The sequence below is a fragment of the Dreissena polymorpha genome, chromosome 10 (genome assembly GCF_020536995.1).
Source record: "Dreissena polymorpha isolate Duluth1 chromosome 10, UMN_Dpol_1.0, whole genome shotgun sequence".
Lineage (NCBI taxonomy): Eukaryota > Metazoa > Mollusca > Bivalvia > Myida > Dreissenidae > Dreissena > Dreissena polymorpha.
Window position 1 is genome coordinate 29,351,570 of NC_068364.1, and position 144,179 is coordinate 29,495,748.

Genomic DNA, 144,179 nt, shown 5'->3' on the forward strand with positions numbered 1-144,179 from the left:
AACATTTACAAGTGTGCGTAATTAATTCAACGAAAATTTGTTAAAGCGCATTACGTGTCGAATAAATGTCAGAAAAACGAGGTGAATCAGTTCTATAAATGGACATGATGAAATATACATGTACTGGAATAAAATTGTTATCGCATAATTGTACCTGGGAGTTATTTGCACAACTTACTCGCTATAAGTAATTAATTGTTTACCACTTGCAATTAATTTCTCGTATTAATTATGAGTCACAGGTAACACTTGTTTGCAGTAAAAAGCTGTGATGATGATGCCCGAAACCGTCTTTTATGTACTGTAATGTACTAGTAATGGTTTAACTTCTTGCTAATCAAGCTGCGACAAACTCTTACTTCGTGCCAGACGTCAATCAAAAATAATGGTCGCAAGTTAACCCCGCCCTAATAAGCAATCGCATAACCGATTGGACGATAAACATCACAGTTTGACGACTGGAAAGTTACCTGATACATCCTTGGCAGCATTTAAATGACTGTGTAATGTGGCTAGATTCGATACGCTCGTCTTATCAGTGGATTATCGATTACCCCATGTGGTGATTATGGCGATTACTTGTGAAAGTAGGTACCGAGTGCTCTTTTAAAACATGGAATATTGATACACTGATAGAGAAACCTTGATTTTGTTTGACAATCTCCACTTTCTTTAACTGAAAAATACACTGATCGGAAAATTGCAAGCGCCCCAGGGACTCTGATTTCGAAATTCAAGCGCCCCGGCGAGGGATCGTTAAATGACCTATGGAAAGCCCTGAGTCTGCTTCTTAAAGGATACATTTAATCTAAATCCACATCACAGGACACATTGAAACTACAGCCCACCTCAAAGGATACATTTAACTACAGTCCATCTCAAAGGATACATTCAAACTACAGTCCATCTCAAAGGATATATTCAGACTACAGCCCACCTCAAAAGATACATTCAAACTACAGCCCTTCTTAAAAATACATTTAAACAAATGCCAGCTAAAAGGCTACATTCAAACTACAGCCCATCTTAAAGGATACATTCAAACTACAGCCCAGTAAAAAGGATACATTCAAACTACAGCCCTTCTTAAAAAATACATTTAAACAAAATCCACCTTAAAGGCTGCATTCAAACTACAGCCCATCTGAAAAGCTGCATTCAAAACTACAGCCCACCTGAAAGGTTGCATTCAAACTACAGCCAACCTCAAAGGATACTTTCAAACTAAAGCCCATCTCAAAGGATACATTCAAACTACAGCCCACATAAAAGGCTGCATTCAAACTACAGCCCAACTGTAAGGCTGCATTCCAACTACAGTCCATCTCAAAAATGCATTGAAACCACAGCCAACCTCAAAAATTACAAAAGCACCCAAAAAGGGTTTAGAATATAAGTAAAAACAAGCAAATTCGTTGAATTGATATTCCCCGCCAATATGCTTGTGGACACTCATACCAAGTTTCAATGAAATCTGCTAAAGCACTTCCAAGATATGGCTCCCATCACACAAAAAAAGCATGTTTTCAAGATACAAAGGGTCATAACTCCCTTATTAACAGATGGTGTACAATGCCATTTTGCGTGCATCATCCTCTTATCCATATATATACTCATACCAAGTTTCAATGAAATGTGCCAAAGCACTTCCAAGATATGGCTCTGGACGGACGGAAAGACGGACGGAAAGACGGACGGACAACGCCAAAACAATATTCCTCCGCATATGGCGGAGGATAACAAGACTACACTCACCTTCAATAGCAGTGCAGTTTGCAACTGCAGTAGAGCCAGTCCCTGCTGTTGACTGCTGGTCACTGCATGGTGTACATTTCTTCTGCCCTGTTTTGTCCTGGTAAAAGCTTCGAGGACATAGTATGCATGTCATGTCTATGTAACCAGAAGAGGAGTAGGTACCCACAGGGCATGGTGCTGGAAGTAAACAAGATAAACCTTCATGCATGTTTGGATAAATAATAAATATTTATCTGCAATTCAAAATAAAATCGGGTTTAAAACATTGTGTACATAGTTTTAAGTTAATGTTTTACATACGAAATTGTAATGGTTTTATCAGTGACATAAAAGATTTTATTTGTGTTTTTTTATGATATGAAACATAAATAAAATTATCGCCTATTTTGTAATAAAAAATCTCTTAGCTTGACACTAAATTAAACGCACCATTCTGTAACCATGGTACATGTAGTCACATGAACATCAACAATAGTTTTCACTTCATATTGCAACACGGACACTCATTTTTTTGTTATATTCATGTATTTAAATGAAAATAATTTAAACTTATACTTACAAAAGCAGTTAATTGCGTATAAATAACCTTAAAACTTGTATTTACACTTTGCAACATCAACATTCATTAACCCTTGTATTGTTTGATCAATCAAATAAAACTTTCATAGATTGAATTCGAATAAACCACTTACTATCAGGAGTATAGATGCGAAGGAATAGTCACGAAATGGAAGCACACATGATTTGATGACTTGCATCTTTAATTCTGAGTGTGGGTTATTTTACAGTCAGCAACTTATGATTGAATGAAAATACTTAAATTCAAATTTAAAATGATCTTATTTTCCTCTATCTGTATTTCCTACAGACAAAAATAGAACTTTATCTATCTATACCCATCTTTCTTTATATTGTACATTGACAGGAAAATATTAATGTAAATTATAACTTTATCTATCTATACACATCTTTCTATATATTGTACATTGACATGAAAATATCAATGTTTGTTGTTTCGTTGATGTTTTTTTGTTATCGATTTCAACAGTATTTTATTGATATCACTGCAGACCTTTCACAAACAGTCACTTTTCCGGGGCTATCTGGTTAACCAGTATTAATTGCACGTATTTGTGCCAGTAACTAAGAACTACCCTACTTGAATCGGTGGTAGGGGGATAAGCACATATTTGTGCAAGTAACTAAGAACTGCCCTACTTGAATCAGCTGTAGGGTTATAAGCACATATTTGTGCCAGTAACTAAGAACTGCCCTCATTGAATTAGTGGTAGGGTGATAAGCACATATTTGTGCCAGTAACTAAGAACTTCCCTACTTGAATCAGTGGTAGAGGGATAAGCACATATTTGTGCCAGTAACTAAAAACTGCCCTACTTGAATCAGTGGTATGGTGATAAGCACATATTTGTTCCAGTAACTACGAACTGCCCTACTTGAATCAGCTGTAGGGTGATAAGCATATATTTGTGTCAGTAACTAAGAACTGCCCTACTTGAATCAGCTATAGGGTGATAAGCACATATTTGTGTCAGTAACTAAGAACTGCCCTACTTGAATCAGTGGTAGGGTGATAAGCACATATTTGTGCCAGTAACTAAGAACTGCCCTACTTGAATCAGCTGTAGGGAGATAAGCACATATTTGTGCCAGTAACTAAGAACTGCCCTACTTGAATCAGTTGTAGGGGGATAAGCACATATTTGTGTCAGTAACTAAGAACTGCCCTACTTGAATCAGTGGTAGGGTGATAAGAACATATTTGTGCCAATAACTAAGAACTGCCCTACTTGAATTAGTGGTAGGGGGATAAGCACATATTTGTGCCAGTAACTAAGACCGCCCTACTTGAATCAGTGGTAGGGGGGTAAGCACATATTTGTGTCAGTAACTAAGAACTGCTCTACTTGAATAAGTGGTAGGGGGATAAGCACATATTTGTGCCAGTAACTAAGAACTGCCCTAATTGAATCAGCTGTAGGGGGAGAAGCACATATTTGTGCCAGTAACTAAAAACTGCCCTACTTGAATCAGTGGTAGAGGGATAAGCACATATTTGTGCCAGTAACTAAGACTGCCCTACTTGAATCAGTGGTAGGGGGATAAGCACATATTTGTGTCAGTAACTAAGAACTGTCCTACTTGAATCAGTGGTAGGGTGATAAGCACATATTTGTGTCAGTAACTAACAACTGCCTTACTTGAATCAGTGGTAGGGGGATAAGCACATATTTGTGCCAGTTACTAAGAACTGCCCTAATTGAATCAGTGGTAGGGGGAATAAGCATATATTTGTGCCAGTAACTTAGAACTGCCCTACTTGAATCAGTTGTAGGGGGATAAGCACATAGTTGTGCCAGTAACTAAGTACTGCCCTAATTGAATCAGTGGTAGGGGGATAAGCACATATTTGTGCCAGTAACTTAGAACTGCACTACTTGAATCAGTGGTAGGGGGATAAGCACATATTTGTGCCAGTAACTAAGAACTGCCCTAATTGAATCAGTGGTAGAGGGGTTAGCACATATTTGTGTCAGTTTCTAAGAACTGCCCTACTTGAATCAGTGGTAGGGGGGATAAGCACATATTTGTGCCAGTAACTAAGAACTGCCCTACTTGAATCAGCTGTAGGGGGATAAGCACATATTTGTGTCAGTAACTAAGCACTGCCCTACTTGAATCAGCTGTAGGGGGATAAGCACACATTTGTGCCAGTAACTAAGAACTGCCCTACTTGAATCAGTGGTAGAGGGATAAGCACATATTTGTGTCAATAACTAAGAACTGCCCTACTTGAATCAGTGGTAGGGGGATAAGCACATATTTGTGCCAGTAACTAAGAACTGCCCTACTTGAATCAGCTGTAGTGGGATAAGCACATATTTGTGTCAGTAACTAAGAACTGCCCTACTTGAATCAGTGGTAGGGGGGGTAAGCACATATCTGTGCCAGTAACTAAGAACTGCCCTACTTGAATCAGAGGTAGAGGGATAAGCACATATTTGTGCCAGTATCTAAGAACTGCCCTACTTGAATCAGTGGTAGGGGGATAAGCACATATTTGTGCCAGTAACTAAGAACTGCCCAACTTGAATCAGCTGTAGGGTGATAAGCACATATTTGTGCAAGTAACTAAGAACTGCCCTACTTGAATCAGTGGTAGGGGGATAAGCACATATTTGTGTCAGTAACTAAGAACTGCTCTAATTGAATCAGTGGTAGGGGGGATAAGCACATATTTGTGCCAGTAACTTAGAACTGCCCAACTTGAATCAGTGGTAGGGGGATAAGCACATATTTGTGCCAGTAACTAAGAACTGCCCTAATTGAATCAGTGGTCGGGGGGATAAGCACATATTTGTGCCAGTAACTTAGAACTGCCCTACTTGAATCAGTGGTAGGTGGATAATCACATATTTGTGCCAGTAACTAAGAACTGCCCTAATTGAATCAGCGGTAGGGGGGTTAGCACATATTTGTGTCAGTTAATAAGAACTGCCCTACTTGAATCAGTGGTAGGGGGGATAAGCACATATTTGTGCCAGTAACTAAGAACTGCCCTACTTGAATCAGCTGTAGGGGGATAAGCACATATTTGTGTTAGTAACTAAGCAATGCCCTACTTGAATCAGCTGTAGGGGGATAAGCACATGTTTGTGTGCCAGTAACTAAGAACTGCCGTACTTGAATCAGTGGAAGGGGGGGTAAGCATATATTTGTGCCAGTAACTAAGAACTGCCCTACTTGAATCAGTGGTAGGGGATAAGCACATATTTGTGCCAGTAACTAAGAACTGCCCTACTTGAATCAGTGGTAGGGGGATAAGCACATATTTGTGTCAGTAACTAAGAACTGCCCTACTTGAATCAGTGGTAGGGGATAAGCACATATTTGTGCCAGTAACTAAGAACTGCCCTACTTGAATAAGTGGTAGGGGGAGAAGCACATGTTTGTGTCAGTAACTAAGAACTGCCCTACTTGAATCAGTGGTAGGGGGATAAGCACATATTTGTGTCAGTTACTAAGAATTGCCCTTCTTGTATCAGTGGTAGGGGGATAAGCACATATGTGTGCCAGTAACTAAGAACTGCCCTACTTGAATCAATGGTAGGGGGATAAGCACATATTTGTGTCAGTTACTAAGAACTGCTCTTCTTGTATCAGTGGTAGGGGGATAGGCACATATTTGTTCCAGTTACTAAGAACTGCCCTACTTGAATCAGTGGTACGGGGATAAGCACATATGTGTGCCAGTAACTAAGAACTGCCATACTTGAATCAGTGGTAGAGTGATAAGCACATATTTGTGCCAGTAACTAAGAACTGCCCTACTTGAATCAGTGGTAGGGAGATAAGCACATATTTGTGCCAGTTACTAAGAACTGCCCTACTTGAATCAGTGGTAGGGTGATAAGCACATATTTGTGTCAGTTACTAAGAACTGCCCTACTTGAATCAGTGGTAGAGAGATAAGCACATATTTGTGCCAGTAACTAAGAACTGCCCTACTTGAATCAGCTGTAGGGGGAGAAGCACATATTTGTGCCAGTAACTAAGAACTGCCCTACTTGAATCAGTGGTAGGGGGATAAGCACATATTTGTGCCAGTTACTAAGAACTGCCCTACTTGAATCAGTGGTAGGGGGATAAGCACATATTTGTGCCAGTAACTAAGAACTGCCCTACTTGAATCAGCTGTAGGGGGAAAAGCACATATTTGTGCCAGTAACTAAGAACTGCCCTACTTGAATCAGTGGTAGGGGGATTAGCACATATTTGTGCCAGTAACTAAGAACTGCCCTACTTGAATCAGTGGTAGGGGATAAGCACATATTTGTGCCAGCAACTAAGAACTGCCCTACTTGAATCAGTGGTAGAGGGATAAGCACATATTTGTGTCAGTAACTAAGAACTGACCTACTTGAATCAGTGGTAGGGTGATAAGCACATATATTTGCCAGTAACTAAGAACTGCCCTACTTGAATCAGCCGTAGGGGGATAAGCACATATGTGTGCCAGTAACTAAGAACTGCCGTACTTGAATCAGTGGTGGGGGGGTAAGCACATATTTGTGCCAGTAACTAAGCACTGCCCTACTTGAATCAGTGGTAGGGGGATAAGCACATATTTGTTCCAGTAACTAAGAACTGCCCTACTTGAATCAGCTGTAAGGGGGATAGGCACATACTTGTGCCAGTAACTAAGAACTGCCCTACTTGAATCAGCTGTAGGGGGATAAGCACATATTTGTGACAGTAACGAAGAACTGCCCTACTTGATTTAGTGGAAGGTAGATAATAGCGCTAATTCGGTCAATGCCGACCTGAATGGCTTAAAGTCACTCGGTGATGATTTTAAGCCGATTCTTGTCACCCTAGGGTGATTTCAAGCCGATTCATGTCACCCTGGGGTGACATAAATCCGATTCTAGTTACCTGGGGGGGGACTAGCGTCGGCTTGAAGTCACCTCAGGGAAACATGAATCGGCTTCGTCACCTCCAGGTGACTTCAAGCCATTTCAGGTCGACAATGACCCAATGAGCAATAATTGCTGTGGAGAGGGGTTCAGGACCAATCCAGAAACAAGTCAAGTGGCTCACCCTCCCCCCACCCATCTTAGGATGTGTAGTCCACAGCTCTACCAACTGAGCTAGCTGGTATGACACATGGACGTCATCTTATATCTACCACATCAATCAATATCATGTTAATTTCATCAATAACACTTAAGAGAGAATGAAGTAAGATTCATAGATTTAAATCAATGTATCAATCATTATTTCAAAAATTGAAAAATAATCAATACTTTTTTCCTTCATTGTATATAGGATGATATACCAAAGATGAATATATTTGTGTATCAATGAATTTCTTTTCTTATGTCAACACAACAGATACACGTTTAAAGATTTAATGTACATCATCCAGGAGGAAATTTGTACCTAGTTGTATAATAACGCATTACTTAGACAAAGTATTATAAATCAGAATTCCTTAAATAAAATGTTGTGTTACCATAACACTGAGAGGTGCGTGTTGCTCCAACCACCCCAACTGTTGATCCTTCATCTGGACAAGCTTGACAGTGGGTCGTATTCAGCCAGTAAGTATCCACAGAACACACACTGCACGGATAGAACCCCGTAGTTGATTTATAACCAGCCCAGCAGGTGCCTGTAAATGAGTTCAGGAATGTGTGTAAAAGTAATCTTGCTATTTATATGTTAGGACTGACTTTGTTGTCTTGCCATATGCTGATATAACTTGTCAACATTGATCGGATACTTTGAATTCTATTCACAATAAAAACGTGTCTTGAATTAAGCTGACAGTGTATCCTACACTCATTGCTGTAATAACAGTGAATGAGATCTCATCATGGCTAATATCAAACAGGCATTTTAGAGATATTCCGAAAAAAACAACACAACAATTACTTTCTAAGGCAATATTAAATTAAACAAGACGGCCAAAGGCCATAGGTTTCACTATAGCCATTAAATTTAAAAAAAACGCCCAATACACTTAAAGCCATATAACTAGATAGACAAGAACTAATTATTAACTCTGCCAAGATATTATTAAAACAATGCTACTTAACAGGTTTTATGCAGATTTGACAAAAATGTGACTTCAAGAGTTTTTACAATGTTTCACTATTTAGACATATAAGGAAAGTGTCCACAAAACCATGGTGGCCATATTTTAAAATGTACCTAAACCATTTTCAAACTCAGCCATGTGACATTATAACAAAGATTCTGAGTAAGTTTCAATCATACAAAACATTCTACTTTTGCAGTGTTCACAAGGATTCACAATAATATACAGATCATTGACCCGCACCCTGGTGGCCATGTATTTATTGGACCAATCCATTCTCCTACTCAGCCGCAATCTCTTAAGAAAAACAAATTCTCAGTACGTTTCATGGAGATAAAATACACAAATAAGACTTCTAGAGTATTTTAAAGGTGGTCATGTTTTTGACAAGAGCCATTTTCAAACTCAGCCAATATATCATAAAAAATAATGTTCAAATCATGTTTAGTGGAAATCATTTTAGTGAAGATTGGAAAAAATGTGTTCTACATTGTTAACAAGGTTTTTTTCAGCCATGTTAGAACAACTGCCACACCCCCTAGCTTCCATGTTTGTAAACAGATCAGTACATTTTCAAAATCCATAAGTGCCATGAATATTGGACCAAAAACTTGACTTCTAAAGTATTAACAAGAGCTGTGTTTGTCAGAAACACAATGCCAACTAATGCGCTGCTTTGAAGCCATTTATTTGACCTTTGACAGACAAACAGACAGACAGACAGACAGACAGACAAACAGATATTGTAGGGAAACTAGCATGTCCCTATGTGGTTATGTTTTTCAACAGACAAAAAACATTTTCAAAATTGAATAACAACAAATGTTGTGACCAAGTTTTCTGAAGATACAACTAAACATGTGACTTCTAGTGTGTTAAATAAGATTCACAAAAGCCATATCAGGAAACTGCCCATGGTTGCAATGATTTTTAACGAATTGTAGCCATTTTCGAACTCAATCAAGATATAATTAAAATAAATAGTCTCATCAAGTTTCATTACAATTGGACTATACATGTAATTTATATAGTTTTAACTAGAGCTTTGTCACAGACGTGACGAATACTCCCACATGCCGCATTGACAAAGAATATTTTGCATGTTGTCTTCACATAAAAAAGCGGACACCATGCTCTCAATGTTTAAAACGCACAAAGTGACCCCGTGACTTAATTTTTGACCCGGCATGGCCTATGTTCGAACTTGACCTTCACATCATCTAGATACAACTTCGGACCAATTGTGGTGAAGATCGGATGAAAATTACTTGAATTCGAGAGCGGACGACATGCTGAATGTGTAAAATCTACTAAGTGACCCCGTGACCCAGTTTTTTATCAGGCATGGCTCATGTTCGCACTTAGCCTTAAGATCATCTAGATAAAACTTCTGACCACTAAGTGACCCCGTGACCTAGTTTTTGGCCCGACATGGCCCATATTTAAACTTGGCTTAGATATCATAAAGATACAACTTCTGACCAAGTTTGGTGAAGGTATTGGATGAAAACTACTTTAATTAGAGAGCGGACAACATGCTGAATGTTTAAAACGCACTAAGTGACCCCGTGACCTAGTTTCTGACGCGGCATGACCCATTTTCAAACTTGACCTAGACGTCATCTTGATCCAACTTCTGCCCAAGTTTGGTGAAGATGGGATGAAAACTACTTGAATTAGAGAGCGAACACCATGCTTAATGTTTAAAAGGCACTAAGTGACCCCGTGACCTAGTTTTTGACCTGGTATCACCCATATTTAAACTTGACCTAGACATCAACTAGATACAACATCTGACAAAGTTTGGTGAAGATCAGCTGAAAACAACTTGAATTAGAGAGCGGACACTTAATACGGACTGACCGACCGACAGACAAACAGACAACCTCACTCCTATATACCCTACTAAACTTCGTTTGTGGGGGTATAACAAGCTTTTCTTTAACTTTTCATAGTGACCTAGTTTTTGACCTCACATGAGCCACTTTTGATCTCAGCCAATATATCATTGGGATAAATATTCTTACAATGTTTCACAAAGATTGGAAATAAATGTGGCCTCTAGAGTGTTAACAAGGTCATTGTTTACTACACACTTCGCATAACAAGCAACAGAAAAAAGCAACTACAAGAGCACACTATGAACACGTTATTCTCAGGTGAGCTTACACAAAGTTGCAATGCTCTTTCGTTCATGTTTGTTTGAAGAAATAATCCACTTAAGGTCCAACTTTGTTTTGAAATTGCAGGTGTGACATCAACAAACAATGTTCTTATCATGCTTTTTAACACATTCTGCATTGAGTGTGATCTATGAGATTAAGCTACTCACACTGGGTCTGGTCAGAATTAGGAGAGGTTCCTGCTTGACACTGTTTACACTGGCTCTGTCCAGTGGTGTCCTGGTACTGACCAACTGGGCATTTGGCACAATTTCCCATTGCTGAACTAAAGTAGTATCCCTGACCACAAGTCACTGTGAAATAAAAAAAAGAATTATTACTTTCAGGTGAGACACATACTATCGTCAAAATCAAGTGAAATCATCAAATTAACTTAACTCACAGGACTATGATGCAATTTTGTGTTATATCATTATGTCTCTTGATGTTTGTCATGTTTAACTTGAAGAATTCTGCCCTTTTCTTTTATTTTTTTTTCAAAAAAAAATATTTTTTTAGCAAATTATACAATGAAAACAATAATAGAATAATAAATATTGTATACATACAAATTGATTATCTTTGCATAAAAATAAAAAAACCACAAGCCCAGGCTCATGCTTTTGGTTTTCACTAAAAAAGTCTTTGACACAAGTCCAGTACTTTTTAATGTATTAGATTTTTGTTCAATAAAAGTAGGAATAAAACTTGAACTAGATATTGTATAGATACAACTTCTGACCACGTTTGGTGAAGATCGGATGAAAACCACTTCAGTTGGAGAGAAGACATCATGCTAAATCTTTGAAATGCACTAAGTGACCCCGTGACCATGTTTTTTTACCCAGCATGACCCATATTTTAACTTGACCTAGATATTGTCTAAATACAACTTCTGACCAAGTTTGAAAATGATTGGATGAAAACTACTTCAATTAGAGAGCGGATACCATGCAAAATCCTTGAAATGATCTAAGTGACCCTGTGACCTAGGTTTTGACCCGGCATGACCCATATTTGAAGTTGACCTGGATATTGTCTAGATACAACTTCTGACCAAGTTTGGTGAAGATCGGATAAAAACTATTTGAATTAGAGAGCGGACACTGCTGTGGACGCCGCCCCCCCCCCGCCAAGGATGATCTTATAATACGTCCCGTTTGAACGGGCATGTCAAAACAGAAGTAAGTTTCATACAATATATCCTTGATTAAAAAAAAAGAAAAATATTTTATTTTCACAGCACAAATTTTTAGTTCCAGCTTCATTTGCATAGCAAACCGCTTTTGCCACGCATGAAAATGCCATCACAAGTCAGCAGGATGTTAGTTCTTGCATAAACTTATCTATTATCTTGTATACATACAACAATCATAAACTGCTTACATGTACCACTAACATGTAGTGCATTTAGTATTGAAAAAAATGGGCCCGAACATTTATCATTTATAATAGTGCTGATATTGCTAACCTTAGCAATGATATTCAGAATAACTGGTAACCCGATTCCATAGAATTGTGAAGGCATATTGTAAAAGTATATTTAAATGACCGATAGTTCATTATCCACTGATGTTGAGATGAACAATATGCTTACACGGTAGCTACACAGATCAGGAAGAAATAACTCACCAAAACTTTGGCATTAAATTCAAAATGAATTATCCATGATGCCTACAACAAGAACAATTCTGACTGTGGAAATAAATATTCTTTTCGACAATTTTGTGTTGTGTTTTTTTTACATCATATCTTTATCATAACATTATAAGTTTATAATAGCAGAAAATAAACGTCGAATTATTTTTAAGAAATGCCACAGGAATTGAACACCGATCTTGAAAAAGTTACAACATGAGGTGAAATTACATGAAATTCATTCCAAGTCAGTTCACAACAATTCATTCCTTAAAGAGAAACCAAACATAGTGCCCATGTTGCTTCATTGACCATACTGTAAGCATTACATTGACCATACTGTAAGCATTACATTGACCATACTGTAAGCATTACATTGACCATTCTGTGAGCATTACATTGGCCATACTGTAAGCATTACATTTGACATACTGTGAAAATTACATTGGCAATACTGTATGCATTACATTGACCATTATGTGAGCATTACATTGGCCATACTGTAAGCATTACATTGGTCATACTGTAAGCATTACATTGACCATACTATAAGCATTATATTGACCATTCTGTGAGCATTACATTGGCCATACTGTAAGCATTACATTAACCATACTGTAAGCATTACATTGGACAAACTGTAAGCATTACATTGACCATACTGTAAGCATTACATTAACCATACTGTAAGCATTACATTGACCATTTTGTGAGCATTACATTGGCCATACTGTAAGCATTACATTGGACATACTTTGAGCATTACATTGGCCATACTGTCAGCATTACATTGACCATTCTGTGAGCATTATATTGACCATACTGTAAGCATTACATTGACCATACTGTAAGTATTACAATGACCATTCTGTGAGCATTACATTGGCCATACTGTCAGCATTACATTGGACATACTGTGAGCATTACATTGGCCATACTGTCAGCATTCATTGACCATACTGTAAGCATTACATTGACCATACTGTGAGCATTACACTGGCCATACTGTCAGCATTACATTGACCATTCTGTGAGCATTACATTGGCAATACTGTCAGCATTACATTGACCATTCTGTGAGCATTACATTGGTCATACTGTAAGCATTACATTGACATACTGTGAGCATTACATTGACCGACCATACTGTAAGCATTACATTGACCATTCTGTGAGCATTACATTGGCCATACTGTAAGCATTACATTTACCATACTGTAAGCATTACATTGACCATACTGTGAGCATTACATTGGCCATACTGTAAGCATCACTTTGACCATACTGTGAGCATTACATTGGCCATACTGTAAGCATTACATTTACCATACTGTAAGCATTACATTGACAATACTGTGAGCATTACATTTGCCATACTGTAAGCATTACTTTGATCATACTGTGAGCATTAAATTGGCCATTCTGTGAGCAAATATTCAAGGCACGGATTTTCAGTCCAGAACTTATATATATGGCACTTTCCAACTGCCTCACATTAGATCAGTAGATCATGCATCGTGCCAGATACGTGTTTCTTTTTATAGTAACACTTGAAATACTGGGCCATTAATCGTTTGAAATACTTTCTGAAATTCCCCTATTCATTAAATGAAAAATGTATGTTTATTAAAAGGAATATTAGACATATGACCATGAAGTACATGTTTGGTGGCCATTGGGCAGTGAAAAAACAATAAACAACACAAACACTTATCATTACATGCTTTCTAAATAATAAGAGGAAATTAATAACGTTTGAACTTGAATTGTGATATTGACCTTATATAATAATGATAAATAATGTTGATTTGATCCTAGTTATTAAAATGTACACAACCAAAGTTAAACTTGAATATATTTGACTTTGTATGGTGACTATGACCATTCAATGAAGAGGAATACAAGTGTACAATTCATCTGATAATGTGGCTTTCTTACACAAAGATATATTGACATTATTTTAGGAATATTCAAGTGGAAATGAAATCTGGACTGGCGGACCTACACAAACCAATCAACCAATTAGGGCAAAGCAACACTATTATGATCAAAATCATACTTCAATCAACAGATTTTGTACCCACATAATAATTTTTATAACATCTCATTACAATATTACAGGTACATATGTTTATATCAGAACCAAAATAGTACACATAAAAACTGTATGACATTGGTAGCATTTTTGTTTATTTTAACATAACATAGAATAGAAAGTGTTAAAGGGACGGTCAACCACAAATGTCGAAACAAGGGCTGTTTGTAAAACATGCATGCCCCCCATATGGGCTGTCAGAGGAAGTGGCAGCCGTTGAGTAAAAACGTTTTTTGTCAATGTGACCTTGACCTTTGACCAAGTTACCTGAAAATTAAAAGGGGTCATCTGCCAGTCATGATCATTTTAACTATAAAGTTTCATGATCCTAGGCGTAGGCTTTCTTGAGTTATCATCCGGAAACCATTTTACTGTGTCAAGTCACCGTGACCTTGACCTTTGGCCTAGTGACCTAACAATTAATAGGGATCATCTGCGAGTCATGATCAATGTACCAATTAAGTTTGATGATCCTAGGCATAAGTGTTTTTGAGTTATCATCCGGAAACCATTTTTCTGTGTCGAGTCACTGTGACCTTGACCTTTGACCTAGTGACCTAAAAATCAATTGGGGTCATCTGTAAGTCATGGTCAATGTCCCTATGAAGTTTCATGATCCTAGGTGTAAGCGTTCTTGAGTTATCATCCGTAAAACCAGACGGTGGACGGACCGACGGACGGACGGACCGACGGACGGACGGACCGACGGACCGACATGAGCAAAACAATATACACCCTCTTCTCGAAGGGGGGGGGGGCATAAAGGGAAAAGTACTTATATACCGTACTTTTTTACAATTATTAGTTTATATTGATTTAAATATCACGACTGGTATATAACATTACTTAAAAAAAGTTGTTAAGTTTTCAAATTTTCAGAGTATTTGGTAATTAATTTTACTGGGTACAGGTACCAGGTAACTACCAGTAATCTATAAATAACGCAAATAGATTGATCATCATCGTCACATAGTAAACCCAGGAATGCAAATTGTGCATGCGTAGTGAATTGTATATATTTTATATATAAAATGATCGATTTACTTGCATTATTTATAGTGTGTAGATCTTTATGTCACCTACTTTTGCGATGTACTTTCGATTTCACATTGCAAAATTTTATTACCGAATTTACTGAAAATATGAACTTTTTTCAAGTAATTAAATATACCAGTCGTGATATTTAATCAATATAAGCTAAAAATTGAAGAAAAAAATAGGTATTTTAGAACTTTTCTTTTTTCATCATTTGTGGTTGACGGTCCCTTTAAAGTATAACCACTTACCACACACATATGCACTTAGACTTTGGCTAAAGACCTTGTTATGACTGCTGTTTCTACAGTTCACAACAATTTCTCCAGCTGTGACCGTTTTAGCAGAGACAGTTCCAATTCTTGATGAGTCACAGATCACTTCAGAATTAGACAAATTAAACAGCCCTGGCGTATTGCTGATAGACTGGAGGCATTTATTCTTCTTGGAGGTATCCGAGCTAGGCACTTGCAGTTTTAGAAGGTAGGTGGCACCAAACTATAAATAACCACCTGATAATACTCCTTTAATTGACGTTTCGGCACAATGCCTTTATCAAAATAATGGAAATTATATGTTAACTACATGTTTACGTCTTTTGACTGCACAATTTAAATAACAAAGAAAATGTTTTTAAACGTCAAATGACGTTGTACATGATGACGTCATAACTGACGTTATATAAAATGGCGCCAAAAATGTAAAAATTTGTAAAAAATGAAATGACTTTAAACACTTACATATTTTGTAGATATAGACTTCTTAGACAAAAAAATTCAACTAGAAGATAATAAAATAACAACGGATGTATTCTCAAAACCAACCGATAAACATCAATATGTCCCATATGACTCAGACCATCCAACAAATGTGAAGAAGGCAATGCCCTATGGACTAGGAATACGTTTAAAAAAGAATATGTTCTGACGAAAACAAATACCGACATCGAAAAAACACTAAAACAAAATCTACAGAAAAGAGGATATCGAAATAAATTTGTAAACCATGAATTATCCAGAGTTGATAATTTAAAAAGGAAAGACTAACTTAAGAAGAAAGAAACAAATAAAACAGCCAACGAGAGAGTACCACTAGCTATAACTTATTCCAACATCCTTCCAAGTATCCACTCAATAATTCGAAAACATACCGACAAACTATATAAATCAAACAGAATGAAAAATGTATTCCCAGAGATACCAATAGTTGCATACAGACGAGATAGGAATATCGGTGACATTTTGGTTCATGGAAAAACAAATAAATAAATTCACAAACGTTTTCAACAAATACCAAAATCATGCAAGACTAATTGTATAGTCTGCAAAATGTTGAAAAGAGGTTATCATTACAACCCAAAAAGTGAAATTCCAAATGAAGCAATTAAACAGTACTGTTACATGTATAACTTGGTGTACGGTATATTTTGTATCAAATGCCAAAAGATGGTATACGAATGAGAGACAAGCAGATCGTTAAAGGAACGTGCCAAAGAACACGAGGATGACGTATGGCTAAGAAGAGATAAACCAATCTCACAACATTTCAATGGTGCTGGCCACAGAGTGCAGGACATGGGTGTTTCAGTGCTATCACAAATAAGAGACAGTTCCCGTTATTACAGACTTATTAAGGAATTGGAATTCATAAAGAAGTTTGAAACACAATCACCAAATGGACTTAATACAAAAAATCAACTTGATGTCCTGCTACGGGAAACTATCTAGTAAAAAATATTTGTAAAAAACATTTTATATTAATCATTAACATAAATGAATGTAAAAATAATAGTACTTTACGCAATTTATCTTATCCATAATGTGTATATGATAGAATAGCAAGAGTATATGATTATTTAATCAAATATCATTATAATATTATATGTAGATATGGATAGAAATAATTAAATTCATTAAATAAGTTTACCCTATTTAATTTTTGATAACAAGTTTATGTTAATTATAATTAAATATGATGTAGTTATTTTATTGTAAAATATCAATTTATTAAATATATAAAGCACACATTTGACATAAGATTGAGACAAAACATGTAAGTGTTTAAAGCCATTTCATTGTTGGCAAATTTTTACATTTTTTGGCGCCATTTTATATAACGTCAGTTATGACGTCATCATGTACAACGTCATTTGACGTTTAAAAACATTTTCTTTGTTATTAAAATTGTGCAGTCAAAAGACGTTAACATGTAGTTAACATATAATTTCCATTATTTTGATAAAGGCATTGTGCCGAAACGTCAATTAAAGGAGTATAATCAGAGAGTTATAATAATTTAATATACCTTAGGATAATTCAAATAAGCTTATATGTTTTTCAACTCCGAAAAACAAAATGGAAGATGTGTTTGACTACAATAGCCAAGAGATGGAAAAATACTTACGATATGTGTCACATAAAGATTTTATATCAAAGTGTGCAAGACATGGGGTTGTACCAGGAGGATTCAAGATCAACTGGAATATTCAGATAGACTGTAGCGAAGAACTACTAAACAAGTGTGAAAAAATCAAACAAAATGCGTCGGCAAAACTCATGGAACTTACATTGGTAGCTTGTGAAGTGAAAATTAACAAACTAAGAAGCGATGTATGTGTGGAAGGTTTAAACAATGAGGACCATAAACTGTTTCCAAACGGAAGTTAGCTGAACTTACACAGAAAAGGATGAAAAATTCTACAAGCAGTTAAACTGTAAGTTAGACTTTTTATCTTCAATACTAAAAATAGACAATTTTCAAGAAAGTTCCATACAAATGGATGGTAACTGTTTCTACAGATGTATTGCAAAAGAAATATATAACAATGACAACAAGCACGAAATAGTAAGACAAAAAATTAATAACCATATGAACAACTTAAAAGATGTTTACAAAGAATACGTAGATGGACGTATCTTAAAGCATATAAAACCTCATTCATTTAGTGACGGAAGAGTTGAATCGTGGGCAACTGAAGCCGAAATATATGCAGCAGCAACCCTATTTTTAAGTGAAATATGCATATTTGCTGACGACCAAAATATTATAAGTAAACTTCTTTTCCAACCACTTAACGAAGTTAAAACAAAACGAAAAATATTTGTAAGATTAAAAATGCAGCAATTCACGTCACTACATTTACAAATGGACCAACACAAACATCAATACCTTTCTGAATATGAGAGAATGAAAAGGGAAGTTCAAACAGATTGGTTTACAATGGAGCCCTGTGACAATTTTGAAGAAAGAGGACATAAAATGAACTATCAAGATAAGAAAAATAGAAAAATGCAAGAGTCTGATACATAAAAACTTAAATCAAACGATAAAAGAACTAAAACCAAGGGTGAAAATAAACCAACAAAAAGGCACAATTGAAACAAATAATAATAATCTTGACACTGTTACAAATCTGTCTTCAAGAAAGTTAACAGAAGCAGAAACAAGTATATAAACCAAAGGAATATCTTTTGTACCGTCTAAAAAAACATGTAGATTTATCAAAGATACACAGTGACCTAGCAGAATGGAAGAGACGGATGCGACTTGCAGAGTATTTTCATAATGATGAATATCAAGAAAGGAAAGATGAAAAGGAGGAATATGAGAAAAAGAAAGAAAGCCGTTTTATTCCTGAACCGGGTAGAGAAAAGTGGCTAGATGCATATAGAAGCAGTTAAAAATGATATTCTAAATGGCATAATAGAAAAAGGACAGCCAAATATCACAAAACAAGAAAAACAAGCATTGCACACGTTACTAAATGATTCCAGTATAATAATAAGGCCTGCAGACAAAGGTTCTGGAATAGCGATAACAGACGCAAATGAATATGTAGAAAAACTCAGGAATGAACTTAACGACAACACATCATATGAAAAAAATAATGGAAATGGACTCGAAAATGCAAACAAAAAGGTGAAGCAACTAGCAAATAAACTATTTAAAAACGGCATTATCTCAAAGAACTTACAACAATACTTGATACCCAAATATATAGCAAGAGGGAAACTCAAAGGAAATCCAAAAATACATAAAAAGGCAACCCGTATAGAACAATCGGAAAAGGCATTGGAACAAGTACTGAAAGAATGGCGGAGGTAGCAGAAAAGGAGCTAGAAACCTATGTAATAGAAACACAAAGCTACATAAGAGACACCACAGCATTTTTTAATGCCATAGAGAGGGAAGTAACTACACCATTACCAGAAGGAATTATCTTATACTGTTTTGATGTGGTCAAGTTATACCCATCGATTCCAAAGAAAGAGGGCCTGGAGGCATGCAAACAAGCTTTAAATGAACGATTTATTCAGACCATCAACACTAAAGCGGTAAATGAAATGATTGAAACTGTTTTAGAAAATAATGTGATCTAATTTTGTGGACAAGAATACAGACAAAAATAGGGTGTAGCCATTGGATCGAAGCTTGGGAGAAATTATGCGTGTTGTTACATGAAAAAATGGGATAAACAATTATCTGAATACAATAAACAACCAATATTTTATAAACGTTTCATAGATGATGGTTTTCGACTATGGACACATGGAATGGACGAAATCATGAAATGTTTCGAATATGCAAACAAAATAAATCAAAACATCAAAGTAGAATAAAGATGGAATACAGAACAGATAGACTTCTTAGACACAAAAATTCAACTAGAAGATAATAAAATAACAACGGATTAATTCTCAAAACCAACCGATAAACATCAATATGTCCAATATGACTCAGACCATCCAACAAATGTGAAGATGGCAATACCCTATGGACTAGGAATACGTTTAAAAAGAATATGTTCTGACGAAAACATATACCGAAATCGAAAAAAACACTAAAACAAAATCTACAGAAAATAGGATATCCAAATAAATTTGTAAACCATGAATTATCCAGAGTTGATAATTTAAAAAGGAAAGACTTACTTAAGAAGAAAGAAACAAATAAAACAGCCAACACTAGAGTACCACTAGCTATAACTTATTCCAACAACCTTCCAAATATCCACTCAATAATTCGAAAACAGACCGGCAAACTATATAAATCAGACAGAATGAAAAATGTATTCCCAGAGGTACCAATAGTTGCATACAGACGAAATAGGAATATCGGTGACATTTTGATTCATGGAAAAACAAATAAAGAAATAAACAAGCGTTTTCAACAAATACCAAATCATGCAAGACTAATTGTATAGTCTATAAAATGTTGAAAAGAGGTTTTCATAACAACCCAAAAAGTGAAATTCCAAATGAAGCAATAAAACAGAACTGTTACAATTATAACTTGGTGTACGGTATATTTTGTATCAAATGCCAAAAGATGGTTTACGTCGGAGAGACAAGCAGATCGTTAAAGGAACGTGCAAAAGAACACGAGGCTGACGTGCGGCTTAGAAGAGATAAACCAATCTCACATGTCAATGGTGCTGGCCACAGAGTGCAGGACATGGGTGTATCAACGCTATAACAAATAAGAGACAGTTCCCGTTACTTATTAAGGAATTGAAATTCATAAAGAAGTTTGAAACACAATCACCAAATGGACTTAATACAAAAAAACTTGATGTCCTGCTACGGGAAACTATCTAGTTAAAAATATATGTAAAAACATTTTATATTAATCATCAACATATATGAATGTAAAAATATTAGTACTTTATGCAATTTATCTTATCCATAATGTGTATATAATAGAATATCAAGAATATGTGATTATTTAATCAAATATCATTATAATATTTTATGTAGATATGGATAAAAATATTTAAATTCATTAAATAAGTTTACCCTATTTAATTTTTGATAACAAGTTTACTTAAATTATAATTAAATATGATGATGATTATTTCATTGTAAAATATCAATTTATTAAATATATAAAGCACACATTTGACATAAGATTGACACAAAATATGTTAGTGTTTAAAGTCATTTCATTTTTGGCAAATTTTTACATTTTTTGGCGCCATTTTATATAAAGTCAGTTAAGACGTCATTATGTACAACGTCATTTGACGTTTAAAAACATTTTCTTTGTTATTTAAATTGTGCAGTCAAAAGACGTGAACATGTAGTTAACATATAATTTCCATTATTTTGATAAAGGCATTGTGCATAAACGTCAAATAAAGGAATATAATCAGAGAGTTATAAGAATTTAATATCCCTAAGGATAATTCAACTGAGCTGATAAATAACCAGCCAATTTGTTGAATTAATATCCCTGGCAAAACACATGTTGTTTTTTATGGTTGCAGATTTTAAAAGGCATGTGTTTGTCAGAAACACTATGTCCCCTTCTTCGCCGCTTTGAAGCTATGTATTTGACCTTTGACCTTGATGGATGACATTGACCTTGACCTTTCACCACACAAAATGTGCAGTTCCATGAGATAAACATGCATGTTAAATAGGAAGTTGTTATCTTCAATATTGCAAAAGTTATGGCAAAATGTTTAAGTTGGAGCAAACAAACACACACCAACCAACCAAATTATTTTATTAGCTTTCGAAAACAACGGGTGTGTAGTTGATTCGTTTAAATTTGTTCGAGTGACATGGTTTACAGTAAAGATGGTGTAGTTTTTCGGCAAATGAAGTTGCACTCCTTGTTTCTATTATAGCATATATAAAAAATACTATGGGCTTCCCTCCTGTGGCACTGACGCATTGTCGTCATCGTACTGTCGCGTTTTCGTCTATCGCCTTCCAGTACACATGCGCACATCGTATTTTTTCCTAGATGGAGCCACTTAAAAAATACTTTACAGTTTGGCATACCTTAAATCAATACCCATTCTATAGCTTAAATAAGAATTTGATTTCATTATCACTGTAACCTCTTTCAAAGTACAGTCTTATAAAGTCATCCATTTTTTTCTGCAATAAGAATAGTTTGTGTACCGGAAGGCGATAGTGAACAATGTGAACTCAGTTTGTAAAACACCACAAAAAGTGTTACATGCCAATCATTAAAACTTTGGGCCTTGTGGTTTTTGAGTTAATGATTGTTTTCAATATGATTCTTTATACTGGTGAAATATCTGACACCCTGGCGACAATACGATAGTACGATGGTGACAATGCGATAGTGCGATAATACGATGACGACAGTGCGACAATACGATGGTGACAGTGCAATAGTACGATGGCGACAATGGGACAGTATGATGACGACAATTCGACAGTGCAACAATACAATGGCGACAGTGCGATAGTACGATGGCGACAATGCGATAATACGATGACGACAATACGATGACTATCGCATTGTCGCCATCGTACTATCGCGTTGTCGAATTGTCGCCATCGTACTATCGCATTGTCGCCATCGTACTATCGCACTATCGCATTGTCGTCCTCTAGATTTTAATGTGTAACCACGATGGCACTAACGGTATTCTGTATGTAGTAATAATTAGCAAGTTGTTACAAAGAAAAATTGGACCCTCAGGCGTTGTCAATTCTGACCAGGTAGCATCATTTGAACTCAGTTTGTAAAGCACCACAAAAAGTGTTACATGCCAAATATTAAAACTTTGGGCCTTGTGGATTTTGAGTAAATGATTGTTTTCAATATGATTCTTTATACTGGTAAAATATCTGACACCCTCGTGGCCATAATGCTGGTGGGACTACGTTGACCTCAAGGACATGATACGATGAAACTAATAAGAGGGACAATGTAAAATGTTGCAAAGCAACTAAACCTCATCTGAATTTTGTAGTTTCAGATATGTACATTTTTGCTCATTAAGTCTGAAGTATCAATAATAATGTTACAGAAATTCAAAGTTAAAAAGGGGGCATACCTTTTGTAGGTTCAAACATTGAATAATAAACATTGCACATGCACATCTTCATATATGGAACTGTCTATGCAAATTTGAATGTTATTAGTATAAAATTTTCAGAGAACTACCCCGGCCAATTTGAGTCTAGCCAAAGACCGGCAAAAGACGGACAAACTGACAGACGCCCATAGCAATTCCTGTTAATAACCCTTTATTTTATATTGTTGCTATTATAACGCAATATCAACAATATATAAAGGTTGCTTAATTAACTTATGTAAATACATTTTTGTCCTTTTAAAGTAATATTACAACAATTAATAATTCATTTGCATTACCTGACTAATAGTTACAAGTGTAGTGTTTGTATGTTCCACGGTCCAAGACAGACCCTCACATGATGCTGACAAACGTGTAGCAAATGTTGACAACGTAAGAGCCACTTTACTTGCAAACTGTGGTATGCAGTTAAAGTTGTTAGTGGAAATGTCATACACAACGGATGTGGTGATGGTGTCATCCGAGCTTTGAATGGCTGGTAAAAAGTAAATAATACATGGTCTGTACATGGTCTATACGTGGTCTTTACATGGTCTATACATGGACTATATATGGTCTACACATGGTCTATAACTATATAATTACTCTACAATGCATTTTAATGATATGAGCCCAGCAAGCATTTCTAGATGCATCTATTAGCATTATGTAACATATTCTGATGTATGTGTATTCATTTGCTTTTAAGAGAAACATTCATTTATCAATTAGAAACAACAGAACAAAACATCTCGTAACAATGTGTTTGAGCATAACCAATCAAAAATACACTAGTAAAGAGTTGCTATGTATGTATATAATAATCTCATTTTTGTCAATACCATATGGGAAAATAAATCAACAACATGATACTCTAACACAAAGAATCATTCTGAATCAGTTTGCAGGAGGGCAATAAATAAAATTGTGATTACTAAGGTATTTTCTTGAATATTGAATCAAGTTCTTTGAACAAAATAAAAAAAATCTAGGAGATCTCATAGATTTCATCTATATTGATTTATGCTCATTGAGATCTGGCTGAAAAACCTATTCATACAGCCCAAATAAGTGGAATCATATATAAAAATGTCAGTACTGCAAATGGAAAATAAAATCAAACCTTTTAAACACTAAAAGCCACTGAATTATCAAGACAATATTAAACAGTCCTACAATACAATTATTATATTGTTTTAAAATGTATGTATCTTAAACACATTCTTCTTTGTAATAACTAAAATCCTACTTTAAAAAAAAGGAAAAAAAGGTGACCTGAATTCACTTACGCAAGCAAAACCTATTTGCAGGATCCATGACATTATAGTCCCATTCGTTTCCCCCTGAGCATGTGAATGTTTTCACCGTAGCACCATCTCCGTAAACATAGCTACTATTACAGGTGGAGGTACATACAAGTGAACCTGTTCCATTTATGTTGCAGCTTCGCGCTGAGTTGTGGTCCGAAAACAGCTGTTCTTTAAAGCACGCACTAGCTGGAAAGCATGAGGAATGATATTTAAACATGTGTATAACAATGTCTGCAACATTGAAAACAATATATAACTTTTACAGTATTAGCTTTCACTGGATCACAATCGACTGTATTGAATGTTAAGATACTTAAGCAGTCCTTTTAAAATACCGACGCTCCTCTGAATTTTTCAGTAAAGCGAATAACACACTACATCATCTCTATATGTGCGATTTGGTTCCTGTTATATCTGATTACTATGTAAGCAAGCAGGAATTAAACAAAGGTCATTTTAGTTACATTTATCAAATAAACAAACACATAAACAAATATATAATTACATTATTAAATTGCTATTAATGGAATCAATTTAGTGACGCTCATTAAGGTTCAATATATGTAAGGAAAATTTATTAATACAAATATTATCTAGTATATTATCAAAATATTAAAATATTGTAAAAAAAATGATTTTTGTCTTTCTTCATCATTTTTCTTTTTTGGTCCGGAAAATCCAAAATGATCAGGCTGGGCTAGCAGAGACTGCATGATTATATGACCTCCTGGCCGGCAATTAAATAACTTAAGGAAGCACTGCATAAATACGAATGTTTGAAAAAAGGAGAAGATCTGAATCTTTTCAAACTAAAGCCCACTTCAAAGGAAAAAGAAAACTACTTTCCAGCTAAAAGAATACATTCAAACAACAGCCCATATCAAAGGATATATTCAAACTACACACCATCTAAATGGATACATTCAAACTACAGCTGACTTTAAAGGATACATTCAAACTACAGCATATTTCAAAGGATACATTTAAACACCAGTCCACCTAACAAAAAACATTTAAACTTAAGCCAATCTAAAAGGAAATATTCAAACTACAGCCCACTTCAAAGTATACATTCAAACTACATCCCATCTTAAAGGATACATTCAAACTACAGCTCACTTCAAAGGAACCATTCAAACTACAGCCCATCTAAAATGATACATTCAAACATTAGCCCACTTCAAAGGATACATTCAAACTACAGCCCAGTGCAAAGGATACATTTAAATAACAGTCCAGTCCAAAAGATATATTCAAACTACAGCCCATTTCAAAGGATACATTCAAACTGCAGCACACGTCAAAGGATACAGTAAAACTACAGCCCATCTGAAATGATACTTTCAAACTACAGTCCACTTCAATGGATACATTTAAACTACAGCACATCTCAAAGGATACATTCAAACTACAGCCCAATTCAATAGATACATTTAAACTACAGTCCATCTCAAAGGATACATTAAAACTACAGTCCACCTAAAATGATACATTCAAAATACAGCCCTTTTCAAAGAAAACATGCAAACTACAGCCCACTTCAAAGAATACATTCAAACTACAGCCCATCTAAAAGGATACATTCAAACTACAGCCCATCTAAAAGGATACATTCAAACTACAGCCCATCTAAAAAGATACATTCAAACTACAGCCCATCTAAAAGGATACATTCAAACTTTAGCCCACTTCAAAGGATACATTCAAACTACAGCCCAGTGCAAAGGATACATTTAAATTACAGTCCAGTTCAAAAGATATATTCAAACTACAGCCCATTTCAAACGAAACAATCAAAGTACAGCCCACTTTAATGGATACATTTAAACTACAACCCATCTCAAAGGATACATTCAAACTACAGCCCACTTCAATAGATACATTTAAACTACCGTCCATCTCAAATGATACATTATATTACAGCTCATCTCAAATGGTAAATTCAAACTACAGTCCATTTCAAATGATACATTCAAACTTCAACCCACTTCAAAGGATACATTACAACAATAGTCCATCTCAAAGAATACATTCATACTACCACCCACTTCAAAGGATACACTAAAACTACAGCCCATCTCAAAGAAAACATTTAACCTACAACCCATCTTAAATGATACATTTAAACTGCAGTCCACCTGAAAGGATATTTGCAAACTATAACCCATGATAAAGGATACATTACAACTACAGCCCATGTCAAAGGATACATTCAAACTTCAGCCGACATCAATTCAAAATATAGCCCACTTCAAAGGATACATTCAAACTAAAGCCCACTTCAAATGATACATTCGAAATACAGCCCATCTCAAATCATACCTTCAAAATACTGCCCATCTCAAAGGATACATTCAAATTAAAGCCAATTTTAAAGGAAACAGTTACATTTCAACTCACCTCAAAGAATGCATTCAAGCTATAGCCCACTTGAAAGGATACATAAAAACTACAGTCAAACTCAAAGGATACATTTAAGTCCAAATAAATTGATAAATTCAAACTACAGCCCATCTAAAACTAGAGCACTGCATAACGAGTGCCAACGCTAGGCTGCGGGATTAATTTATTAATAAAAGAAAGCTTGTCAGAATTTTTTGTAAGAGGTCACAATGACCTTGACCTTTAATCTAGTGACCCCAAAATGTGTGTGGCGTGTAGGAATCATCAAGGTGCATCCACATATGAAGTTTCAAAGTTGAAAGTGGAAGCACTTTGATTTTAGAGCAAATGTAAAGGTTTTAACACGACGCCGTCGGACGATGAGCAGGCTATGACAATACCTCGTGTTTACTCCGAAAACAGCCGAGCTAATGATACATTTAAACTAAAGCCCATCTCAAAGGTAACATTCAAAGTACAGTCCATCTCAAAAGGATATATTCAGACTACAGCCCACCTGAAAGGCTGCATTCAAACTACAGCCCTCCTCAAAGGACACATTCAAACTAAAGCCCACCTCAAAGGATGCATTCAAACTACAATACTGTTAAGCTTTCCACAGGATTTTTGTCAGATGCCCCGGGGTTGATAGGGGTGGTTTGGGAGGGGTGTTTCCTCCCGACGTTGATTTTTTTTTAATTTAACGTTTCAATTGACGTTCTGTGGTGCGTTATAACTCAAAGAAAAACAGCGTCAAAAGATGTCATTTTGTGCGCTATGACTCTCTAAGAAAATCCCCCAGTCATTTAAAAAAAAAAAAAAAAAAATTATATTGTTTAATTGTTTTAAAACTTTCCCGCACAGATAGTAAAATCCCGACTCGAACGATTCCCCAATACATCCGTTACAACCCGACTCTATTACTGTATACTTACCGGTACTTCTTTTCAAGTTTCTGTTTATTATTTATTTATTTATTTATTTATTTGTTTTTATTTATTATACAATTTTTCTAAGGAAAGTGCTGTTTTTTTAGATGTTAATATTTCTAAGGATGAAAATGGTTGCATTCAAACATCAGTTCATGAAAAGAATACTAATTGTCATCAATATATTGAATATTCTTCATGCCATCCTATGTCTTGTAAAGCTAATATTCCATTTTCACAGGCTAAAAGTTATAGAAGAACTGACTCATCTCAATGATATTTTTCTTGCACGTAATTACCCAAAAGAGGTAATAGACAAAGCGCTAAAAAAAGCGTCAATGCTATCTATGGAAGATGCATTAGAAGTTAGTGTTAAAAAGTCAGCTAATATGAAAATTATCCCATTTGTATGTACTTACAACCCTTCACTGCCCAACATTGGGAAAATTCTTAACAATTACTGGAATCTGCTTAAGTTATCTCTTAATGAGAGTGTGAAACAAGTATATAGTCATAAGCCATTAGTGGCGTTTAAAAGACCCAGAAACTTACAGGATATCTTAGTACATACAAATCTCAATAATAATAATAAAAATAAAAAAATCCATTCAGTTATCAAGTGCAACAGAAAACGATGCACACATTGTAATTATTTTACAGAAACAAATGGTTTTACCAGCTCTACATTAGGTAAACAATTTACTATTAAGAATAATTTAAATTGTGCATCATCAAGTGTTATTTACTTGATAACGTGTAAAAAATGTCTAAAACAATATGTTGGTCAAATTAATCAAAAATGTAGTCAACGAATGAATAGCCATAAATTTGACATTAAACATTTTCCCGACTGTTTAACTAATGTCTCAGAACATTTTAATTCGGCTGGACATAGCATTGATGATTTTTCTTTTGTTCCTATTGAACAAATACAAAATAACTGGAAACGCCTATTAAAAGAATGTTCTTGAATGCATTACCTAGGTACTATAGCTCCCCTAGGTATGAATTCTAAAGTTCTCTTCTAATTTTCTAGTTTTAAGGTAGTTTTTACTGGTTCATTTAACATTTTCGCGTTCAAACTGCATTTTCCAGTAATTTTGTATCATAACTGATCCTACTTTAATAACCTAGTTAATTAGATAACATATACATATATGAACTGTATGCTTTTTATAATGATGTATATTATTTTGGTTATATGTTAATTTTAACGCCAAATAGTATGTAACATTTTGACGTTGATGCAATTGACGTCATGTGATTGTGACGTCATTTCCTTTATTTAATAACAACATATTTACTCCTGATGAAGGTCTAAATTGACCGAAACGTTGAGTGAATAGATTCTTTTAAAAACAAAGAAGTTGTTTCTCTGTTTTATATAATTATTTATTTATTACCCGATAATCCCGTTTATTCCGTTTTTATAAATCACTTTCTGGTAAATATTTACGATAAAAGCTCTCAATTATTTCTGTAACACAAACCTTTCCATTTTTCTATTGTATCAAATAAATTTTAAGTGACTATTTATAGATTTGATGATATATTGCCTCTGAACATGCGTCAATCCCCTGACGTGTTGTGTGCATGTTAAAACGCTCAATACACGCACAATACACATGACGCGACGTTGTACATGCTGCATAATGTTCGCGCTCTTTTTAATTGAGAAAAAGATTCGACACAAAATAAATTTGCACTGCTAATTTGAAGAAAGAATATTTTAACGTTGCGGTAACATTTGCATTCGGAAGTGTGTTTCGGATTAAAAACGCGTTAACATCGACCTACGGAATGGGTTTCGGATTACAAAATTTAATTATTCCCATTTGAGTCAGAGATTTCAACAAATATAAACAGTTGCGTTATGAATTCAACGATAATTTGTTTTAACACTTTACGAGTCGAATCAATTTTTTGACGGAATTATGCATGAAATTTATTCACGCTGTCCACGAGGATTACGGCCGGTTGCCATCATCAGTCTTTTAAGAATCGATTATCGGACGAAACATTTACAAGTGTGCGTAATTAATTCAACAAAAATTTGTTAAAGCGCATTCCTTGTCGAATAAATGTCAGAAAAACGAGGTGAATCAGCTCAGTAAATGGACATGATGAAATATACATGTACTGGAATAAAATTGTTATCGCATAATTGTACCCGGGAGTTATTTGCACAACTTACTCGCTATAAGTAATTAATTGTTTACCACTTGCAATTAATTTCTCGTATTAATTATGAGTCATAGGTAACACTTGTTTGCAGTAAAAAACTATGATGACACGCACTAAGTGACTAGTAAATTAGTAAAACGCACTAAGTGTACCCGTGACTTAGTCTTTGACGCGGCATGACCAATTTTCAAACTTGACCTAGACATCATCTTGATCCAGTTACAGTTTAACGTTAACTTCTACATTTTCTACTTCGTACTTCCTACAGTCAATTGCTGACTATTACAGGAAGGCCTATCATAGGCAGATGTGGACATTGTCGAGTCCGTTTCCTGGGAAGAACCAGTACTTGGTGTCTGTGGAGGAGATAATGAGATTGCTCCCCGAGTAGGGAGTGAACCCACGAACTCCCGAACGCTAGGCGGACACCTCATCTACTACACAATCGCGACCTTAATGTTACCAATGTGTCAGACCAGGGCCTGGATTTTAAAATCTAGGACATGCATGGTCAGAATATGTCATTTAAGATTATACATTTTTCAAACACATACAAATGCATACAAAATTAATAATAAAATGCACTAAGTCAGAAGGCATTTTACTTCGGCAGGTGCCTTGGCGCACCAGGTGTTTCGGTTGCAATAGTTTGATGGACTCACTACTTGGATGTGTAGTTACATTATTTACCGTATATCAAACAGTATTTAGCATGAACCAATGAATTTTTCAAACATAAATAATTGATGTACAATGCTTGAAGGAATAATATTTAAGGTTTAAGAAGGCATTTTATCTTTGTTTTAAAGGATATCTTTGAAAATTATATTTTTTATGAATTTTTTGGCAACAAGGGGTTACGCATTTATAAAAAATGTAATTAATTTTCTGACAAAAAACTGGTGCCATGAGTAGCATGAAACAATAATTTTTTTAAACATTTGTAATTGATGAAAAATGATTGCAAAAATAATATATGGGGTCTAATTAAGCCTTATTTTATTTTATTTTAATAGGTTACTCTGAAAATTCTATTTTTCATGATTTTTGTTTTGCAACAAGGGGTTATGAAATTTAAAAAATGTTACTGGTGTTTTAGACCAAAACTGGTACTATGATAATACTATGATGCACTTCGCCAAAACATTTATAATTATATTGTTTATTCTTGAAAATGTACTTCCCCTATTCACTAAAAATAGCACTTTTGATCAGAAAATTCATATATAATGATGTTTACTTTTATTTTCAATAAGCATAATGCCTCTTGTTAGTTGTATTCAGCCACAAGTTCTTGTCAGCCACTTAAGGGTTATATTTTGCCTTTCTTTTACTAAATGCAAAATAATTTTACACTTTGAGACATTCATAAAATATTTTATGCCTTTACAACACCGACAGGCTAATATATGTATATATTAAGTACTTCCATACTAACAGGACCATTCTAGGCGGGTAGCCTAGCAACCTTCGAAGAACATTTAATGTTTGTTATAACTTTTAAATAGTTCAATGTTCAAAGTGATATAGTTATTGACCGATAAACCAACATACTGATTAAAAGGGAATATTTTATTAATTATTTGCATTTTATCTTACATGAGAAATATTTGCCTAAATGTTTTTCAAACTATAGAGAAATCTATATACAATTAATAATTGACGACGTTTATAAAAAAAAATGGTTGTGCCCTAGGATTTTGGTGTTTATGAAAATTACTGGTTTTTATTTTAATAATTTCGATTCTCATTTGATTAATAGGTAATTTCAATACTGATAAACTTGAAATATGCAAGCTATTCTTTCGTTGTGCATATGTCTATCGATACATCTGTACAATCGGTAATTTCCGTAACCACTCGTGACATTGTAGCAGACACAAGTTTAAATTTAAAAAAAATATTTTTTACACTAATATTCTACCTCTTTCTTGCTAAAAACTAATGCATGAATGATTTAAATGTAAAATTGCATCGTTTTCAGCCAGGAACACTGTCTATGACCGCGAAAAAAAACAACATAACAAACTTTTTGATTTACCATATTTACTTTATAAATAGCTTGCATGCGGCATGGCATTGCATGTTCCGCAAGATAAATATCCCGACTTTATTTATTGGATAATTTCGGACTGTTTCATCCAATCAGAAAATAGCTTTTAAACGTAATTTAGACCCATGTATAGCGAGATAATTAAGTACCACTTTTTATACACTGCCAAATAGTGACATAACAAGTTGCCTCCCTTGTTGGTTCATGCTACTGTATTATTATGCCCCCTTTCGAAGAAGAGAGGGCATTTTGTTTTGCACATGTCTGTCCGTATGTCCGTCCACCAGATGGTTTCCGGATGATAACTCAATAATGCTTATGATTAGGATCATGAAACTTCATAGGTACATTGATCATGACTCGCAGATGACCCATATTGATTTTGAAGTCACTAGGTCAAAGATCAAGGTCACGGTGACCTATAATAGTAAAATGGTTTTCGGATGATAACTCAAGAACGTTTATGCCTAAGATCATAAAACTTCATGTGTACATTGATCATGACTCGCAGATGACCACTATTGATTTTGAGGTCACTAGGTCAAAGGTCAAGGTCAAGGTGACCCGAAATAGTAAAACGGTTTCCGAATGATAACTCAAGAACGCTTATGCCTAGGATCATGATACTTCATAGGTTCATTGATCATGACTCGCAGATGAACCCTATTGATTTTCATGTCACAAGGTCAGAGGTAAAGGTCACGGTGACCCGAAATAGTTAAATGGTTTCCGGATGATAACTCAAGAACGCTTATGCCTAGGATTATGAAACTTCAAAGATACATTGATCATGACTCGCAGATGATTCCTGAATTTCAGGTCACGAGGTCAAAGGTTAAGGTCACGGTGACCCGAAATAGTAAAATGGTTTCAGGATGATAACTCAACAACGTTTATGCCTAGGATCATAAAACTTCATAGGTAAATCGATCATGACTAGCAGATGACCCCTAATGATTTTCAGGTCACTAGGTCAAAGGTTAAGGTTACAGGGACTCAAATTTGAAAAATGGTTTCCGGATAATAACTCAAGAATGCTTACGCCTATGATCATGAAACTTCTTCGGTACATTGATCATGTCTCGCAGATGACCCCTATTGACTTTCAGGTCACTAGGTCAAAGGTCAAGGTCACGGTGACTTGACGCAGTAAAATGGTTTCTGGATGATAACACAAGAAAGCTTACGCCTAGGATCATGAAACTTCATAGGTACATTGATCATGACTCGCAGATGACCCTCATTGATTTTCAGGTCACTAGGTCAAAGGTCAAGGTCTCAGTGCCAAAAAACGTATTCACACAATGGCTGCCACTACAACTGACAGCCAATATGGGGGGCATGCATGTTTTACAAACAGCCCTTGTATCAAAAATGTTTTCATGTAGTATACTTATATTGATATTTACAAAATTGATGCATATGAATGATAGACTTTACTGAAATCAGTTTAATGAGACTGAAATCATGACAGTGAATTAATTCTGATAATTATTTAATATATTTTGCTTGATACAATCATGTACATCTGTATTAAATGAGATCATACTGTAACTTCAGTGATGAATTTCAGTGAATTAAATTAAATCCAAAATATAAGTAGCTCCTATATCTCTCCCGCAGCGCGCACACCTAAACATCCTGCTGTGTACCTATCCAGATCCAGATAAAAAGATATGATACATAATTATGTATTATATTGTTCAGAGGGGACGATTTTACCTCTGTTGTATCAATGTATTGTTTTACTTCTTTAATCAGTGTGTTTAAAGATATATAAAACATAGCTCCAGGGTCTTTGCTTCAGGCAATGAATATTTCATATCCTGATCTTTTATTCTAATGGATATTTTAACTAGTGCCTACATTCAATACAGTCAAATATATGTTAAGAAGTAAAATGTACACATTAGTAGATTAAATTTGTACATCAAATATTATTTTTTAATTGTTTTAAAAAGATATAGTTCAAATGTTCATACTAGATTAATTTAGAACCTTAGTCATGTCTAGGTGATCTAGAGTCCGTGGTCATGTGGTAATTAAACATTTTTAAATATAACCACTTTTATTTGGAGTCCTGACCAGATCTCAAATGCATATCCCTTTTCTCTGTCAACCTGGTCATCTCCTATCAAAATGGCAAATTATATGCAGAACCGTTCTTTATACACAATGGTTGAATGAAAAAATTGACATCCTTTTCACATGGAAATTTCACTTTGACAGTCATGGAAAAAGAGCCTGCACAACACAGATCAAAAATACCTTTTATTTGTGGATAATCATATACATTGAAACTCTATGTGCATAAATATCTCAAGTCTTCATGAAATCAGGACAACAAAAATGTTTTTTAAGTCCTTAATTGACCTGGCTATAGTATCAGATTATTATAAGCTCAATTATTCTATTTATGTCATATGCTTTGTGTATTGTAAACATACACACAGTATTGCAGGTACATGATAGCAATAGCAATAAATAATAACAAAGCCATCCATACTATAAAGGTCAATGGCAAAGCCTGTGAGAAAAATTTGAACGCAATGAGTGTAATCACACAACGTCCTCATGGTGAGCTTTTGTGATCGCTTTATGGCCGTCACCATTTGCCTTGTTAACTCTGTGGAAGCCACGTTTTTAATCCAATAATCATAAAATTTCGCCAGAATATAAGTCTCAATGATATCTTGGATCAGTTCGAAAATAGTTACAATTGGTTGAAAAACATGGCTGCCAGGGGTGGGGCATTTTTCCTTATATTGCTTTAGTAAAACATTGTTAACACTCGGGACAGAGGTCACATTTATTTTCCAATCTTCATGAATTTTGGTCACAATATGTGTCCCAATAATATCTTGTTATCTCAGGTGAACGACTTTGGGCCTTTCAGGCCCTCTTGTTTGATCATCTTACCATTTGAAGAAAAGATATCATTGCACAGATGTCTTTTACTTTTAAAATGTATTATGCTGCATTTCTTATATGGCTTGTTCGGGGTATATTGTTTAGCACATGTCGGTCAGTCCGTCAGGTAGTCCGTCCACCAGATGGTTTCCGGATAATAACTCAAGAACGCTTAGGCCTAGGATCATGAAACTTAATAGGTACATTGAATATGACTGGCAGATGAACCCTATTGATTTTCAGGTCACTAGATAAAAGGGTAAGGTTACAGTGACATGAATGCTTAGGCCTAGGATCATGAAACTACATAGGAACATTGATCATGACTGGCATATGACCCCTATTGATGTTCAGGTCATTAGGTCAAAGGTCAAGGTCACAGTGAGTCAAAACAGTTTAATGATTTCCGGATGATAACTCAAGAATGCTCACGTCTAAGATCATGAAACTTTATAAGTACATTGATCATGACTTGCAGATTACCCCTATTGATGCTTAGGTCACTAGGTCAAAGGTCAAGGTCAAAGTGACTCAAAACAGTAAAATAGTATCCGGATGATAACTCAAAAATGCTTACGCCTAGGACCATTAAACTGAATAGGTACATTGGTCATGAGTGGTAAATAACCCTTATTGATGTTCAGGTCGTTTGGTCAAAGGTCAAGGTCACAGTGACTCATAACAGTAAAAAAGTTTCCTGATGATAACTCAAGAATAGTAAGGCCTATGATTATGAAACTTCATCGGTAAATTGATCATGACTGGCAGATGATCCCTATTGATTTTCAGGTCACTAGGTCAAAGGTCAAATTCACAGCGACAAAAAATGTATTCACACAATGGCTACCACTTCAACTGACAGCCCATATGGGGGGCATGCATGTTTTACAAGCAGCCCTTGTTTGTCTTATGTTGGTAAATGTTCATCTCGGTCAAATCTAGGTTAAGTTTGAGTGTAGGTCATATGTGGTCCAAACTAGGTCAACAAACCAAATCACAGAAAAAGTTAGTATACACTCCAGAGGTCACATTTTCTTCCAGATCTTCATGAAAATTAGACAGAATGTTATCTCGATGAAATAAAGTTTCAGTATGAAAGTTGGTAGTTTGTCAAAAACTAGGTCATTAGGTCAAAATATAGAAAACTTCCTTAACCTTTCTACAGGTCACATTATCTTCCTGATTTTTATGACAATTGCTTACAATGTCCATCTTAATCAATTCAAAAGCTGATTTTTTTTGATTTTTTTTTTGTTATTTTTATTTTTATATATATAGTCTTTATAAACGTCGTCCATGGGTATGTGCAGGTCGATGCCATCCTGCTCTATACCTTACAAAAGATTGTGTTAGTAGCTCCAGATTAATATATAGATATACATATACATAGACATTGCAAAAAATCATACAGGAATTCATTACATTATAATACAAATATTATAATAAAAGTACATGCACAAATAACACATAGAATTTTTATCTATCTGTGAGGTTAATAAAGATTAATGTATATGTAAATACACAAATCTAAAAAGTTTGAAGAAAAAATTGCATGTCACCAGTGTACTAAAAAAATGTTTACTTGTACATATTTTGTAACAATGAAATATTTTGGCTTGGGTTTATTCTATGAGTATTCTTACAACTGACCAATTAGGAAATTCATTACTTTGAATAGTTGTCTGCTTTTGGATATCCCATGATAAAAGTAGACTTCTCTTAAGTCCTGGAACATTGGGGATTTTGTTTGTTTGTTTACACATGAAGACATATTTTTTTAATTTCAAGAAGCAATATATTAATAGGATTCATTTTTTCCATACAAATTCCTAGAATCATGTCTTGGCAAGAGAGTGAAGGCATATTGACATTATTTATATTCAATACTTTCGAGACATGTTGAACAATTGTTTGGATGTGCTCACAACCCCAGAAAAGGTGAGTTAAAGTTTCCTCATTTTGATTACAAAAAGTACATTTATTATCATCAACAATTTTCATTTTAAAAAGAAGATATTTAGTACCTAAAATTCTATGTATTATTCTAGTATGTAACCATTGTAAATATGTGTCTCTGGTTATTTCAAAAACAAAGCTGTACACATACTTCCAGTCAATATTATTAAAAATTGCATTCCATTTTGTTTCACTTGAAGGTGTTTCAGTGTTTGAAATAAAAGTTTCATATACTAGTTTGTTTTGTTTCTGGGCAAAAACAAATTTAAGGTACCAAGAAATATAAGCTCCATCATTTGATGTTGCTTTTACAGATGCAAAACCTGAGTTTTTTATGAAATTTGCTACAGATCTTCTTAGCCCTTCGTAGAATAAAAAATTGATATGTTTACCTGTACAAGCTTCAATTTCTTGCTTAGACTTGAATTGTCCAGAGGTACATAATATGTCTCTTATAAATCGTATGCCACGTTCATACATACTTTTTTCATAACTATTATCACCGATCTTTAAGCTGTTGTTATAAAAAAGTGGCATGTCAAGTACATCATCAGGTGTTCTTATTTTAATTTTGTTTATGTACATTCTATAATATTTCAGCACATCCTTCCAGAAAGAGTTTGTGAGATTTTCAACAATTTTGTCTATATAAGCATTTCCCATATTTATCATTTTTTAACATCAAACAGTGAATACACAAGTTGGAAACATTTTCCTGTACATGTTACTAATTTCTTTATCCATGTTAGCTTCATACTTTTTTCAAATGAGTAAACATCAATCATATTTAGCCCTCCATCTTCATAAGATTTTATAAGTATATTATGTTTAATTTTATTAGGGTCCATTCCATATGAAGTTGTTAAAACAATTTTGTATTTGTTTCAAAATATTGGATCCTGGGCTAGGAAGGGAAATAAATAAGTGTGTAAAAAGGGGAAGCAACAATGTTTTAACTATGATGATCTTTCCTAATGGTGTAAGATATCTTCTTTTCCAAAATTGTATTACACTTTGTAAACTTGCTATTTTGTTTTGAAAATTTAACTCAACCATTTTCTTTAAATCTATATCAAATATAATGCCTAACACTTTAAAATTTGTTGTGCCCCACTGAAGTTTGTACTTAGTTTTAATTGAGTGAGTGCTATATTTTTTTGAACCTATCCATATCAAATTTGTTTTGTCAAAGTTTATTTTCAATCCAGACTCTGAAGCAAAATTATGTAATAACTGCAAAACAGCATTAAGTGAGATATCAGAACCATCTAACAAAAGAGAGGTGTCATCTGCAAATTGAGATATCTTATATTCAACATTTTCTATTTTAATTCCTTTTATGTTTTTTGAGTTCGAATTAGAATACCCAAAATTTCTGCGCTTAAAATAAAGATATATGAGCTGATTAGGTCTCCTTGACGGCATCCTCTTTCAATTCTTATGAAATCTGATAGATACCCATTAATCTGAATAGTTGTCATGGTGTTATTTAAGAAGAGACCGACCCATTTTCTGAGTGTAGTACCAAAATTAAAATGTTTTTTTCAATAAAATTAAAGGAGAGTGTATCGAAGGCCTTTTCAAAGTCCAATGTCATTAAAAGTCCAGGTATTTTGTTATCTTCTGTGTATTTTAAAATATCGTATGGTAGTCTTGTGTTTTCTCCAATATATCTGCCTTTGATAAAGCCAGTTTGGTCTTTGGAAATAAGTTTATCCAGAACAGTCTTTAATCTATTTGCAATTGTACCTGAGGCTATCTTATAAACAACATTTAAAAGTGTAAAAGGTCTAAGATTTTGTAAGAATTGTCTTGGTTTGTTTTGTTTTGGTATGCATGTTATGATTCCCTGTTTTTGTGTTATTGATAAGGATCCTGAGTTGAAGGCATAATTTAGACTTCTGAGAATAAAAAATTTAAGATCCTTCCAGAAAATTTTGAAAAACTCTGTTGTGAAGCCATCTGAGCCTGGGCTCTTCTCATTTTTCATATTTTTAGTGTAGCAGAGATTTCTTCAATTGTCAGCAAGCCTTCTAATGTCTGAGATTCCTCTAGCTCATTAAAGATGTCAAAACTACTATTAGTTTCATTTGATATTGTTTCTGTATATAAAGTTTTGTAATATTTAGCAGCTTCGGTTAAAATTTCATTTTGATCATACACATTTTTGCCATCATTGTTTATAATATAAGGAATAGTTTTACTAGATGAATGTTGTTTTTCTAAATTACAAAAATATTTTGTAGGTTTTTCACCATCATCTATCCATTTTGCTCTTGATCGTATGAATGATCCCTTTAATTTAGTTTCATGTATATTTGATAGTTCCTGTTGCAGTAAATTTAGCGCATTAATGTTCTTTTCATTAATATTTTTTTCAAGTGCTTCAATTTGTTTTAAAAGAAAAGATTCCTTATCGTTCCTCTGTTTAGACTTGTAAGATGAAAAAGATATTGTTTTGCCTCTAATTTCCATTAGAAGAGTTTCTAAAAATAGTTGATCATTTATAGTAAATTGCAACAAGTTATCATCAATAGTATTAAGTAATTCTGTATTATAAACAGGAAGGCAATACTGTTTTTTTAATTTCTTCAATTTTTGATTTAATAATATTTAGATATTCTTCATCATATAATAATGAATTGTTGAACTTCCAGAGTCCTTTACCATGGGTTACTTCACAGAGATTTAAATCTAAAGTTTTAACTGAATGGTCGGATTTGTAGCTAGCTTTAATTTCAGATTGTCTTATATGCTGCACAAGATTGCTAGTGACAAGGAAGAAATCTAGTCTGGCTTGCTGAAGAGTATTTGGTTTTCTCCATGTATATTGGTTAACATCACCATTGATTAATCTAAACGTATCTATTAAGCTTCTATCATGTATAACATTAGATAAAAAATCTCTTGACTTTTTGTTGTTATCTAGGTTTTTTATAATTTGAATAATCTAGTTTAGTATCTTGTACAAGATTAAAATCCCCACATATGACATAAGTGTCATTTCCGATTATGTCAATTTTAGAAAAAAACTCAGCATAAAAATCTGGTTTATCAGTATTGGGTTCATATACAGTACATAGAGTAAATCTTTTTGTATCAAATGTTAAATCCAAGAGTAAGTAATTTCCAGTTTGATCTGTTATGGTGGCATGAATTTTTACTGCTGTATTCTTTTTAAACAAAATGCAAACCCCTCTAGAGTTAGAAGTACCATGACTGAAATAACAATCCCCATCCCACTGAATAGATACCTGTTTTTCTGTTGATGGAGTAAAGTGACAATCTTGTAAACAATATGCATTTGCTTTTTGGTTTTTCAAAAAGTTTTATACATCATTACGTTTTTTTATAGTCGTTAAGGCCACGGCAGTTGTAAGATAAAATCTTAAAGTCAACCATTTGTATAGATTGTGAAGTTTAAATTATAATTTTGGTACATCATACGAAAGAACCCAATTGCCAATAAACGTAAAAAAATACAGTTTGTTATGAACTTAATGTTTAAAATATGTACATCAAATACAAAAAGTTTGTTCATTACACAGGTGTCCGCATCTGTATTTAAGTGAAACATTTACAACAAGTGAAATAGCATAGCATGCTGTTTTTGTACCAAATACTCAGTTTTAGTATATTAATGTCAAACACAAACACACACACACACAAACAGGTTAGCTTTTAAGCATTGCAATATTATGATCCAAAGTAGTCCCTGTTTATTAAAATTTTTGAAGCAATAAATAGGCTTTGATTCGCATGTTGTTTTTATATAAAATCTCATGAGAACCACAACATATTCGAAAATAGATTTGAACTGCTATGAACTAGCCATACAATTAAGAGATGAATATTCGGTTAGATATTTTCACAATACATAAAGGACTTGATTGTATTTCAACAATAGTTACTTGCTGGCAGGAGGTGAATAACATTATGACTTTACACATTAATCAAATTAAACAATTCAAATGACACTTTACACAAATGCCAAATTGTATAAGTACAGCAAAAAAATAAAATTGATTGTTTTTCAATTAACATGATGACTTTACACATAAATCAAATTATACAGTTTAAATGACACATTACACAAATGCCAAATTATATAAGCATAGCAAAAAAAGATAGTTTTGTTCTATTAAGTGAAGAAATATGCTATAAACCTTGTTACTTATTACTTTTTCATTTTTTATGAAACAGCATATATTATCAACATTGTATAGTGATTATATTTGATTTATTTACAGGTTAAATGTTTAGCTATGCTATATTTAATAAAGCACATAATAGTGTTAACATTCATACATGTTAGATCAATTTACAAATGCACATTAACATTCATACATATTAGATCTATTTACAAATGTACATGTGTGCAGTAGCTGCATCAGATAAATTGAACAGTTTCAGAGGGGAAAAATATTATGAAAAATAAACTGTGTGCATTTATTGAGCTATTGGAGTGTGTCAGGATATTGAAAAAGCCTTTTACAAAAAAAGTTTTGAACTGCTATGAACTAGCAGTTAGATATGTTCACAGAACATAAAGGACTTGATTGTATTTCAACAATAGTTACCTGCTGGCAGGAGGTGAATAACATTATGACCTTCATTAATCAAATTAAACAATTTAAGTGACTCTTTACACAAATGCCAAATTGTATTAGTACAGCGAAAAATTTAATTGTTTTTCAATTAACATGATGACTTTACACGTTAATCAAATTAAACTGTTTAAATGACACATTACACAAATGCCAAATTATATTAGCATAGCAAAAAAAGATAGTTTTTCAATTAAGTGAAGAAATATGCTATAAACCTTGTTACTTGTTACTTTTTCATGTTTTATGAATCAGCATATAATATCTACAGTATTTGTATAGTGGTTATATTTGATCAATTTACAGGTTAAATGTTTAGCCATGCTATATTTAACAAAGCATATAATAATGTAAACATTCATACATGTTAGATCAATTTACAAATGTACATGTGTTCAGTTGGTGCATCAGATAAATGGAACAGTTTTAGAGTGGAAAAAAATATTACTAAAAATAACCTGTATGCATTTACTGAGCTATTGGAGTGTGTCAGGAAGTTGGAAATGCCTTTTACAAAAATAGATTTGAACTGCTATGAACTAGCCATACAATTTAGAGCTGAATATTCAGTAAGATAGTTTCACAATACATAAAAGACTTGATTGTATTTCCACAATAGTTACCTGCTGGCAGGAGTTGAATAACATTATGACATTACATATCAATAAAATTAAACAATTTAAATGACACTCTACAAAAATGCCAAATTATTAGCATAGCAAAAAAATTGATTGTTTTTTTAATTAACATGATGACTATACACTTAAATAAAATTAAACAGTTTAAATGACACATTACACAAATGCCAAATTGTATTAGCATAACAAAAACACAAAGATTGTTTTTCCATTAAGTGGAGAAATATGCTATAAACCGTGTTTCTTATTAAGCTTATCAAAAGCTGAATTTGCAAGTTGGTCATGTGCAGGCTAAAGCTAGGTTACAACTTAGTCAAATCATACACAAGTTTTTGACACTATAGAAGGAGTTTTGGGTGAGCGATACAGGGCTATCTTGTTTTAGAACAGCCTGTAGTAAGAAATTGAAGGTATTGTTTTTGTTTCAAAAGTAACATTTTGTTATTGGAAGTAACTGAGCAATTATACGATGTCATAGTTTTGGTTATTTTGCTCACTTGTTATGATGTGACAAGGTGAGCTTTTGTTATCACTCTTTGTCTGTTGTATTTTATCCAAAGTTTATTGTGAACACATAAGATATCATTTTACAATGTTTAAATTTGGGTGTCACCTATTTGCCAGATTCTTATGAAACTAGTCACCTCTATATCATTTTGGGTGTCATATTCTATCAAAAATTAGGGCACTAGGTCAAATATAAGAAAACGTCTGTTAATACTTTAGTGGTCACATTCTCTCTTTATTCCACTTGTAAATTGGTTAGAACATTATTTTAAATGATTTTAAAGTCAAGCTTGAAAGTAGCATATTCAACATTTAGGTCACAAGGTCTAGTCTCAGTGAATAACAGGTCACGTTCCATAGTGGGTGATGTGCTTCCAAGCATTTGATCAATAACTAAAATCATTACAATCTATGTTAACACTTACATTTTTTACCTGATCTTCATGGCAGTTGATCAGAATGTTCAAATAAATACAAGTAGGAACTCGGTAACAAGGCTCAACTAGATCGGATAGACGCAATTAGTTTGTGCATACTCACAATGCCTTTTTTTCTAGATCTTCATGAAAAATTAGTTAACACCACTAGGAAACAATCAGTTTCAGATGAGCCACGTTGTGCTGTTAAGGCTATCTATGTATAGTATAGATTGTTACAAGACCTTGTTTATCAATAAAAATAAATGAAAAAAATGGCTTTCTAAAAGTTGTAGTCTTGTATGATATATTCCTCAACTTATAATCTATGACAATCTTTTGAGAAGAAAAACAAAATTTGAAAATTATTATTCTCCAACATACTGTGATTAGGGGCTAGCACAGGAATTCTCAATTATGTTCCTCGAAAAATAATGGGTTAGCATATTGTTGCTGTTTTATCCAGTTGTCTGGACCATTACTCCCAAAACAATTTAAGTTCAAATATGAGATATTTAGGTAAATAAATCTCATTGAAGGGAGTGCAGTGTCTAAGAACGAAAACGATTGCACCACAACCATTAACTATTGACATGCGGATAAATGACAAGCAATAAAAATTACACAATTGCGGTGATGTAGATTAACAATGGACACTTAGGGTCAAAGGCAGCCCGTTAACTTCAAACCCAAATAAAATTAAACAAGGGCTGTTTGTAAAACATGCATGCCCCCCATATGGGTTCTCCGTTGTTGTGACAGCCATTGTGTGAATATGTTTTTTGTCACTGTGACCTTGACCTTTGACCTAGTGATCTGAAAATCAATAGGGGTCGTCTGCCAGTCATGATCAAAGTACCTATGAAGTTTCATGATCCTAGCCATAAGCGTGCTTAAGTTATCATCCGGAAACCATTTTATTATTTCAGGTCACCGTGACCTTGACCTTTGACCTAGTGACCTGAAAATCAATAGGGGTCATCTGCGAGTCATGAACAATCTACCTATCAAGTTTCATGATCAGAGGCCTAAGCTTTCTTGAGTTATCATCCGGAAACCATTTTACTATTTCGGGTCACCGTGACCTTGACCTTTAACCTAGTGACCTGAAAATCAATAGGGGTCATCTGCGAGTCATGATCAATGTACCTATGAAGTTTCATGATCCTAGGCCCAAGCGTTCTTGAGTAATCATCCGGAAACCACCTGGTGGACGGACCGACCGACAGACCGACCGACATGTGCAAAGCAATATACCCCCTCTTCTTCGAAGGGGGGCATAATAATTTTTTAAAGCAATAATATCATCAAAACATATGAATATTATTAGAGCATACCATATGTTTACCATGAACAAAAGTATTAAAGAGTTAACAATTACGTCATATAAAATAACTCAAGTAAAAATCTCCCAATCTGGTTTTTGTGGACAACATGTTATGCACATGCATTTAGACCCATTTTCCCAGTGTTTCTTTCATTCATTGAAACCAAAAAAATTCACCTCCCTACCTGGTTTTTGTGGTGCAGGGGTCCTGAAGGTCACGGCCGCCTCACTCGGGGGACTCATGCCCTTGGAATTAAGGGCCACTACTCTGACCTGGTATTCTCGGTCTGGCGTGAACTGCAGCAGGTTCAACTTGGCCTTAGGCTCAGAACCCACCTGGGACACTGTCTGCCACTCCCGGGATTCTAGCATGACAATGAAGTAAGAATTTGAAATATTAGAAATTTTATAATGACAAAGGAGTGCTATTTTAAATACTTTGAATAATAAAGGGATTTTATCAACTGTCTATATTGCTCGCTCAGCTAATATATAGCAGTAGAAAGAATCAATAAAAACACTATACTTAAAAAAAAAATTGATAATAATTTATTCCTATGCAGTGAAGTGGTGAACTATATTGGCTTAATAAGACAAGTAAGACCCGTGGGTATGAACAACAGTTTTTTAAGAAGCTTATTTATATGGCTTTCAAAAATCATTTAAATACAGACTTTATCAGAGACTTAACAGCAGTCCCATTCCTTCTAAACGTTTTTGAAATAACAACAGGCACTCCATTTAGTTAAATAAACTCAACTTGGACAGACAGACTGACAAACTCAAATAATATAAATATTCCACATATTTGGCTTTCTCCCTATGCTGAGTTTTGTCAACCTCGCTTATGAACTATTTAAGTTGTTACAGAATCCAGATTTTAGTTTTCTTTCTTTTTTTTGTTACAGTTTTAATTTTATCTGACAAACAAAATGAAACAGCATGCATATTCCCCATGTGGTCCTCTATCCACATACAGATTGCATCAACATAACGAAAGCACTTTTTGGGTTATTGCAGGAGCAACATTTTTCAAATGGATAGACTGACCGACACAGACACCAGTAGGGGACTTATAAAGTACATGTATGTCTTTATGACCTAGTTATGGCTAACAAGAGGACACATGAACTGTTGCAGCCAGGATTTGGTCATTTCTAACATATATATATCTTTTAAATCAGATTTTCAGATTGAAATATAATCCACAGTCATTTATGTCTAGTTAAAAAAAAACTATGTTCAGGCAATATCTAATAATTATGTAGTTCATTTACAAAGTCAAAACTCACATAAGTTTATTTAAAAAAAATAAAATTAAATTATACACTTCTACAAGTTACTCTATGTTGAATATAAAATATTAAATTGACATGCAGAGCTGTTTGGATGAATTTAACAATATGAAAAATAAAAGAAAATATGTGTTAGTTAATGAAATTTGCACAAGACATGTAACCATTGGCATGGATTCCACCACATGCCATATTTGTCCCAAAGCTAAGCTGTTTATGAGCATGGTTGACAAACGACCTCTACGTTTGACCTTGACCCTGGAGTTAATGAGACAGCTGATACACGCGACACTCATTCTACTTATGATCATAACTTTCAAATGGTATGACGAATGACAGGTACAAACTGGACAAGCAGTTTTATGGCTACATTTTGACCTTTATCCTCTAAGTGTAACCTTGAGCTCTGAGTTAGAGAGGCCGTTTTTTAACTCAAAACGCCTTCTCGCCATGGTGGGCAATAGTGGTAAGTAATTTTAAAATAATATAAATAATCATAGACAAGCTGTTTTGTTGCACAAGTTGAACATCAAACTCAAGTGTGACCTTGACTTTTTCGGTAGGGAGACAAGAGTGTCACATGTAACATGTTGACTTATGAAGCATTGCATTTCTAAACATTTATTTTATATCCCATCTAAATATGATAAAGTTATGGCTAGGACAATAGAGTTCAATGTGTTGTATGACCCACTTTGACCTCCAAGTGTGACCTTGACCTTGAGTAATGCAGACGGGTTTTACATACAACACGTCATCTTATGATGGTATACATTTGTGCCAAGTATTTCAAAATATATAAATAGAAATTTTCAAACTGTTTAAGGCAACATTTGACAGATGGTCTACTGGACAGACAGATAGACAAATGGACCCTGTGATTGCTTTATGAAACTTTCTTCAAAGGGGGGACCGAAAACATCTAGATCCGGCATATGATGTATAATTTTGTACAATTACTTAAAATGTTATAATTAAGCGTCATGCACATGTTGCATTGGTTTTTACTGACTAATGAGAAATTACTTTCACACGGATGTATTCAAGCAGTAACACAAAGACTCCATCACTTATCATGGTCACAGACAAGAACGCTGATAAAATTAAGACAATCTCAAAATTATTTTCTTTTGCAATTATATTTATTAGGCAGATTTACATTTTTCTGTTTTTAATTAGGAAGTCAATGTTGCCAACAAGTCTGACCTTTATTACAAATATGGCACTAATCAAACTATGTGTTGATCTATGTCTTTAGAACATTATATTATAAAGCACATATTAATATATAATACAGTTTGCATTGAAGGTCAAGGTAGCAGTCTGAATGTGTAATGCACCAGTAATTTAATTGAAAGTAATACAAATAGATGGAATCTGACCAAACAAATGGGATTAATAAGAATAACACAATCAAGCACTATAAATATACATGTGGTACATACATAATAAACTCAAGGAAAATTTAAGCAATGGACAAGGAAAGGGATGATTTTATGTACTCCTATGCAAAGATTAAGGTATGATTGCATAGTGCAAATCTTGTGAAATTTTAGAAATGTTAGTTATTATTTGATTCTGGCAACATTCCATGACATACGAGTCGCGTCGTGAGAAAACTGGGCACAATGCATGTGCGTAAAGTGTCGTCTCAGGGACGACACTTTCCACCTTAACTGGATTTTTGCTGAGAAGAGACTTCATTTTAACGAAAAATGTCATAAAAACAGAAAGTATCGTCCCTGATTAGCCTGTGTGGACTGCACAGACTAATCTGGGACGACACTTTACGCACAAGCATTATGTCCAGTTTTCTCAGAGCACGGCTCACATGATTATTCGAGCCTTGCTCTGGGAAAATGGGGCTTATTTAGTGCGCATAAAGTGTCATCCCAGATTAGCCTGCGCAATCTATGACAACTGTTTCCACTTTTATGGAAATGTTGTTTAAAGGAAGTCTCTTCTAAAGAAATATCCAGTATATGCAAAAAGAGTCATCCCTGATCAGGCTAATCTGGGAAGACACTTGACGCACTGGCATTAAGCCCATGCAGTTATCTCAGAAAAGCACCCATTTATTCTGTGATATTGAGCGCAACACTGATGGTGGAAAAAATCTGATGGAGAATGGCTTGAACTATCATGCCTGCTTACCTCTAAACAAACCATTATGGCAACATCCTGGTAATGCAAATAATACAGAACTTCAGTCAGTTGTTCATAAATCCATTATATACAACATACTTAAGACAAAAAAAAGACTTTTCATAATATATGGAAATAACCATGTACATTTTTACATGGTCATTACAGCTCAAATAAAATAATGGCTCCACCACTATTTAACTTAATCAACATTATTAATTATTCTAAAGATGCCTTCAAGTAAAGAAGCGAAAAAGTAAAATTGCACCCTGCATAGAACAGACTTCACTTTTATCCAACAGAAGGTAGTTCAAACAAGAGCACCGTATAGCGGGTGCCAACGCTCGGCTGTGGGTGACCTTGACACAGTGACCTTGACCTCGACCTAGTGACCTAAAAATGGGTGTGGTGTGTGGAACTCATCAAGGTGCAGCTACATAAACCGTAAATCTACGAATATAATACACACTTTTTTACCTGCCAATTTTTTCTTCAAGTAGGGGGTGCGTATAATATACGAGTTTAGAGCAGAACAAAATTTTTCCTGTGCAAATTTTCAATCGCTGTTATTCGCATTGCGGCAGCCATTTTGAATTTCAACATTACATCAAAGGGGTGCAACACGGCTCGCGCTGTCGTTCACCATTTGAGTCATTTGCAAAAATATTGAGAATTTGGCTCAATAAAAATCTTATTTGTGAAAATGCGAAAATCTAGTAAAATTTCATTCAAAACATCCGCCATTTATATCGGACTGGTTTTCTATATTTGTCTCTTTGTTTTAATGAAAGTGTTCGCAATTTGAACAGTAAACGAAACCCAGCCTGTACCCGATTATGAGACATCGCTTGACCTTATTGTTATTGAAATGCGCATGGTAGCTGGCCACTCAACATTGAGCTCGCTTACACATGAAATAATGTGTCGAATGAAACGTGTGAACAGGAGGAGCTATCAGATAATATTGGGTCATTCATGTGCAGACACTGTATACTTTGAATACACAGTTAATATCGTCGGCTGCCTACAAAATAGTGACTGGACGCTAAGTCGTATAAAGAGATTAGCAAATGAAAAAAAACAACTGACAATACCTGCAGGGGTTTTTTTTAGAAAAAGGGGAAGACGCTGGACGCTGGGTAATAGGGGAAAATCGAGCGCGAAAGAGACATATTTGGGGAAAAAATAAAGACTGTTCATTTCAATGTCTATAACTCGCCTACAGACTTCAGGGGATTTTTTTAGAAAAAGAGGCATGTCTCTGACCTTTTTGTTCTTAAACACATGAACAAGTATGATATTAAAGTCAAAGTCCTAAATAAAGTTGCAGGGGTAGATCTAATAATGGGAAATGTTTTCAACTGGGGCTGGGGAACGATGTCAATATTGTGATTTCAATTTCATGATGAATGGGTTGACGATCTAGATCTGCTACAGTATTGGAAGGGAAAGGTGCGGCAGCTGCCGATTGTCTACTTTCACTTTCACAATAATCCGACAGTATTATTCGATGTTGATTACATGTACCTCCAAATCCTGCTGGGTTTCAACGGTTTTTGATGATTCATTCTTAAAAAATGCGTCAACGCAATTAATATTTTCCGAGTCCGAACATTTTATTTTGCTCATGTATGAATGCCAATATTGAGACTTTTTTCTGTTTTAACGTTTATATCTTGGCTTTCACATAACTCGGATGAAAATTCGACTGGTTTCTGGTAATTAATTGACGAAACACCCTTCTCGCGCAAGACCGGAATCCAGTTAAATAGTCACATGATTAATACGATTAGTTGCCCGGTTTCCATGATGTAATTTAAGAGCTATATATAGAATCACTGGGATTCCCAGATTTCAGTGTTCGTCGGGAGAGAGAGAGAGGGAGATCGTTGTACATGGTACAAATTGGATAAGTGTCGACTTCCCAAAAGAAAAAAAACATTTCTTTGAGGGTAAAATATTATATTTTGGTAAAAAATTCTATTTTTTGAGGGGAAATGGTAGTTTTAGGGGAAAAATTCTGGTAGGGGAAGACGCCGAATATCGGCGTCACTTTCTTAGTAAAAAAAACCCCTGACCTGTAAATAAATATTTCTTAGCTGACCACTATTTATCTTTCTACCATATCTGGAGTAAAGAGTGGTAATTAAATAATTAGTTTTATGATGCTAATAGAGTCTATTACACCTGTCTGCCGATTGCCGAATTAAATTGAAAGGTGATAATTAATTCATTTGTTTTTTACTCCCAAACTAGCCTTAATGACAGCAGCGTATATTTTAATTAAAGAGATCATGAAAAACACGAGCGGTTTAATTGTATTTTAAGTTATATTAAAGTATCGAGTTTGTAACACTTCGGAAAAGTAATTCATCTAGACAACTATAAAAACATAAGTAACCATTTTGTCTTTGTATTACTTTATTATTATTATAACTATTATCGTCCCGAATATTGTCAAATTGAATTAAATGGGAAAACAAAAAACAGCGTCTCTGCTTCTTTCTTTTGTAATTATGACTGCTTGACCCAGATGTCAGCAAGGGGCTGTGTGTTATCGGTAACAATCAATGGTAATATAAACAATAGACAGAGATATTTATGATGTAACTGTCATAACAACAGCACTATAACACATCCCAATATAATATTACTGTGAAACAGATAGTTGACAACACCAAATTGATTCGCTATTTTCACAACACAAAAATATATTGACACATTTTTTCGGAAATGGCCGATCTCGGACACTGATTTTTTTAGTGCGTATTTAACTCGATTAACCAATCTTAAGGTTTTAGCACGGCGGACGGCAGATGCAGGATGGCGGACAACGAGCTGGCTATGAAAATACCTCGGGTTTTCTCTGAAAACAGTCGAGCTAAAAATCACACCCATGACTTCGATAACAAACAAATACTGATTCTGATAAATGTGTATTTTAACCCTATCCCACTCAGATGCAAAATGAAAATGGCTGAATGCAACCAGCATAAAACCATAGCCACCTGCAAGTATCTCACAGTCTGCTCAGGTTTTGTTGCTTTTTGCTGCTCATCAGTACCTTTAGATTGAAAATGTAGCCTTTAAAAGTTGAATCTCTAAAGAAAATTCTTAAATTTAATTTCATTTTCTTTAGGATTACAAAGTCAAAGTGCACATCTGAGTGGGTAAAGTGTTAATCAGACAAATGAGATCCACACACACAGACATTAAGGGCATATTCACCTGTGGAGTTGACCTGTATGAGGTGCCCGTAGATGGGAGAGTAACCGGCCAGCCCGTCTACCCATTCCAGGGTCAGCTCAGAGCCCAAAATATTGTGGGTCAAGGACATAGGCCTGTCTGGGCTCCCTGGAAAAAATATGTCATATGAGCCGCGTTTTACAAAAACTGGGCTTAATGCATGAGCTGTCCGCACACTTATCATTTTGGACACTAAACTTAATTAATTCTCAGAGACTTTAAACCTTTAAATGAAATATTATATAACAGTGGAAAGTGCTGTCCTTGATTAGCCTGTGTGGACTGCAGAGGCAAATCTGGGATGACACTTAAGGTATATGCATAAAGCCCAGTTTTCCAAGAACGCTGCTCATGTATACAAGGGGTCAATATTATCCTACAAAATCAGCGCCTTGATATTTTATTTTATTTTTCAAAGAAATGAAGTACTTAAATATATTGCATTAGAGTTATTGACTATTTAGTAAATATGAGCATGCCCTTTATAGGTTTTAATAAAGATTATTCTGTTTTTTTAATTTTAAATGATGTTATTCAGTATTTGAAATCGCACATAGTATCACTATATTTATCCCTAATGCATAGGGATTAAAGCGACAGTTGCCATACACATATCAAAAAAGCAATCAATAAAGTGTAGCATTAAATAAAGTTCAATATACTATGCATATATCTTAATGGAAATATATAAATTATAAACGCACAGAATCAAACACAGAAAAACAAGAGCATGTCACAGTAGTGTCAAATCCCCGCCGAAATGTGTTTGCTTGTATGACAACTTTTGCTTTAGAGAGTAGAATAATATTTGTAAAAACAAATAAAGGGAGATAATTCATTATGCTCCGGACAAAAAATTACTTTGAAATTAAATAAAGGGAGATTATTCAAACACTAAGGTAGATAAAGTTATGGTTCTTAGTCACAGCACTTCTCCTACTTGCCATCTGTTTATATTTCAAGTTTCAAGTAAATACCTTCAGTAGATTTAGAGTTATGTTCCAAACAAAAATTTACTTTAAAATTATATAAAAAGGGAGATAATTAAAAACTAAGGTAGATAGAGTTATGGTTCTTGGTCACTGCACTTCTCCTAGTTGCCATCTGTTTATATTTCAAGTTTCAAGTAAATCCCTATAATAGATTTAGAGTTATGCTCCAGACAAAAATTTACTTTAAAGTTATATAAAAGGGGAGATGATTCAAAAACTAAGGTAGATAGAGTTATAGTTCTTGGTCACTGCCTAGTTGCCATCTGTTTATATTCTAAGTTTAAAGTAAATCCATTGAATAGATTTGGAGTTATGCTCCGGACAAAGTTTCAGCCAGACAGACAGACGGACGAACAGACGGACAGACAGGACCAATTACTATTTATCCCATCATCAGACGTGCATTGTCAAAATAAACCACTGTGGAATAAATTTTCCTCTATTTCGGCAGTGCTTAAATATAGCTGTCACGCGCAGCGGAGAATGGTCATTTTACTCCGAATCAACTATAAAGTAATCATTTTTAGTAAAATCGAATCAGATTCAACAAAACAAACAATTTGATACCAAGATGTAATATATTTTTTAAAGATAATGCAACTCAAAAAGCAAAAAAACAACATAATTTACAAATATTAAGTGCGCATACTCGTGACGTCATTATTAACACATCATACGACACAATGCATGTTCTTTCACGCTAAAACTGCAGTTGTTTAGTGTGTTTTTTTCATTTTTTCTTAAAAATCGGGGACGTAGAGGTATGATAAACAGAAAAACAGGTTAGTTACTGATCTTTTAGTAATGTATAAGGCTAGGCACGATTAAAATAATGAAACAATGTTTGCTTAAAATAACTTTGGAATTTTTCGTGCAGTTAGATTTTCCTATTCTATTTTTAAAGAAATAATTTACGACTAAGAAAATTGATGGGATAAATCGAATACTAGGTCGGTGCCGAATAAAGTAAAGTTTATTTTGCTCGGCACAAAAATCTGAACCACTCGCCAAGGCTCGTGGTTCCGATTTTCTAAGCCTCGCAAAACAAACTTTGCTTTCTTCAGCACCGACCTAGTATTCTCTATATCCCCTCGGAAAATTTTTCCGGCAGGGATAAAAATCACTAAAAAATAAAACTTAAGAAACACACATTTGCAAGTTACTTATTCCTGAATTTTCATCAAGATATGTAGAAAGCCACGAAAATGACACCAGCATTACAAATTAAATTAATAAAATATTTCAACCCTCAGTTTTTCTAGAAAACATCAATTAAAGTACATTTATTGTTCTGGCAAAACTAAGCTGAATGCATGAGCGTAAAGTGTTGTCCCAGATAAGCCTGTGCAGTCAGCATGTACTAATCAGGGACAACACTTTCCGCCTAAAATGCTTTTTGCTAATAAGTTACTTTTAAAGTGGAACGTTTTATCCCTGATAAGCCTTTATGGGCTGCACAGGCTAATCTGGGACGATACTTTACTGGCATGCATTAGGCTGGTTCTTTCCAGCATTGGGCTCAATGTATTGAAATCTGACAAGTACCTTCTTGTGGTCCAATTTTTATGCTTTTCACGAAGCTTTGCCCTGGGCCGACAATTGTGCGAGCTACGATGCTGAACGTGTACTGGACTTTGTCGAGTAGATCAGTAATGGACAGAGACGTCACGTCCCCTGATACGTTGAACTTCACCTGCTTGCTACCACCTATAACAGTCATCATGATCATCATGATCATCATCATTATATGCGATAATTATCCCCACCATCATTATCCTCATCCATAACATAAAATTTCAACATCAACATCATGATAATGATCTAACTTCATTATATAACTTAACTTCATCTTATAGGCATTAAAGTTATAAACTCAAATTTTAACAAAATTAAAGATCTTCAATTCATACACGTTTCATTTATATGCATTTTAAACGTCCAATCCCATTCTTTATTAAGAATACTAACTACTGCCTTTACATAACAGTGGTATCTTAAAAACAACCATTATTATTTACATAACCTAGAAATGTTTCATTTGAATAATCGTTATTTTAAATACCTTTTCCTGGCCATGGCTACTTAAATATATGAGGTTACCAATATATATTTGCGACATCACTTTAAACTTACTGAATGGGTTTTCTTCTATGTATGCAATCTCATAGTTGAGAATCTTCCCATTGGGTGTGGCAGGGGGTGACCACTGTACATCCAGAGACGTAAAGGTCACATTCCAGAACTCCAGACGGGCCGGACGATCTGGTACTGAAATAGAGGTGCCTTATATGAAATGAGCCTTTTCTAGGAAAACTGAGCTTAATGCAAGTGGGTATAGTGTCATCTCAGATTAGCCTGTACAGTCCCCACAGGCTTATCAAGGAAGACACGTTTTGCATACACTAGATTTTTGTTAAAAACAGACTTCCTTTACACAAAGAATTCCTTAAAAGTGGAAAGTGTAAAACTGTTGTCCTTGATCTGGGCTGATACTTTCCGCACATGCATTTAGGCCAGTTTTCCCAGACCAAGTCTGCAATGGACTGTTACTTTTTCTTTAATTATTTATTCATACATAGTCATGAACTATTTATTTGAAATCAGGGTTACCTTATAACATTTTACCATGCAAAAGTCACCAATGCGCAATAAATAAGGCATTATAACAAACTATAAACAACATTAACCATTATGAATGTAAACAAGGAGCTGTCAGAGGATAGCGCGCTTGACTATGGAGTGCTTGACAGTACAACGTAAGCCATCATGGAGGGGGGGGGGGGGGTGTATAATGTGGGTGTAAGGTCATTTAACCCTTTACCACTTAGAAACATATTTTTACGCATTTGTAGTCCCATAGAAAGTTACATTTAATTAAAGACCTAATTCTTACTAGATTCAAGTTTTAAAGGCTTCATTTCCAACCCTTAGCTACTGATGAGCAGAAAACAGCATAAAACCTTAACAGACTGCGAGTTACTCACAGGCTGATCTTATTTTATGCTGTTTGCACATAGCCATATTCACTTTGCTTCTAAGTGGCAGAGGGTTAATAGATGATCTTTCAAAAATAAGGGAATTTTTTTTTTTTTGGGGGGGGGGGGGAGGGATTCTGGGGTGGGGCATGCGGGATGGTTTGGGTGGAGTGCATTGTGGTATGTCAGGTAAGTGTTGTTTTATCAAGTTTGAATCAAATGTGATCATAAATAATGAAGTTATGGCAATTTAAGCAAAATGTTAAATTATCTAAGTATAAAAGGGGCCATAATTCTGTCAAAATGCTTGATACAGTTGTCTGCTCTTGTTAATAGATTGGGGTCATGTTGGTAAAGAAGAATGCAAAATATAAAAGAAATATGTCAAAGGACATAGGAAATAATTGGGGTGGTACGCAAACTTTAACATAGATTTATCAATAATATGCATATTCTAAGTATAAAAGGGGCAATAATTCTGTCAAAATGCTTAATACAGTTGTCTGCTCTTGTTTATAGATTGGGGTCATGTTGGTAAAGAAGTATGAAAAATATAAAAGCAATATGTCAAAGGACATAGGAAATAATTTGGGTGGTATACGCAAACTTTAAAAAAAGATTTATCAATAATATGCATATTCTAAGTATAAAAGGGGCGATAATTCTGTCAAAATGCTTGATACAGTTGTCTGCTCTTGTTTATAGATTGGCGTCATGTTGGTAAAGAAGTATGCAAAATATAAAAGCAATATGTCAAAGGACATAGGAAATATTTGGGGTAGTACGCAAACTTTAACATTTGCACGCTAACCGGAACGGAAATGCCAACGCCGGGGTGAGTAGGATAGCTCTACTACATTGTATATATGTGTTTTTTTGTGTGTTTTTGGTTACCATAGCAACCACAATTTTTGAGGTAGGAACAAAATGAAATGACATGCATAATGTCCCTATTGCAATCTATCCATGTTGCAAGTTTCATGAAGAAATATTAAGAACTTTCAAAGTTATCGCAGGATCCAGAAAACCACCATTTTCAGCAGTATTTTAGTCTATTTGGTGCCATAGCAACCATAATTTTTGATGTAGGAACAAAATGAAATGACGTGCATAATGTCCATATTGCAATCTATCCATGTTTTAAGTTTCATGAAAAAATATGAAGATCTTTTAAAGTTATCGCAGGATCCAGAAAAGTGTGACAGACTCACAGACGCACAGAGCGCAAACCATAGGTCCCCTCCGGTGAAATCGGTAGAGGACAATTATGAATGTAAAAAATAATTCCTTACAGTATTAAAAACAAATGACTATAGAAAATATGAAGATTATGTATCAATATTCATTTGCCAAACTAGCAAAAAGACATCATGTCAAATTGTAGTAAAATCATCAATAGAAAAATGTATATTCCTCAAGACTGTGATAAATGAGCAGTTCTCTAGAAAAACAGGGTTTAATACATGTGTGTACAGTGTCATACCAAATAAGCCTGTGTAGTCTGCACAGGCTAATCATGAATAATATTGAGCTCTTATAGTATTTTTGTTACAAGGATGTATCTTTTAAATAAACATTCAGTGTGTGGGAAAGTGTCGTCCTTGACTTGCAGGGCTTTTTTCCTTCTAACAGAATGGTCATCTTTTACAAATTTGAGAATGTTGCGACTCAAATTGTCCAAATTTAAAGGAGTTTGCAACTCAAACTTCACAACTTTTAAAATGTGTGACTCATTATTTCACAATTTTGAACAGTTTGCAACTCTTTTTTTTTACATTTTGAAAAGTTCAAGACTTATTTTTAGCAAAACAATGTGGCCAAGGCCCACCCAGGCTTCACAAAGATAGGAAAAAAGCCGTTATTAGACTTTACAGACTATGAAGGCCAATCTGGGACGACACTTTACGCACATGAATTAAGCCCAGTTTACTCAGAGCAAGGCTCAAATAAAACAAACCAGTGTACAAAGAACTACTTACATCCTTCCTTGGTCTTGGCATACACAGGTGTGCTGGGAGGTCCCTCGCCGGCGAGGTTCAGTGCACGTACTGTGATGGCGTAGTCTGTGTAGATGGCGAGTCCCTCCAGAGAGTGGCTGAGCTTGGTAGCCTGCACAACCTTGACCTTGGCAGACTCTGGGGGCGAGTCCTTGAACCAATAGGCAATCTGTGAACATAGAATCAGAGATCTTGACCTGGGTGATTCAAACAGGAAAAGAGTTGAACCAACAGGCTATCTGCATTCATAGGAACAGAGTTGAACCAATAGGCTATTTACACACAGGAACAGAGTTGAACCAAAAGTCTATCTGCAAACAGGAACAGAGTTGAACCAAAGGTCTATCTGCAAACAGGAACAGAGTTGAACCAAAAGTCTATCTGCAAACAGGAACAGAGTTGAACCAAAAGTCTATCTGCAAACAGGAACAGAGTTGAACTAAAGATCTATCTGCAAACAGGAACAGAGTTGAACCAAAGGTCTATCTGCAAACAGGAACAGAGTTGAACCAAAAGTCTATCTGCAAACAGGAACAGAGTTGAACCAAAAGTCTATCTGCAAACAGGAACAGAGTTGAACTAAAGGTCTATCTGCAAACAGGAACAGAGTTGAACCAAAAGTCTATCTGCAAACAGGAACAGAGTTGAACCAAAAGTCTATCTGCAAACAGGAGCAGAGTTGAACCAAAGGTCTATCTGCAAACAGGAACAGAGTTGAACTAAAGATCTATCTGCAAACATAGGAACAGAGTTGAACCAAAAGTCTATCTGCAAACAGGAACAGAGTTGAACCAAAAGTCTATCTGCAAACAGGAACAGAGTTGAACCAAAAGTCTATCTGCAAACAGGAACAGAGTTGAACTAAAGATCTATCTGCAAACAGGAACAGAGTTGAACTAAAGATCTATCTGCAAACATAGGAACAGAGTTGAACTAAAGGTCTATCTGCAAACAGGAACAGAGTTGAACTAAAGGTCTATCTGCAAACAGGAACAGAGTTGAACTAAAGATCTATCTGCAAACATAGGAACAGAGTTGAACCAAAAGTCTATCTGCAAACAGGAACAGAGTTGAACCAAAGGTCTATCTGCAAACAGGAACAGAGTTGAACTAAAGATCTATCTGCAAACATAGGAACAGAGTTGAACCAAAAGTCTATCTGCAAACAGGAACAGAGTTGAACTAAAGATCTATCTGCAAACAGGAACAGAGTTGAACTAAAGATCTATCTGCAAACATAGGAACAGAGTTGAACCAAAAGTCTATCTGCAAACAGGAACAGAGTTGAACCAAAGGTCTATCTGCAAACAGGAACAGAGTTGAACCAAAAGTCTATCTGCAAACAGGAACAGAGTTGAACCAAAAGTCTATCTGCAAACAGGAACAGAGTTGAACCAAAAGTCTATGCAAACAGGAACAGAGTTGAACTAAAGATCTATCTGCAAACAGGAACAGAGTTGAACCAATAGGCTATCTGCAAACATAGGAACAGAGTTTGTAAATATTTTGTGATCTGGACGTGAACTTGTTATCACCAACCAATTCTTAGACTTCAGAATAAAGAATAGATATAGACTCAATAAAACTTAAATCAGAGTTTGCATAAGAACAGGCTCAAAATAGTGCCTACATTATTAACATATTGTTCTTAAAGAACAGTAATACAATTAAAGGTGTTACATGCCAGGCTACACTTGCCTTTAAAGTTGTTTAAGTCAATAACAGTTTTAAGAATATTAATTATCATTAGACTTAAGTTTAAGAATCTGTTCATGAATAAGAGCCCTGGCCTTGCTCATGGTTATTTGTTTTTGCAAAGCAAAATAATTCTGTTCACTTGTTTTGTTTAAATAAAGTAAGTATTTTGTGATACTGGACAAGGCCTTGCTTTGTTTTTTGCAAAGCACAATATTTCCAAGCAATTATTTTGTTAAACTGCATCAGAATTGTACATGTCTTTATTTACAAACATGTGCAAAATCAAAAACAAATACAAAGACAAATTCACACAACTGAATACCTGAAACATTTTAGCTAAAAAAAAACTTATCATGATATAAATTTCCATGCACACTTTTTCAATTATACAAATATATTTAATTATTTTTTTATATTAACAGCGTGTAACCTACAAATATTCACTCGCTTATTTATTCAAAGTTGTTCCACAAACAAAATGACCCAACCTTTTTGCAAATCAATTTACCAAACTATTAGCTACAGCCATGGGATAAGGGATATGTTGTTACTCAGAGGTCATGGGTGCATCCTACTTTGGGAGTATTCTTTTGACCTCCACAACGGTACCAAGTACTGATTCTACCAGGGAAACAGGCTAGAAAGTGTTTCAATAAACCTTTGACTTGCGATAAATTCAAGCTAAAATAAAAAGATAAACAAGAGCTGTGATTGTGAAACACAATGCCCCCTATTGCCCCGCTTTGAACCCATATATTTGACCTTTGACCTTGAAGGATGACCTTGACCTTCTACACTCAAAATGTGCAGCTCCATGAGATACTCATGCATGCCAAATATCAAGTTGCTATCTTCAATGTTGCAAAAGTTATGACCAAGGGTAAAGTTTTGGGACAGAATGACAGACAGATTGACAGACAAAACTAGAGCTTTGAAACAGACGTGACGTATACCCCCACATGCTGCATTGACACAGACTATTTTGCATGCTGTCTTCACAAAACAAGAGAAGCTAATTTATTATGCCATAATCATTTATGGCCATGTTGACCTTCGGACTCTTGAATTTTTTCGCATGACACAACATCAAATGACTGTGAACAAAATAAATGTACAGTCATTTTAAAATCTCACAATGATTGACATAGTTATGGCCCGGAAATATTTTTTATGGCCATTTTTGACCTTTGAACTCAAAGTGTGACCTTGACCTTGAAGATATCAACATAATTCTTTCGTGTGACACACTGTCCAATGATTTTTTTAAAATCTCACAATGAACGACATAGTTATGGCCCAGACAAGCTCATAAATTGCCATTTTTGACCTCTGAACTTAGTGTGACCTTGACCTTGGAGATATCGACAAACCGTCCAATGATGGTGAACAAATGTGCCAAATGATTTTAAAATATCACAATGAAAGACATAGTTATTGCCCGGACAAGCTCATTTATGGCCATTTTTGACCTTCGAACTCAAAGTGTGACCTTGACCTTTGAGATATTTATGTACTTCTTTCGCACGACACACCGTCCAATGATGGTGACCAAATGTGCCAAATGATTTTAAAATCTCACCATGAACAACATAGTTATGGCCCGGAAAAGCTAATTTATGGCCAATCTTGACCTTTGAACTCACAGTCGGACCTTGACCTTGGAAATATCAATGTAATTCTTTCGCGCGACACACCGTTCAATGATGGTGAACAAATGTGCCAAATGATTTTAAAATCTCACAATAAACGACAAAGTTATGGCCCGGACAAGCATTTTACCATTGAACTCAAAGTGTGACCTTGACCTTTGAGATATTGACATACTTCTTTCACCTGACACACTGTCCCATGATGATGAACAAATGTACCAAGTCATTTTAAAATCTAACAATAAATGACATAGTTATGGTCCGGACAAACTTTTTGTTTAAAACGCACTAAGTGACCCTGTGACCTTGTTTTTGACATAGCATGACCCATATTAAAACTTGACCTAGACATCATCTAGTTACAACTTCTGACCAAGTTTGGAAATTTTCGGGACAGACAGACAGACCGACAAAGTGACTCCTATATAGCCCCCATTACCAGTAATGGGCGCAGGCCAGGGCTTTCCACAGGCCATTTAAGGATCCCTCACCGGGGCGCTTGAATTACGAAATCAGAGTCCCCGGGGCTCTTGAAATTTTCCGATCAGTGTATTTTTCAGTAAATGAAAGTGGAGATTGTAAAAAAAAATTAAGGTTTCTCTATCAGTGTATCAATATTCCCTGTTTTAAAAGAGCACTCGGTACCTACTTTCACAAGTAATCACCATAAACAACACATGGAGTAATGGACAATCCACTAATAAGAGGAGCGCATGACGCGCATATCGATTATTCTAGCCACATTACACAGTCATTTAAATGCTGACAAGTATGTATCAGGTATCTTTCCAGTCGTCAAACTGTGATGTTCATCGTCCAATCGGTTACGCGAATGCTTATGAGGGCGGGGGTTAACTATCGACCATTATTTTTGATAAGCGTCGGGCACAAAGTAAGAGTTTATCGCAGCTTGATAAGCAAGGGGATTGACGTGTGTTCAGAGGCAATATTTAATCAAATCAATAAATAGTCACTTAAAATTTATTTGATACTATAGACAAATGGCAAGGTTTGTGTTAAAGAAATAATTGAGAGCTTTTATCGTAAATATTTACCAGAAAGTGCTTTATAAAAATGGAATAAACGGGATTATCGGGTAATAAATTGAAACTTGAAAAGTAGTTAGTAATAGAGTCGGGTTGGAACCGATGTATGTGGGAATCGTTCGAGTCGAGATTTTACCATATGTGCGGGAAATTTTAAAAACAATTAAACAATATAAAAAATTATATGTATTTTTTAATGACTGGGGGATTTTCTTGAAGAGTCATAGAGCACCAAATGACGTCCTTTGACGCTGTTTTTCTTTGAGTTATAGCGCAACATAGAACGTAAATTGACACATTAAATTTTTAAAAAATCAACGTCGGGAGGGGACACCCCTCCCAAACCTTCCCTATCAGCCCCGGGGCGTCAGAAAAAAATCCTGTGGAAAGCACTGTATGGGCGTATAATGACAGACAGACAGACAGGCCCAAAACAATATACCCCCGATGATTCGATCCGGGGGCATAACAAATAATAGGTTCTAAACTCACAGATTGTTGTACATCTCACCTGATACCCTGACAGATCCCCATTCTGTGTCTCCTTGGGCGGGGGTTGCCAGGTGATGCTCATATCCGTCGAGTTGGTTGCCATAGCAATGACATTCACTGGTGGTGCAGACGGAGCTGAAATGTGAAACATTTTGCATTTCTTCTGTACAAATGACTGATCAAGTTTTGCCATTTCAACCCCTTTAAGCAAATGAGTAAATGACTAAGTGCTTACAGCTAAGCTCCAGACCAAGCTACCTCGTCTGATTATGAGACCACACAGCCTTGGAGTAGTGGATATGGTGTCAGCCATGGTGTAGTGGTTATGGTGTCGGCCTAATGACCGGGAGGTCACGGGTTGGCTCGCCACTGCAAGCGTTCCTTCTATTTCCTCCAAAGACACCAAGTACTGGTTCTTGTCCATGTTGACTCAAGAGCATTTGGATAAGCCTAAGGCTTTCAATGCAATATAGCAAAAAATAGATTTAAACTAAAGCCTTGCGTGACTTAAAAGTGGACAGCGAAGGTAATGGACCGACTGCAGTAATACGCAAAAGTATTGGGCTATGCTGGAAGCTTATGGTAATAGACCCATTTTTGCATGACCCAGCTCATTTATAGTTATAAGTACTATGCAGATATATAAGTAACATGCATGTATAATCTTAAGCATCATCATGCATGCCATAACGGTTTAATAGCTTAACATCTGATATTCATAAGTAATGATTGAAAAATATTTCAAACTATCATAAATATGATTGACACATCTATTATATAATGTCAAAATCCAGCTTTCTGATAAGATAAAATAAACAAGAACACTGCATAACAGGTGCCACGCTCGGCAACGGTGCAGTTTTGAATAAATTAAAGCTTGTCAGAATTTTTTTTTTTTTTTTAAAGGTGACAGTGACCTTGACCTTTGACCTAGTGACCCCAAAATGGGTGTGGCGTGTAGAACACATCAAGGTGCATCTACATATGAAGTTTCAAAGTTGTAGGTGGAAGCAATTTGATTTTAGAGCAAATGTTCAAAAACTTTACAAAATGTTAAGGTTTTAGCACGATGCGGACGGCGGACGACACGACGAACTGGCTATGACAGTACCTCAGGTTTTTTCCGAAAACGCCGAGCTAAAAATAAAAAAAATAATTCAGTGTTCTACGGAAGAACTGGCGACCAGCGATTTCACCGGTTACATTCTATCTTGATGCCGGCTTCATTCCCAAAAATATCGATTGAAATGATGCAAATACACCAGTTTTATTTTTTAGTTGCCGGCTACTTTAAAAATATAACTGGCTTCTCAACTTTTTCTGGAGAACACTGTCAATTTCTTAACAAAGGCTTCACAAGACTTACCGGCCTCTCCCACATACACAACCACAGGGGTGCTAGACGGACCGCGGCTGATCCCATTGTAGACTTGGACCTGCAGTGATTTGTTTTGCTTTATAGTTAACAACCTGTGATTTGGATTGGGAAAAAGGGGCTTTAAACCATGAAATTGGGAAAAATAAAAACATTATTCATATGATTATAATTAATAATATAAATTATATTCCAATTGCTTATTAGTTAGTGTTTAACAGCATTGTGCAATTTATATTATATTGCTACTGAATAATATATTGCTGTATAATAAACGTGTTTATCTAAAAAAAATTGGCATCTTTTGGGGGGAAATTTGGTCACATTTTGGGGAAAAAATGTTACTTTTTGCCATTGGGAAACAGCCTTTAAGAGGCTGTTATTTTTATTTAAAAAATCACTGCAAACATATCAGTAAAATGGATATAATAACTTTGAAACTCTCCATACACTATACTTTGAAACTCTCCATACACTATACTTTGAAACTCTCCATACACTATACTTTGAAACTCTCCATACACTATACTTTGAAACTCTCCATACACTATACTTTGAAACTCTCCATACACTATACTTTCCATACAAATTGTCTCCTGGACTTTCTCGGACATATAATTTCTAAACATAAAAAAGACAAATTGGAATATTTAAATTAAATTGGGGTAAAAATATACTTTTAACTATTGGAAATATGAACCACTAATTTCTAGCATATCATTATGAACGCGTGAGAATAAAAATCTAAATTGTTTGTAAGGAATGCCATGACTCCAATCAAAGCTTCGAAGCAACTCATACAAACAAAAGATGGTGGAGAGACAAGACAGGACCATCTATTTCCTAATTAAAAGCCACAGGCCCAAAATACAATACAGACAACCCACATTAAACATGCATTAGTTGTGAACAGTTTTATGTTTATACTTTTTCATTTAAAAATACATAAAAAAAGCAATTTTCTTCAATGTCAGATCATTTCTCGTTTTCATCATAGGTAAATAAGATCCCTAGTTCAAAATGCATGTCAAACAAGAGGGCCTAAAAGGCCCAAAGTCGCTCACCTGAGATAAAAAGAAATGACCTGTTCTTTGCAGCCCAAGATATCAATGGAACAAATGTTCTAACCAAGTATCATGAAGAATGAACAACAAATGGCCCCTTGGCGATCCATGTTTTTTTAACAGACCTGAACAATTTTTTAACTCTTCCAAGATATGTCCAAATTTCATGAAGATTGGGAAAAAATGTGTCTGCTAGACTGTTCACATGTTGTCACTTTATACATATAAAGAAACCTGCCCCACTCCCTAGTGGCCATGTTTTTTCACTGATCACGACCATTTTCAAACTCGTCCGAAACATCCACATAACTAATGTTTTGACAAAAGTTCATGATGATTAAGCAAAACATGTGACTTCTAGAGTGTTCACAAGCTTTTTTAAAATATAAATATAAAGAAAAAGACCCCCCATTGGCGGCCATGTTTTTTTACCAATCCAAACCATTATCAAACTCAACTGTCATATCCTGGTGTCGAAGTGCGGTCTCGTTTACTTACTCAAATGAACCGGTCACAGGACGGTAACAAGTTATGTAACTTTGTAAGCACTAATGTAATGCGGAAATATTTGTTTGCAAAACTCTTATTTCCGGTCAGGATGAATATACTGACTGGTTGTAATTCAATTAACTAAAGGCGTTCAGTCAGGGATGCCTAAATACACTCAAAAAAATTATTTATAAGTGAAAACCAAGGCAGCCTTAACAAAAATATAAAAAAATTATTCCAAGAACTCGGAAAATGAAGAACAATGACAGAAAATTAAGAACAGGTACAAGCCAAGTCTAAAGAATCTAAGTATCGTTACAAAAATGAACAACATACAGCAAATACCTTAATGAATGTAAAAAGAAGTTCAAAATCTGTCAAAAAAACTGATTTAAATAAAAGTTACTGTTAGTCTAGAAAGTGCTTCAAAAATCTAGTTTACAAAATTTAATCTAAAGAACAATATTTATGGAGATAAGGAAACTTCAGTGAATCAAATGTAAAAATAAGAAAAATCTACTACAGTTATTGAAATAGAATAGTCTTTCTAATTTAGAAAATGCCAAATAAAAATAATCTAAATAATAAGAATAACTTAAAAAAATAATGCCAAAATGTCTTGATGCTGGTGTTAAAAATAATTTAGAGTTTAATTATTTCAACATTCCAACCTTTTTCAAGAGCTGTTAACTTTTCAAGAAAGCATCAAGAGGTGTTTAAATCAGCCAAAACAGCTTATTTTATACAGTTTAGATGAGATCAATTGTAGAGTAGTCAAATCTCCCTCACAACAGTGCATTTATCAATGATCAATATCTTCCCAAATTCCAGAGCAGAACTAAAAATAGATTACTGAACCAGGTTTAACAAGGGAGATAAATACTGCATAAATACTGCAAAATCATGTACATGTTGTCTTTCTTTCAGTTATCTCTTAATTGAAAGGCTTATCATAAGTGTAAATGACTAAAACAGTTATGTTAACTATGAAAATTCTGCGTTATGAAAAATTACATAACACAGTTAATGTCACATAATATTGACATAATAAAACCAAACTTTACTACACAGGAAACCAATGTTATGACCAAATTTCATGAAGATTGAGCAAACTAGAAAATTAACAAGATTTTACTAAAGCCATATATAGACATATAAGGAAAAATGCCCCGCCCCTTGGCAGCCATGTTTTTCAAGCCAAGGTTACCATTTTTTAACTCATCCAAGATATCATTGGGACAAATCATCTGAGCAAGTTTCATGAAGATCGGAAAATAAATGTTGCCTCTAGAGTGTTAACAAGGTTTTACTATAGCCATATAAGGAAAAATGTCCCGCCCCCCCTGGTGGCCATGTTTTTCAAACAACCGACATCATTTTCAAACTCGTCCAAGATATCATTGGGATGAGTCTTCTGACCAAGTTTTATGAGGATCGGACAATAAATGTGGCCTCCAGAGTGTCAACAAGATTTTGCTATAGCCATATAAGGAAAAATGCCCCGCCCCTTGGCAGCCTTGTTTTTCAAGCAAACGTAACCATTTTCGAATTCATCCAAGATATTATTCAAACCAATCTTCTGACCAAATTTCATGAAGATTGGACAATAAATGTGGCCTCTAGAGAGTGAACAAGGCAAATGTTGACGTCGCAAAACGGACAACGGACAAAAGGCGATCACAAAAGCTCATCATGAGCACGTTGTGCTCAGGTGAGCTAAAAATGTTTATAAAAATCTATGAAAAAAAATGTATGCAAAAAATGTATGAAAAAATTGTAGGTAAAACAATGGCTGACCTGGAACTCATAGTTGACAAACTTCTCGAGGCCCACGAGTTCCCTACTGGTCTGTGCCAGGGGGATGTGCACCTCCTGGTAGTTGGTGTTCTCCACCTGGCGATACAGCAGGTAGTAGCCCAGCAGCTGGCCGTTCCAGGTGCTTGGTAACGGTTGCTAGGGAACAAAGTAAAGATTAACATCGTAAATAAATGAAACAATACAATCTGAGCATGGCTCTGGAAAAAATCGTCATAACCCAATACGTTTTTGTGCCAATTTATAATGGAAACACCTTAATTTTTACCTTTCAATATTTTTTATTTTCTTATTTTTAAGAAGTACATGGATATTAAACAGAAATTTACCAGATGTTTTTTGTTTACAAGTCTTTCACCATGCACCAAAGCATTTTGCTTAAATATTTGAAAAACTTCCAAGTAATGAACATGATTTCCACTCATTAATTAGAAGGGATATTAATTATAAAAGTATTTCCACATATCAACCAATAGTACTGATACTACATATTAACACCCACACTCATGCACACATGCCATTAAAGCAGAAAGTGTTGTCCAGGAATAGCCTGTGCTGACTGCACAGGCTAATCTGGGACGACACTTTACGCACATGCTTATGGCCCCCACACACACACACAGCAGGCTTGCTTTCTTACCTCCCATGAGACTCTGACAGACGTGGTGTTCAAACGATCAACCTTCACATAACGGGGTGCACCTTCCGGAGCTGTAACAAAAAACATGAACTTAATACCAGATACCGGCAATCTGATCATTCGCATAAATATTTCTTGAGATTTTACCACATAAATTCAACTTCTGGATATATAGGAAAAACAGGGATATAATCATGGGTAGTGCATATGACAGGCAACAAATTGAAAAACAAGCGACTATGAAAGAATAACGAAGGGATGACTTTGGCAATCTCCACTACGCTAATCTGCAATCAAGCAATTTTAAGACAATTTAATGAATTATAGGCTATTAGGGTAACTGACAAGTTCAAAACAATCTGAAAGTTGCTCCCTTTTTTTAATAAAGTTAGATTAAATAAGTTTTAAATAAAGAAAATTAAATGGAATGGCAGGGGTATGTATTTCCAAAAATACCCCACTTCAACAGGGCTCAACATTAACCTAAAAAACAACTTAGAAAATCTACTTGCCCTAAACATAAAGCCACTTGCCCAAATATGAAATATCACATAAACTGTAAACCTCATATTTTTTTAACAAGAAACCGTCTGAGACGTGTGATGCTCCCAAAAGTTTTTTTGTCACAATATTGCACTATATTTTCAGATAAAAGGAAACGTCTTGAGGGCAAAGAACCCGCTGATAATATGCACATCTCCTCTTAGTAGTGAAGCTTCCCATAAAGTTTCATTGAATTCCGGTCATTAGTTGCTGAGAAATAGCCCGGACAAAAATTACACTATATGTACAGTTAATGGAAAATTTCAAAGTGCCATAACTCTGTGAAAAATCATCCGACCAGAACCCGCTGATAATATGCACATGTCCTCTTGGTAGTGAAGCTTCCCATAAAGTTTCATTGAATTCTGGTCATTAGTTGCTGAGAAATAGCCCGGACAAGAATTGCCCTTAATGTACAGTTAATGGAAAATTTCGAAGGGCCATAACTCTGTGAAAAGTCATCTGACCAGAACCCGCTGTTATATGCACATCTCCTCTTGGTAGTGAAGCTTCCCATAAAGTTTCATTGAATTCCGGTCATTAGTTGCCGAGAAATAGCCCGGACAAAAATTGTGCACGGACAGAAACACGGACGGAAGGACAGACGGAGAGATGAAGCGGCAACTATATGCATAATAAAGATCAAAATGATACACCACGAAACTTTTTTATTTTTGCACATTTAACAAAATGAATACAGCAATTAAAGTCTAAATTAAATGCTCTTTGTTCTTTTTTGCACTTGCCTAGGCGGACAACTAGATTATAAAACAAGGGCTGTTTGTAAAACATGCATGCCCCCCATATGGGCTGTCCGTTGTAGTGGCAGCCATTGTGTGAATACGATTTTTGTCACTGTGACCTTGACCTTTGACCTAGTGACCTGAAAATCAATAGGGGTCATCTGCGAGTCACGATCAATCTACCTATGAAGTGTCATGATCCTAGGCAAAAGCGTTCTTGAGTTATCATCCGAAAACCATTTTACTATTTCGGGTCACCGTGACCTTGACCTTTGACCTAGTGACCTCAAAATCGATAGGGGTCATCTGCGAGTAATGACCAATCTACCCATGAAGTTTCATGATCCTAGGCGTATGCGTTCTTGAGTTATCATCTGGAAACCATTTTTCTATTTCGCGTCACCGTGACCTTGACCTTTGACCTAGTGACCTCAAAATCGATAGGGGTCATCTGCGAGTCATGATCAACCTACCCATGAAGTTTCATGATCCTAGGCGTATGCGTTCTTGAATTATCATCCGGAAACCATTTTACTATTTCGGGTCACCGTGACCTTGACCTTTGACCTAGTGACCTCAAAATCAATAGGGGTCATCTGCGAGTCATGATAAATCTACCCATGAAGTTTCATGATCCTAGGCGTATGCGTTCTTGAGTTATCATCCGGAAACCATTTTACTATTTCGGGTCACCGTGACCTTGATCTTTGACCTAGTGACCTCAAAATAAATAGGGGTCATCTGCGAGTCATGATCAATGTACCTATGAAGTTTCATGATCCTAGCCCCAATCGTTCTTGAGTTATCATCCGGAAACCACCTGGTGGACGGACCGACATACAGACCGACCGACCGACCGACATGAGCAAAGCAATATACCCCCTCTTCTTCGAAGGGGGGCATAATAACTTACCCGGACCCAGCTTTTACTTGCCAGGGGCAATAGGACAACTGTTAATGTTGAGCCCTGTTCAAAAGTCTAATGCATGCACGGACGACGGAAATCACGCCATCACATAAGCTCTTCAGGCCTTTGGCCAGAAGAGCTAAAAACGGTAAGTACATAAATGTTAAAACCAAAGCACCAACCATCTTCTAATGTCTTGACTTCGTCTGACTGCTGACTGAATGGACTGCGTCCCACGTCATTTGTGGCTGCAACTTGGAACACGTAATTTGTATTTGGATTCAGCCTGAAAAATATTCAAAATCACAAAAGTAAAATTGAAAAGTCATAGTCTCACACTTCTTTAGATAATATTTGAGCCGCTCTCTGTGAAAAGGGGGTTTAAAGCATGTGAGTAAAATGTCGTCCCAGATAAGCCTGTGCAGTCCACACTAGCTTTTCAGGGACGACACTTTCTGCCTGAACTTGATTTTTGCTAAGAGATTTTTTAAACAAAAAATATCATAACGTGGAAAGTTTCGTCTCTGATTACCCTGCGCAGACTGCACAGGCTAATCTGGGACAACACTTTACGCACCTGCATCAAACCCCTTTTTCACAGAGCACAGCCCATTTTAATTTAGAGTACATATCAAAATCACAAATGTTTACTTATAACAATCAAAGGCTCACATCCTTTTAGCTTTGTATATGTTAATTTAGAGAACTAAAACTTATTTGGACAATAGTTTTCACTTGTTCAACAAATGTGTTTCACGTATTATTAAAGATGGTAAATTACCCAATACCTGTAGTGAAAAACTTTAACAAGAATTTAATGAGTTCTTTAACTAAAATTGACAACATGTTCATGCATTTCAATTCCTCAATTTTTCATAGTCCTAAAAATAGTTTACAAAATATGAAGAAAACTACTGACACTATATACATTTACAAAACTTCAGACAATATATAAAGGAAGACAAGAGCACCGCATAACAGGCGCCACGCTCGGCTACCGGTGCAGTTTTGAATAAATGAAAGCTTGTCAGAATTTTTTTTTTAAGGTCACAGTGACTTTGACATTTGACCTAGTGACCCAAAAATGGGTGTGGCCTGTAGAACTCATCAAGGTGCATCTACATATGAAGTTTCAAAGTTGTAGGGGGAAGCAATTTGATTTTACAGGTAATGTTCAAAACCTTAACAAAATGTTAAGGTTTTAGCACAACGCGAACGTCGGACAGCGGACGACACGACGAGCTGGCTATGACAATACCTCGGGTTTTCTCCGAAAACATCGAGCTAAAAACTACTGGCATAATACAAATAAGTGGTTTATATGTTAATCCTGAATTTGTACCCCTTCACATTGTAGGTGGTCTTCGTATGCAGGATTGTTCCAGGGACGCTGGTCCAGATTCCACTCGGCATGCTCCGATACAGTACCGTGAAATTGCGGATAGGTCCGTAGCCATTGGCGTGCCCGGGAGTCCAGCTGATCGTGACTGAGCGGGCAAGAACGGACGAGGCCTGGATATCCGGCTTGCTGGGGCTCTGAGGAGGGCCTGGCACACAGACATAGGAAAATTGGGCTTAATGCATGTGTGGAAAATGTCGTCCCAGATAAGCCTGTGCAGTCTGCACAGAATCAAGGACGAAACTTTCTGCTATCATTGTATTTTGTGTTTAAAGGCATACTCTTACAGAGAAAAATATATTCTAGGCAAAAAATGTAGTCCCTGAATAACCTTTGCACTCTGCACATCTAGTCAGGGACGATCCTTTCCACTTTTATGGTATTTTTTGTTTAGAGAAGGGCCACATAAGACCACATAGGCCAATGCCATTGCCACAGTCATACAATTTTAAACATTTATAAATATGAAACAGAATCCTGAGCCTTAAAGCAAATACGCACATTTACTTCACAACTTTAAATTCACTTTCTGTTTTTTTGGCTGCCAATGCTATCATGCAAAAAGGTTACATTAACAAATAAAATATTTTTTCTCTTCAAACATATTTCCTCAGAAACAGATAATACCCCAGAATTTTTCATTCCAAAGCCTTGAATATTCTTCACTCAAAAATGCAATAACACAAAAGGTCCCATACCAAGAAGGGAAACATGTCATGGGCCCGTATTCACCAATAAAATATTATTCTTAACAATAAAAACAAGACCTAAAACCAATAAAAATATTATATTTTTCATATGTACAGGCTCTACAAGAAGAATGATGAACATAGCAGTGATTAATGCCAAATGTGATGCAAAATTAAAGCATTTTTTTAATTGTTCAGTTTAAAGAATATTATATAGTTCACATAATTAAATCTAAGAATTGTTTGGTGAACACAGGCCCTGGCATGGAAAGTCAGAGTGCACTACGCACTGCATTAACTCATTGTGAAAACCTTAAATTTTCCAGTTTATAGAATATTATTTATTGTAGACTCAAGTCTACTTATTGTTTGGTGAATAAGGGCCCTGGAAGGTTGAGTCAGCCATTGCACTACTAACTGCGGTTGCTCATTGTAAACACCTCTTCCATAGCCTTTTCAAATGAAGCATATTGCTGCTGACACTAATCTTACCCCCAGTGTATTTCATTCCCTAACATTGAATATTCTTCACCAAAAAAGTGACATTTAAACAAAGAGCCCCATCAAAAGAAGGGGAAATAATCCATGCACTACTCACTGCGGTTGCTCATTGTAAACACCTCCACCATGGCCCTCTCTCCCCAACCCTTGACGGTCTGACCGGTCACATAGAACTCATAGTAAGCCTGTGTCTGAAGGTTCTCTGCCGTCAACTTGCGCTCTGAAGCACCCACTGTCACGTTCTTCAGCGGGTCTGAACTTCCGGACACTCGCCACGAGACCAGGTATGCTGAAATGCAGACATAATAATGTATAAGCCTTGTTCAAGGCAACAAATTCTTCAATTTCATTCTGCACAGGCTGGTCAAGGATGACACTTTCTACCTGAACTGGAAATTCGCTCAGAAGGACTACCTTTAACAGAAAAAACTGTTTGACTGCACAGTAAAATCTGGGTCAACATGTTGCCTATATTGAACTATTTGGCACACTATTTGGGTTTTTTGGTAAAATTTTAGGCCGATATTCAGCCCAATGTCCATCCTCAAAATTATATATTTTCCCATATTTTTTGCCTAAAATTTTGATGTTTAAGTTAAAAAAAACAACATGTTTTTGTAAATAAATCTCAAATTTCAGTTAATCTCCATAACCAGCTGTATTAATTGAAACTTGTTTGTCAATATAATATTTAAAACAATTGTATAATCCATTTTTAAGTATTTATAAGCAAAAAAAACAACAGTTTCCCAATTTTAGTAAAAAAAACACTCACAATTTTCCCCATCTAAAGAGCCCCAACCCAATTCCAAAAATGGTGAAAACAACACACTGGCAGAGTAACATACCAAGAATGATGCCATTAGGTTCTTCTGGTTCCTCCCATTCTATGGTCGCATTATTGAAGGACACAAACGGGAACCAGATAATCCTTGGTGGGCCAGGCACTGCGGAAAAGAACAGCAAACCTTTAGATTCAATAACATTCAAGAACAAGAAACCGTCGGAGACGGGTGATGCTCCCAAAAGTTTTTTTTTGTCACAATATTGCACAATATATTCAGATAAAAGGAAACGTCTTGAGGGCACAGTAGTTGGGGGGACAAGAATTTTTTTATATAAAGTTTCAAAGGGCCATAACTCTGTAAAAAATCATTCGACCAGAACCCGCTGATAATATGGATATCTCCTCTTGAAAGTAAAACTTCCCATAAAGTTTCATTGCATTCCAGTCATTAGTTGCTAAGAAATAGCCCGGACAAGAATTGCACTATATGTACAGTTAATGGAAAATTTCGAAGGGCCATAACCCTGTAAAAATCATCCGACCAGAACCCGCTGATAATATGCACATCTCCTCTTGACAGCGAAGCATCCAATAAAGTTTCATTGAATTCCGGTCATTAATTGCTGAGAAATAGCCCGGACAAGAATTGCACTATATGTACAGTTAATGGAAAATTTCAAAGGGCAATAACTCTGTGAAAAATCATCCGACCAGATCCCGCTGATAATATGCACATCTCCTCAGGGTAGTGAAGCTTCCCACAAAGTTTCATTGAATTCCGGTCATTAGTTGCTGAGAAATAGCCCAGACAAATATTGTGCACACGGACTCACGGACACATGGACAGACAGACGAAGCGGCAACTATATGCTCCCCCCAAAATTGTTTGGGGGAGCATGAAAACAAGTATAGAATTTAGCTAAGAAATATGTTCCAAAGAAGACCACACAACAATACATCCTGCATATGTAAAAACAGCCATGAAGCATGAATTTTGTATACTGTAAAATTGTTTACAAATTGTCTTGTAGTTTTCCTTAAAAAATACTTTTTTATAGACATGAAAATTCTTGATGATTTTGAAAAATTAAGAGGAATTTGTGTCAGTTATTTTTGGATGTGATTGTGTTAAATTTGTGGATCTGTTAACCCACAATATCAACGAAATAAATTTCCCACAAATAACAAGAGATCGCCAAGCAATATGGTCCTCTACCGGTGAAACTCCACCATTGTCAGTAAAAAAAAATTGTTGTTGTTGCCACAGCAACCAGAATTATTGACATAGGATCAAAATGAAAGGACATGCATAATCTCCATATTGCCATCTATATATGTTTCAAGTTTCATGATAAAATATGAAGAACTTTTAAAGTTATCGCAGGATTCAGAAAAGCTGACAGGCAGGCAGGCAGGCAGGCAGGCAGGCAGGCAGGCAGGCAGGCAGGCAGGCAGGCAGACAGGCAGACAGGCAGACAGACAGACAGACAGACAGACAGACAGACAGACAGACAGACAGACAGACAGACTGACTGACTGACTGACTGACTGACTGACTGACTGACTGACTGACTGACTGACTGACTGACTGACTGACTGACTGACTGACTGACTGACTGACTGACTGACGCACAGAGCGCAAACCTTAAGTCCCCCTCGGTTTCACCGGTAGGGGACAATAACGATTTTACCTTATTCAATCGACAGAAATCATGACTTATGACTACATGGGAGATTAACTTTCAAATTAATATAATTGTACACCAAACACAATTCTATTTTTACCATCTTCTAAGGTCTGCACAGCCACTTCTGGTTCACTCAGCACCCCAGGTCCCATACGTGTGAAGGCAAGCACACAGACCTGATACTTTACAAACTTGCGCAGGCTGGAAATGATGGTGCTGTTAGTTGTGTTACCGAGCACTTCCTTCTGCATGGGCGAAATATTGGCCTCTATAGACCTGTATTCGACCTATACAAAAAAAACAGGCAAAATAAAATAGTTAAATTGATAAAATCAATAGACATCAACATCTGTGTTACATATAAAATATAGTGTAAATTTGAGTAAAATATTAATATGTGCACTTATGAATAATGTTTCGAAACCAAGAAACATTCACATTTCAGCTACCATAGGTGTTCTTGAAATTGAAAGCATTTTTAACTGCTAAAATTGGCAAGTGGGGATAAAATCATACCAAAATTTGCTTTTTGGATAATACTGACATACTGTAAATTATCAATAATTCATACAAGATCTCAATTTGTTGATCATGTGCAAAAGTATTCTATCTTCTGTCGCTTCAACAACATATGCACTTGTTTCAAGTCCATTCCAAAGAAACAGGTAAACTAGTTTCACATTCAATACTACTAATAAAAGTTCTGGAGGCTTACCATATATCCCTGGATGAGTCCATTCTGCTCCAGTTCTGGTACTTGACCCCAGGTGACCTCTATGCTGGTCGCTGTCAGGGCGGTGGCGCTGACATTTACTGGCCCCACCGAGGGAACTGAAGACGAGACAATTAGAGTACTTGGATGGGATGTATGGCCAGATAGTGATGCAGAAGATATATTTAGGGAAAATTTTTTTACAGTATATAATATTATATTGGGAGGACTTTGGGGTGATACAGTGACAAGAAAGGAATTGTTTCAAAATAATATTTCTTTCTTAAACACAAATTGGAGCTCTAAAATATATATTCATATTGATTTTTTATCAATTCTTAGTGTTTTAATTTTATTAGAACATATATAACTTAGGTTGTTTTAAGAACATGAACACTGATGCTTTCATACCGTTGACTTAACTCATAGCTTGTTAATAAACAGACTTGAATGATAATACAAAAATTATTGATTATTTTAAAGTGCAATAGACATTACAAAGCTTACTATAAAGGAAGTTGATGTCCAATCAAATGAGCTTTGACATGTGGACTTATCCAGACTGCAGCTAAAATATTAAACATACCAGATTCACGAGTCCGCTCCAACACCACGGCACTGAAAGAGCTGTCTCCGACGTCATTGTAAGCCAGTATCTTCACCTCGTACTCCATCCATTCCTGGAGATAGGCCAATATGAAGCTGTTCATGTTAACACCGTTGGCAAGAGTGACGTTGGTCCACGTCGGGACCATCTTACGTCTGTAGGAGATCTTGTAGCCTTTTGGTTCCCCGTTCCAGTCACTTTGACTCAGTGGCTGAAATGAAGAAGGACATCGGAATGCAATTTTGTTTCCATTGTTGTAAATGAATCCATATTTTAATAACTTGTTGTTCAACACTTGCAGAAAACAACTCAAATATTGCCAAAAACACACCACCAGTTGGAAATTCCTAAAACTATATTATGTTCATGTTTTCATTGCACTGTTTTCCAATCATGAAAGCACCTTAAAATCCTCTAAGCAGCTTCAAGTCTTTACCCAGATCTGAACAAAATATTTATGAGTATTTCAGTCAAATAAGAAACCAAGGAATCAGGGGAAAAACCACTGCTGTTACCCAAAGCATAAAATAAAAGCACCTACCGTCCAGCTTATTCTAAGAGCGGTGGCGTTCAGGGTCCTCACTGTGAGATTTCCTGGGGGTATGTTAGGGGCCGCCTGCATGGTCTGAAACTGTCGGGACGCATTGCTTGGCTGACTGCGCCCAACAATGTTCACAGCAATGATGCGCAGTTGATAGTATGTGTAGGGTTTAAGGTTGGTCACCTGCAGGGATCTCGCGTCTGGATCGTGTATCTGAAAAGTCAAGCAACAAATAAAATAAATATTTTTTATCATAATATTCCATTGAAAGCCAGGTGAATTAAGAAGCAATTTTGTGAATGAATATTATGATGCCATTTACTTGCTTTCTGAAGATTTGTTTGTCCTCGTGTTCTAACTTGTGTGAATAAAATCTTTGCCAGAAAAGTCCTATATATGAAATAATCAAACAAATTTTTTGTATAAAGATTCTAAAATGCATGGAAACTGATAATTACATACATATAATTACAACACATAAAAACATCATAAGAAACAAAATTAAGCGAACAGAATTCAACGCTCACAAAATTTAGTTAAATATTAAAGGAATAGAATGAAATAAAATATAAGACATTCAAAAGCAATTTGAGCCACCAAAATAAATCCACAACAACTTAAGCACTTACTGAGAAAATTTCTTGGAAATCAGTGGCATCTTGCCCTTGCGCAGCCTCCACAATCCACAGGGAGATGGAAGTTTTCCCATCGAATCCAGGCCAGAATTGTAGCAACACGGACCTTTCTCTAATATTAGACACCCCGAGGTTGTATGGTGCTGTGGGTAACACTGAAATATTAAAGAGTCATAATATCAAGTCTCTAAACGCATGTTGTATGGTGCTGTGGGTAACACTGAAATATTAAAGAGTCATAATATCAAGTCTCTAAACGCATGTGAATAAAGAGTCATCTCAAATCCTGGATTACACTTTTCACTTTAACTGGATTTTTTTAAAGAGAATTCCTTGAAACGAAAAATAACATAAAAGCGTTAAATGTTGTCCCTGATTATCTGGTGTGTACTGCACAGGTTAATCTAGGACACCACTTTACTCACATTCTTTATCTAGGACACCACTTTACTCACATTCTTTATCTAGGACACCACTTTACTCACATTCTTTATCTAGGACACCACTTTACTCACATTCTTTATCTAGGACACCACTTTACTCACATTCTTTATCTAGGACACCACTTTACTCACATTCTTTATCTAGGACACCACTTTACTCACATTCTTTATCTAGGACACCACTTTACTCACATTCTTTATCTAGGACACCACTTTACTCACATTCTTTATCTAGGACACCACTTTACTCACATTCTTTATCTAGGACACCACTTTACTCACATTCTTTAAGCCCAGTTAATCTAGGACACCACTTTACTCACATTCTTTAAGCCTAGTTTTCCTATCTAGGACACCACTTTACTCACATTCTTTAAGCCTAGTTTTTCTAGAACGAGGCACATATCAAAACAGTTTCTGAACTCTGACCCCTTACCTGGTTCCACCCCTGACTCAACGTCTGCAGTCGTGGAGGGGCCAGCCCCTTTCTGCGTTGACGCATACAGATATATCGTGTACTTTGTTGTTGGGCGCAGGCTGGTAATCTTGTACTGATTCTCAATGGCGCTCCTGTTCACACTGATTCTTGTACTGCTGACTCCCTTTTCCTCGTACATCAAAGTGTAACCTGCATAAAAAAAAATTATTTAAGTCATTCTGTGTCATTTTATAAACAAATTTAATAATAATAAGGAAACAATTCAAATTGTATACTTTATTTGCTGATCCTTGAAGCTTATTTTACAAATAAAGTCACTTTGGTTATAACATTCTATTTATATCAAATCTTGTATTTGTTGACAGTCGATACCAAATAAACAAGGGCTGTTTGTAAAACATGCATGCCCCCCATATGGGCTGTCCATTGTACTGGCATCCATTGTGTGAATACGACTTTTGTCACTGTGACCTTGACCTTTGACCTAGTGACCTGAAAATCAATAGGGGTCATCTGCAAGTCACGATCAATGTACCTATGAAGTGTCATGATCCTAGGCAAAAGCGTTCTTGAGTTATCATCCGAAAATCATTTTACTATTTCGGGTCACCGTGACCTTGACCTTTGACCTTGTGACCTTAAAATCAATAGGGGTCATCTGCGAGTCATGATCAATCTACCTATGAAGTTTCATGATCCTAGGCATATGCGTTCTTGAGTTATCATCCGAAAATCATTTTACTATTTCGGGTCACCGTGACCTTGACCTTTGACCTAGTGACCTCAAAATCAATAGGGGTCATCTGCGAGTCATGATCAATCTACCTATAAAGTTTCATGATCCTAGGCATATGCGTTCTTGAATTATCATCCAAAAATCATTTTACTATTACGGGTCACCGTGACCTTGACCTTTGACCTAGTGACCTCAAAATCAATAGGGGTCATCTGCAAGTCATGATCAATCTACCCATGAAGTTTCATGATATAGGCGTATGCGTTCTTGAGTTATCATCCGGAAACCATTTTACTATTTCGGGTCACCGTGACCTTGACCTTTGACCTAGTGACCTCAAAATCAATAGGGGTCATCTGCAAGTCATGATCAATGTACCTATGAAGTTTCATGATCCTAGGCCCAAGCGCTCTTGAGTTATCGTCTGACAACCACCTGGTGGACGGACCGACCGACCGACTGACAGACCGACATGAGCAAAGCAATATACCCCCTCTTCTTGGAAGGGGGGCATAATAAATTGTGATATCTACTTTTACAATATAATAATAAAAATTTGGCATTTTAAGACCATTACTTAACATTATTACATATGAGAACTAACAGCATATATGTGCTACAAAAAATAGCTTCACAATTTATACCTTAAAGTTGGATGCATAAAGCAACATAGTACATATAATTCTACGAATGACAGACACATGTTATGTTTCTCATATAAAGTGATTTTTCAAGTCTTATACTGGAAAAACTGGGCTTAATGCATGTGCATTATGTGTCATACCAGCATGTGCAGTCCACACAGATTAATCATGGACGACACTTTCCGCTTTTATGAAATATTTTGTTTAAAGGTAGCCATTTCTTAACGAAAACCAGTGCAAAATGCACAGGCTAATCTTGAAGTAAGCTTTTGGCACATGTATTAGGCCCAGTTTTCCCAAATTGAGGCTCTATTAATTCACCCCAAATTGTTCTTACCGACTAGCACTCCATTGACTTCTTGAGGTGGTGTCCAATTAACTGTCATGGAAGTATCTGTGATGTTAGTCACCGTAAGGGAGCCAACCTTGGAGGGAACTGTAATGTATGGTGCATGATGCATTACTTTCATAAGAATAATGGAACATGTGCGCTCAATAAAAATTAAAAGCTAATTGCATATTTAAATAAAATACATTTTAAAGACTTAGAGATTAAAACATGACCGATGTGTAAGCAATCATAATGGCACACTTGATCAATAATGGCCTATGGACTTGAGCACACAGCTTGAAAAATCTTATTGGACTTACATTACAGGTTATCTATTATGACTTTTTTAATATACTCATCTCTCTACTTAACAGTGAAATGTGACATAATCTTCAAATACATAGCGTTATGCTGTACATGTATAAGCAAGCCAACTACTGTCTAAACTGACTTAATGCATGTAAAGTGTCATCCCAGATTAGCCTGTATTGCTTGCACAGGCTAATCAGGGATGACACTTTCCATCTTAACAGTATTTTTCCCAAAAAGAAACTTGCTTTAGAAGAAAGAAAAATGAAAGTTTAGTCCCTGATTAGCCTGCGCGTACTGCACAGGCTAATCTGGGACTACACATTTAGCACACGCATTCAGCCCAGTTTTCTCAGGACAGATCTCAAGCTACACCTATGCATACCATCCTCGTCTGTCCTAACTGTGACAGATCCACTAATCACACCGTCTCCGCCCCCTGTGAAACACAGCGCCCGTATCGTGTACTCGGTGTACTTGAACAACCTGCAATATACAGAACACTTGAACATCAACAACTGTCAACTTATTAGCAGCACTCAGGGTAAACAGGTCATAACCCTTTGCATGCTGGGAAATTTGTTGTCTGCTAAAATGTCGTCTGATTAATTTCTAAAATTAGCATTTTTTTCGATTTTTTTTCAAAGAATACTATCAGAATAGCAAACAGTTTGGATCCTGATCAGACGCCACGTTTTGTGGCGTCTCATCTGGATCCAAACTGTTTGCAAAGGCCTTCAAAATTCCGTTCCCGCACTGAAAGAGTTAATGCAATCCCTACAGGCAAATCAGGAACAACACATCCTGCCTTAAGTGGATTTTTGCTAAGAAAACACTTTCTTTAAAGGAAAAGTACTGAAAATTACCATATACACAGAAAGTCTTATCCCTGATAAGTCTTTTTCCAAGAGCCAGGTTCATATCCAGACTACTTTACAGCACATTCTTCAATTCCTACACAGGTTCATATCCAGACTACTTTACAGCATATTCTTTAATTCCTACACAGGTTCATATCCAGACTACTTTACAGCACATTCTTCAATTCCTACACAGGTTCATATCCAGACTTCTTGACAGCATATTCTTTAATTCCTACACAGGTTCATATCCAGACTACTTTACAGCATATTCTTTAATTCCTACACAGGTTCATATCCAGACTACTTTACAGCATATTCTTTAATTCCTACACAGGTTCATATCCAGACTACTTTACAGCACATTCTTCAATTCCTACACAGGTTCATATCCAGACTACTTTACAGCACATTCTTTAATTCCTACACAGGTTCATATCCAGACTACTTTACAGCACATTCTTCAATTCCTACACAGATTCATATCCAGACTACTTTACAGCACATTCTTCAATTCCTACACAGGTTCATATCCAGACTACTTTACAGCACATTCTTCAATTCCTACACAGGTTCATATCCAGATTACTTTACAGCACATTCTTCAATTCCAACACAGCACAGTAAAAATTTGAAGACGCCATGGCAAAATTATTTTGGTCAATAATGTATAAACTCAAGGATTTCATTAGGAGTCAAATGACCCGGACCTTGATCGTTTAAAGTGTTCAAAATACTGAGGTCCAGAATTATTTTGTCTCTCCATATAGGTTTCATTCGCTGCAAATGTTCAATTGTATATTTTAATTAAACAAACAAAATTGCAAGAAATACTATATGTGTGACATAACACACATTTTATAAACGTTAAATGATACAAGGAAGATAATTTGCAGGAGTCAAAAATAAGTATATTGCAAAATGCTCGCATCAAAACACAGGATTCTGCTCTAATTGAAATCCTTGATAAATTCAAAATACAAGAAACCATCAGAGACGGGTGATGCTCCCCGAAGTGTTTTTTTGTCACAATATATACAATATCACTATATATTCAGATAAAAGGAAACGTCTTGAGGGCACAGTAGTTGGGGGGATAATAATTTTGTTATAGAAAATTTTCAAAGGGCCATAACTCTGTGAAATATCATCCGACCAGAACCCGCTGATAATATGCACATCTCCTCTTGGTAGCAAAGCTTCCCATAAAGTTTCATTGAATTCCGGTCATTAGTTGCTGAGAAATAGCCCGGACAAGAATTGCACTATATGTACAGTTAATGGAAAATTTCAAAGGGCCTTAACTCTGTGAAATATCATCCGACCAGAACCCGCTGATAATATGCTTATCTCCTCTTGGTAGTGAAGCTTCCCATAAAGTTTCATTGAATTCCGGTCATAAGTTGCTGAGAAATAGCCCGGACAAGAATTGCACTTTATGTACAGTTAATGGAAAATTTCAAAGGGCCTTAACTCTGTCAAATATCATCCGACCAGAACCCGCTGATAATATGCACATCTCCTCTTGGTAGTGAAGCTTCCCATAAAGTTTCATTGAATTCCGGTCATTAGTTGCTGAGAAATAGCCCGGACAAAAATTGTGCACTAACAGAAAGACGAAGCGTTGACTATATGCATAAAAACAAGAGCAACTTACCCAGCCAGTGTAGTCGACTGATTTCCAATAGGATTCAAAGCATCATGTGGCACTGTCAATGATAGAATGCTACTCGCATCCCCCATCTTGTTGTAGAGGATCTTGTAACCTAGGTTACGGCCATTGATGTTCTGGCGATCAGGAGGCAGCCAAGTGAGTCTGACAGCAGTGGAGTTCTGGGTCGTGGCTTGCAGTTGCCGTGGCGCTGAGGTTGGGTGGCCTTCCCAAGTTTCATACTGTTGGTTAAAAGGGAATTGTATTTACTAAAAATGTCAAAAGTTTTAGTTTACTTAAAAAATATACAAATCAGCCGCACTTTGGGAAAACAGGGTTTAATTTATGTGTATGAAGTGCTTTCCAAGATAAGCTTATGCAGACCACACTTTCTGCCTCAACATGTTTTTTGCTAAGAAGAGACTTCCTTCTAATAAGCAATTCTGTAAAAGCGGAAAGTGTTGTACCTGATTAGCCTGTGCAGACAACACGTCATGCACATGCATTAAGCCCAGTTATCCCATGCCAAGGCTCATACTACCAACAGTTGTCCCAAGACAGCGTGTTACACTTTTATAGTATAATGTACATTTTCTGTCAGTCAGCTGATAAATTGACAAACTTTTAGTTGAATATCTGAGGAAGTTATTAAGTGCACGTAAACTTAACGCAGACAATTTATATATTGAAAACAAATATTGTGACCTTGCCAAGAAAGTAAATTTGCACCTTAAAACAATTAATTTACTTGAATTTAATTTAATTTGCAAGCATCGTCTGCATATTAGCAAAGAGATATGTCTTTGTTACATACAATTTCGACTATAACGCAAACTTCAACCTGGCTTTTCTACATAAAAAACATTAAATAGTCAAAATTATAGATTTTGGTGACTACTCAGACCCAGATACATTTAGGAGTTGCACTTAAATGTAAACTTGAATTTTACTAAAAGGTTCATATTTCAGCTGAATTTAATTGAACCTTTAAATTCATAAATATGAAACTTGATAAGTGACCTCACACAAAGACAACAAACATATTTGTGATGTTGTAACTGGATACATGAAGTAGAAGCAGTGATATAGGGATGTTACTTTAACATTAGCAATATGCAGACGCCAATGCTGACATTTAAGTGAGTTGTATTGCTCGGACTAGGAGGCAAATAGTATAACTAAAAAAGATAATAAAATGAGAGCAAGAAAGGCCCAAAGTGCTGAATTTTTGCACAGACAAAGCTAATACTATTTTAATACTAAAAAGTACTTGTTTAACTGAAAGAGCATACAACATACTTACATGACTTGTAATAATAATAATGCCCAACTTTTTGTGTATTATTTGCTCTACACAACTTTTAAGAAAACAACAACGTTCACTTTATAGGAAATTAAAATGCATGAGATACATTTCTTAAGAAACTTACCGTTATTGAGCCAGAATAAACACCCGTCCCTTTGACGTTATACGCAGCGATCTGAATGTCGTATTTCGAGAAGTACTCCAATCCAGTCAACTCAAAGCTTGGATTTCCAGGGTTAATCTGAGACAGCGACACGTTCCTCAGTTGAGAAGACAACTCCCAGGTATATCCAAACGGCTTGAAGCGTATGATGTATCCGAGCAGTATGCCATTGAGGGACTCCTCGTCAGGTGCCTGCCAGAACAGCGTGATAGACTGGTTCCCTGTAGTCCGTCCCAGGAATCCTTTGGGTGGAGCGCTTGGGGCTGGAAATAGACAAAATCAGCATAGTCTATCATTATCATCTGCTGCAATTATTATAAAGAAATCATCATCCTCATCATTGTAACTTTTACCCATCTTCGTCATCATCCTCATTTCCATAAATACAGACAATGTTAGTTAAGCACCAAATATTAAACCTATGAGCATTGAAGTTTAAGAGATTTTTTTTAAGTTTCCATTTTGTAAGTATATTTTAAGCCCTGGTCACCTACCTAAGATAAAGGACAGACCAATTGAACAACTTCCCAAAAATGCGTCACCCAAGGACAAAACCAGTGAAGTTTTGTAGAAATAAGCCAAGGGGTTTAGGAGATGTCGTTTGAAGCAAATTGTTAACGACAACTAACAACACATGAAGATCAATGCTGGAGGGCAATCTACCACACTAGCTCACCATGAGCATTTTGTGCTTAAGTGAGCTGAAACCAACAAGAAGTTACCGAAATTGAATATGATTATCAGGGGTGTCATTCTATGACCACCAAAGGGGAGAAAATGCCTTACCCCTTACAGGATTCAATTAAAAGCTTCATTTGTTTCCAAATCTATAAATGGTTCATGCATATTTTTTTTATTAAAGGAGGAAACTCAGCTTAAAGGAGGAGAAATAATATCCCTGATTATACTGGGTACACTGTATATAGAAATGCAAGCTTACGCTGTTGCGGCATCTCTATGGGTATGCGCGGTTCTGCGGAGCTTGGTACACCCTCGCCCACGTCGTTGATGGCAAACATTCTGAACTGGTATCTGCGCGCAGGACGCAGCCCCCTAACTGTGGTGACCCTGGCACTGGCCAATATCTGAGGACTGGACGTCTGCCAGTACTCCGTCGTCTCGTCTGTCAAACAACAGGCAGTGGTATAGTTTTATTTGATAAATGAATGATAGGGCTGTTTTGTTTCCAATCTTATTCATTATTTTGTTATTTTTATGTAAGACTACTGAAAGCTTTCACTTTGACTTGAAATGTGAAGAGATCCAGTCCACACAGGCTAATCAGGGTCAACACATTCCACTTGTATACATTTTTTGGTTTGAAGGAAGTCTCATCAACAAAAATTAACTTTAGGCTGGAAGTGCCGTCTCTATTTAGCATGTGCGAACTGCACAGGCTATTATGGCATTACACTTTAAAAACATGCATTTAGCCCAGTTTTCCAAAGCAGGCCAAAATAAAGGATTGGGCTATTTTGTTCAAATTGTATGTTATTGCTGTCAGATCACTTACAGCCTTCACTTTGTCTGGATCCAAACCAATTAAATAGAATTTGTATGACTCTCTGACATTCTTTTTATAGATTTCAAAACAATTTTTTTATACATAACTATTTGGTCCAGAATAGGACAAGATTTTGTCCTCAAAAATGTATTCCTACTTGATACACTTTTGAGCAAACCCAGAATAGAAACCAATCAGCATAAATTTCCATAGATTGCTCATCTATGATGGGGAGTGGCAAGATTTTGGACAGCCTTTGTATTGGTTCACCATCTGATGTCACACACCAAATTTCAATTCTATACAAAACATTTCATCCCTCCACTCCCCCAGGAAGGGCCTATTTTGATCTGATAGGCATGATCTGAAGAACCTTAGTAGAGCATCAATACAAGTCAAATATTAAACCTCTTTGCCTTTTTGTTTCACCGAAGATTTTTTCAAATATTGACAAATAAGACAATATAAACTATGCAATACTTGGGAGTGGCTAGTTTTGACCAATGTATCAATAGTTTATATATATGTATATATATCATCTGGAAACCATTTACTATTTTGAGTCACTGTGACCTTGACCTTTGACCTAGTGACCTGAATGTCAATGGGGGTCATCTGCCAATCATGATCAATGAACCTATGAAGTGTCATGATCCTAGACCTAAGCGTTCTTGAGTTATCATCCGGGAACCATTTAACTGTTTCAAGTCACTGTGACCTTGACCTTTGATCTTGTGACCGGAAAAACAATAGGGGTCATCTGCCAGTCGATGTTTCAAGTCACTGTGACCTTGACTTTTGACCTAGCGACCTGAAAATCAAAAGGGGTCATCTTCCAGTCTTGATCAATGTACCTATGAAGTTTCATGATCCTAGGCCTTAGCATTCTTGAGTTATCATCCAGAAACCATTTTACTGTTTTAAGTCACTGTGACCTTGCCTTGCCCTTTAACCTAGTGACCTAAAAATCAATAGGGGTCATCTGCCAGTAATGATCAATGTACCCCATGAAGTTTCATGATCCTAGGCCTAAGCATTCTTGAGTTATCATCCCGAAACCATTTGGTGGACAGATCGACCGACGGACCGACCGACGGACCGATGAACCAACCGAAAGGACCGACCGACATGTGCAAAACAATATACCCCCTCTTCTTCGAAGGGGGGCATAATAAATGCTTAAGAGTAACAAAAATAAACAACTGCAGTCTACCTATTTTAACTTCTTTGTACTGTATGGTAAAATTCCGTATTGGTGTGTTGCCATCATAATCCTGTTTAAACTGCACAATGACTGCCCTCACATCTTCCGAGTCAAGAACGACACTGTCGATGATTGGTGGGCTAGGTAATTCTGAAACAACCGATGTTGAAACATTTTTTATAAAACAAGAGATGTGTTTGTCAAAAACACAATGCCCCCTACTGCGCCGCTTTGAGGCCATATATTTGACCTTTGACCTTAGAGGATGACCTTGACCTTTCACCACTCAAAATGTGCAACTCCATGAGATACACATGCATGCCAAATATCAAGTTGCTATCTTCAATATTGCAAAAGTTATGACCAATGTTAAAGTTTTCGGACGGACGGACTGACTGACAGACTGACAAACAGTAAAAAAACTATATGCCACCCTATGACCTTTCACCACTCAAAATGTGCAGCTCCACAAGAAGTAATTAAGAGATTGAATGGAGAAATGATTTATTAATTTTTTTTAATTTTTGACCTTTGACCTTGAAGGATGACCTTGACCTTTCACCACTCAAAATGTGCACCTCCACGAGACACACATGCATGCCAAATATGAAGTTGCTGTGTTCAATATTAAAAAAGTTATGATAAAACTTAAACAAAGGTTCAAGTTTTTGGAAAAAAAATACAATGATATTTGACCTTTGACCTTGACGGATGACGTATACCTTGACTTTTCACCACTCAAAATGAGCAGCTCCATGAGATACACATGCATGGTAAATATCAAGTTGTTATGTTCAATATTGCAAAAGTTATCAAACTTTAACCAAGGTTAAAGTTTTGGACAGAATGACAGACAAACAGAGAGGACAAAAACAATATACCCCTGATCTATCAATCAGAGGGCATAAAAATGATATTGTCCAAATGTGTTTCTGTTAAAATGCTGATAAACAGAGATTTTTAAACAGTCTTTTCTTAAAATAATAGTGGGGTAGTCTGGTTATTGCTTAAAAGTTTCATATCTGACATTGCATCCAAAAATGCAACATCATTGAATATGATTTTCCATGTATATTTTACTACACAAAATTTCTGTTTTTGTTTTCTTGTTTTTACTGTACTTTGCAGTGTAAAGCGCACAACCATGGGTTTTTGACGCCAAAATGGAGGAAAAAAGATTTTAAGACATGACAAATAGCAAATCTGACATAAAATGGCTAGTTAGTAGTCAGCATAAAATGTATCAATGTATCACTCGCACCAGCTATTTAAATTGGAAATCTGAGGTAAAGAACAACGCATAATGAACTGTAACCTATGGTATACAGAAGATTGCATCTTACCTATAACTTCCAACACCACCGTTTTCGAATCATTGCCACCTGCTGACACGACATTGCAAGTGTAATTGCCGACGTTGTCCAGACGTATGCCGTTGATGGTCAGCTTTCCGTCCTGACCTATAATCATGTGACCTCCTGACCCAATGACCACACTGTTTGAGTTCACCTTGTCCTTGAACACCCACTGCCAGGTGACTGCTATACCAGGATCGTGGGACACTCCACACAATAATTCCACTGTGGAAGCTCGAATGAACTTGCCACCCTGGGGTGGTAGCATTATCTGGGTTTTTACTGGAAAAGAATGTCAAATGATAAGATGTTTCAGACAACAACATATATGCACTTTAACTCTTTACCACTTAGATATGCATTTCAACGTGTTTGTAGTCCCTTAAGCACCAACTTATACATCTCTCTTACAAGCTTCAAGTTATAAAGGCTTAATTTCCAACCCTAAGATAATGACAGGCAGCATATTGCATACAACCTTGACAGTATGAAACTCGTAAACTGTTCTGGTTTTAGCCATTTAACCCTTTAACACTTAGATACGTATTTTTACACATGTGTAGTCCCTTAGAAAGTTTAATTTAATTAAAACCTGTCTCACTAGATTCAAGTTTTAAAGGCTTCAATTCCAACCCTTAGATAATGATGAGCATCAAACAGCATAAAACCTAAACAGACTGAGAGTTACTTGAATGTGTAAAAATATGTATCTAAGTAGTAAAGGGTTAATTAACACAGTATTCTTTTCAACATTTTGGGAATAGGGCAAGGGCCCTTTGAATTGAGAAAAACAGTGTTAGTTTTACTAATATTTGTGTTGTCCATTTGTCTGTGCAAACAAATGCTTTAAATTGAGAATAAAAATGTGATTGATATTATATTTATATTTATATATATAACAAATATTCAGAAAGTTTCAATTTGGTATTTAAGGTATTTGGGGAAAATATATTTACTTTCTGAGATTGAGAATGGGGCAGAATAAGAGTCCCAAAACTTGACAAAAATAAAAATGTTTTAAATATTATATTTTCAAAGGTTCAACTTACAGAGCTTGAGAAGAAAATGAACTAAATGTTGCAAGTAATTTATTTAAATAAAATATTTATTAAGATTTTACCTTTTAGGCAGTCATTTAGGAAAATATACTTTTGAGAATGGGAATGAGGCAGATCTTCGGCGCAAAATTTGACACAAAAACACACTGGGACATTACCATATACGGTGAGCTGAGCAGAGGCTGTGATGAAGCCATGACTGTTGGAAGCATTGCAGGAGTAGAGGCCTGTGTGGCTGGGATGCGCAGACCCTATCAGAAGGTCACCATTGTCCAGTATGCGGCCATCCGCTGGACGCTCATCTTGGTTGGTTTCTGTAAATGTATACATAAATATAAATGTCCATATGCATGTGCGTTGAGTGTGGTTGAGATAAGCTTGTGGTGTCCACAGGCTAATCAGGGATGAAACTTTTCACTTTTATTGTATTTTCCTTTTAAAGGATGTCTCTTTTTAGTGAAAATCTAGTTTGGTTGTAGTCCATCAGCAGTCTGTGCAGGACTGCACATTCGAATATGGGGCAACACTTTCTGCACATGCATAAAGCCCATATTTCCCAAAATGCAACTCAAATACTGGCTTATCACATGAAAACTCACTCTTTGTCCAAGTTACGACAGGCTTTGGTGCACCCCTGGTGCGACATTTCAGTAACACCTCGTTCCCCTCGATAACCGTGACATTGGTAGGTGGTTCTAGCAGCTCCGGTGGTGAGCTGTTGACCTTGAGACGGACGACCCTGTAAGTCTGACCGGCTGCATTCCTAAGGAAACACTGGTAGACACCGTCGTTGTCCAGCAGGATCTTGTTAATGGTTAGTGAGCCATTGCTGTGGATTGTGTATGCACTGGAAATAATGTGTAATTTATGTTTAAGTGAAATTCAATTTTGTTAAAGGTGGAAACATATTGCAGTGAATTATGTGGGCACTGGAGAGAGAGATATTTATTTGTACGTTTTAGCACTTGATCCGATTTGTGTATATGCTTAGCAAGTCAAAGTTGTAAATTTAGTACACACTGAATAGAGAAATTACAGGTTTTCTATTTTACGCACAATAACTTGATTATGGTTAGAAGGAGACGAAAGGCTGTCAATTAAGTATGCATGGAGGAGAGAACATTCTGATGTGTAAATTAAGCCAAAGATTCTCAGTAATATACTTTGTAAATTAAGATCATTCAATCTAGATATGGAAATCACCTGATGTTAAACATATTTCAAACTAAACGTTTCCTGCATACTGACAGGCACAGACTAAATTAATGCTTCTGACCGAAACAAAAATAATTGACTACAAAAACGTGTCTTGCCCATACTCAGCATGTACCTGTCATTTGAGCTGGCAGAGTCTAACTTCTTGGCGTTGAAGTACCAGTGCCGAGTAGGGGTAGGGATACCCTGTCCTGAGCAGCTCAGAGTGATACTCTCTCCATAGTCTTTGAGGGTCTCCTGCAGGAGCGGAGAGTTGACGAACGATGGGCTCACTGAAAGAGATGTGAAACAGTTTAAAGCTAAAAGATGTGAAAAAGTTTAAAGCTAAGAGGTGTGAAATAGTTTAAAGCGATGAGATGTGAAATAATTTAAAGCTAAGAGATGTGAAATAGTTTAAAGCTAAGAGATGTGAAATAGTTTGAAGCTAAGAGATGTGAAATAGTTTAAAGCTTAGAGATGTGAAATACATGTAGTTTAAACCTATTAATTTTACTCTGTTGCATAGAAAGCTGAAGGTTTATTGAAAGATGCCCTGAAATCTGTTTCCTGGCTAGAACCAGTACTTGGTGTCTTTTTTTTGGGGGGGGGGGGGGGGGGTATTAAGATTACCCCTACAGTGGGGATCAACCTGTGACCTCCTAGTCACAAGGCAGTCACCTTATCCACTTATCCACAGTGAAATAGTCTGGGTTCAAATAATACCAGCCATAAAACATGTGTTTATTTTTATCTTCATTGAAAGATGTAATTAATTAGACCCTAAATAACCAATATTATGACGCAAATTTCCTATTTCAGTATCCCCACAGTTTGGAAAAATCATATGTTTAGGTACAGACAACACTGACTCATATTATTCATCAATGATGATTTACTTAAAACAGTGAACAGTTGATATCAAATGTGATTTTAAATGGATCTTTCATGAAGTCAGCTTTGTTTGTACCCACCTATTGGTGGGTTTTTCCAAAAGCTAGAACCAGGAGGAAGTCTATTAAATGAACAGATGTACTGAAATAATTTACTGAATGGTTTCTCCATATGTTTGATGGAGCAAAATACATTTCCAACAAATACCATCTTTTTGTATTAAATATGTTATGTAAGCATATCCTCCATTCAGTATATCTCACTTCAGAGAAGCCATTAATAACAACAACAATTTCTAAAAAAGGAAGAATTCCATAATATTCACAAAATAGTTACTTCCTACATTGTAAAGATTTGTGTCAAACGTATGTAATTTGAAATGAAAAATAAGCCATACTGAAGCATAAAATCTATGTCCTCCCAAGGAAGAATATATGAATGTTTAATGAAATTTGGTAACTCAAAGGGTTCACGCTAAATAAATTGACACCTGAATCCTTTGTATATATGGCTAGAATTACATATTTAAGACTTCTCATTTAATCCATTATAGAACATATTTTAAAGTCATACTCATGATCAAGTTTCACATTAAAATTCAAGCATGTGTTATAAAAGAATGTAATGCCCATAGCAAGTTTGCACTTACAACAAAATGCTTTTACAAATAACTGATGCTCAATCTGAGAGAAAATACTGAGAGCAATATATTATATCTCTTAACTTTAAATAGCTCAGTTATCAAAAGTTTGGTTTGTTTTATGAAATATTTATATTTCACCGGACACCAATTTGGTTACATTCATTTTCTTTCTACATAATTATGAGATCAGATCAAAAAGGTCATAAAGAAGGTCAAAGAGCGGGCAGGTGGTGATGCGCCCCTATTAAGGCCTAGATGGAGCACTCACTACTATACTACATGTTGTATCAGCATACCAAACTACTAGACTCCACAACAAAAATCAATTGTTATAAAAATTGATCAAATTCATCCATCAAAAGTTTAGAACATGCAGCTTATTTATGGGGACGACACTTTCTGCATTTATTGTATTTTTTCCTATTAAGGAATACTCTTCTTGAAAAAAATCTTGTTAAGATGGAAAATGTAGTCGCTGATGAGCTTATGCAAACTGCACGGGCTAATCGGTTACAACGCTTAAACACATTCAGTAAACCCCCTTTTCTTAGAGCGCACCTTTTTCAATTTTGCATCTTACAGTATCTATTACCTCTTTTTCACAGAGCTAGGCTCAAATGTGACTCATTCTGAGAAAACTGGGCATAATGAATGTGAATAAAGTGTCGTCCCAGATTAGGCTAATCAGAGACGACACTTTCTGCTTGTATGACATTTTTTATTTAAATGAAGTCTCTTCTTAGCAAAAATCCAATTTAGGCGTTAAGTGTCGTCCCTGATTAGCCTGTGCAGACTGCACAGGCTAATCTGGGACGACACTTTAGGCACATGCATTATGCCCAGTTTTCTCAGAACACCACACAAATACTTACCATGCACTTCAAGAGTAGCATTCGCAGTGACAGGTGTAGCATCCCCAAGCAGCATGGCCTCGCAAATATAAAGTCCACTGTGGCTGGGTTTGTAGTTTTTTATGGTCAACGTTCTATTTTTCTCCGAAACAGGCAACAAAAAGTCAATGCTGTCAATGACTTCTGTCTTCACTCCGTTGACCATTCTGAACCAGCGGACTATCAGACTTGATAATGGCCTAAAAGAAAGATACAAGGTCAAAATAGGACGTCAAGATTAGTGTGAAAAATAACAAGAGCCGGCAAAGCAGGTGCCAATGCTCGGCTTTTGGTGCAGTTTTGAATAAATTAAAGCTTGTCAAAAGTGACCTTGACCTTTGACCTAGTGACCCCAAAATGGGTGTGGCATGTAGAACTCATCAAGGTGCATCTACAGATGAAGTTTCAAAGTTGTATGTGGAAGAACTTTGATTTTAAAGCCTATGTTAAGGTTTAAGCACGACACGGACGGCAGACGCCGGACGGCGAGCTTGCTATGCCAATACCTCGGGTTTTATCCGAAAACAGCCGAGCTAAAACACAGAAACAACAGACCTGCCAATCCAATTTTCAATTGTGCAAAGTAGATAATCCAAACAGCTGGCGTGCCATTCCTACCCCAATGAACCCATTTCTTATGCATTTCATTTATATGTTACCATACCTATTTCACTTACTAGTTGCAAAAAGGCTTTAAGCCAAACTGTAATGATGCTAAATTTTACATATGATCGAAATAACATAAATGTCTAGTGCAAAAATTCATGATACGACATTCAATTTAAATGTACCCAATATCGGAACAGGCTTTCCAATCCAGAGGCTACACATCAGAAGCAGCCCTAAAAAAGTTAAATGTTCAGTTTATATCAAAAAGAAGATTAAATTCACTCAGCAAAGTGTGTGTGTTACCTTGCATTACATATGCACTCGAGCTTTATGCTGTCTCCCACATCCTGCACCACTGTTACATTCTTCGGTCCCACTACGATGCTTGCAGGGACAGCTGTTAACCCAGACTCTGTAAGTGCACACAGAAACATGGCAACTGATATAATGAGCCTCGTTCTGGGAAAACTGGGCTTAATGCACACACAGTCTACTCTGGAGTGACACTTTGCACTTTTATGGTATTTGTTTGATGACAACAAGTCTCTTCTTAGTTTTGGTTGAAAGTGTTGTTCCCTGACTACACTACACAGACTTATCTGGGACATCACATTACTCACATGCAAAAAGCCCTGGTTTCCCAAACAGCTTATCATGTAATAAAAAAAACGTGTATGTTCATTAATTCAAGGCTCTATTGTCATTCAAAATGTAGTAAATATATAAACAATGATTTGTTATACTGTTTTCAGTTTTAATAATGTATGATTTTTTTATTTGACAGCTGGGATATGCTTGTGAAAACTGGAAATCTTAACTTTCTGACCATTGATTCATCAAGTTTTGCTTGGAATAATTTTGGTAGTTTTCAACTTTTGACAATGCTAGACACATGTCCTAAGCATTTTAGCATTGAAACAACGATGTGATGATACAGTATCAACTGCTGAACGTAGACGTTTTCAGCCAAGCTCCACCTGTCATAGGTTGTTTCGCCCCCTTGTGCTTGGTACAACCTCGAGGTGGCGGGGCAGATTGTGATGGCCAATCACTACCTCGTATACAATGGCTGCCAATTTGGTTCGCTGCGTCTTTACCAGAGCCAACTGGATGCTCGTTCAGCTGTCTTGCCAAGGGCATGGATTGTAGTCTTCCTGACTCTTCCTTCGGCGCCCAGCGCTCCAAGCATCTTCCACACCGACTGTGATGGAAATCCTCTGCATCCGACTTCCACCGGAAAGATCCATGTCTTCCAGCCTCTACCTCAGCATACTTCTGCCAGATCCTGGTAATTAGCTTTCTTCAGCTCATAGGCCTCGTCAATCCTCTCCTCCCATGGCACAGTTAGCTCTACAAGGATCACCCGCTTCGCCGCCTTTGACCATAGCACTATGTCGGGTCTGAGAGTCGTATGGGCTACTTCCTCGGGAAACACTAGTTTCTTCCCTAGGTTGACGAGTTTTGTCAATGTCATAAATAATGCCCCTCAATTGCTTTTTCATATTTGTTCTAGGGCAAATAGGTCAGAAATGTGCAACCACCCAGGTTTCATGGTTTCAACATATTTTAAGCTTCAAATGAATGGCGTGAGAAATGTGACAGTAGTTCGCTCAACGCATATCATTTAATGGGGACAGAAACCCACAGACTGACAGACAGACAGACTTAACGACAGAGTGACTTAAAAATAGCTGCTCCCTGTGGGGATAACATTATTTGGAAGTTCAAGGGCTGGGTAATGCCATCAACTTTTCACCAATCAATTGCTTTTCAGAGAAACAGGTACATTTATAAAATCGCTATCAACACTTCATAGTATTAATGACATTAAAATTGACACATAAGCATCAAAATGGTCTGTCAGCTCATAGATTTTTAATCATGGTGAACAAGTATCCACATGGCCTTTAACTTGTACCTTAATATAGGTGTGAATGGGGATCAGACTTAATATGCAGAAAAAAAAATAATTTTTAATTAATTTTAGTTATAACAACATTACCTGTAACAGTAACCCGGTATTGGGGTCCTAACTTTTCAAAACCATCAGAGTGGGTATTCGTGGCCGTAACATGGTAAATTTTGTTGCTGTCTGTTGTGGTTTGATCCAGCAATACTAGTGCACCATCTATAGAGATCTGGTACCGTGGGCCGTATACACTGAGCGGGATTTGATTCCATGTCCATGAGATGGATTTTGGGAAAGGAACACTTTTAACTGGCGGCATTGGAAGAACAATAGCTTGTCCCGATGATATGCTCATATTGAAGATATGAGAGGAATTTTCAAAGTCATCCATATCTGAAACAAGAACATGCATTGGCTTTTTTAGGCACGTGCAGAGAATTCCAAAATTTCTTACAAGTAATTATGTTTTAGCATGACTGAGAACTGCCAAAAAAAGATTGAAAGTTAAATTCCAATGGAAGTAGTTTTGGTCAGCAATATTTATGAGTTGATTTGAATTTAAACAGGAAATAGAAAAGTAAATCAAAAGCAGGTCACCTGAGAATCAGAATGCAGTGTTAAGGTGAACATACAAAAAAGTTGTTATGAGAATTAAAAATAAAACAAGCAAATTCGTTAAATTGATATCCTCTGCCATCTTTATCTTTACAACCATGAAGATTCTTGTTTGTATCTTAATAAGTTTTTGAGATATAGTCATTATAAAATTTTGTGACAGACAGACACAAGGACAGACTAACAGATGGAAGGACAATGCAGAGGATAATAAAAAGCTAAGTATGGACAAATCTATGGAAAAAAACTGTGTTTATGTACATCAGGTAAATTAGGCTGTCTAAAAACTTAAGCATGAAAAAAGCTCTGTTTCACATCACATTTGATAATTTTACGCATGCAGGTCTTAAAATGAAAATGCTTCTAAATGAAATCATGGCCATTCCTGAAGTTACAAATCTTTTGAAAAATAATCAAGTATCTTACAAGCGACAGTGACAACCGCAGGAGCACTGAGCAAGGCACCCAAAGTGTTCCTGGCTTCGCAACGGTAGTAACCCGTGTCATTGCGCTTGGTATTGGTGAACCGAAACTGGTAGCCCGTTGTACTAAAGTTTGTGATGTACTGGTCGTTCTTCAGCCAACCATACTCGGGCGTAGGCAAACTGCTTGTTTTACATGTGAGCACTTTGTTCGATCCTTCTGCCTGGTACATGTCCCCATTCGGGACCTCACTGAAGCTTGTGGGTGGGAACACATTCTGGTCTGCAAATTAGAAATCATGTTTGAAGATAATAAAACCTTTAACAAATATGGCAAATTTATATCTGTAAAATGCAGTTATAAATCAAAGATCTTTGTTTTAAACACACATCTGACCAAATATTTCAGCTTTGATTATAGTGAAGATTGTTTGTTTGTTTTTTGTTGTTGTTGTGTGTAATTACAATAGATTTTTCATGAAAAAAGTTAGGTCAAAGACTCTGTAATATAGAATACCAAGCAAAATAAATGTGAAATTATAAGTTATTGGTAAATAATCAAATACAAACTTAATACATAATGCATTAAATATTTAAATATCTTATAACTGGTTTAAGTCCCTGAATACGGTATACAGAAAAGATTGTAATTATATTAAATATTATTTAAAACATTATTCCTTTTTTAAATATGATACTTGGTATTTGCAGGAGGAAATTATTATGTTACATGTTAATTGTAAAATTGTATTTTAGACTCATGAACAAACAATTTGCAGAGATCCGATCTTATTTTGACATGGCGTGGATAAGCATAACTAACTTAGAACAAATTGTCAATGACATGCAAATTGAATTCTCTGTATAGCTTTGTATTAAATTGTCAAAATAACATGCAGCACTTGTTTTCAAATAATAACCACTGCTATTATTCATTAAACACAACCAAAAGAGCAGACCTTGGTTTATAATTTAGGCAGCAATTTAAATGCCAAACATTGCCTGCTGATATCTACTTTATTGTTAGTGCATGTATTTGTAACACAAATAAACTGGATATAGCGCAAAAATGGCTTAAATTACAGCATTCTTACCTTTAAATTCGATTGTTTTGCACATAACATACAACTGCTATACATTTGAAAGCAATTGTTGCATGTTATGTACAAAGAGTGCCTTATCTGGTGTACCCAGACCCAACAACATGAATCAAGTCATAAATCAAGTCATTTAGACCCTCAGCCTATTGTGTTTGATCAAGTATAGTTATAATCATCTAGCTATATGATGTTGGCCTGTTTCATTGCTTTCATGTACAAATGAACAACAAATTGAGCCACCTTCTGGGAAAACTGGGCTTAAAATAATGCATGCCAGCGATTTTTTTCCTTCTTTATAAGGTACCGGTAAACGGCACTTTCCCAATTACAAAAAAAATACAAATTTCCCAAAGGCTGGCCAAAAAATTCCCAATTAAAGGTAAAAAAAAAAAAAAAAAAAAGGGAAAATGCAACATTTTGTTAGTTTCCCTGTGCAGCTCTATGGTTTGAACCTAGGTAAATATAATATTGACAGCTTGAAAACACTAAGTTATCAATTTTAAAGTTTTTGGGAGCATAAAATCAAATACACCAATTTCCCAATTTGAGGGTTTCACGACTCGATTTTTCCCAATTTGAGGGTTTTCACGACTCAATTTTTCCCTATTGGACCGGTACGGGTACTTTTCCCAATGGGACAAAAAAAATCGCTGCATGCACATAAAGTGTTGTCCCAGATTAGCCAGTGCAGACCACACAGGAATACATGTATCAAGGAAAAACTTTCTGCCTACACTGGACTTAAGTTTAGAAAAATTCTATTAAGCGGAAATTGTTGTCAACTGCATGCGCTAATCTAGGACAACAAAGTTTTCCCTGAGCATGAAACAATTGATATTCTTTGGATTTGCAGCACCTAAAATTTGTCAAAAGAAAAAAATGGTCAATTTGTCCCACATCCAATTGTTTAGCCTAAAATATGTAAGACAAAATGTTTACAGTTGTGTTGTTTACTTTTGGTTAAACAGTCAAAAATACTAGATTGCAGCATTTAATATTCTGAAAATGTTTGACAGAAATGTTCATCACAAATAAGTACACATAACTTTTATTACATCACGGTATACTGTGATTTGTGCTCATGTCGTGTAATATATCAAAAATGGAAAAGAAATATGTTTTAATTTAAAATTGCGCTTGCTCTAACAATTGAATCTAGACAGACACTATTTTCCACCAATAATTTACTGGTAATAAATGTTGCAATCCTTGCTTTTTAGGTAACATAGTTGAAAACATGAATTAAATCATCTATAGTCTTTTTTTTAGCTAAGGAGTAACTTAATTATAATTATGAATGTGGTGGACAAAGCTCAGTTTTACTTCTTCAAGTTATAAATTGATTAATTAATGATATGTCTTAAGGGATGCTTAGCAAAAAACTGCTTGTAACAATTTAATGTTCTCAAGTTTTAACTCACAAACTGACTGCTTATTTTGATAACAGCAAATAATTCAATTATCAACGAGAATATGTGTTATCTCTTCTTTTTATCAAAATTGAAATAAACATAAATAATTTATAAATTAAAGACACAGAAAAGTTAAAAATAGACAAACCTAGCATGAAATTGAAAAAAAAAGTAATGTATTGTGACATCTGTAGAGATTACCATCATATTTTTTGAGTATGTAAGGCCATTACAAAGAATGTACTCAACCTGTGGCTTACCTGTCATCGTACAAACAAATGTGAGTCATGTAACTAACATTGAATACAGGAAGATATTTTTTTAATAAAAAACAGTTAAATGGAAAAGTGTGTATTTAAAATGAGAAGCGTTTGTGGATAAGGTTGCATTTATGTTGGAAAAAAAAGAATATAACAATTTACACACACACCCTCGACAAAAAAAGTGATATCATATATGCCCAAAAAGACAACATTGTAAGATAATTTCATGCCATATTCATTAAGTAATAAGTGTAATTGTTCATATTCTAAGAAGACAACTTAAGAATACTACATACAATAAAATAAATGATCAGTTGACAATGCTTCACAGCAGATAATCAGAGAAGAAGGAATATGGTGGTAATACTGTATCAACAAACACTGTGAAGGTACAGTTTTTGAAACCTGACACTGGGAAAGTATAAAAAGTAGAGTTTGGAATGTGGGTAACTACTGATGAGGCACTCTGAACAATTGAACAGGGGTATTACTTGATACCCCATGAAACAAATGCACTGATTGTGGTAATCTGTAACAATGTCTGCTTTGTGTTCATAAAACAATTTGACTGCCTAGTTGCCTTTTTGTCTTCTTGCTACTAAGGAAAGAAAGGTGATTCTCAGTCAGCTATTGTATAAGGGTGTTGTTAGTGTACATGTACATATGAATTATGATAATTTTTTTAATGTTCCCTTATTTAACGCATTATAAATTAGATTCAATAAACCTAATAATGATATCTTAAAATAAATTGTTAAAGCAGGTGTAATATCTTTCACAAATACACCTTCTTTAATAAAAAAAGAAAACAAATATGTATAAAACATTTAGAGTATAGTTAACAAAATTTATTTATTATTATGCCAAAAGAGAGAGCCATGGATTGTGCTAGAATAAAAAAACTCATAATATGGCACAAGCAAAGCCAACACATTTTATCCAACAATAATAACAGTTGGTAGAATTTAGTGTTTTTTTTTATGGCAATTTCGGGGCCGATATTCGGCCCCATTCCCCTCAAAAAAGAGTATATATTTTTCCCCTATTTTGTAGAATAAATCCCCTCCAGAAGTTTAAAAAAAAATTTTTTTTTTTTTTTTTTTTTTTTTAGAAAGAACTCTCTTATGATTAATATATCTCAAATTTATTTCATAAGCAACTAACAAAGTTTACAACAAATTAATATGTTTTTGAATTATTATAAAGAGTTATATTAAATTATTTTTTCCCAAAACTGGACTTTTCATATAAATTGCCTTTTTTTCCCAAAATGGTCAGGAAAAGGCCTGATGTATCTATATTGTATCAATATTTGTTGATAAAAACATTCCACTTTGGTCCATTCTATTGAAAAAAAAGCTCAAATTTGCCATTTTATCGATTAAAAAATCCCGATTAGACTCAATATGGCTAGGAAAACTGAGACTGTGAATGAAGGCTGAAATGTCTGAAACTACTGTTGAAAAAATATCATAACATATAAAAGAGTGATTTTTTATTATTTTCCCTTTTTTCTAAAAAACGATGCGTTTTTCCCCTTTGGACGGGCCCCGCCATCATTCCCCTATTTGTGAAAAAAAACAACTGTAGATATGATATTTCTGGACTTGGGCTTTAACCTTATAATGTGGTTCTGTTTATAACTTACATGTACAAGGATATCAATTATAATCTAAACAACAAGAGATTGCCAAGCAATATGGTCCCCTACCGGTGAAACTCCACCATTGTGAGTAAAAAAAAATATTTTTTTTATTTGATGCCATAGCAACCAGAATTTTTGACGTAGGCACAAAATGAAATGACGTGCATAATCTCCATATTGCCATCTATCCATGTTTCAAGTTTCTTGAAAAATATTCAGAACTTTTAAAGTTATCGCAGGATCCAGAAAAGTGTGACGGACTGACTGACGGACAGACAGACTGAAAGACTGACAGACAGACGGAGTGCAAACCAAAAGTTCCCTCCGGTTTCACCCGTAGGGGACAAAAATATATGAAAAATGCCATGCAAAAAACTTTATTACAACAATTTACATAGTAAAGAGTAACAGGATTTGAACCATACCATAGCAGGGCTATAGATAACTTCTGGGGTATATTGGGAAATTCACCCCCTGTTTTTGACAACAATTGGATTTTGTAAATTTAATAGGTTTTAACAAAAAATTTCACATCCTACTTTTGAGCTTAATTGGGTTTTTCACCCCGGTTTTTAGGGGTTAATTTAGGGAATGACAGACATTTATAATATAATAAAAATCTACTAAGGTTACTATATTATTTATACAAATGGAATTCAAAAAGGTACCTGTAAATAACAACAAACAATTACTGAATTTCTGATCAAAGTTCATTCATTCTTGCGTTGAATAAGACCGAGTTCGTGAAAATCGCTGCACAATTGATGAAGTTATGGCTGTTCAAAGCAATGCATCCCGTTTTCAGGTCATTTTGAGTTGAATACCTTGAAAATTAAAGTAGAAATAGGACGGGTCTACGAATAATTACAATTATACCCCAAAGATTGATGACCTCTGAAAAGACTGCATGCCTTCTTTTCTTCATAGGACAGCATATAAACTATCCGGTACATTTTTGTACGGAAAATAACCAGTCTAGAAAATACGCCCGTGTTTTCGTAAGAATTGTGTTTCGTTACGCAAGTTTTTTTTTAGGGGAATTACGCCATTAAATTTGTATTTGCGTTTTTGTACGCTTTATCAGTGTCCGACAAATTTCTTATTTTTCAGGTAGCCCACTGGGCTACCAATAAAAATATTTGGTAGCCCATAAAATTTTCCTACAAAATGATAAGAGGCAGGTTTTCATCTTTATTTTATTTCTTCATTTAGATATACATAATATGTATACATACATATACATAAAACAGCAAGTAGTCTGATGTACATGTAGTCAATATCGTAAATTAATGTTACAGTACATGCACCGTGTACTTAAATGTAAATGTACCAAAGAAAAACAGATACTACATGTAGATATTACATGTATGTGCACATGTATGTGTACTTAAATTCGGACAGCACGTTAAGTCGTAAACGTAAATAAAGCGTTTAGATGATCAATACGATTGACTCGTATGGTGTTAATCAATGCAATTGCCCTTTTTAACAACAAATACTGAGTTTCAAGAAATCAAGAGTATTAAAGCATTTATTTACTTGTGTCCGACTTTAAGTACTATCCGAATTTACGTATTTCATCCGTATGTTACGAAACTTGTGTGCAGTCAGTACACAATACAATAATTGTTTCAATAATGAAGGAACTCGTGTTTACATGATATTTTATTAAGAGAAAATGTCAATGCCAAATTATTCGCGATATATCCCGGTACTTTAGTTAAAATTCACAACGAAACTTTTAATGGAAATTAAATGATCTCAATGTTGTACTCGCTACGAATTTTTTTATTTACAAATAAATACACCCACGCCAATTTTTGCACGCTTTTTATCAGGACAAAGAAATTCATTTCTTAAATGTAGAATTTTGTAACCTAAAATAGCTGTACACAACGCGTGCAAACCGTGGCAGGTTATTTACGCATGTTGCAATACAACGGTCCTGATTGGGAGCTTATTTCATCATATCTTTAAATAGAACCATATGCCGATATTCATTTGACACTTTAGAAAATTTCAAACGTTTGTGTTTATGACTCTTATTGTCTATATTACCCACCCATAATTTGGTTTTAAAAATATAAATCGGGTATATATGGGATTATTGATAAACAGGCGATTAATCCAATTATTAATTGACAATGCAAACTAATTAGCAGGTGTTAACCGCGTTCACAAAGTTGTCATTAATATTCATTTTCGGTTTCGTTACCGTTTTGAAGAATCCGCTATTGTTTTGATTTATTTAATGTTTGGCGTCCTTCGATATTTAACGACATCAAAAACGTTGTTGCTATTACTCATTGTTGCGGTAAACAAAGAATTCCAAACTGCGAAATGATGTTGCATCATGTGCGCCAACTATCCAACCGGCTCTCATTATATTATTAGCAGACGACAAATGTTGATTCTGATTGGATGATTAAAATACACTGTTACTGTTTAAGACATTACCGCAAGTGATCGGTGACTGATTAGATAATTGATTGCACTTTGTTATCGGATTATAAGCAATACACAGTGTACAAACACATGGTCAGCGTGTTTATTCTACGTATGTCTGTCAATAAACCGGGCTACCGCTCTTATAGATTTATAGTAGCCCGGCGGGCGTCAGCTGGAAAATTTCAGTAGCCCGATGAAAAATTTCGGTAGCCCCCGGGCTCCGGGCAATGGATTTGTCGGACACTGGCTTTATTTTGAATTTAATTACGTTTTTGGTTATTTTAATTGCGTCATAATGCAAAAACGCTTGTTATCTATAGCCCTGCCATAGTACACTTTTTTCAGTAAATATAATCTGATAACATGACAGAACCTAAATGTATTAAAAGGTTACATTTAATTCATTATAATATTTTTTTATTATGAGCTTATATTTACGTCTTTAGAAAGTCTTGCGCTTTTTTTAGGGGTTTGTTTGATTTTCTGCTGCATTTAACACATTGATTGTCAGTTTTTAAGTTTTTTGGTTCACAGTTGGAAGCTGATAATATTCCCTGTTTCTTAATCTGTTCTGTACATGTACACTAGAGAAAACCTGGTGATCCTGCATTTGTATTGATTTATCCTGCACTTGACTTGTCATTTTGGACGTTCCTTTTATAACCCCTAAATAAGCATCAGAAGCATAGACGCGCTCTAATCGTATTGTTGCCATACAAGCAACTGTTATGGGGCTACCAAGCCTCATGTTAGTATTTCTGGCATTGTACATTGAATTTGTATTTGCCAAGCACAGTTTTTTTGTAAATAATTCAATCCTTTTAAACGTGCATTGGCTTTATTACTTTATTTAATAAGCCTGTATTCTTTGCCAAAAACACAATGTATACAGCATTCATGTACACTGGTATGCAGAAGGCATCATACAATTTTGGCACTGATTTCAAACGTATTCAAGGATTTATTCTTAAATCTGAATAGCTTGAGATATTTGCAAAAATAAAGTTCTTAATGATGTGTTTACATGCTTTACTGTGTGTAAACACCTGAAAACCCCGTTCATCCTGCTCCCTGTTATACACTTTATTTTGAGCAAAATCATGATATGGTAGGGATGACATTAAAATGTTTAACAAAGGCAAATACAAATGTAACAAGGGCTGTTTGTAAAACATGCATGCCCCCCTATATGGGCTATAAGTTGTAGTAGCAGCAATTGTGTGAATACGTTTTTTGTGGTGGTGGTGGTGGTGGTGGTGGTAGTAGTGGTGGTAGTAGTGGTGGTAGTAGTGGTAGTAGTAGTAATAGTAGTGGTAGTAGTAGTAGAAGTAGTAGTAGTAGTAGTAGCAGTAGAAGTAGCAGCAGCAGCAGCAGCAGCAGCAGCAGTAGTAGTAGTAGTATGCATTACAAAAATGCAGTTAGTCTTACATTTGGTAAAATTTAAATATATTATAAGGGAGGCAAATGCTGTAACAAAAAGAACATGCAAAAACGGTAGTTGTTTCCCTTGTTTGAACCATGCTAAATCCTTAAAATGCCTATTTCCAGTAACTGTGACCTTCACCTGTGACCTTTACTTTTGACCTAGTGACCTCAAAATCAATAGGGGTCATCTGCGAGTCATGATCAATGTACCTATGAAGTTTCATGATCCTAGGCCCAAGCGTTCTTGAGTTATCATCCGGAAACCACCTGGTGGACGGAGTCCGACCGACGGACCGACCGACCGACATGAGCAAAGCAATAAACCCCCTCTTCTTCGAAGGGGGGCATAAATATTGGCAAGCCAGGGGTTTTCAGCACTGTCTGCGCCTTCGGGAAACGGAGGCATTCCCAAAGCAAACAGACCCGTTCCCAATCGAATTTTGATTGCATTTTTCCCAATTCCAAAAAATAAAATCTTCCAAAATCGTAAAAAGTAAACATAATTTATATCGAAAGAGTTACTTCCCTTCATTCGCGACGTAATAAAACCTTTAGTGACACTGATTTTTTGGTGTATTTGCCGGATGCATTTACTCTCAGTGATGACGTTCGAACTGTTCCGCATTATACAAAAGAGTATATAGAGCCGCACAATACACATTCTATACCATATCTGTAGACGCTTATTTTCAATCATGGCTTCGCACAATAGTAAATATTACATTAAAAAAACACGAAAAATAGACGCTAAAGGATGTGTAACTATATCATCAATGTTTTCGAAACACTCAGAATCTTCCGAAATTACTGCCGCGAGTAACCCTGAACAGACAGGCTCGGACGATACGCAGCAAAATGTAACAGCAACAGAAGTAATGCCAGGGCTGTCAGTCACAAAATCGGCAACTGAATGCTCAGAGCCTTGTAAGAAAGTTGTAGTTCAATCGTCATTTAATACATTAAAGTATGAAATGAAATACCCATGGCTCTATTTTAGCTCGGCCAAAAATGTTGCTGTAACTTGAGTTTGGGCAGTGTTTGTTTTGCATGTGTTTATATAAAGAAAATTGTTAAACCACAGACTTATTTAAGCATGATTAATTCAATTTTTTCCCCCAAAATGAGCTGTTTCACGAAACAAAAATTCCCAAAATGGGCAATTTTGTCCATAAAAAATTCCCAATTTGGTCAGACTCCTTTTCCAAAAGTAGGCAGAAAAACCCCTGCAAGCTATTTTTTTGCATCTGGCAGCACTGCAGAGGAAGTGTCTTAGATCATATGTTTATATGACTGATACTTATATGAGTGAGGCCTAGGTAGACTACTGACGCTTGATTGGTCAGTGTTGGCTTTGGTACTACTTACATGTACCCCGGTGAAGCGGTCCATTTTTCCCCCGGCCAGTTTTTCCCTGGGGAAAGTTTGGCCTAGGCCAGTTGTTCCCCGGGGTAAGATTGGCCTAGGCCGTTTTTCCCCCCTAGGCCAAATCCCCCCCCCCTACTTGAGAATTAATTGCAACATGACTCTTGGCCATTTTTACGCCCTACATAAGAATTTATTTTAACATGACTCTCTGCCATTTTTTCTCCCCTCAGCAAATCTTTCCCCCCTCCCTACTTAAGAATTTATTGCAAGAATTCATTTTAACATGACTCTCGGCCATTTTTTCTCCCCTCGGCCAATCTTCCCCCCTCCCTACTGAAAAATGTATTGCAAAATGACTCTTGGCCATTTTTTTTCCCTCTGCCAATTCCCCTCCCATACCGGTAATTAAGAATTTATTTAAACATGACTCTTGGTCATTTTTTCTCCCCTCGGCCAATCTTTCCACTCCCTACTTAAGAATTTATTGCAAAATGACTCTCGGACATTTTTTTCTCCCCTTTGACACTCCCCATCCCCCCCCCCGCTTAAAGAATTAATTATTGCAACATGACTCTTGGTCATTTTTTCTTCCCTCGACCAATTGTCCCATCTACTTAAGAATTTATTTTAACATGACTCTCTGCCGTTTTTATTTCTCTCTTCCAATCTTTCCCGCCCCCCCCCCCCCCACTTAAGAATTTATTGCAAAATGACTCTCTGCCATTTTTTTCTCCCATTGGCCAATTTCTACCCCCTACTTAAAGAATTAATTGCAACATGACTCTTGGCCATTTTTTCTCCCTCAGCCAATTTCCCCCCTCCCCACCCCCTCTACTTAATAATTTATTTTACATGACTCTCAGCCATTTTTTTCCCCCTCACCCAATTTTTTCCCCACCTTGATTATTGATTTTAACATGATCGCGACTGTCTGCCATTTTCCTCCCCTTGAGCAATTCACCCCCTCTGTACAGATGTGCTTGATAGAATAATACAAGTATCAAGTTAATAAGAGGGCAATCAAGGTCCAATGTCAAATCGGGTTAAAATATCTTCAGTATTTTTTTTAGTAACTCTCAATCAAATTCTGTTCTTAAACTACTTTTACATGGTAGGTAGGAAAAACTGGCCAGGGGTGAAAAACTGGCCGAAAAGTGAAGAATTAATGTAAAAGATAAGTAAAATAAAAGATAAGGGGGTGGAGACAGTTTTAGTAACTCTCCATCAAATTCTGTTGTTAAAACTTCTTTTACAAGGTAGGGGGGAAAAATTTGCCAAGGGGACAAACTGTGAAAAGTGAAGAATAAATGTAAAAGATAATTAAAATAAAAGATAAGGGGGTGTAGGCAGTTTTAGCAACTCTCCATCAAGTTCTGTTGTTAAAACTACTTTTACAATGTAGGGGGGAAATCTTGCAAGGGGGGGGGAACTTGCAGGGGGGGGGGGGGGGGGGAACTGGCCGAAAAGTGAAGAATAAATGTAAAAGATAAGAAAAATAAAAGATAAGGGGGTGGAGGCAGTTTAAGCAACTCTCCATCAAGTTCTGTTGTTAAAACTACCTTTTCATGGTAGGGGGGAAAAACTGGCCAGGGGGTAAAAACTGGACGAAAAGTGAAGAATAAATTTAAAACAGAAGTAAAATAACAAATAAGGGGATAGAGGTAGTTTTAGCAACTCTCTTTTACAAGGTAGGGGGCGGGGGAACTGGCCAGGAGGAAAAACTGCCCAAAAGGTGAATAATAAATGTAAAAGATAATTAAAATAAACAATAAGATCGAGGGTGGAGGCAGTTTTAGCAACTCTCAATCAAATTCTGTTGTTTAAACTTCTTTTTCATGGTAGGGGGGAAAAAACTGGCCAGGGGGAAAGAAATGTCCGAAAAAGTGAAGAATACATGTAAAAGATAAGTAAAATAAAAGATAAGAGTGTGGAGGTAGATTAAGCAACTCTCTATAAAATTCTATTGTTAAAACTACTTTTACAAGGTAGGGGGGAAAAACTGGCCGAAAGGTGGAGACGGAAAGATATATTAAATGAAAACTCAGGGGGGGCAGTATTAGACTTGGGGGGGGGGGGGGGGGAATTGGCCTAGGCCACTTTTTCCCCCGGGGAAAAAGTGGCCAGGGGGGAAAAATGGCCTGTTCCACCCGGTACTCTTAAGTATACTTACATGTACCCGGGTACGATGAATATACTAAAACGTACCCTAGAATTTGAACGCTAAATTGGTCGTTGTTGGCTATTAGTTTTAATTAATTATGTTCACATTTATGACAATTTTCTATTAAATGGCCGCTATATTATAGAAACTCATACTCAAAAAGCATGTTGATGCAGTTTTTTTTTCAAAGAGAAGTTTTGATATATACACATACACATTCTTATTGTTTACAGAAGTCCTAGATTAAGATAAACAATACAGTTTTACGATAATCGGTAGCACGTTTTACAACATCAGATTTTGCCTTTTTGGGTGGGAATACAACTAGGGTACAGTCTAATATCGAATGGGTACATTTAATTTAGTATATTTACCACACCCAGGGTACATGTAAGTATACTTAACAGTACCCTGGGTACAAATAAGTAGTACCCTAGCCGACAATGACCAATAGTGAATAGAGCACTACTGACATTATCATTGGTGATAAGGCACACACAACTTTAAGAAAAGCATGTTACTTACCTTGACAAATAAATTCCTTGCAAAAAGTAACCAATAAATAGATAACAACCGCTGATCGATTCCGCCTCATACTTTAAGATAGAAGATTGCAACTGTTTCCAAATATGTTCACACCTTGTCCGAAATTTTCCTTCCGAACTACCATTGCAATTACTGCAAACTATTTTACATGTTTTATGTAAAAGTTTTATTCAAAAACCAACCAAATTATGAAATAACTGGATTGTCAACGAAAGGCGTTAAAACAATCTTTAAAAAGTTTCACTATTGTTCGCAGAAAAAGTCGAAATAAAACAATACAGGTAATTATTGTCAACAAAATAATTCGATTGTCACCGAAGTCGCCATGTTGTCTAATTACCCGTTTTAAACTCACAATATTCTGCTGATTATCATCAATATATTTCCTTTAAACCACTGAACAGTTGGTTATCCACTTTCAAATAAGAATTTTTGTAAATTCACAGTTATAAAACACAGATTAAAGAATATTATGATACACCTTTCATTGTTTTCTAATTTACACTGTTAAACCCACGTGACAATTTTACGAGCGCTGATTGGCCTACGATTGATGAGCAATCGATGAGGTGCGTCGAACTGACAGGTATCTCCTATGTGGGAAATTGGTCATGCTCCATTGACCGGGTAGCCCCGAATTCTTTGAAGTCGTTGACATTTGCACCTGTTGTTCTTTTGAAGTCGAGAATGTTTTTAAAATCAACACTGTACATGTAAATTTAAGTACAATGGTTCAAAAATCGGTGTTACATGTTTAAATTGAAATTAATATGATCAATATTTTTGTGATAACAAAATGACAAATTCAATTAATGAAATAGTTATACACGTACTGTATGCAGTTTAATTATTATTGTATTATTGAAAATATATTTTATGCCATGATTCGAATAAACTATAATTTATATGAATGTACATATGTAATTAAGTTACGAATATACATGTATTCATAATGAAATGAAGCAGATCGTCATTATTTACATGGCAAAGAAAACTTTTATAAAATCAATTATTTATTTGCAGAAACGAGAATGTACGAAAATCTGCATTGTAATATGTACACGAAGGTTTTTATACTTCGACACAGCATCGGTCAATAGCGAGTGAGACAAACCTCCGCGCAGATAAATGACTCATTCCGTGTGTGTTTGTGTAATTCGAAGTTTAAGAAGTCCTTTAGCATCTGAGACGTGATTATATGAGGACCCGGAGTGTGACAAAGCACTCCTAACTATTAATCAACTACATACTAGACTCAAAATGTCGGTACGAATTTTGAATCGTGACCACCAACTAAACTCACGGGTCACGGAGGAGAGAAGCGCGTGCACTGCGCTATTCGGACAGCCACCAAACCAATTAGTGTGTGTATTTTAAAGTTTATGAGGCCCTTCCGCGCCTAGAGGCTGCATTACCCGGAGTGTGTCCCAGCACTCCTAACTCTCTCATGTAATTACTAGACTAACGAAGTGGGTGAATTTTGAATTACATCCGCATTTTCCAGCTGGTTATTATTTAACGATTTTTCATTTTTATTTAATCTTGGGATGTAGGGGGAAGACTGTGTACTAGGAGTACACCTCGATCACCAGTTCGGTGTGGTGACCACCAACCAAACTCACGTGCTTCTGGGCACGGGGATTGAACCCGGGTTGCCAGAGAGAGGGGCGCGTGAACCACTGCGCTAACCGGACAGGAGACTGATTCCGAGCAAAGCTGTTTTACTTGGATAATCTTATTATCTTACTTAGATAATATGTTATCTGCGTCTTTAACGGAAGATTACATTTCACTTGGCGTTTCGAGAAAGACATGGAAAACACAGGGAAACAACTGTGGTAACTTTTCACATCATCGGGGTAGGAGTTGTCTTTCTTCTCAAGTAGCCGATTTCCAGGTTAGAAGGTCGCAAATATCAAAGAACTTTATTCTAGGCCTTTGCAAATATGCAATACAAAAGTGAGCATTATGGAAACTTGATTTGAGCCTGTGCCGAAAAAGGTTTCATTGTAACCCGGCTTGCAAAGCATTACAATTTTTGGAAAATATCAATATGATTGTATGTAAAGAAAACTATAAAACATTATCATAACGAACAAGTGAATGAAGTGTGATAACCTTTATATGTTTTTTCAGTTATATAATATATAAAATACTTCACGTACTAAACATATATACATTATCAAACGATAAAAGCCCTGGACCAGACAAATACCCTCAGAGTTTTATAAGTTTACACTCAGAGAATGCATTCATGTATTGGAAGCGCTGTTTAATGATATAATATATTACTAGTATATGAAACTGGTATTTTCCCTAAAAGTTGGGGCCAGAGTCTGATAACCACTATACACAAAAGAGGATCAGTGAATGATAAAAATAATTACAGGGGTATCTCTGTCACTAATACACTCTACAAAATATTTTCTCATTTGATAAATACGCGCCTATATAACTGTGCAAAAAATCATAATAAATTAGACGAATCGCAGGCCGGTTTCCGGCAAGGCTATTCGAAAGTCATAGGCGGCTCCAAGGGGGGGGGGGGGGGGGAGGGGGGAGGGGACGGACGCGGCTCCCCCCCCCCCCCCCGCCTAAAATCGCCAAAGTAAAGCCATTTGATTTGATGTTTCACACTTAACTAGATCTAAATCCCCTTTTTAAACTCATTTTTCATTTTTTGACATTATAAGAAGGTACTTTGATGAAAGTACATAAGGCGTTACATGCTCGAGAAGTGGTTGTCAGAGCCTTCAAAATCAATAAAATCGTGGAGCTTCCGGGGGAGGGCTACACCCCTCTGCACCCACTAACAGGGCTTTGCCCTGCACCCACCAGGGGCCCTAGCAAATGTTTAAATATCCCGCCACCTAACCAGAAATCCTGGAGCCGCCCCTGACACTCGTTCATACATCTGTACCCATCGTCATTAATTGCACCCTAACCATATGAAATGAGCGTTATTGTCTTGGTTGTAGGGACTTTGATTTAGAAGATAAATACCAATATATATGTATATGCCGAATTTCTGTAAGAAACATTCCAAATATGGAAATAAATATACTAGACATCCCTAAGTTTGGAAATCAATTGATCCAATTTAGAAGGATTGGAGAGTCCACTAGGCACAAGTGGGTTAAGGCGATGTACTTTTGTATACCCGTAAGTCTGAATAAACTGTTTGCGTGTCTGGCTGTGTGTTTGTGTATGTGTCTGTCTTTGTGTACGTCCGTACGTCCTTCCGTCCGCCCGTCCGTCCGTCCGTCCGTCCGTCTGTCTGTCTGTCTATGTTAACTAAGAACGAAAACTCTTGTCTTTATTGTGACATCATGACGTTCATATTAGGCGCATGCGCATTATTTAAAATGACGTCGTCATCTTGACAACGGAAATCATTTATCAACTGCGCTCTGTTATCGGCAGATGTGTATTATTTGTTGCTGATATCATTCTATAAATTATTGAAGACATATAGAATGGGTAACTGCCCATGCACCCCTAAACGCACAAGAAATGTAGAAGTGGTGATGGAAGATTCGGCTAGCAGCCGAGAGGTATTTCGTATGAAATATTACGATTTTGCTTGTTATATTTATCTAGCCTTTTTATGTACAACATTGATTTTTTGTACAACATTGATTTTAATCGAGAGGTGTAAAATAAGTAAATGAAAGTACTTGGCCTGATGATATTCCACGCTTAGGAAAATTTCAACAAAGCTTGGCATATATTTATTATTTTCATATTTCATCCAGCTTTCATCTATACCGACATACAACTTTAGGCATATATCGATCTTTGCACTCATATTTTGTTGAACAAGAAAAACGGAGTTAAATTATAATGTTTGTATGTATGTACTAACAAACGGAATGAGCGCAACATGCTTCGCTCACAATTCAACGCGCGACTGTTTTTCTCCCTCACGTGCAGGATGCCCTTCAGAATTACAATTTGACCCGAGGTGTTCCTTCTATGACCTGAACTTCAACGACCCGGATGTGTGGGTTTTCATAGTTATAAGAGAAATGAGCATACGGTCGGTCGTTTATGCAACCAGTGTGTCCACAAGTCCAGATAATAGATATGACATAACGTCGAGTATAACCAGCTGGCGATGGATGCCTTCAGATTCGAGCAGCTCAAGCTCAACGGATTCCGACACGAGCTCCACTGAAACGTCGTCATCGGAGCGGACCGTCAATTCGTTTGTAAAAGAAGCTCTCGTACAAGCAGCATCCAATGCTGACACTAATGTGGAACCCACTTTTCATAGTGAAGATAATGATGATTACTCGGAAAACGTTGAATATTGCACTGGGGATGTTTATGAGATTGTCCCAAAATGTCACAAAGATTATGTTGATGACATTTTTGTTGACAATAGCTGCGCCTGGTTTTGGTGTAAAACACACAGAGACGAGGTGCAAATCATTGAAAACCCGAAATATGTCCGCAGAATCAATAAAGAAGTAACACAAAATGCAACAGCTCCAGTTGTTGAATGTGATCCTCACCTGCCCAACACAACATGTGTTGAAAGCTACAAGCTAAAGAAATTGAGAGTGTTGCAGACGCGTTGTCGGATGTTCTGGATACCAGTTTATCTCCCTTTCGGAATTCTTTTTGCTCCTCCAAATCTTCATTCTTCTTATGCTTACTTGATGAAAGTAATTCTCGAGAAACACAGTTACCCGTCGTAAAAAGTAACACGACTGTCAATTCGTTTGTAAAAGAAGCTCACGTAAAAGCAGAACTTCAAAGTGACACTCATGAGGAACCCCGCTTTCATAGTGGAGATAATGATGAAAATTCGGAAAATGTTGAAAATCGCAAGGGGGATGTTGCTGCAGATTTTGAAAGTGATCCTCATGCGTTTAACGCAACAAGCGTTGAAAGCTGCCAGAGCAAAGTAATTGAGAGTGTTGCAGACGCGTTAACGGATGTTCATGTTAAAGAGGGCAAACGCAAACAGTCAAAAATCGCAAAACGTTTTTGAAGATTTTTTAGAAGAAAATAATAAGAAGAAAGTAAAAAAAGCAAATTATTTGTTTACAATTTTTTTATGAAAAAGAAGAAGTCAAAATAAATAAAGCAGCTTTAAAAGATTAATATTTTTAAGTTTTTGTGATCGTGTTGCAACTTGATTTTTATTGATTTTCCCTACTTTACTCGTTCAAAACTTTAAAAGATAGTTGTGTACTGAAAAAAACACACTACAGGAATAACACTTTACCAGTGTTTTTTAAAACACGGTTGTTTTCATTACCATGGAAAATCAGGAACTACGGTAAAAGTGCGACTAGTACATCGCAAAAGCTAGTGTATGATAACTCTTGGACTATTCACGTGGTTGATCGGGATTTCACGTTGGTGTGTGCTTACGAAAGCAATCCCGGACCACCAAGCCAATATACTTTAAGGCGGAATTATACAGAAGGAAACCTACAAACCGTGGGCTAGATGCGCAGGACATTCCTCCCCCTGGCCCATCTCCCGACCCCGGAAAAGACACCTTCCCGTGCGCCGCCGGACCCCCCAGGAAAAGTTACCTGGCAACTGAGCAGCTCAAAACATATTCGAGACATCCAATCCCATCCAATGTAAGCACATGTAGGTCGGCAATAATGACAAACCCATAATTGTGAATTAAACGTTGAAATAAGTGAAATTATTCTCGTTTTAAAATACGGTTTTATTTTGGTATTATGCATGTTCACGGTGATAAGGCGATTACCACAACTATTCCGCTCACCGTAAAAATTGTATACTTCTGACACGAGCACTAGTACATCCTTCTGACGAAAAGAAACATGGCGGACGAAGCATTATCAGGTAAGTTGGTGACAAAATGTTTTTTATTATAAGACACTGCAAAATGATTGCCACTTGCAAAGCACTCCATCGAATTTCTGAACCAATATTGTAGCGTACTGCTGTCCCGTTTTGTACTACCCCGTATTGACTTAATTAGTTAGTCGTAAACAAGTTTCAAGCAAATAACGCCGCCATAAGTTTAAAGATCTATTCTGTATAACGTACGTCGATTGTTGGATTACAACAGCGGATATATAAAACTCTGGAATATCTGGTTCGTGGAGCTAAGCAGTTATTTCTTCGTAAACAGAAAACGTTAATCGACTTAAAAAATAGAGATGAAGAATCTGTGTCTCAGATGAGTCACCACAGGATGTAAACAAACAAGTAAAAAAAATGAGACAATTCATGAAGGTGAACCGATTGAAATTTCAAGCAAAACAATTACAAAGAAGAAAGTAGAAAACCTTATCTGCAAACTGGATCGGCGATTAAGTTTAACTGTTCTGCCGATCATCCACCGAATAGCACCTCTTTAGTTCTTTGATCCAAAAAACGCGACCGTTCTTCGTGGAGGCTCGAACCGGAATGATTCCAAAAGAACGCTGATCTTCCTTGGTCGATTCAGCACCCGGTCGACCCGACCTATGATCGAACGACCAACTAAGGCAAATCGACCCGGGTCGACAAGTTCTAAGAATCCAAGATAGCCGCCATAGCGAATGTAAACAAAGCTCTGATGAGGACTTACCATGAGCGATTTTTAGTAAAATGAGATATATGACATAGAGGAAAATAACTATTAAAACTCTGTGGTGAGTTGTAATGGATACATATTACAAAAAAATGGAGAATTTGCCTACCAGGACGCCATTAAACAACGAAACTGCTTCGCTCCTTACAAGTGTTAAGCAACAATAAAATAATTAAACTTTAAGGAAACTTAAAATACAGTGCGGGTGGTTTTATTTTTTTTTTACAAAATGCATTCTGTATAGACATAATAAATATGCAGTCATGTATTTGAATAAAATTTCCTCACTGGTGATCATCACAACTCTTGGAATGTTAAAACATGTATTAAAAGGTAAGTGTTCATTTACTACATAAATAGTATAATTTATTAACAAATATTAATATTCAGAATATCATTGAACAAAAGGTGGGGCGCATCATTACCCCCTCCTGCAGGAAGGCTAAGCTCCTGCAGCCTTAACAAACAATGAGGTACCAACAATGATATAATTATTAAACTGTTAACAAGAACAAACTATATATAATAATTGAGATCAATTACTTTTGAGATCACATCACTGTTCACTTCGAAAATGTCACCTTCCACAGTGTAATCACACACACAAGAATGTCACTTAAGGTTCCCTCACACAAAATGTCACTTGAGGTTAAGCACAATATAATTGAATAAAATTAAGCACTCTTATGTATCACAGAAATCTTACACAGTGTATTCATACACTTAAGAATGTCACTTGAGGTTTACACACACAAGAATGTCTCTTGAAGTTAAACACAATATTATTAAATAAAATTAAGCACTCTTATGTATCACAGAAATCTTACACAGTGTATTCATACACTTAAGAATGTCACGTGAGGTTCACACACACAAGAATGTCTCTTGAAGTTAAACACAATATTATTAAATAAAATTAAGCACTCTTATGTATCACAGAAATCTTAACACATTTGTTTTTAATTATCCTGCCACTTTGTAATAGTTTGTAAGTTAACTGTTCATGTTGTATAAATTAAATGTCCATATTTATTTTCACAGGTAAAGATCTTCAAGAAGAGTCCACAGATGGAGGGGAAAATACCCGTACCATGCCCACATAAGCGACCAATGCACAGTACGGACTGACCACCCACGCCGTGATCAGCGAATACCCAGATAGCACCAACTGGTACTACGTGGGCCCGCTTCCCAGCAGGCGCGACGAATACCCACCAAGTGCCCGCGTGGATTACCAGCACTTAGTTGGCCCCTGCTATTCAAGCAGAAGGCGATCATTTCCAAGGTATACAGTTACATTTTGCGCAGCCTCATGTTTTCCTTGTCCCGCCTTCGACTATCAATAGCTCTCTCGATGGAAGTTACTCTGCGTTCCAAACGACGAAGCTCGTCCAGCATCCTGACGGTGTTTCTGGCGGTGGCTTGACAGACTTGAGCAACTGTCTCCGATGCTCTCTGGATAGCCTGCAGTTCGGCATTGGGTTGTCCTTTCTCTGTTTGAGACGCCTTTTCTGACATTGTTATTACCTCATAGAGAAGTGGATCCGCCTTGTCCTGTTCTGTAGGAAGAATGTCCACTGGTTCGTCCTGGAGAGGCGTGGCTGCCGGGGCCTTAGGCGATGACTGTGGTGTCTTGAAGGTTTGGACCAGTGCTGTCAAAGGATCTTCATCAAAGCTAGGGGCCGTGTACAGTGCTGGGTTAACAAGAGCAGTTGACTGGTCAGGGAATATTTCCTGGGATTCTACAATTGATCTGGGTAACACGTACCTCTGATCTGTATACTGCGGACTTAATGGAAGCGACATGGTTGATGGTGAGAAGTCCGCCTTCCTCTTCAACGGCCTCACATCCAGGAGCCATGGTGGAAGTGCTAGTTCCTCTGGATCTATAAACATGTCATCGTCTTCTTCCCTTATCGGGGTCACATCATTGTCTGACACAAACCAAGGAACGTTGGCCTTGATCAGTATCTGTTTAAGGTCAATGTTCAACTGCCCTCACATGGCCCGCGTATTTGGTGTTTTTTTTTATTAAATCATCCCTGGTTTCACACCGGAACTTGCATAGGGTGCAGAAAAAGGGAACTTGCTTTTCTGGTACGTGGTCTCTCAGTATGTGGGCCACCAGTCTCCCCTTTCTGTCCACTTTGCCGCAATGGCTACAACGATATGCTAGTCCCCCGTTAGATAACCTGTTCATCTGAAAATATAGCATTTTAAAGAAACGTTTAATGTGGAGCGATAAAACTTGTAAACCTGTGGTGACTCCTGTGTTATAACTGTTGGTTTTGTTTTGCTTCGTTTTACTTGTAAATGATTTCTTTACCATCTGAATTCGGCGCGAAAAAAAACAAACTTGTTTTAATGTATGTTACATCTCGGTTCTAATTATTTTTTGTTTTCTGTTTCAGATTATTGGCCAAGACTTTTGCCCATTTAGGTGCGTTCTGGCCCCGGTAGGGTTTCAGCTTGTTGTGATGTGTGTTGCGTATTGGACCATTCTTACCCATCTGGATAGTAAAATTGAGTGGGGACCTCTTTTCTATTACTGGAAACGGACCATCATACGCTTTCTCTAACTTTGGGTTTATACCTACCTGCCGGCCTTCATTCAAGAACTAAACTAAGTCGCCCATCTGGTATTGCAGGAAATACAACTTGGCATCGTGTATCTCCTGCTTCTTTCGGCCGACTTCTGTAATTGTTTCCGGACCAGGTCATGCGTCCGTTGGAGCCTCGCCTTAGTTTCTATTACAAAATGGTTCTGTGCGGGGTTCACATGTCCAAATATTACACTGTTTGGTAGTCTCACCTCTCTCCCAATCATCACCATATTTGGTGATAACTTCGTGCTTTCATGTGGTGTCGCTCTGAACGCTCCTGCTAGAGCTTCAAGGTGCATGTCCCATTCTTCTTGTTCGTTATGCTAGGTAACACCTTATCAACTTATCATCCTAAACCTTATCATCCTCAATAATGACCGGTTAAACCTTTCTACCTGTCCATTCCCTCTTGGGTTTCTGGCACTCGTTCTGGTTTTCTTGATTTCTAGCAGTTCACATAACTCCAGTATTAACTTACTTTCAAATGCTGAGCCCTGGTCACTGTGTATCGACAGTGGTGTCCCCCATCTACTTACGATTTTGTCCAGAATGACTTGTCCACATGCCTCAGCTGTCTGGTCTGGTACTGCTACTACTTCTACATATTTAGAAAAAATGTCTGTTAGAACTAAGACATACCTGTTTTTTCTTTCTGTTATGGGAAAGGGACCTGTGAAGTCAAGTGCAAGCACATCCAACGGAGCTCCAACTCTTATGTGTCCCAGTGGAGCTTTTGGCTTTCTTGACGGCTTCTTATCGGCTTCGCAGATATCGCAATGGTGGACATATAGCGTGACGTCACTTTTCAGCGCGAACCAGAAGTAACTTTCCAGGATTCGGTGTTTGGTTCTCTTGATGCCCATGTGTCCAGCAGTTACTGGGTCATGTGCCTGTTTCATCACATCTGTACGTAGAGCTTGTGGGACCACTAGCTGTAAACGAGCATCACCGTTACCTGTTTTTTGAAACCTTCGATACAACGTACCAGAGTGTATTTCCAAGGTGTCCCATATGATCCAATAGTGCCGGGTTTCTGGACGTTTGTCGAGCATATCATCTTGCTTAGGTTTGACTCCTGCCAACTTCGCTTCAAGGATTGGTCTGATCTGTGCATCTTCTTGCTGTTTCTGACTCATTTCTGCTGTGCTGAAGATAGCTGCCCATGGTTGTCTGCTTTCGGGTACCGTTTGATCTCTCGATGTGCCGGGTGTGTTTTGATTACCATTTGAAACGGCTCTTACCGGCTCAATCTTTGTGCCATCTTCCTCATCCATGACCTTGTCACTAACTGCGCACTTTTGGTCCTCGGTTTGGTCACTTACCTTTCTGTCCAGAGCCATTGTTTCGGATCGCTTAAGGCATTCTTGCAAGGTCCACATTTGAGTGGTTCCATCATGTCTACATCTGGACGATTGCAGTCTTTGGGTTCGTACATCTGGACAATGCGTCACAATGCCCCATCCTTTTACCTGCCCTGTACTCTATTGTGAAGTCATACCTCGACAATATATCGATCCATCTCGCGATCTTACTGCTCGGCTCTTTCAAACTGAACAACCATACAAGTGCCTGATGGTCGGTTCTTACTACAAAGTGCCTTCCTAATAGGTACTGGCGGAAGTACTGTATGAAGTAGACCACTGCTAGGAGTTCTTGTTCTGTAATACAGTAGTTCCGTTCAGCCTTATTGGTTGACCTGCTGCCGTAGGCTATCACGCGCTCCCGACCATCCCGCATTTGAGAGAGTACCGCGCCGAGTCCGATCCCGGAGGCGTCCGTGTCGAGGTAAAATCTGCCTGCTTCATTCAATGGGTAGCCCATCATATCTGGACCAATTAAGGCTTGCTTCAACGCATTGAATGCTTCCTCGCATTCTGTTGTCCAATGAAAGGTACTGTCGGCGTTGGTCAAGTTCGCAAGGGGCCTTGCAATCTTGGCAAAGTTTTTTACAATGGGCCTGTAATATGACCCAGTTGCCACAAACTGCTTAACCTGTTTTGGTATAGAAGGCCTGGGCCACTCTACTATTTTGGCTATGTTGGAGCTTTCGGGGCGTACCCCCTTGCTGCTAACAATGTGACCCAGGAAGACCACTTCCTCTTGTAGCAGGTTGCATTTATCCGGCTTCAATTTCAGTCCGGCTTCTTTGATGCGTGTCAGTACCTCTTCAAGTCGTTGCATATGTTGCTCCAGGTCAGATGCATAGACCACGATGTCGTCAATGTATACAAGGCATGTTTCCCACTGAAGACCTTGAAAAACCAGCTCGATGACTCTTTGAAAAGTACTGACCGAATTATTAAGCCCAAATGCCATTCGCGTCATTTCGTATTGTCCAAATTTACATACAAAGGCGCTTTTTGGAATGTCTTCATCCTTCAGCGGTATCTGGAAATACCCAGATGTGAGGTCGAGGCTACTGAAATTCTATGCTCCTGCGACTGCATCAAGACAATCTTGTACTCTGGGCATGGGAAAACCATCCGGCTTGACAAGGGCATTCAGCCGTCTGTAGTCAACGCACGGTCTGATTGATCCGTTCTTCTTTCGTACTAGTACGATAGGACTTGCCCAGGGGGAGGTACTTTTCCTTATGACTCCCTTTTTCAGCAGATCTTCAATAGCTTGCTTCTCCTCATTAGCGTATGCTAAAGGTACAGGTCTTGGTCGCTGTTTGATTGGTGCCGCACCCTCAGTATTTATGCTATGTGCAGCTAAGTGGGTCAACCCAAGATCCCACTCGTCTTTACTAAAGGTGTCACCGTGTTTCGCCAACGGGCTTGCTAGCGCTTTCTTTTCGACGTCAGACTTACCTTCACTAGATTTTCGCAGTAATGAGTCCAGATGTGCTGGGACCTGTTTTTGTCCATTTGGTTCATCATTAACTACTTTTACCTCGGCTTACCTTGTAGTGATTCTTCTTACGGCCACCAAGTTGTCACTTTCTACTTGATGTTCTGCTTTTGTCAGTACCGAGACTATCTTCTTCATCCTCTCCGCTATTCCTATTTCTGCATCCTGTCTCAGGTTTATTTCCGTTGGATAAGGGTTAAGAACTCTTACCTTGCATGTTGGAGCCTCATTGAGGTTCACTAATGTGGTTGCCATTTGCAAAGGGTACCTCTCTTTAAATATCTGGGTAGGCTCGACTACGTAGTCAGCTTCCGTATCGTCATCATCTGCTTCAAACCTTTCTATATAAACACTTACCACGGCTTCTGCATGGCCTGGTACTGTCATGTTTTCTGCCACCACTACTCTCCTTGCTTTTCCAATCTTCCCTACCTGGAATATTGGTATCTCCATGCCGTCTAACAGAATTCTGTTCTGACTCAAAAGAATGTCTGCCGGCCTCCCATTTTGACCTTTCAGAATAATAATACCCAAGCAGAGCATCATCATCGATGTCCGCCACCATGATATCCCTTGTCAATTGTAGAGGTCCATGGCTAATATCTAACTTTGTTTGACCAACATCTTTTATTGGTGCTCCTCCTGCACCAACCAACCGGTCAGTTTTATAAACTACAGGACATGTATGCGGGTTTATCTGTTTAAACACCCTGGTTGACACTATGGACCTTGTCGCTCCAGTATCGGCTGTGAATGTAACAGGAAACCCATTCACTGTTCCCTTTACATACACCCCATCCGCTGGTGGCCTGGACCTCTGAACCCGAGCGCACTCCTTAGTAACTTGCTGTGTTTTGTCATCTTGATTTTGGCCTTCGGTACTTTTTACTGGGACCTTCCTCTGGCCACAAGGGCTGGTCCTTGGAAGTTTAAAGGAGCAGACTTGTCATTGCCATCGACCTTTGTTACCTGATCACCATACAAACATTTGTCGGGGCACTCCCTGGCAAAATGACCTTTCTGTTGGCACCGGTAACAAACAACATCTTGCTTTCTGTTAGGCTTTCCCTTTTTCGCATTGTCATACTTACTCTCTAGATCATCCAGTCGCTTCAGGATCTTTGTTAGGATCTCATCTTTAGGTTCATTACATTGCCTAGGCTGCTGATTACTGTACGAAAAGCATTAACCACCTGTATCTCTGGACCACTGCCTTCTTGTTCCACTACTATCAAACTGTGGCTCTGAGAGCTTCTCTGTAGCACGACGTGTAGGTCTTCTGTAACGCCTTTCATCTTGCTTTCCTCGCATCTGTAGATAAGTTGCTTCGTTGAATACCGCTTCATCTACTGTTGTAGGCTCCTTGTGGAATTCGACTTCAAAGCGGGCCTCTTCATCTTGTAGCCCGTCGAGGAAGCGGCATACAAGATCTTTCCTAGTTCTTCGGTCTCGTTGTGGATGGGCACGATCGTAGAGCATCTTCAACTCTGACGCGTAGGCTTCAACGCTCTTATCATGACGCTGATTTCTTCTTGTAAACCTTGCCTCGAAGATTTTTGTCGTTTCCACCAACTGAAATCTACTTGATAGTTCAGCCTTGAGGTCTCTGTAGTTTTGCAACACCGCGGTTGGTAGATGAGTGAATGCTACTGTGGCGGCTTGCCCCTCCAATCGCTGTAATAGATGGTCAAGGCGTTGATCCTCATCAAACTGGAGGCGATCTGCTATCGTCTCGAAGCGTGTTACCCAGACTCGCCATTCTTCTTTGCCGTCAAACGCAGGGACCTTCATTAGATCTCTTGGTCTCTGCCTGTAAGGTTCACTACATGCAAAATCATCTGATCGATTATAGAAATGTTGCCTACCGTGATCGCCCATGTATTGGTAGCCCTGGTGTCTGGGATTATAATAATAGGAGTTACCATTAAGGTCTGCTGGTGCTGGGTCTGTTGGATTCCTGCTTACAAAGGGTGGGCTGTTGGTATTCAGTCGAGGATCACTGGATGTAGTCTGTGCTTGAACTTGCGGGCCTTTTGCTGTACCTGTTCTTTGTACTTGCTCTATGCGGGCTTCAAGCTGTGTCTGTCTAGCACGGATATCCTTTACTTCTGAAACCAGATCCCTTAAAGCCCCAGTAAGCCCTTCTAATACTGACCTTGTCTCACTGCTTCGCTTAGGTCTCCTCCTTTCGTTCACCCTATCGGATCTGACTTGTGACTCAGATCCGGATTCCGGTTCGGTGTCTGCGTCACTTACCTGTTGTTGTTGGTCAACAGGTCTGTCTTCCTCATCTGAGCGGGAATTTGTATTGTCCCTGTTAATTCTGAAATGAACCTCAGAGTCGCTTGATACATCATTATTTTCTTTGTTTGCAGCCATCATAGACCAATATAATGATATATATACCAACAATAATTTGAAATAATATTTGTCACGAACAAAATGAATATTATGCTTGTTGTTATTTATTTTTTAAGTTGTTATTGTTGTTTGTTTCGCTGAGCAATAAAGTCTTTACCACGTATTGTGTTGACTTTGTATATCCAACGTTACAATAGCTGATTGGCAAAGCTGCTATATAAAGGCTTATTCTTGACAGCTGTTGTAATAACTTTCGTCTGAATGTGAGGTTCTCAGTGCTTTGATTTCTATAAACTGCGTGTAGGACTTTCAGGATTTAGATTTTCACTATAAGGGTTCATATCACGGGATCCACATTTAAATAATGGGATCCCACCGCCGTCACCAAAAAGTTGTAGCGTACTGCTGTCCCGTTTTGTACTACCCCGTATTGACTTAATTAGTTAGTCGTAAACAAGTTTCAAGCAAATAACGCCGCCATAAGTTTTAAGATTTATTCTGTATAACTAACGTCGATTGTTGGATTTCAACAGCGGATATATAAAACTCTGGAATATCTGGCTCGTGGAGCTAAGAAGTTATTTCTTCGTAAACAGAAAACGTTAATCGACTTAAAAAATAGAGATGAAGAATCTGTGTCTCGGATGAGTCACCACAGGATGTTAACAAACAAGTAAAAAAATGAGACAATTCATGAAGGTGAACCGATTGAAATTTCAAGCAAAACAATTACAAGGAAGAAAGTAGAAAACCTTATCTGCAAACTGGATCGGTGATTCAAGTTTAACTGTTCTGCCGATCATCCACCGAATAGCACCTCTTTAGCAATCTCCACGCAGAGTTAGCAATCTACACGCAGAGTTGTCGTTCCTTGCTCTCACATACAACTCTGCATAAGGCTCAGCACGCCATTTTGTCTACCAAATAGCTAAAACCGAACAAACGCATACAATGTATATTTGAGTGGATATTTAAGATCGCATGCATTTAATTAAGAAATATGACTTTTAAATGTACGATAAATCGTGCAAAAACTTGTGAGTTTTAATGCAACTCATTGGAACTATTTTATTGCCACATTTACACAGATGTAATCATTCCACGCACTTCACAAATGTAAACAATTGTACATTTTTTTATTGAGTGACGTTAGGCATTGCTTCGACGTATTTATGTATGTCGGTTTCTTAACATAAAAAAACTCATATCAATTTTATAATAATTAATTAAGATTGATATAAGATATCATGGTATGAGATGGTTTTCTTTAATGCAGTTAATGCAATGTAACCGTCGTGCAAGAGATTGTTTAGTATACTGTAACCTCACTGATGAACGCTTGGAATGATCATGACATGAATGAGACGCTTTCATAACAATAGTCCGTTCTGAGCCCAACACAGAGGTGAATGTAATGTGACCGTCGTGTAAGAGATTGCCTCTTTAGTTCTATGATCCAAAAAACGCGATCGTTCTTCGTGAAGGCTCGAACCGGAATGCTTCCAAAGGAACGCTGATCTTCCTTGGTCGATTTAGCACCCCGTCGACCCGACCTATGATCGAACGACCAACTAAGGCAAATCGACCCGGGTCGACGAGTTCAAAGAATCCAAGATGGCCGCCATAGCGAATGTAAACAAAGCTCTGATGAGGACTTACCATGAGCGATTTTAAGTAAAATGTGATATATGACATAGAGGAAAATAACTATTAAAACTCTGTGGTGAGTTGTAATGGACACATATTACAAAAAATGGAGACTTTGCCTACCAAGACGCCATTAAACAAAGAAACTGCTTCGCTCCTTACAAGTGTTAAGCAACAATAAAATAATTATACTTTAAGGAAACTTAAAATACAGTGAGGGTGGTTTATTTTTTTTTTACAAAATGCATTCTGTAAAGACATAATAAATATGCAGTCATGTATTTGTATAAAATTCCCTCACTGGTGATGATCACAACTCTTGGAATGTTAATACATGTATTAAAAGGTAAGTGTTCATTTACTACATAAAAAGTATAATTTATTAACAAATATTAATATTCAGAATATCATTGAACAAAAGGTGGGGCGCATCAATATGTCGTCTATTTAAAAGTTTCCTAGTCATGAAATATTTAGCATGAGTTTGAAATAGTGTTTACAAAAAGTCGTGTCGCACTGGACACCATTCGTACTTGTGAGAAAAATGTAATAATCAGATTATTGTCGATGTGTCAGACCTGATGTGATAGACTTAAATCATTGTATATATATATATATATATATATATATATATATATATATATATATATATATATATATATATATATATATATATATATATATATATATATATATATATATATATATATATATATATATATATATAAAGAACATGCCATACGAACCTGTTTGTTTTCATATCTGTTAAAGGCCTAATTGTTTTGGTGAAAACATGCATCACTTACATAACTATCGATGCACCGCGCAACACTGATTATAAACACCGTATTTATCTTCCGTGTCACTGAAATTCGTGGCACCGCTAACTTCTGCACATGGTTTTAAATGTTAAGCTAGAACGAGCCATAGTGAGCTGAATTTATTTACGATTATCTTCCATTTATCAAAGTTGCATGTCCCAGAATTGATCTTGAAAATGATGGCATACTTGCACCAAAAACGGTTCACCGGGATCGATTGTCTTGGTTTCCAGTACGTGGAGGGCACATGTTTAAGTCGCATGTTTCAATTTATCTATATTGTTGTGGTAAAATACAATCATTATTGATAATTGTTATTTATTGATTTCATATTCATAATCCTTTAAAAGATCTCCAGCTACGATTATGGAAAGGTATAAGCAAATGTTGGTGTAAAACTAACCGAAGGAAATAATAAATTTAGTTATGTATAGAGTGTACAAAGTGATGTTGCATTGGTTAAATTTACTGAAATATGAATTTGGTGTTTGTGGCCAAAACCAACGATATATACCAAAGATGCTCTCGACTTCTTATATTAGATACATAGGGGTTACAATTATAAAAATAATAATTTTGAGACTGTCTATAGAAGCTTGTGAGTGCATGTCTCCATAGATAAGACATTACAGCGCGGACCGTTTTAACGAGATGTAAAGGGTTCGAATCATATATAATTTTTTCCGTCAAGTATTAAAAAAACAATTGAAAACCAAATATTTTCACATTACATTGTAATATTGCTTTGAAACCAAGTGTACACTTGTTTACGTCTCTTCCTTCTGAAAGAAAAAAATATCAGAATAAGGCGGTGCCAAAAAATCATAAAGATGCTGTGCTTTTACGGACATTGTTGAGCGGTGTTCATATTTCTATAATAACAGTGTTGAGCGGTGCATACTTGCTAACACGTGTACATGTAAAAATCACAGTTATATTTAATAAAGCATGCCACAATGTGTTGTAAATTGATTCTTCTACCATAAAATACCGTTAAACAAAAAATCGTTCATTTAAAATGTTTAAAATCTGCAAAAAATACGATTTTTTGCGTCATGAAAGTCACTTCTTTCACGACATGCTCAAATTGTTTTCATTATTTTGAAGTTAATAGCGTCTCAATTTTGATGCGGTAAACGGAAATTAGGTATTAAGTATAATATACTTCGTTCGATGGAATATCTTTTTATCACCAACTTACATTTTTTCCCGTTTTTTCTTTCATTTCTGGACTCGCCAAAAAGTTTACGGTCATATTTTTGACAGAAGGATACGGTGCTCTTGTCAGAAGTATAAAATTTCGACGGTGAGCGGAAAAGTTGTGGTATTCGCCCTATCACCGTGATGTTATTTAGCAGTGAGATTACGGGAATTGTTTAGTGCGAAAAAAGCCCAAGATTTCTCGTTTTGACGTGTATTTGCATGATAAATCTATTGGTTTGATATTTGAGGTGTATACAAGACGGGAATAACATATGGAGAAGGAGAACCAGCCGCATTAAAGCAGTTCTGGGCAATGATTTGCGAATTACACAGAAGTTTTCTGACGCCAGGAAGGATTTCAAGTGGGCAATTGTAAGCGCAGTTGAACATTCGAAAAAAGGTAAGATTCTATTTTTCTTATTTTTTTTAGTGAGACGGGCAATACAAGTCAGTTCGACTTTTATACACATATGTATGTATGTTAAGCTGTGTGAAACGGCTATTTTATAGCAAGTTTCGTATCGAATTATTTTGGTGTTTTGTTTGTTTGGCTTAAATTATGTTATGTCTTAATTGTTTGTTATGTGTAGCATACAGTACTTTATGTTTTTAGAATCGTGCAAAATTATGCATATTTATTGAATACAGTAATTAATATGATTGAATATTCGCAACATTAAAACTGTTGGAGCAATAAGTTGTGTTTCGCTATGTTCTGAAAGTTAAAAGTAAAAGTTGTTCTTATTTACTTTATTTTCAGACGATGATTTTTTTTATCTTTCCGTTGAGTTTTGACTGCAAGGAGGTTGATGTCTGTTTCATACAGTTTTTGCAAAATGTCTTCGTCTTGTGCATAGTTATTTTATTCGAATTTTAATGAAACAATTATACTTATATTTTTTTACTAGTATTAGTTTTTAAATATTTTGTATTTATTGTTTATTTCCAAGCGCACATAAGATGCTATTAATGTTTGTTTCTATTTAATTTAATATGAGAAAATGAATGTGACCATGTGTTATCTATGCGGTTTGCTGAAAGAATACCTCATGGTTACGATTAAATAAGCCCACCCCCTGCCATTAAAAAAGTAAAATGAATAAAAATAAGAAAAATGGTTCGCAATTATCGCATCGTTCATTACTACCTGTTGTGGTATTAAGTACACATCAAGTAATGTGCATTTCTCTTAATTAGTTATAGTGAATAAATCGGTATTGAAAAAATACTGCATGACTTTGTTGTACTTATGCGATACTTATTTAAGGCTTAATAATTCAGTATTCCTCTTCGAAACATGTACATGAGTGAAATTATTTATTAGGACTTGACCTACGGATTTTTTAGTATTTTTTTTATATTGTTTCCTTTTTAGATAGATTAAATTGACTGGCATACGGCACAATAATACAACATTATGGTTCGGTGGTCTGAAGATGAGCAGAGGCAAAGTTCAACGTACAGAACGCTCAAAGCAATTCGGGTATATTCAAAGTAATTAAACGTGCATCGTTATAGTTTTTAATAAGTTTGTTGTGTAAAGTTAAAAAAAATTAGGTACCAGCAGCTGGTCCAATTAAAGAAGCTTTATATTTGACTGAATGTTTTTATGTTCGCGAAGTAATAAATCGTTGATTTTATTTACAAAAACTGCCAAATACAAACTGCTACGTTTAATCAAATAAAGTTAGGTTTATTCAAAAGGATAATCATAATGATTTGAAAGATGGTGTTGATGAAGATGTTACAGCAGCTGTGAGCCAGTGGCTTTAATAATACTTCTACACGGATGGGGATAATCGAGAAGTTGATGAATGGAGAGCAACGATGCATACAGCGGTATGCTGATGAAACAACGATGCTGTTGGTGACATCCGAAGACATTGGACGGGTTTTTGATGATCGGACGACTGTGGATCAGGCCTCGTAAACAAAAAAGCACGTGTTCCGAACACTATTAATACATTGCATCACTTAATGGAACGTTGCTAGTCTTGATGTTAGACAACTTAAACAAAACGCTTAAAGAAATAGTGGTGGTTTAAATTGTTGTGTTGTTTAAATAAAAAAACATACTTAATAAACATAATATTTTCATCACTGTTTTTTAAACAAAGCGAATTGTGTAGCCACTCATATAAATACGCCGTCTTTATATAAATTCAATTATATATACATATACGTTTCTTCAAGAGGTGCGTATTACTATGAAGATATTATAATGCATAGGCGGCATCAGGGGGGGGGGGGGGCGGACGCGGCGTTCGCCCCCACCCCTATTAAATCGCCAAAGTAAAGTCAATTCATTTGATGTTTCACACTTAACTAGATCTAAATCACCTGTTTAAACTCAATTTCTTCTTTTTCGTACACAACATTTCCCACTAATCACAGACAATCGCTAAATGTTTTTACTTTATACACTTTTTTGACATTATAGGAAGGTACTTTGATTAAAGTACATAAGGCGTGACATGGAAAGTGCTCATGGAAAGTGCTTACGCACCCTCAAGGCTATGAACACAGACCTTTTTTTCATGCGTAAAAGTAAATAGTAATTCTGATAATAGTAATGCCGATATTAATCTCAAAGATAAAACGTGTTACTATAAAACTACTGATTACTGCCCCTGTAATATTGACACAAAACAAGGGGACGTAAGTAGCCCAACTATATTTGCACTTTTTATAAACGAACTCGCAGAGTCTTTACGGCGCTCATGTGGTACAGGAATATTTATAACCAATGATATAAATGATATTTATTGCCTTATGTTTGCAGATGACATTGCTAAGTGTGCGGAAACAGCCGCTAAACTACAGCAACAAATTCATTTAATTGATGCTTTTTGTCAAAATACAGGAATGGAACTAAACTTAGATAAAACGGAGATTACAGTCTTCCGTAATGGCGGCGGCCTTAGAAATTACAAGTCATTGAGCTATCGTAGATCACCAATTAATGTTGTACCTATTTACAAATACATAGGTGTATATTTTACTCCTACTGTGTCCTGGTCCTCCACACATAATAAATTATCTATTCATGCCAAAAAGTCAATATGGTTAATTAATCAATATAAACAATCTGTTGGATATTTCCCTTTTAGTGAGTATTTTAAATCATTTGATACTCTTGTTACACCAATATTATGCTATGCCTCACAGGTATTGGATTATTGCTATGTAAATACTATTGAAACTGTCCATAATGATTTTTTGTAAAAGATATCTTTGTGTTAATAGAACAACTAATAACTCGGTTGCTCTGGGAGAATGTGGCAGACTACCACTTTGTGTATTTTATATAACAAATTGCATAAAATATTGGTGTAAGTTGCTAATAATGTATAATACCAGATACTCACGCCAATGCTTTATTATGTTAAAATCACATGATGACTGTGGAAAATGTAATTGAGCCACAAAGATTAAAACTTTGTTATTTGAGCATGGTTTTAGGTATGCCTGGATCTCTCAGGAAATTGCAAATCTTGATGTATTTATCGGTATGTTTAAACAAAGACTTATAGACTGCTATACCCAGAATTTGCATAATGATATTAATGTTTCCAGTAAATGTTATCATTATAAACATTTTAAATTTCTTCTTAATGTTGAAAGTTATTTAGTTATGGATATGCCTTTTATGTATAAGAAATCATTTTAAAAATTTAGATTCTCTAATTATAAACTTAGAAAAGAAGTAGGTAGACACATGCATATTAATCGAGAACAAAGAATTTGTATATATTGCTTAAAACGATAGTGATATTTCATTTCTTGGCTGTGAATGTCATCCATTCTTTCATTGTATAAGGTATTATGATATTCGTCAACGCTATCTTTTTAACTGGTATGACAGAGGATTAGATCTGAACGACTTTTATTCATTAATGAGCTCCAGCTGTGAAAGAACTATTCGCAATGTTTGTACGTATGTTCACCAAATCATTTCTAAGCAAAATGTTGAGCGAGGGATGTAAATGATTGTCCATTGTTGCCTATATATTATGGGCCGGAGGCATTATTCTTGAATAAATTGAGTTGAGTTGAATTGAATGTAAACTAGTATAGAGTATTTTTACTTAACGATCCCTGTGTGATAGCATAGGCGGATGTAGACGAGGCAGAAACAACGTGCGCCACACCCCAACCCCACACTCAAATTTCCCAAAGTTCGACCTGTTTTAAGTGTGACCCCATGACGTGCTGGATTTGAAATCACTTTGCTGTGGATAATCACTTTACTAAGCTTTTGTCAGCAGAACGTCATCTTGTCGATTTGTTGGCACAATCATGTTGAAATATTACCGATCTGATAATCGGGATCAACAATGATGCAGGCCTGGAAACTGACATTTGATTGCGGTTACTATTGAGGCGCTATGAGTATTAGAAGTTTGCACGTCAACGTACCGTTGGGTTGGCATTGCCTATGCTGACGTCCACGGCTAGTCGAACTGAAGATACCTTATACTTGTTTCATATTAGGTTGGGCTTTCCGAGAGGAGTTTACACATTATTCGAACTCGACTCTCCAGGACTTTATTAAACGCAGTTGTTATCTTTTGTTGGAAGATTACCTCTTTATGCATCTCTAATTTTTTGTAACTAAATTCCGAAAGTGTCACTTTGTTAAATTTCGGTGGACAGACGGCGTCGATTTCGATGTCGATCATTAGCACCTCGGGAACGCCATTGCTTGTTCCGCGTTCTTCCTGTTGAAAAAATAGTTGACTGTCGTGACATTTCTTCAGTTTTAATTTAATGATCGGTGTAACTTCGTTTTGTATACCCAAAACTCTTCCAGTTGTCGTCTTCGTTGGGATTTATGTTGCCATTGTAGTTCATAAAACATCCGCTCGTAGTTTATTAGAAATTAAGATACTCTGCAGATTGCTTTGCGAATATGAAGAGTAATAGCGATGGAGTTTAGAACATTCAGGAGGGTTGTTTATAGCTTATACGCTTATGGTTTAAACATTTGGTGTCCAAATTGTACATCTTTTAACATTTGACTACCGAAGTAATGTTGATTTCGATCAAGTTCCAAAGGTTGTGGAACCGTTGAAGAACAGTTGTGATCCGACATGGAATCTTTCAGACTGTCGCGAACAGATCCCGAAACATCCCGATTGTTCAAATTTCGCTTTCGTGAACCATTCAGGAACCGAGTGAATGGCAGGTTTAAAGGGGCCTTTTCAGGTTTTGGTAATTTGACAAAATTGAAAAAAGTTGTTTCATATTCGCAAATTTTCGTTTTAGTTATGATATTTGTGAGGAAACCGTAATACGGAACATTTACCATGCTCTAAAATAGCCTTTATATGCATCTTTTCACGATTTAAAAACCTGAACATTATAACGCGTTGCAACGCGAAACGAATTAATAATTTGGAGAGTTTTGTTGTTGTCGTTATATTTTGTGAATGTCATCTTATCGCATGTGCAAAAAGAAGGACCATTAACGGTTTAAATACAACTCGGTTCTTTTCACGATGACAAACGTATTTTCCTGACGTTATTTTAAACAGTCGAATACACGGAAAAAAAGCTTTATGAAGTTTTTTTTCATTTGAGCAAGAAATAAAATAACCTAGTTGCCAACCGTAAATATTAAAGTAAAAGCAATTTATCATTAACTTTGAATACCGGTACCAATCAAATTTACTTGACAATACACAAGTTACCGTATTTTGAAACAAATGACATACTTCGAGAAGATGTTACGAAATAAGACTAATATTTCAAAACGTCCGGAGTGTTATCGCTAACTTGCCTAGGCCGTAAGTCATACATGCATTGACATGAAAACTGGCGTGATACCTTGGTCTCTTCGGCGTCACGTGATCTCAACAAGGGAAATAATTCTGTAATCCGCAAGGGCATCTTAGTTCATAACGTTAATTCTTACAAATCAATGGTTGTTTAATGTGTATATCCCTTATTGATAAAAGTATGCAGTGAAACATTGCCATACAATCAGTTCGGTGGTCGCCCATTATTACTGACACACAATATCCCATAAGATGTCGTAAAACTTGAAATCACTCGATTTATAATGTAAAAGACATAAAAAGAACATACATGTCAGTATGCTTGAAAAGCTCGCTGACCTCATATAATTTCATATATTTATAAGACCATCGATGTAAATATGATAGAATCGCTCACATTCTAATATATTTACATATATTCAAGGATGATATGTATCTTTATGCCTGAATCGCACCCTGGCCGCATACAATGAAAAACATTGGTTTATAATAGTTTAATCACTTGCTGTCACAGGTGGTTAGCGTGTGGCTATGATATTAATTAGTGAAAACATCATTTTTAATGATAAATAATCAAATTATAACGAAAAATCAACTTTTCTGGAAAACAATTCACTATATATATATATATATATATATATATATATATATATATATATATATATATATATATATATATATATATATATATATTACAAGGTATACAAAATCACCCGAAAACTTGGTTCATCGAATTGAACAGCCATAACTTCATAAATTATGCAGCGATTTTCATGAACCTGGTCTTATTCAATGCCTTTCTGGAAATGTACATATCTCGTTATATTTCTGCAAATGCTGGGTCAAATTTTAAGAAATAACACGAAACACAACTCGCGTGACCTACTTGACAGCGATCAGACCGGATTCATGAATGAAATCTTCAGGTATAAAGACACACCTTAGTTTTAACCTTTTTATTTTAGCTCGATTGCATCGAAAGTCTCATTCTTACATAAACGCTCTCGAGTCCGTTTCCTGGGCCTAGAACCAGTACTTGGTGTCTATGGGGGAGATCTAAAGAACGCTCCCTCGGTGGGGATCGAACCCATGACCGCCCGGTCGCTAGGCGGACACCATATCCATTACACCACGGCGACCCTAACACCTTCGCATTGGACCAATGAAATCACTCGTGTGTTTAAAATGTCGATTAGTTGAAATGTATGTAAACAAAGGTTTCAAACGGTTCTGGACAGTTAGTTTTGATGAATAATGTAACGGCAAGCACGGTAAGAATGTTTTTTCGTACGTTTTATTGAATTATGGTATCGAGGGCCGTGAACTTTGCAAGGAAAATGCCCTTTAATCCGTGAAGATTTCAGTCTTAGATCGGGTCTGATAGATGTCAAGTAGGTCACGCGAGTTGTGTATCGTGTTATGTCTTGAAATTTGACCCAGCATTTGTAAAAATCTTGCAATATATATACATTTCCAGAAAGGAAATTCATTTCTGCGTTGAACAAGAACAAGTTCGTGAAAATCGCTGCAAAATTGATGAATTTATGGTTGTTCAACTAGTTCAACCCCGTTTTCGGGTCATTTTTAGTTGAATACCTTGTATATATATATTTGATAGTGATTTTTTTCAGAAAATTTTATTTTTCGTTATAATTTTATTATTTATCATTCAAAATGATGTTTTCACTATTTTATATCATAGCAACACGCTAACCACCTGTGCTTGATGTATTATAATTAAAGACATAACAGAGACAATTAGTGTCACTATGAGTGAATCGTTCGTTGGTGTTATATAATTTCAAATTTACAAGAGACCATAAGAACCATATGATACTAGATCATGTAAAGAAATCTACGTGTTCTGATTATGCTGCGTAAGTGCATACGGTAAGGTGCTCAACTACGTACGTAACAGCGCTAAAATGCAAAACTTATTATTATTGACGCTTTAGTTCGTCCTTTGAATACTCACGTTCGCAATCTCACGTTTTTAGAGAGGTGCGAACGTAAAGCAGCTGAAACGCGTTCAGATTCAAACGTAACATCTCTGAAGTCAATATGTAAAGACGTTCACTTGTGTCCATTAAAACGGTCAAGTGTGCATGTTAATTAAGACGCTCAAGTGTGCACGCAACGACCTTCGAATCGCAGATATAAAGACGCTTGTCGACACGCTACTTGGACGTCTTTTCGTCTTCATTTGAGCGTTTTTTCAGCTTCACTTGAGCGTCTTTTCGTCCTCACGTAAGCGTCTTTTCGTCTTCACTTGAGCGCGTTTTCGTCTTCACATTAGCGTTTTACCTTACTCACTGGAGTGTCTTATCGTCCTCACGTAAGCGTCTTTACGTCCATACTCTGTGGTTTTTACGTCCGCACTTAAGCGTGTCAACGTGCGAATTCGAAAATCGTTACGTCCATGAGCGTCACTACGTCCTTATTTGGGAGTCTTAATGACCGCAATCAAGTATTACATCAGATACCTATACAAACAAATGTTTGTAGACCTATAGGTTCCTGTCTTACATGAATGTTACACTTTCAGACCAGCAAGCTGTTCAAGCATAACGTCACCTAAGTTCGCATTGGCGTAATGGATACCATGGTGTCCGCCTAGCGATCGGGAGGTCAAGGGTTCGATCCCCGCTCGGGGAGCGTTCTCCAAAGACACCAAGTACTGGTTATAGGCCAAGGAAACGGACTCGAGAGCGTTTCTATAAGCCTGAAGATTTCGATGCAATCGAGCTAAAATAAATAGGTTTAAAGTAAAGGCACCTATGGCTTCTGCGTGTGTTTAATTATTATATGAAACCGTCAAGGGATTCTATCATATAAATGCCTATGACCCGTTAAATATATCTGGTATCTGCAGATCACTTCTAATAAGTTAATTGAAATCCATCGATGCAAGACTTAGTTTATTCTTTCGACGTTTTAAAATTTGTCTCCCTTTCACGAGATAACGAGAAGAGACCACGGTCTCAGCCTCAGGCCATTTTGTTGATAAAAAAAGTACGTCCTCTACACTCCATTTCACTGCGCATGCGCAAGTTGGGCGGAAATAAAATCGACGAAAACAAGTTAACAGATCATCTGTGATTTGGGGAATTTTAACAGGTACAATTTATTATTTATTCTTTTATAAGTTTAAAGATCATAACAAGTATGATTCTTAATAAAATCAAAGTCCGCACAGGCTAATCAGGGACGACACTTTCCGCTTTTATGACATTTTTCGTTTAAATGAAGTCTCTTTTTAGCAAAAATACAATTATGGCGGAAAGTGTCGTCCCCGATTAGCCTGTGAGTAATGCACAGGCTAATCTGGGACGACACTCTACGCACATGCATTATGCCCTGTTTTCTCAGAACACGACACATATTTTAAACGCATTCTCGATAGATTTAGCGACGACATATGAACGTGGTGTGTTTTTTACAGTAAATTATTTGTTTAAAGCATCAACAAATGCAAAACGTATTTAGGATTGTTTGTTTGTCATGCATTATTGTAAACTTCGATAGGAAGAAAAAAGAGCTAGTGTGGTTTAAAATAAATTTCGATAAATTGGTGGGATAGCAGAATGTGGATGTGGATTTCGTTTGACTCTCTGGATTTTAATGACAAGTCGGACGTGGAAATTGATTTAACAGTAAAATATTTGTTAAAGCATCGAACGAGACCAACACGCATTTCGGATCGTGTGTTTGTCATGCATACTAGTAAACTTCCGTATGAATGAAATTAACTTCCTTCTACATGATCGCGGTTTTGTAAACATTTGGTTAGAATTCGATACAAAGGTTATGGAATGAAACGTCAAGAGTACTTATACTGGAGGATATCATAACATTAAGACACATTTGTTGTACCAAAATCGCATACCTTTTATCTCAGGGCTTGTTCATCTCAAATTACCATGTGCAGTATGGGCACAACCATTTCTCATCTTGGTTTGTCATTTTGTATCCAACACATCTTTTGTGAAACCATCTATTCAATTTTCATCTTCTATTGTCACATTCCACCATATCACCAACTATATCAGGCAACTTACACGTGCAAAAAATCTTAAAAGAACAACTTTTTGCTACTTTACACGGCATTTTTTAGCATTTTCCCTATTTTTGGAAATGTTGTAAAATGGATTTTAGTAATACATTCTAATAAATGTGCTCTCATATTTGGTATATCATATCTTATACTTGAAAAATCTACATCATTATTGTTGTATAATACCTCAGTAAGATTTGCAATTGCAAAAAACACCACAATCTGAGAAATTAGTTTGACGTTGTACGTCGGGTATTTGTACTTGTGCACTGCGCTCTCCATTTTCATAGATTTGAGCTATTTGAATTGAAATACTACTGTTTAGAGTTCTTGGAGATTTTAAACTGTCCACCACAATGACATGCCCATATTTCTGTGATTGGTGTTATAATACCCAGTGATTACTGCCGCTGTAATGTATATGTGCGGAAGGGGGATTTTGTTTCCTTAAACGTTTATTTATATCCCAGGTACCTAAATCATCATTGAACTCAGGAGCAATGGTGTGTTCTGCATCCCATTGTCAAGCACAAATTGTTCTTTTAGTATTTGCTGAGATTTGTTAATTATTGGGTCGTACAGCCACCCAGATGGATTTTAAACTAGCTCTAAATCTATTGTAGATAAATTTGCAATTTCTACACTGTCGTCTTCCGCATCATTTAAGTCCATTTTGTTTAAACACGTCTGTTCACTGGTAAATGAATCATCACTGCTTATATTTATATTATTTTCTTCTTCGAGAACGTCTTCCGCAATGTAACTTAAATTGTTGTCAAACTTTATTTGTTTACAAGAAGTGCGGATCGATATTGCGAGTTCAAATAGTATAAGAAAATACGGTAAAAGGTAAGTTTGTTTACTGAACATGGTGTGGAATTCGGGATGTTCAATGACACGAACCCACGGCACCTTGCTGGCAAACTCGCGTAACAGTTTGTTGACAACGCCAGCATCGTAGTTCCAGACTTCTAGGAAGTCTTGTCGGTAACCGTTTCCATTGAAGCGATTCCGTGCCCGAGGGAGTAGTTCGGATAGAAGAATAGTCGCGCTTGGTGTAGCGTTGTGTACCCCTTCACTGAGTACCACGATGTCATCGAAAACTCGCACCGGGGTCTTTGTGCCGATGTCGTTTGCACCGACAACGAACACAGCAACCTGTAATAATGGTTTAATGTACAATGAACAGGATTTGATGTGAATAAAAGATAATATATCCCTTTTCCGTTTATACAAGAGAAATTGAGAAAAATAAGTCCTTATCGCGCATACATACGACCGCTTGAGTTTTACCTTAAATTGGTGAGGTTATGAGTTGTGTATTAGGCGGCAGCGAATCTACTGAGTATCTCATTTCTGGAGAAGATCCTATAAGCAGCTAGGCCAATGATGACTAATTCACAATGAATTAACTGATAAGGATCTTGTGTATTCATTTTAGATGCAATGTTTCCATGTCTCAAATCTCATTATTACGGGTATGGCACACCGTACTTTGTAATACTAAACAATGCAAATGAATCGAAAAACAGAAACACATGTGAAATTGCGAGTTGATACGGAATAACTGTATGTAAGTCAATATAAGTATTTACAAATATGTAAAATGGCGAGTTGATACGGAATAACTGTATATAAGTCAATATAAGTATTTACAAATATACACAATCGATCTTTCAAAAAATAACATGTTATGGAAATTCCGTAGTATTGTTCTGATATTCTAGATGTGTTTAGAAGATATTTGCCAAACATTTACAAGGGTATTTTAATGATATAATAGAATAACACTATCACAGTTTGTAATAATATGGTATTTAATTCACACCTCTCGCTTATGCAGTATTCACTCAACGTGCTATGGCACGCGCATTTACTATTATTTTGCCCATTGTCAATTAAAGGGACATTTTCATATGTCCCGGGCATGGGTGATAAAGTGTAAGGGACACAAAATATAATTAACTGGTGATTTAGAAAGGGTTTTTATTTTTTTTACTCAACCAGAAAAAATAATAAAACATTGTTATATATAAAGCGCTTTACTTTTGCCGAATTCTACATTAAATAAAGAAATATCGTATTTTTTTGTTAAGTGCACGTGGTTGACATATTTTTTGTACCACAATCGGAATTTGACGATCCACTATCCACATTTTTTAGCGTCGTATTGTAATATATACAATTATGATAAGAAACAGTAGCAGACAACAGGCATCAGGTTGATAAGAAGAACTGATGTATTTATTGAACGTTAATAGCATCATCGACTAAACATGTTTTGAAATTATAAATACTATTATAACATTATTCCTCTATCAATGATACTTAAATACTCTGTTTAAAATTAAAAAAATAAAAATGTTGGCAGAAATAAACTGTTTTTTTGTGTTTGTAATATTTCACGCTCTAATTGGCGGTATTAAGTAAATAACTATGTATAGAAATCGTGAACAATAAATAGTGAACATTTTTTATCGATAATCTACCCATTTATACAACATGATCATATCATATTATATATAGGTACTGTGCTAGGTACTTACCGAAAAGAAAGGCGCAACTTCAAAAACGTCCTTCTCGTACATAAACTGGAGCGTTTTATATCCAGAATACGAGAACACTGAGTAAGAACCCTTACACAAATAATCAGACAAGTACTTTGTCTGGCTATGTCCCACTACTTAAGCCATTGTTAGTTAATTAAATCACACACAACAATTCGAGCACAAGGTCAATTAACACACTTTACATCAACATCGATTCATAAAATGTTTGAGTTTGAGTTATATATATATATATATATAATGTATATATAGGCGTGATCAAAGCTATATAGTCGTGATCAAAGATAGACTTGTATTGCAGTTATGATTGTTTCATTCTCACCCTACTGCACTAGGCACTAATGTTTTTTTAGAAATCAAGTTATAAAAGTTGTGGTCATAAAATTGTGTTATGTATAGTGTATGTTTTACAGAAAAATCAGCGCATATACTTTATTTTAACTAACACAGAAGCAAATAAACGCCTAAGCCTAAATTTGTTGGTTCTAAATAAAGCTCTGTCTTATTAAAGAAAGTCAAAATGTATGACATAAAATGACATAGGAATTAGATTAAAAGCTTATGCAAAATGGCAGTGGGGTGTGTATACACACAGAAAACTAGATTTGTAAGGATATTATGAACTAAAAAAGAGAACAGTATTAATTAAGATTAACATCAAATTTCTTTTAATAAGAAACATTCCTTATCGAATACTCGTTTTATTCATGCAATTAATTGGATAAGTAAAAAGAGAGTTTATAAATATTCAACATAACAAAAGTTTTGGTGTTCTTTTCAGCAACACTGATATCAGATTAAAGGGGCCTTTTCACAGATTTTGGCATGTTTTGAAAATTGTCATTAAATGCTTTAAATTGATAAATGTTAACATTGTGTCTAAAAATCTCCAGTAAAAAAACAAGAATACAATTAAAGAATTTGAAAAAAGTCACCCTCAACGGGGCTCGAACCACTGACCCCTTGAGCCGAAGGGCTTTAATTCTAAAAAAATATTGGTAATGTGCCAACATGAACTCCAGCTGTGAACTTGTCTGGTAATCAAGAAATATACATTAAATAATTATTAAATTTGAGTTATGGAGGTTTCGGTAAATAACAAGTTCGGTAAATTGTATTTATGTAGTAAATGCCTCGGAGGTTTCGGTAAATTCAATTTACTACATAAATACAAATTTAATTGGTATAAATAGGGTTTATCACGCCTTTATTCGATAAGCATGTACACCAATTAAGTTGTTTGGCACTAATCGAATTATCTGATTAAAATGTACAGAGTTGATGTAGTCATACTAAATACCATTAAGGACCACTAAGGATCACTTAGTACCGCTCATTGGGTCATTGTCGACCTGAAATGGTTTGAAGTCACCCTGGGGTGACTAGAAGCCGATTCATGTCACTCTGGGGTGACTTCAAGCCGATTCTAGTCACCCGGTCGGCTTGAAGTCACCCCAGGGTGACATGAATCGACTTGAAGTCACCCTAGGGTGACAAGAACCGGCTTCTAGTCACCCCCGGGGGACTTCAAGCCATTTCAGGTCGACAATGAGCCTAAGTACCACTAAGTATTGCTAAGTACCACTCAGGACATTTATGTAATTTGTAGTGCCTATCAAGGGGCTAATTAGGATATATATTTGTGTTTCTCTTGGTCACTTATGTCAAATATTGGTAATTGAAAAATAAAATTAGTTGGGAAAAAAATTGTTTTATTATGAAAAAAATGTTTTATTATGAAAAACTGTTGAATTATTAAGTCTAAAATGTTTGTTTTTCCTATTGTATAATTGAAATGTGATACTTTGAAGAAATGAGAGAATTACCTTCATTTTCAGGTTGTGAAAAAGATCACACATTTGAAGTGTCCTAATTTATATGATCTGAAGGTAAAGAACACAAATTGTATTAATTTTTGTTTACTATTTATTAAAAGAAGTTGACAATTTATAGTGATATTAAACCAGAAACACTGTTTGATAATAGATGTGATTATTTTTATTAATTTTACTTAAAGTAATATAATTTTTATGTTAAATTATGCAATAACAGATTTATGATTTCAAAATGACAGGTTATTAGTTAAGAAATGAGCAATAATGAATGGCTACAAAACTATGTAGTGGACACTTGATAAAAAACAAACCCATTACCATCAGCAGGTCTTTGAACCAATGCATTAAGAAAATCTCATAAGGTGTAGAGATTTAGTCTGACTAAAAATTGCTTTGGGTGGCCCAAAAGGTGATAGAGTGACCTTTTTATTGAAAAATCCTCATTTGGTAAACGTTATACGTATAGTTAGAGACTTAATTGTGCTGTTGCCGTTGAAGAACATTATACAGTGCTCACACTGGCCTTCAGAAAATAATAGCCACTATTTTTTCCAAAAAAAAATTAGCCAAAACAGATGCTGACTTTTCCGCAAAATGTTAAATGTATATCTATTGGATTTAAGTTATAATATATACTGGTACTTAAAAACAAGCATAATATCAGTGTTATTTTCTTATAAAATATTATCATGGCTTTACAATAAAGAATACAATCAAGGTTGTTGGTGTGACTTAACAAACCAGACATCAGCTACAGTTACATAATGATAGTACATATATACTTTAAAACAAGCATAATATCACTTTAAAACAAGAATTATGTCAGTGTCATTTTCTTTGAAAATATTATCATTTCACTATAACCAAGCATCCATTCATGTATATTCCATGTAATACTCTATGATACTGTATGAACTCTTTCATAGTGAATAGAAACAGGAAAACATTGACATATTAAAGAAGGACTGACTCTGACTGTCCGACATATTTCACAGGGATTTGTCCCTTTGTCCCAGGTTTAGTACTACATGTAACTTTCACATGCTATCAATAATGCTTATAAACGATAATTGAATATCATTACATTTCCACAGTATGAATGGACCCTTTTACAAAGTCATTGTTACTAAGGGTTTACCTGTCACAATTAAATTGTTAAATTGAATTTTACTTTATATCATGTTAATGGTGTTTTTTTTAAAGATTGTCTTTTAGTTATTGTTATGGTACTTCATTCCTTTCCTATAATTAAACATCTGGATTATCAAAAAAAAAATACGTGTTATTGTTAAGCTTAATCCTGTTATAATATTATTGGTTTTCTGTCACCAAGATTTTCTAAATGGCTTGTATCGATGTGCATAGTAATGACAGTGATGCAATAAATCCTGGGTAACGCCTATCCATTGTATAAGGCAATTCAGGTTTCCACCTGTACTGCATTCTTTCTTTGTAAATAATTGGTGTTTCTCTATTTGGTGTTGCAGGTAAGATACAACTTTAGCTTCATCAAATTTGTTTAAATTCGTGTCACCTAAATACATTACTGTTTGTTTTCATGCAATACATTATTCTTTATTAATGTATGTGATTTTAAATGATCAGTCAGTGTACTAGTAATGTGAATTATTGCTTACACTAAAATCAAGTGGTTCTAGCTAGTCATTTTGTTATCATTCATTATGTTTTTCGGTACTATATTAAGCTGTAATTGTGTATGATTTATTGAGAATGGTTGTGTATTGTGTTTGTATTATTGTTTGACTACATTCCGTCTTTGAAAATAATTGGTGTTTGTCTATATGGCTTGGCAGTCAGACTTCGTCTTCAACCTTTCACGAAACAACAAAGTATAATAACTTGTTACGTAATTTAGGATTTCTAATCAAACAGCATAATAAAAAGAACACTTACTGACTAAGCAAAACCCATTACAAAAGCTTGGTAAAAAGGCAAGGTGGGGGGGGGGGTCGGGTGTAACATTTTATGCTAGGTGCATTTAAGTAGAAGGAGGAGTTGCAGCCGGACGCAAAGAGCCAAGCTCAATTCCCATTTGGTGAAAAAAACTCTTGTCCATGGTTATTTTTATGCTCCCAGTAGGGTGGCATATAGCTGTTGAACTGTCCGTCAGTATGTCAGTCAGTCTGTCCGTCCGTTCGAAAACTTTAATGGTCATAACTTTTTCAATATTTAACATAGCAACTTGATATTTGGCATGCATGTGCATCTCATAGAGCTGCACATTTTAAGTGGTAAAAGGTAAAGGTCAAGGTATTTCTTCAAGGTCAAATGTCTAATATATGGCGTCTGTCCGAAAACTTTAACATTGGCCATAACTTTTTCACTATTGAAGATAACATCTTGATATTTGGCATGCATGTGTATCTCCTGGAGCTGAACATTTTGAGTGGTGAAAGGTGAAGGTCAAGGTCATCTTTCAAGGTCAAATGTCAAATATTCCGTCCGTCTGAAAACTTTAACATTTTGCCATTACTTTTTAAATATTGAAGATAGCAACTTTATATTTGTCATGCATGTTCATCTCCTGGAGCTGAACATTTTGAGTGGTGGAAGGTGAAAATCAAGGTCATCTTTCAAGGTCAAATGTCAAATATTCCCTCCGTCCGAAAACTTTTACATTGGCCATAACTTTTTAAATATTGAGAATAGCAACTTGATATTTGGCATGCATGTGTATCTCATAGAGCTGCACATTTTGAGTGGTGAAAGGTCAAGGTCATCCTTCAAGGTCAAGGTCAAAGGTCAAATTTTGCAATATTGAAGATAGCAACTAGATATTTAAAATGCATGCATATCTCATGGAGCTGCTCATTTTTGAGTGGTGAAAGGTCAAGGTCATCCTTCAAGGTCAAAGGTCAAATTATGGCTTCAAAGCGGCACAAAAGGGGGCATTGTGTTTCTGACAAACAAATCTCTTGTTTTATAAGCATTACAATGATTAAATGTTACATGTATTTCAGTACAAGATGTCAGCCCCACCACCATATCCCGGTAACGAGAAGGGAATGCCTCCTCCAAGTATGTTTATAATAATGGAGCTTTGATGTGGGAAATCTGGGCTCAATGCATGTGCGTGTTGTCCCAGATAAGTCTGTGTAGTCTGGACAAGTTAATCAGGGGCATCATTGTCCGCTTTTATTGAATTTTACGTTTAAAGGAAGTCTACGAAGCAAAAATCCACTTAAGTAAAAGAAAAAAATCCACTTAAGCAGAAAGTATTATCCCAGATAAGCCTGTGCAGACTTCACATGCTAATCTGGGATGACACTTCATGCACATGCATTAA

The 144,179-nt window shown here is 36.1% G+C and overlaps 1 protein-coding gene across 1 annotated transcript; it reads right to left on the reverse strand.

Moving 5' to 3' along the window:
• Positions 1-44,516: 44,516 nt before the first annotated feature.
• LOC127849004 (protein sidekick-like) lies at positions 44,517-98,991 on the reverse strand. The gene is made up of 34 exons (XM_052381731.1): positions 98,985-98,991; positions 96,217-96,495; positions 95,269-95,568; positions 93,570-93,678; positions 92,640-92,857; positions 90,370-90,526; positions 89,639-89,886; positions 89,198-89,353; positions 87,970-88,263; positions 86,636-86,776; positions 84,859-85,041; positions 83,880-84,181; positions 82,456-82,691; positions 80,324-80,424; positions 79,636-79,734; positions 77,916-78,107; positions 77,031-77,191; positions 76,402-76,614; positions 75,840-76,071; positions 75,257-75,372; positions 74,639-74,828; positions 72,915-73,013; positions 72,164-72,355; positions 70,820-71,024; positions 69,660-69,763; positions 67,285-67,355; positions 66,627-66,782; positions 63,268-63,337; positions 61,921-62,036; positions 56,999-57,185; positions 54,178-54,312; positions 53,590-53,751; positions 51,035-51,160; positions 44,517-44,731 (listed from the first exon to the last, which is right to left on the reverse strand). The coding sequence occupies exons 1-34, from the start codon at positions 98,989-98,991 to the stop codon at positions 44,517-44,519; spliced, it is 5,772 nt and encodes a 1,923-aa protein (XP_052237691.1).
• Positions 98,992-144,179: the final 45,188 nt, after the last annotated feature.

Coding starts and splice junctions, on each gene's coding strand:
- LOC127849004 (XM_052381731.1), bottom strand. Junction 89,887..90,369: donor TCTGCCAGCTCAAATGACAG/GTACATGCTGAG, acceptor CATTATTTCCAG/TGCATACACAATCCACAGCA. Junction 71,025..72,163: donor GTTTACAATGAGCAACCGCA/GTGAGTAGTGCA, acceptor TCTGTGTGCCAG/GCCCTCCTCAGAGCCCCAGC.